Consider the following 144,179-nt stretch of genomic DNA (forward strand, 5'->3'; position numbering starts at 1 on the left):
GGAATCAATTATGCATAGCATTTCTGTGTTTAAATCACTTTATGACTGATTATCCCAGAAGAAATAAATAAAAGACATTTTTAATATACTGTTCATATATAATCTGTCTACTACCAACCCTACAACCTTTATCATTTCAGTTTACCTCACTTGTACCTGACTTCTACCTCCACATTTACACTTGATTTTAGATTAGTAATTCATTAAAAAGAAAAAAGAACACCGTGTTTTGCTCTACCCTTGCTGTCACACATTCTTCATTATTACACCATTATAAGACTTTAATTAGAAGACTTTGTATTATTACGCAAATACATTTTGTTCTCCATGATAAAGATAGTTCAATTCAGTGTCAGAAATCTAATTGTCTTTTATTTAGTGGCTAGTTTGTGTGATACAATCAGTATAATCAGGATGATCTTGATGTTTAATGAAACTTCAGGAAAAAAAAACCTCTACAGAAAATAGAAAGCAACAACTCTAGTAAATTTTACTCCTTGGTTTCTTAAAGATCTGGGTTTTGTTTTGATGTCTCTGGTGGAAGAACAAAGTCCTGTTTTTTGTCTTGCTCTATTAGCCCTGCTGATGATAAACAGAACATTTAAAGAAGTGAGTGCATGCTATGGCTGCTGCTATGGAGCCATAGCTGGAAGACTGCAAATAAAGATAGTCGACAAAATATTCTCTGTCCCTTTGCAAAGTCTTATTGCATTAGGAATGGAAATTAAAGTCAAATGAGGTTAAAAGTGAATTCTTTACAAAGGAAGTGTTTTTGTATAGTTAGACCATTTTATTTATCCATTGACAATTATAACAGATTATTTGATTTTTTTAATGAAATAAAACAGATTTTTCACAATTGTATTTTTCAATAATGTTGTTAGAACAATTTTAGATTTATAGAAAAAAAGATATAAAGATAGTAATATACTCGATCTCCCTGTTATTAACATCTTACCATAGTATGTTACATTTGTAACAATTAATGAATTGATACTGATACATCATAAGTAAATGCCACATTTTTTAATACTTTATATTAAAGTAGCCATAGTTTTAATCTAATTTCCTTTTTCTGTTTTAGTATATATTCAGAATATGACCTTTCATTGAGTTATCATGTCTCCTTAGGCTACTCTTGGCTGTAATAATTTCTCAGAATTTTCTTGTTTTTGATGAACTTGATGGTTTTGAGGAGTAAGGTTTAGGTATTTGTAACTATATTTTAATTGGAATTTGTTTGATAGTTTTCTCATGAGTAGATTTGGATTATGTTTTTGGGGAAGAGCGCAGAAGGAAAGTGCTATTTTAATCATATTATATCAAGGGTTTATGCTATCAATATAACCTCATTGTTGATGTTGACCTTGATCACATGTCTGCAGGAGTGCTTATCAGATTTCTCCTTGTAGAATCACTCTCTTTTTCTCTTGCTCCATACTTTATTCTTTGGAAGAAAATTACTATGCATAGCCTATAATCAAGAAGTGAGGAGTTATACTCTACTCCCTTGAAGATAGAGTATCAACTTAAGTTATTTAGAATTATTCACATGGATTTGTCTATTTTCACCTATTTACTTATTTATTCTACCATTTTTTATATCAGTAAGGATCCATATGTATTTATTTTTTTTTACTTTTTATTTTAATAATCCAATATTACAATATCTTTGTTGTTGTTCAAAATTTCAGATTTGGCCATTGGGAACTCTTACAGATGACTACTATTTACTTACTGTATCTCTTTGATATACCAACATCATAGTGTTTTGTTTTGTTTAGAACTTCCTTACTTTCTGGTACTGAAAAGCACTCCATGCTCATATTGAGTATGTCTATACTCAATATGAATATATATGTCTATACTCAATATGAGCCATTTCTCTAAGGAGCTCTAGTTTCTCTAAATGAAAATCAAGGAATATTACTCAGCCATTAAAAAAAATGAAATCTTTCCATTTGCAATGATGTGGATCAAGCTACAGTGTAGTATGCTAAGTGAAATAAGTGAAAATAAGTGAAATAAGTCAGAGAAAGACAAACACCATAGGATTTCACTCATATGTGGAATATAAAAAACAAAATAGATGGGCATATGTGAAGGGGGAATAAGAGAAGGAAACAAAAAAAAGAGACTCTTAACAATAGAGAAAAATCAGGGTTGATGAGGGAGGTGGGTGAGGGATGGGCTAGATGAGTGATGGGCATTAAGGAGGGCTTGTGATGAGCGCTGGGTGTTATATGTAAGTAATGAATCACTGAGTTCTGCTCCTGAAACCAACATTGCATTGTATGTTAACTAATTAAAATTTAATATAAAAAAATCAAGTCATAAACAATGATTTGGGTATTAGCTGTGTTTATTGTTACTGGGGAGTATCATTGTTTCTAGCCCTTCTCAAATGACATAGTAAGGAATTACATGTGTATATGCTAATTATTGTGTGTGCATGTATCTCTAAAATTTCTATGTGTAACCATCTATCTATCTATATGAGTGAATACTGATGTCATTAGCCCTAATGCATTATAATTAAATCATTCTAGTTTCCTCCCTTTCTTATGTATAAACTCTCACTCCAGGCATGCCTGGGTGACTCAGTGGGTTAAGTTGTTCAGTGTCTTTCTTTGGCTCAGGTCTTGATCCCAGGGTCCTAAGATGGAGTCCTGTGTTGGGCTCCCCACTCAGCAGGGAGTCTCCTTCTTCCTTTCCCTCTGCTCACTCTCCTGCTCATGTTCTCTGTCTCTCACTCTCTCTCAAATAAATAAATAAAATCTTAAAAAAAAAAGTTAAAAATAAATTCTCACTCCTACAATAAGATACCTGGTGCCTACCAAACATCACCCATTTACTTAATTATTTGATTCCAGTATACATATTTAAAAGTATCAAAATTGCTAAACTGTTTCCCCTTTGAGAAATAACTTTATCAGCTAGAGTGCAGTACTTATGTAAAATAGCTTCTGATTTAGTCTTACAGGTTCTGCTCATTTCCAAAGTTACTGTCAGTGCCATTTTTCCCAATGACCTTCGGTGGGGTTATTTCTTTAAGTCTGTAATACAATTAGAATATATTGTTATATATTAGAATATATTAGAATTATTACTATATATTAGAATATATTATTGCATTCCACATTCCATTCAGGATCCCATGATATCCTACATAATTATCTTTAAAATTTATGTACATTGAGGTTCAATCTTTTTGCTATACATTTATATGGGTTTTGAAAAAGGCTTTTATCATATATCCTTTATTACAGTATTATTAAAACCTAGTTTCACTGCCCTAAAAATTTCCCTTTGCTTCACCTATCCAATGCATTTCCCCATCTTCCAGAAATCCCTGGCAACATAATTTTTTCTTAACCACCACTAAAGTCTGACATTTTCCAGAATGTAAAATAGTTGAAATCATACAGTACAGTAGACTGACTTTTCTTACTTAGCAATATGCATTTAAGATTCATTAAGGTCTTTTCGTGGTTTTACAACTCTTTATTGATTGATTGATTGATTGATTGCTGAGTTGTATTCCAATGCATGGATGCACCAGAATGTGCTGATCCATTCACTTATTAAAGTATATCTTGCTTATTTCCAGTTTTTCAGTTATGTTTGATATAAACCTCCAAGTTTTTATAGAGACATAGATGTCAAATTAGTTGGTTAAATACTCAAAAGGGGGATTGATATACTGTATGCTAAGACTGTTGGGTGCCTGGGTGGCTCAGTGGGTTAAAGCCTCTGCCTTCAGCTCAGGTCATGATCTTGGGGTCCTGGGATTGAGTCCTGTATCAGGCTTTCTGCTCAGAGGGGAGCCTGATTCCCCCTCTCTCTGCCTGCCTCTCTGCCTATTTGTGATCTCTCTTTCTCTGTCAAATAAATAAAATCTTAAAAAAAAAAAAAAAAGACTGTTTCCTTTGTAAAAAAAAAAAACAGTCATACCATCTCCTCAGCTATTCTACTGTGCATTCTCATCAGTACTGGATGAAATTTCCTTTTGTCCCCCAATCTCACCAGTAATGGAATTGTCCATATTTTGGATTTTAGCCATTCTAAAAGGTGTGTTGCATGTCATTGTTCCACTTTGTAATTTCTTAATGACAAATTATGTACAGCACCTTTTCATATTCATATTTGTCATATGCATAACTTCTTTGGTGTAATGTCTTCAGATATTTTCTGTTTTTTACATTGCTTTCTTTTTATTATATTTTAAAATGTTCCTTGTATATTTTTGATACAAATCTAGTGTCAGATATATGATTTGCAAGTATTTTTTCTCACTTTGTGGCTTGCTTTTTATTTTCTTGAGAGGCATTCACAAATTAGGTGTTTTTAATTTTAATAAAGTCCAAATTATCATTCTTCTCTTTCATTGATTATTTTGGGGTTTTATCTAAAACTCATCACAAATCCCATTGTCTCCTAGATTTTCTCCAAAATTTCCCTAACTTTCAGGAGCCTAACAGTTTTCTGTTTTAAATTTATCTCTATAACCCATTTTAAGTTAATTTTTATGATAGATTTAAGTTCTGTGCTTTGGTTCTTTGCATACTGTCATTGAATTTTTCCAGCACTGTAGGTTTAAAAGACTGTCCTTTCTCCATTGAATTATAGGTGTTCTTTTGTCAAAGATCAATTGATTTATATCAATTTTTTAATTCCCCACATGTTCTATTAATCTATATGTCTCCCCACCCACACTGGTATCACTTGGTCTCATTTACTATACATTTATAGTAATTCTTAAAAGTAAGTAATGTTAATCTTCCAAATTTACTCTTTTTCAGTATTCAGTTGGATACTCTAGATTTTTACCTTTCCATATAAATTTTAGAATCTGTTGATATCAGATACATTGATCAATTTGGGGAGAATTGGCATCTTAAAAATATTGAATCCACCAATCCATGAACACACATTATTTATGTATATATTTCTTTGATTTATTTCATCAAAATTTTATAGTTTTCCACAAATATATCCTATAGATATTTTATTAGATTTATAACCAAATATTTAATTTCAGTGCTATTTTTTTCCATTTCAAATTTCAATTGTTATTGAACTCACATAGGAAAGCAAATGACTCTACCCTATTAACTTTGTTAATAGTTAATATTATACTATTAACTATTGGTATTGGAGTGGTAAGAGAAGACATACTTACTTACTTACTTACTACTTGGTTTTTTTCCCATTCTTAGTGGAAAATCATCTGACTTCTCCTCTTTAAATATACTAACTATAGGAATTTTATAGATGTTCTTTGTTGAGGAAGTTCCATTCTATTCCTTGTTTTCTTAAAGCTCTTATCATAAATGGGTGTTGGATTTTTTGTCAATTTTTTCGGGAGTGTCTGTTGATATGACCCTATGTTTTTTGTTTTTGTTTTTTGTTCTTCCTCTTTAGTCTACTGTGGTAGAATTTTGATAACTTCTATTTACCTTGTTTTTTTAAAGACCATTCTTTTAGAGCAGTTTTCAAATTACAACACAATTCCAGGAATGTATAGAGATTTCCTACATTATCATCACTCACCAGAACAGAATTTAAACAAACAAACAAAACAAAACAAGGATGAATTTGCATGGACAGATCATAATCACTCAACAAACATAGTTTATTTCAGGGTTCACTCTTGGTGTTAAACATTCTATAGGGTTGGATAATGTATAATGACATATATCTATCATTATAATACCATATAGTGTACTTTCACTGTTCTAAAAGTCCTCTGTGCTCTACGTATTGATCACTTCCCACCCACAACACTAGCAACCACTGACCTTTTCATTGTCTCCATAGTTTTGCTTTTACCAGAATGTCCTGCAGTGGGAATCATATAGTATGAAGCCTTCATAGTTTGGCATCTTTCACTTAGTACTATGCATTAAATGCTTCCCCATGTCTTAATAGCTCATTTCTTTTTAGCACTGAATAGTATTCATTTTTTAGATGTATCACAGATTATTTATCCATTTATCCATTCACCCACTAAGGGACAACTTAGTTATTTCCTGGTTTTGACAGTTATGAATAAAACTGCTATAAACATCCACATACAGATTTTTGTGTGAATATAAGTTTTTAACTCCTTTGGGTAAATATCAGGAAGCTTGCTTAATGGATCATATGGTAAGAGTGTGGTTAGATTTGTAAGGAACCACTAAATTGTCCTCCAACATGGCTACATCATCTTACATCCATACCAGCAATGAATAAGGTTCTTCTTGCTCCAAACCTTGACAACATTTGGTGCTATCAGTATTCCAGATTTAGACCACTTGAACAGTTGTACAGTGGTGTCTCCTTGCTGTTTTAATTTGCATCTCCCTTGTGACATATGATGTGGATGTATCTTTTCATATGCTTACATACTTGTTTTGGTAAGATGTCTATTAAGTCTTTAGCTCATTTTTAAATCAGGTTATTTATTTTCTTATTATTGAGTTTTAAGTGTCCTCTGTGTATGTTGGACAATTGTTCCTTATCAAATACATATTTTGCAAATGTTTCTCTTAGTCTGTGGCTTTTCTTCTAATTTTCTTGATATTGTTTCCTGGGGAGCAGAAGTTTTTCATTTTAAGTAAGTCTACCTTATTAATTATTTCTCTCATGATTGTGTTTTTGATGTATCTAAAAAGTCATCAGCATATCCAAGTTCTAAGTTTTTCCTGTTATCTTCCATAATTTTTACAGTTTTGCCTTTTACATTTAGATCTATAATCCATTTTGAGTTAATTTTTGTGAAACATGTAAGGTTTGTGTAAGTTTTGTGCCAAGATACTTGTTTTTTTTCTTTGTTCTTTTTCTGTTTTTTTTCTCTCTCTCTCTCTTTCTTTCTTTTCTTTCCTTCCTTCCCTCTTTTCTTCCTTTTTTTTTTTTCTCCATATGTATGTCCACTTGTTCAGACATTTGTTGAAGAAACTATCTTTGCATCATAGCACTGCCTTTGCTCTTTTGTTTAAGATCAGTTCACTACATTTGGGGGTCTATTTCTGAGCTCTCTATTCTATTTCACTGATCTATTTGTCTATTGTTTTACTAAATAATGCTATTTTGGCTACTGTTGCTTTATAGTAAGTCTTGAAGTTGGGCAGGGTCAATTCTCAAAACTTCTTCTTCTCTTCCATAGTGTGTTGGCTATTCAGGGGCTTTTGCTTCTCCATATAACCTTAGAAACAGTTTGTTGATATCTATAAATTAATTTGCTGGGATTTTGACTGTGACTGTACTGAATCTATAGATTAAATGGAAAGAACTGACACCTTAATAATATTGAGTTTTACTATCAATAATGGAATAGTCCTTCATTTATTTAGTTCTTTTTTTATTTTATTTTTCAAAGTTCTATAGCTATCCTCATATAGATCTTGTATATATTTTGCTAGATTTATAACTTAATTATTTTATTTTTTGTTTACTAATGTATATTGTATTTTGTATAATTTCTGATTATGTGTGTTCCTTATCAGTTTATAATATGGTTTTGATATTAGGGTAATGATAGCCTGATAGAATGAATTTGGAAGTATTCCTTTTGCTTATATTTTGAGGGAGAGATTGTAGAGAATTAATAATATATTTTCCTTTAAAGTTTGGTAAAATTCACCAGTGAAATCATTTGGATGCAGGGCTTGTTTTTTGTAATGTTATTAAATTTTTAAAATTTATTAATATGTATAAGCCTATTCAGATCATTGATAGCTCCTTGTGTGAGCTTTGCTAGTTTTTATCTTTCTTTTCATTTTAAAGATTCATTTATTTTTTAGAGAGGGAGAGAGAGAGTAAGTGGGCAGGGGGAGGACCAGAAGGAGAGGAAGAGAAAGCCCTAGGCAGATTCTATGCTAAGTGTGGAGTCTAATGCAGATCTCAATCTTACAATCTTGAGATTACAACCTGAGCAGAAACCAAGAGTTATAATTCTTATATCCTTCTTTTTGTGAAAAGAGCATGTAGTCTCACACAAAGGTAACTAATCAAGAAGCTTTATTCATGATTTTATGCTAAAAGGATTTGAAGAAACTTAAAGAAAGAAAGAAAGAAAGAAAGAAAGAAAGAAAGAAAGAAAGAAAGAAAGAAAAAAGAAAGAAAAGAAAGAAAGTCAGGAATGAAGAGAAAAGAGAAAGGGAATAGTAACTCTGACTAGATTTCTGTTGTTTCTGTTTTTTAATAGCTGTTTTTAAATAATGCATTCTGTAACTTTTAAGACATCTATTTAAAAAAATACCAACAAAACAAATCATATCCCAAAGACAAAACATGGGTTTTGCTTCATGTTTATCATGAAGCAAAAATTCAGGGAGTTCATGGTTGTAGATGGGAAAATAATAGATTTCTATTTTCATTTAATTCGAACTGAAATTTAGCATTTCCTTCAAGTATGAATGCAGGTAAAAATTAACTGTAATAAAAGCAGTAGCTATGACTTTAGAACTTGAAATAAAAATCACACACACTTTTATATCACCTACAATCACTGCAGATTTTTAAAATATTATTGTTAATCAATATTCTGAAATTATAATAGTTCTTAGACCCATCCTTAACATCATTTTATTTGATATATTAATAAATTATTGATATTTGTGATATTTTTGCATCACAAATGTGATATTTTAAAATAGTTTAGTAAGTGTTTTAGTAAATTATTACCCTTTGCAATCCAATGTACTCTGTGTGTTTAGAATATGATTCCTGAAAAGAGGTACACAGTCTTAACTAGACTGAAGAAAGGTCCTTAGCATGAGTGATGAGGCATTTTATACATACATACTAGGTTCTTTTTTTTTTAAATTTTTTAAATCAACATATAATGTATTATTTGCCCCAGGGGTACAGGTCTGTGAGTCATCAGGCTTACACATTTCACAGCACTCACCATAGCACATACCCTCCCCCATGTCCATAATCCAACCACCCTCTCCCTACCCCTCCACCCCCAGCAACCCTCAGTTTGTTTTGTGAAATTAAGAATCTCTTATGGTTTGTCTCCCTCCTGATCCCATCTTGTTTCATTATTTTCCTTTCCTACTTCCCACCCTACCTCTCAAATTCTTCATATCTAAGAGATCATACAATAATTGTCTTTCTCTGATTGACTTATTTCACTCAGCATAATACTCTCTAGTTCCATCCACATCGTTGCAAATGACAAGATTTCATTTCTTTTGATGGCTGCATAGCATTCCATTGTATATATACACCACATCTTCTTTATCCATTCATCTGTTGATGGACATCTAGCTTCTTTCCATAGTGTCTTTCCATAAACATTTGGGTGCACGTGCCCCTTTGGATCACTACATTTCTACATACTAGGTTCTTGATGGAAATTTAAAAATTATTATTATTAGGAGTATTTCCCACAATAAAAATCACAGTTATTTGTCACTTGGTTAATAGCACTAAAAAAAAAAAAAAAAAAAAAAAAAAAAAAACCAACAACTCAGCACCGCCCTGAGTCATAGGATGTCCTTTTCCTGTGTTCAGCAGTCTGCCATTCCAGATGACCAAGGAACAGAGACCACAAGCTGTGTTACATAGACACACCACACAGACATATCTTCCAAGGGGTCATGACAACTCCATAAACTTAATCAAGGAAGGCGATCCAGATCTCTTCTGCCTTTGGATCCTTCAACTTTGCTGGATATTTGGAATTTTAAACGAATCATCTGTGCCTATCTCAAAGATAGGGCACAAGCAGAATTCAGAACATTCTCTTCAAAACCCAACAAATCTGTTTTCCTCACATGCCTATGATTCTTATTCTTTTCCCTGAACAAGAAATGTTGGTGTTCTGTTTAGTGATCTTTGCTGGAGGTACTTTGATTTCAGTAAGTTCAAGACTTTCAAAAAAGTCTATTATTTCTTTTCTTTGTTTTCTACATTTGATGTTGTGATTGCAGAGTTCTTCACCACTAAATGCTTATATGAATTGTTACCTAATTTTCTATAGTATTATTTTATTTTTTACATCTAAATATTTAATCCCCTAAGAACTAGTGTTCTTGAGTGTTGTGCTAAATGAAGCCAAGTCTTGGCTCCCTATGTTTGTCCACTTATCTATAAGAAACAAACTAAAATAGAAGATACTAAATAATAAATTCCACTTTTCACCAAAGCACATAGAACATTACCCTATTTCTCTGTTTGCCTGTAAGAAACACTGTTAACTGGTTTGAAACCTGTTTCCATGCTGAGTACATATGAACATGACTTTCCAAGACTTACTAGATATTAGGCTATATTATGACTGAGAAATAGCCAGTGACACAGAAGATACAACATGTGTATCTTCTAGATCAGGCTTGTGAACAGCTGGCAATGTAATCCTTAAAGGTTTCTCCATCTGGTGGCTGAATGTAGAGGATGTCACAGTATCCTAGAGGAGAGTGGTACCTGGAAATGTTGGAGGCAGTTAGTTAGGTTCTAACAAGATGACAGGATGCTTGGAGGCCAGAAAAGAGAAAGTCATGGCCAGCTACTGGGAAAGTCAGAGGCTTGTCATGGCAGCACTCCAAAACTAGAAACCAGATCAAACTAGACAGGCTCAAGATGGCTGACGAAATAGACGAGAATCCCCTGGCCAAATAAAGAAGAAAATGTGGGAAACCCTGTTTCCCCAAAAATCCCTACCTCCAGTAATAAATATTCTTCTTCCTTGTTAACAAATGTCAAAAAAAGAAAGAAGCTTGAAGCACTGTGTGGGGAGGGGGAGCAGTTCTCACTCTTTCTTGAGCTTACCTTCACTCACATCCCCAGAGTATATTTTCACTGTAATAAACTTTCACACTTGGGTCCCTGATCAGCTGTGTTGTATCTACACTTGAATTCTTTCTCAGGAAGAGACCAAGACCCTTCCACAGTATCTTTGGAATGTGTGTTGGCTCAAGGCCTCAAGGCCCAGGGTCTCCCCAGTTCACCCAGCAAAAGCACGATCCCATTGATTTAGTGTAATTGTTTTTCTCTGAATTTTTAAGTATTATTTAAATCCTGCTTTCAGGGTGCCTGGATGGCTCAGTTAAGTGTCTGTCTTAGGCTAGGATCATGATCCAAGGATCCTGTGATTCAGCCCTGCAAAATGCTCCCATTCATCAGGGAGCCTGCTTCTCCCTCTCCCTCTCTTTCTGTGTGTGCTCTATCCCTCAAATAAATAATAAAATCTTTTAAAAAAAAAATAAAAAAGCCCTTTCTTCCTTTTCTTTTCTTTTTTTTTTTTTTTTTAAGATTTTATTTATTGGGCACCTGGGTGGCTCAGTGGGTTAAGCCTCTGCCTTCAGCTCGGGTCATGATCTCAGGGTCCTGGGATCGAGCCTCGCATCCGGCTCTCTGCTCAACAGGGAGCCTGCGTCCCCCTCTCTCTCTGCCTGCCTCTCTGCCTACTTGTGATCTCTGGCTGTCAAATAAATAAATAAAATCTTAAAAAAAAAAAGATTTTATTTATTTATTTGACAGATAGAGATCACAAGTAGGCAGATAAGCAGGCAGAGTGAGAGACAGGAAGAGAGAGAGAGGAGGAAGCAGGCTCCCTGATGAGCAGAGAGCCTGATGTGGGGCTGGATCCCAGGACCTTGGGATCATGACTCGAGCTGAAGGCAGAGGCTTTAATCCACTGAGCCACCCAGGTGCCCAGCCCTGTTTTCTTCATAGCTGAAAATGATCATTTGTGTGGAATATGGCTCAATGTTTTATGCTTTTCAATAATTTTATCTAGTACATGGTGACCTCTTTGTTATTTCAGATTAAAGCCTTTCCTCAGTTTTTCTATTTTTCCCTTCCTTTCACATTTTTATGTTCAACTAATTGTAATATACTGTTCAGACATAATAATTAGCCAAAAATACTGCTCTTCAGAACTTGTTCTCTATGGGATTTAGGGTCAGGATGACCTGATTTTAAATCAACCATCTAATAACTCCATTGCCTTGGTCAAATCAGTTAATGTCTCTCAAAATCAGTGTCCATATTGTCCCACTGTCCTTCACATCTCTGTGTGTGTGTGTGTGTGTGTGTGTGCAGATAATGTTAGTTCAATTTTAAGGATTATGTATATGTCTTCTTTACAGAGAAACATATACTAACCATTCTATCTAATGGGAGCCACCTCCTGTTGATGTATGTCTTAGTCTTTCAGTTTCTTATTTGGTAACATTTAAAATTTGGAATTTGTTTCTTCAAGAATGAAGGCATTGTGAAGACTGGACTTTTCCCCTTCTTTCTTTCTTCATTTTTCCTCCCCCCCGCACCAGCTATCTATATCCTTATTAGTTAATACAATTCCAAAAATAGTTAGGTGTTCGAGAAATACGTGAATTATTTTATCACCATACTTTCCCCCTTTACTACAAAAGTTCTTTCTTTGTGTCCCTCATACTTCTTTTTCATTTGGCTTCACTATAGATTTTGGTTTTTATCAATTTCTAAAACTCACTCCTCTAATAATCTATTTTTTTGGTATTATTTTCCTAACTCTGTCAATCTTCTAATTTCTGTCTTTGAATTCTTATTTCCTCTTTCATCTCTTTCATTTCCTTAAGAGGACTAAAATGATATTGTCAAAAATATATCTTTTTTTCTGAGAATATAATCATTTCTCATTATTGCTCTTCTTCATGTTTTGCATATAATTATTACCTTTATTTATTCAACTTTGTTATGGGTTCCATGTTGTCTTACCTTGTTATTTACTGATTCTTTTTTTTTTAAATATTTTATTTATTTATTTGACAGACCGAGATCACAGGTAGGCAGAGAGAGAGGAAGGGAAGCAGGCTCCCCACTGAGCAGAGAGCCCGACGCGGGGCTCGATCCCGGGACCCTGGGATCACGACCCGAGCCGAAGGCAGAGGTTTTAACCCACTGAACCACCCAGGCACCCCTTATTTACTGATTCTTAAATGAGATCAAGTATTCCCAGGCCTGACCAAATGGCATGAATGAATTCTTTCAGTGTCTGTTCTTTCTTTCACTGTTCATTTTAATGTTCATAAAGTCCTCCTATGATCTTAAGATGATACATCATATATATATGTGTATATATACATCCATATATACACATATACATATATATTATGTACATATTTTAAATTTATATCTATCTATCTACGTATCCATTTATCTATTATCTTCCTTTTGTTTAAACTTTCAGATAATGTAGGAAATAAATTCGTGCCAAACATTTTCATTAGGGGGCCCTCTTTTTGCCTGATTTTTCTCTCTCATTGCCCCAGGAATGATCTTTCCAAATCTAGTATAACATAGGTTAAATTTTTACATTCTATCCACTAATGTGGAAAATAAGAAATTTTTTTTTTTTCTAACAGCATCTTGGCAAGCTCAGAAACTTATATTTCTGCTGGTGGTATTATAAAACAAAGCCAAAAGTTAACAACAAACACTAAATTCTTTCAGTTGAAAAAGACATCTGAGTTGTTTTTCAGGTTTGAGACAGTTTCACAGGATCTGAGGCTCTTTTTTCAAGTGCTCTCTCTTTATTTATACCATGCAACCTCCTCTGATCTAGTCTCTCTTTTGCCTACACATTACTATTTTGACAGTTTGCCTATATGGATTATCAGAAAGGAATCACAGCCTTCTGTTTCTATTTGGGTTGCTACTGAAAGTCTACAAAGATTAAGGGAGAAAGAAGAATGAATTTGAGGATATTTATTCCTCTGATCTCTCCCTGCTAGATCACCTTGGCCCATTACATCTCCAATAGCAGCCCTCTACAAAAGATCATCTTCCAGACTGTGGTAACAGCTTCATTCTCATGCTCCTTCAGGTCTGAGGAATAATAAAACTATTGTCAGCTCTAAAATTCTGCATTACTCCCTCTGTTTTTCCTTCATCCAGCCAATGTCTTGGCATACAGTTCTATTTATTGATTGATTAATGCATTTACATATGTATTTACTTATATTGAGGTATAACTGACATATATATACCTTTATATTAGTTTCAGGTATACCACAAAATTATTCAATATTTATATTACATAGTTCTTTTTAAACTGTCCTTTAATTACCCAATTTGAAAGTGTAATCTTTATCTGCTGAGTCCCTAACTGTTACAGATAAATTATTTTTTCTCCAAAACCAAGTCTCAGAATAGGGTAATTATCAAATATTCTTATGGTGAAGTGGAAAGGATGTCACCACTATTGTGCTGACCTTTGAATTCTCAATTCCTTAGTAGAATGATTATTTGATGCATCTGGTAACAGCTTACATTGCTATAATCTGTTACTCAGCTCTTTAACTGATAAAATTTGGGATCTGGTCTGTAACCAGAGTGGAAAATACTGGCAGCACCAACCCAGATCTAACCCTCCATTTTTTTAAAATAGAATTTTTTACAGCAGTTTTAGTTTCACAACAAAATTGAGGGGAAAAATACAGAGATTTCCTATATAACCTCTGCCTTCGCACATGTATGACCTCCCATGTGATCAACATCCCTCACCAGACTGGTACATTTATAACAATTGATGAACCTACACTGCCACATCTTCATTATCCAAAAGTCCACAGTTTACGTCAGGGTTCACTCTCGGTATTGTACATTCTAAGGTGCTGAGGGTTTAATTAAGCTACTCCATAACACTGCTGCTTCGACATCCATTTTTGTGTGGCCAAGTGGCCTGTAGGGGCCTTGAACTGCCACCAGACCTTCTGATGAGCACATGCCCTAGATAACTGCCACAGAGTTACAGGTTCTGATATGACTCTCAAACTGCCCTTGTAATAAGCACTTTCCCTTGCCTCCTAGTGCCTTCCTTAAATAAGATCCCTGCAAAGCTTCCCCAAAGCTGGCTCTTTTTAAATTTGAACTGACCAATCTGGCCTCAGCCCAGGAATCCCAAAGCACCTTAACCACAGACCATAATAAAGGCATGTACCCAAGATCCTGCCCCAGCGTCTCTGCCTGCACCCTGCCCTAACCTCAGGTGGCCCTTCAAGGCATGCTGTGTACCTCCTCCAGTAACTGTGAGTAACAAAATACTCTTTTTCACTTCTCCTTATGGTCTTTCGTTGAACAATGGCTCACCATTCAAGGTCTCAGGGTTCTACTTAACAAATGTTAATTTAACAAAGTCACAACATAAGGATTTGGACAAATATATTATGGCATGGACAAATATATAATGGCATGTATCAACCATTATAATTTTGTGCAGAGTAATCTCACTGACTTAAAAATCCTCTGTACTGCTTCTGATCATTCCTCCATCGCTCTTAGGCTCTGGCAACCACAGATCATTTTCCTGTTTTGCAGATTTTCCTGTAGTTGGAATCCTATAGTATGTAGCTCTTTCAAACTGGCATCTTTCACTTAGAGGATACTTAAATGCATATGACTAGGTCTCGTCATAGTCTGATAGCACATTTCTTGTAGTTCTGAAAAATATTTCATTGTCTGGATGTATGAGGTTATTTATCCATTCACCTAGTGAAGGACTTCTTGGTTGTTCCAGGTTTTGCGATTATAACTAAAGCTTCTATAAACATCTGTGTATAGGTTTTGGTGTGGGAATGAGATTTTTTTAACCCTTTAGGAAGGCAAAATGCCAAGTGATTATTGGATCATATGGTAAGAGTATGTTTAGTTTTATAAGAAACCACCAACTGTACTCCAAAGTGATTGTACCATCTTGCATTCCCACAAGCAGTTAAAATTTCTGTTGTTCTACCAACCTCACCAGAATTTAGTGTTGTCAGTGTGTTGGATTATGGTCATTTGAATAGTTGTAGAGTACTTTCTGGTCATTGTTTTAATTTCCATTTCCCTAATGATACATAATATGGAGCATATTTTTAAATATGTTTTATTTTGTTTTATTTGCCATCTGTACTTCTTCTGTAGCCAGACATCTGCTAATCTGCTAAGGTCTTTGGCCATTTTTTAATTGGGTTGTTTTCTTATAAGAGTATATTATATATTATAGAGTAATTTGAGTATTTTGTATATTATAGGTAACAGTGCTTTATCAGCTGTCACTTTTGAAAATCTTTTCTCCTGGTATGTGGCTTGCCTTTTCATTCTATCGACAGTGTCTCTTGAAAAGCAGAATTTTTAAGGGGCGCCTGGGTGGCTCAGTGGGTTAAAGCCTCTGCCTTCAGCTCAGGTCATGGTCTCAGGGTCCTGAGATCGAGCCCCGCATCGGGCTCTCTGCTCAGCGGGGAGCCTGCTTCCTCCTCTCTCTCTGCCTGCCTCTCTGTCTGTCAAATAAATAAATAAAATCTTAAAAAAAAAAAAAAAAGTTAAAAAAAAAAAGAAAAGCAGAATTTTTAAAATTTTAATCAAGTCCAGCTTATCAATTATTTTTTACATGGATTGTACCTTTAACAGTAATTCTAAAAAGTCATTACACCCAAAGTCATCTAGATATTTTCCTAAATTATCTTCTACGTGTTTTATATCTTTGAATTTACATGTCCTACCATATATTTTGAGTTAATTTGTGAAAGCTGTAAGGTCTGTGTCTAGATTCATCTTTTTGCATATGGATACCCTTTCTCCATTGTATTGCTTTACCCTTTTGTCCAATAACAGTTGAATATATTTATGTGGGTCTATTTCTGGTTTCTCTATTTAGTTCTGTTAACTAATTTGTCTGTTCTTTCACCAATATCATACTATCTTGATTACTGTAGTTTTATACTAAATCCTGAAGTCCATAGTCCAACTTTGTTTTTCTTCAGTATTCTGTTGGCTATACTGTCTTTTGCCTCTCCATTAAGTTTAGAATCAGTTTGATAATATTACTTATCTGAATTTTGTTTGGGATTATCTTGAATCTATAGTACAAATAGATAAATCCCAATTGGTTGTGGCCCAAGATTATTTTGATACATTGTTGGATGTGATTTGCTAATACTTTGTTGAAGATTTTTGTATCTATATTCCTGGGAGATACAGGTCTATATTTTCTTTTCTTGTAATGTCTGACTAGTTTGGTAATAGAGTAGTGTTGGCCTCATAGAATGAGTTAGGAAATATTCCCTCTGTTGCTTTCCTCTGAAGGAGATGGTAGATAATTGATATAATTTATTATTTTTTTAAAGATTTATTTCTTACAGAGAGAAGGAGAGCCTATGTGCTGGGGGGAGGAGCAGAGGGAGCAAGAATCTCAAGCAGACTCCACACTGGAGTGTAGAGCTCTATGCAGGGTTCTATCTCATGATCCTGAGATCACTACTAAACCCAAACCAAGAATCTCACACTTAACCAACTGTGCCACCTAGGTGCCCCAATATAATTTATTTCTCAATTGTTTTGTGGAATTCTCCAGTGAATCTATCTGAACCTGGACTTCCTGTTTTGGAAGGTTATTATTTATTCAATTTCTTTAGTACCTATAAGTCTATTCAGATAGTCTACTCCTTCTTGTGTGAGTTATGGTAAATTGTGTCTTTCAAGGAACTGGTCCATTCCATGTAGGTTATCAAATCTGTGGGGATAAGTGTTGTTTAAAATGTCCTTTTTTATCCATTTAATATCCATGGGAACTATAATTATAGATCCTCTCTGATTTCTGAAAATAGTAGTTTGAGTTCTCTTCCTTTTTCTTCCCCATTAGTCTGTCTATAGGATTATTGATTTTATTAATCTCTTCAAAGAACCAACTTTTGATTTCATTTATGTTCTCTATTCATTTTCTGATTTCAATTTCACTGATTTCTGCTGTAACTTTTATCATTTATTTTCTTCTGCTTCCTTCAAATTTAATTTGCTCTTATTTCTCCAGTTGCCTAAGGTAGACACTTAGAACATTTACTTTTAGATCTTTCTTCTCTCCAAATATATTCATTTTATGCTAAGAATCTCCCTCTAAGTACTATTTTTGCTACATTCCACAAATTTTGATAAATTGTGTTTTTTTCTCCATTTAGTTAAAAAAATTTTAAATTTTTCTTCAGATTTCTATTTTGACTTGTGTTATTTAGAAATGTGTGGCTTAATCTCCAAATATTTTGGGTTTTCCATCTGTCTTTCTGTTACTGATTTCTAGTTGAATTCTATTGTGCTTGGAGAACTGACATTATATGTTTCTATTCTTTTAAATTTCTTAATGCATTTTTATGGCTCAGAATGGGTTCTACCTTGGTGAATATTACATGTGAGCTTTCAAAGAATAGGTATCGTTGTTGGATAAAGTAGCCTATAGATGTCCATTATGCCCCGTTGATTGATGATTCTATTGATCTCAACTATGTCCTCACTGATTTTCTGCCTGTTGGATCTATCCATTTCTTACATAGGAGTGTTGTAGTTTCCAAATATAATAGTGAATTCATCTATTTCTATCAGTCTTTGCCTCAATCATTTTGACATGTTAAGTATTAATTATATCTTCTTGGAGAATTGACCCTTTTATAATTATGTAGTATCCCTCTCTCTGTATTCCCTATAATATTCCTTGCTCCATCAGAATTTAATGTAGTTAGCCTTTTTTATTAATGTTAGGATGGTGTGTTTTTCTCCATCCATTTACTTTAATCTATATGTGTTTTTACATTTAAAGTGGATTTCTTGTAGACAGTATATAGCCTTATTTTTTATTCACTTTGACAATTTCTTTTAATCAATGCTTTTAGAATAGTAATATTCTAAATGACTATTGATAAAGTTGGATCAATATTTACTATATTTGTTACTGTTTTTATTTGTTGGCTTTGTTCTTTCTTTCTATTTTATCTACCACTTTTCCCCTGTCTTTTGTGGTCTTAAGTGAGCATTTTATATAAATCCATCCTATCTCCCTTCTTAGCATATCAGGTATACTTCCTTTTTTAAAGAAAACTTTTTTTAGTGATTTCCCTAGAGTATGCAATATACATTTACAATTAATACAAATCTATTTTTAAATAACACTATATTGCTTCCTGGGTAGTGAGGGTACCTTATGAAAAAATAATCCTAATTTCTCTCTACTGTCCCTTGTGTCATTATTATCATTCATTTTACTTACACATAAGCATACAAAGCATATATACATACATAAGTATATACATAAGTATATAAAATTGAATAAGTTATTATTATTTTGAGCAAGTTTTTAATATTAGATCAATTAAGAATAAGAAAAAAATATATTTTTTTAATTTTCCCTTCACTTATCACTTATCTGATGCTCTTCCTTTCTTTACATAGATCTGTTTCTAATCTATGTCATACTTCTTTTAACATTTCTTGTAATGCAGATCTTTTTGGGTTTTTTTAGATTTTTATTTATTTATTTATTTGACAGAGAGAGAGCAGGAACACAAGCAAGGCGAGTAGGAGAGAGAAAGCAGGCCTCCTGCAGAGCAGGGAGCCCAATGTGGGGCTTGATTCCAGGATCCTGGAATCATGACCTGAGCGCAAGGCAGAGGCTTAAGGCCTGAGCCACCCAGGCGCCCCCTGTAATGTAGATCTACTACTAAATTTGTTTCTCAATCTTTCTTTTTAAAGATTGAGAAAAAAAATTTAGTAGTAGAAATCTTTTATCTTTTCCTTCATTTTTTTATAGGATAATTTCACAGAATACAAAAGTCTTTTTTGGGATGGGTGTGTGTGTGTGTGGTGTGTGTGTGTGTGTGTGTGTGTGTGTGCACATGCGTGCTCTTCTCTCAACTGTTTAAAATTTCACTCCCTTTCTTCTTGCTTATATGGTTTCTAAAGAGAAGCTGGATATAATTCTTATATTTGCTCAACTAATGATGAAATGTGTTTTCCCCTCTGGCTTCTTTAAAGATTTTTTTTTTTCTTTATCTTTGGCTTTTTGTAGTTTTAAGTTATGGCCAGGTGTAGATTTTTGTCATTTATCCAGCTTGATGTCCTCTGAGCTTTCTCAGGCTGTGGTGTGATATCTGACATTAGTTGGGGAAATTCTTAGTTGATATTGTTTCAAATACTTCTTTATTTTTTCCTTTTTGTTTATTTTCCTTCTGGTATTCCTGTTACATGTACATTACACATTTTGTAGCTGCCCCACAGTTCTTGAACTTTCTGTTATTTCTTTCTCAGTATTTTATTTTTTCTCTTTGCTTTTCAGTTTTGGAAGGTTTTGCTAATATATCTTCATGTTCAGAGATTCTTTTCTCAGCCATGTCCAATCTACTAATAAGCCCATCTAAGGCATTCTACCGATCTGCTACAGTGTTTTTTTAATCTCTAGTACTCCTTTTTGGTTCTTGGGATTTCCATGTCTCTCTTCACATTTCCCACCTGTTCTTGCATAATGTATATTTTATCCATTAGAGCCCTCAGCATAGTAATTGTTGCTTTTGCTTTTTTAATTCCTAATTTAATAAGTCTAATATCTCTGCCATGTCTGAGTCTTTTTCTGATGCTCACTTGGTGTCTTCAAACTGTGTTCTTTATCCTTTATTATCCTCATTTTTTTTTTTTGTATCACTGAGCATGACACCCTTGTTAAAAGGAACTGCTATAAGTAGACCTTTATGGTGAAGTATAATGTGAAGAGAAATGTTCTATAGTCCATTGATTAAGTCTCAGTCTGTTAGTGAGCCTATGCCATTGGACTGTGAACTTTACAAGTGCTTTTCTCTCCTGTCTGTAGGTGGGGCAGAAAGTCTAGATTTGGCTGGAGTTAGATATATCTCTCATCCCAAATGGAAGCTTATTGAGGCTGGCTGGAGTTGATTATTTCCCTCCTCCCAAGTCAGTTGCATTCTGATAAAACCACAGCAGGTTAGGTTCTTGTTAAATAGTTTCTCCTGAGGGCAGCCTCTGCTAAGAATAGGATGCTCTGGCTTTTTTTTTTTTTTTTTTTTTTCAAAACTGTTCATTTTTTTTTCTCTCCCTGCTGGAAGCATGAAGTTTTTCTCCAGTGTTCACTGTGAACCAAGTAGAACTTCAGGATATAAATCACAAAAGTATTGGAACCATCAGATGACCAGGTTCCCTTGGAGTATTTACGCCTCAATGAGCCAACAGCAATTTGTCAATTACATTTCAAGTTTTCCAGCCTGGCACTGGTTCCCATGGAACTTTTCCCTCAGCTCAGCCAAGCTGTAATTCTTTGTATATGCCTGTCTGTCTCTCCAACTTGGAAAGAGCAGTTTGCCTTGTGACTTTACTTCTCTTAGTCACCTAAAAAGAATTGTTATTTTTCAGTCTATTCAGTTTTTTTTTTTTACTTCTTGGTAGGATGTAACAGTGACCTCCAAGTTTCTCACATCCTGGTACTGGATTTTGGAGTTTGGCTACTGGAGTTTGGCTTTTTCAGCAAGGCAAACACCTCTTCTTCCATCAAGTCTATGGCTAATTATGGTCATTTCATAACTTGCTATAGAATATCCCATCTTTGGACAGAATGGCTCTTTCCAGATTTCTATCTCTTTTCAGTAACTTTTCTAATTCACCCAGGATAGTGTACAGAACACTGAGTCAGGTGAGTGTTCAGAAGAGCTAAGAAATCCATATTTGATGGAAATCTTTGACTTAGCAACTATATATTTATCCCCATCCATTTCTTTCTTTTTTTTTTAAGATTTTATTTATTTATTTGACAGAGAGAGAGAGATCACAAGTAGGCAGGGCAGCAGGCAGAGAGAGAGAGAGGAAAGCAGTCTTCTGTTGAGCAGAGAGCACAATGCAGGACTTGATTCCAGGACCCTGAGATCATGACCTGAGCCAAAGGCAGAGGCTTAACCCACTGAGCCATCCAGGTGCCCCTAGCCCCCTCCATTTCTAAACCACCAAGTGAGAGGTACGTTACTCTAGTCCCATGATAAATACAAGGATTTTTCTAATGGGCTTTCAGTATTCCTGGGCTTCATTAGCTGAATCTATACTTCACAGAAGAATATTTGAACTGCCTCCACTCTAACCCATTTCTGAGATTATAATGTTGAAAAATATACATGAACATAATACTTTATGGGAGAAGAAACTTCAAATGTCATTGGCTTCATGTATAGTTTTTGAAAAAAGATATATTACACTCATTTCTATTTGACTTGACCTCTGGTCTAGTTAACCATCACGTCCAATTACAGTCAATTTTCTTTGTTATTTTATTAGCCAATTTGGAGGGGACTAAAATTTTCTCATTTAGCTGAGATTTTATCCTTGATTTAGGAGCTCTTCTACAGAGAGCTGTTTTTGCTATGATAGGAATATATTTATTCAGGGGAAATGCCTGTTGCTTGCAGGCTCTGTTGTAATGGGTACACATATTTTTTTCCTCTATTTTTCTAAAATTTGTTGACTTTTTTTTGAGAGAGAGAGAGAGAAATTGGGCCCCCCTTGCTGTGCTCTGTGCTCAGTTTGGAGTCTGCTTGAGATTCTCTCTCTCCCTCTGTCCCTTCCTCCAATCACTCTCTCTCTAAAATAAATAGATAAAATCTTTTTTAAAAGGGTATGATTTAATAGTGTCTAATATTTGAAAGGCATCTATTAACATATTAGGTAATCTGCCATATAAGGAAGTACAACATATGCATTATTTTCCCCCATGCAATCCCATACAGAAACTCAAAGTTGATTTCACCATATGAAATGGTTTAGCTCCTTCAAAGTAATTGTATTTTTTAAATTTTCTTACTAAATTCTAAAAAAGTTTATCTCTTTTTAAAGCTGTGATCATGGGGTTCAAACAACTATTCTCCTGAAAACAGTTCTAAAATATTATCACTAATAATCTTGTAAGTAAGAATTAACCAAAGGTTTTATTTAATTCAATTCCTCAACCTTCTCCATTCCTTAGCCTCCTCCCTTCACTGGTTTCTATCACTAGGCTCATAGTGAGATGAAATAATAAAGAAATATTATTCTTCCATGTGCACCACATAGAATACTACCTCATTTCCCTTTAGAACTCACACTGTTTTCTTCATGAATTTAATGTATCTTATATACATTTCTGGCAGGTGTTGAAAAATCCTACTCCCTGCTTATAGAAAAGTCGTGTTTCACAGCTAGAAATGGGATGAAAATGGAGGGTTATATTTCACTGGAACAAATACATGCTTAAGCTAGTAATTACCATTTATAGTGCTATCCTTAAAATGTCTAACAGCCCCTAGGCTTGCCTGCACCATTCATGCTAATTCACAGACAAGAATTTCCAAATGATAATAAACCTTATAAATCTTTCAAAGTGATCACAAAGATACTCTTTGTGAAACTATAAAAAACATTAAATTGTCAATGGTAATACTTTGTGCATGGACATATCTTAAACTCATGGATCTATATCATTTAGCAACAGGAACTCAATATGCTACATAAGTAGCAAGCACTGTGTAATTATCCCCATTATCAAAAGGGACAGACAGAATGTCAGAAAAATGAAGCAGCTACCAAGAGGACATACAAAAAGAACTCATGTATTTCACAAAGAATTGTCTGTTTGCTGTGAAAAAGACAGTGATAAAAGAAATTAATAATTATTGAGTGCTTACCAGGTGCATCTGTGACACCTGGTTATCTTTGGTATCTTGATTTTATTCTCAATGCCAGTCATATTTCATTATATTGTAATGTCATGGGTACATTTTACTATCTTCAAACCTCAAATTTAGTGTATATTGTATGATAAGAAATTTTATATTCCACTAAACTTTATAACACCAAAAAAGTTTTCCCATTCCTCCCTTCTCCTGAATTTTACTCTTTTGGTGTTGTTAAAGATGAGATTCTCATAATGACTTATTTGTTCAGTAATGTTTAGAACACTGTTATATGACAAGTATGGCTCATAGTTACCTACCTTTTCATATTTATGGGCCTTAGTTCCTTTATCTGTAAGTTGAAGATATTTGGTTAGTGTATTCCCGAGACCCATTCTAGTCCAATATTCAATAGTTTATAACTGTGTTGTTCCAAACATTACCCCCCTTCAATATGGCAGCTTCCCAGTCAAAAAAGAAAAAGCAGTATTACTCTATCTTACACACTTTAATTCCTCATCCATCCCTTTCATAAAGAACCAAATTGCTCCTTAAATGACAATACTAGTTTTATTTAATAATATGTTGAATAAAAAAAAAATCCAGTAACACAGATTACTTCTGCAACCCATTCAAACTACTTAAACCAGTAATGGGAAAAGAATGGTTTCTTAAAGTGATACTGGACAAGATAAATGTGTATCTCACTCACTCTACTTTGGTAAGTGAAACAGAAAAGGAGGTTTATTTTATTGAATGTTAGTAGTTACAGTTTAGCATCATTATTACATAATAGGGAATATCTGCTTTGGAAAGAGATGTACTAAATTCCCATGTGTACAGGAGATAGTATTTGCCCTAAAATAAGTAGTTTATTAAAATCTGTAGTTTCAACAAGGTGATACCTACTAGAATTTTACCCTGATAATAATTTAAAATTTCATTCCTAGAGCATAATAGAATAATAGTCATTTATATACACCAATTCTTCTAATGAATATGTCAAAATTTTTATTACAGTTAGTAACATAAAATTTTACTTTAGAAAAGGCCATTGCTTTATCCAGTTTCACCATTCCCTTTGTACTACGACTTAAATATCTTTGTAAAATTCAGATATTTTCAGAGAACACTTCAGAATAATATCATATATTCTTCTTTAGTACCTTGGGCATTTTGTAAATATGATTTCATTTTGGGCTTTTCTTTTACCCCTTTAAATACTGATGCTTAATTTATCAATAACTAAGTAAGCAAAAACGTTTTCTAAACTTTTGGCCAGAATATCTGGCTTCAGGGAATGGTTTTCTATTTTACTGATATTCAAACAATTTACTTCGTGCCAAAGTTGCAAAATAGTTCAGGCTGTAACAATGTATAATAAAGAGTGTATGCTACCTGCCAATGAATTTATCAATGACAAAATTATATGATGTGCCTTCTAAAAAAATGTGCCTATTATTCAGTACAGGTTAACTCATTCAATAAATAAAAAGGAAACAAAATAAATTGTACATATATTCCTGTTTTACAGTTAGAGGTTGTTAAATAAATGGACTAAAGAGGGCCCCTGTGTATTGACCTACATGGATGCATGATGCTTATGTCTTCCTGGCAGACAGGACTACTAGGCCAAAGCTTATTGGTGCCAAAATCAAATTCCTACATATCAAATCAGTTTAAATATAGTCTAAATAAACATATTTTTAGCTATTTAGAGTCTATCAACTTTGTATACACCACAAAACTGTGCTTAATATCTGATAATCATAGATAAGACAAATCCTTTGGTTATGAAAACCCCAAACTACAGATCACCTCTAGAGCACTGACCTGGAAACTCTCCAACTTGCTGCTGAGTGACATTGAGACACATTTGCCCCCTCTGTGATCTTTCCTTTTCTGGGGAGGTCTACTTTCTTCCCTACTTCTCCTTCCAAGTGGTTCCTCTTGCCACTGTCTCTGGAAAGCCTTTTCCTAGGAGAAAATTCACCTCTCATACATCTCTGTCCAAGGACTGACCAATGAATCTTGCTATGTATTACTACCTCTCCTGGTTTTTTGTCTCTTCCTTGATCAATTCCAAAATCCTCAAGTTTACCTCACGGTAATATACATTTCAAATTACATAGTTTCTAGGTCTTGATCTAACACTCAGAAACTAAGATGAGTAAGAAAATATGAATTATTTAATTAAAGTACTATCTATGAATTCCTAAATGGAAAACAAAAATGTAATGACAGCTGTTTTAGAAATACTGCAAGGTGGCAATATTTTGTACTTGGTTATTGTCTGGCATTTCGTTGAATGGAACAATCCAAGGATAAATATTTTGCAGGAGAAGATTTTATAAATATTAAAATTATAAAGCAGAACACAAAAGGGACCTATTGTCCTCCCCCATAAATTTAAGAAAGAAAAGTAAGGAGGAGAAGAAGGAAGAGCAAAATCAAACACTACCTTTATATGCCAGTATGGGAAAATTAATAAAACTGAAGAAGTTTAATTAAAGACAATAGTGTCTTAAGTCAAGAACCTCAACAATAAAAATAAACATAGATCTTTTAATTTTCCTATAGTGATTAAAACATTTGATTTTATATTAATACAAAAGCTTTGTAAAAAGGAGACTGCTTTAATACTAAAATTTCAAAACACTATTTGCATGTCCATCCAACTGCTATTCTGATCATTCATACTTAACAGCTCAATTATTTTCCTTTCAGAGAAAAAAGAAAGCCATAGGGAGAAATGTTTAGTGATTAATGTTGCAGTTTTCAGGGACAATTATATTACACACATTTTTTTTTTCTGGATTCTTTTTGGGAGACAAAAAATAAAAGTAAGGCAGGTGGAAATAAATATCAACTTTAAAATTGTGAAATTTGGATTAGAAGACTAAATTTTCCTGTCTGTGTACAGTGGACTTATAAAGAGAGTCTAGAGGGTCTGCAAAAAGTATGCTTATCTCATCCATCAGCCTAGAGTCTTCCTCTTATACAAGTATTCTTATGTAAATATTAGGCAAAGGCTTAAGGTTGAGTCCAATAGTTAAAATCAAGAGGTTTTTAAAAAGAAAATATTCAGGTCAAGATGGTGGAGGGGTAGCAGGCTGAGATGACATCAGGTAGCAGGAGTTCAACTAGATAATTAGTTATCAAACCATTCTGAACAGCTACAAATCCAACAGGGTATCAAAGAGAAGAGCAGCAATTCTAGAAACAGAATACCGACCACTTTCTGAAAGGATTTCTGCTTCTAAAAAATTGGGATAGAACTTCTTGTAATAGATCAAAATATACCCTAACCCTAGCACAAGGTTTGTTCTAGCTCCAGCCTGAGCAAATTCTCTCCATTTTCTCTTTCTTTCTTTTCCCAACCAACTTATATTATCAACTCCTTTTTTAGAATTTTTTTTTTACATTTTCATATTTACATTCATATTCCATCCCTTCATAATGTTTACCCTCATTTCTGTGTGTGTGTGTATGTGTATATGTGTATATACATATATATATGTATATATACATATACATATATATATATATGTGTATATATATATATATCTTTAAAAATTTGGGAGGTAATTTCTTCTATGAGACCAAAATACTCCCAAAACAAAGTGGGTGGCTCTGTTCTATTCACCAGTCTAAGATATACATTTTCTTTTTTCTTTTTCTTTTTTTTTAATTTTTTTTTTACCTTCTTTTTAACCCTGTCTTCACCCCATGATTTAGGGTCTCTTCTGATTTTGTTAATGTGCATTTTTCTGGTGTCCTAGCCACTCTTGTAGTATTCTAATCTCTCCTTCATATATTCTTATCCTGATAAAATGACAAGGTGGAAAAACTGACCACAAAAAAAAAGAACAAGAGGCAGTACCAAAGGCTAGGGACCTAATCAATACAGACATTGGTAATATGTCAGATCTAGAGTTCAGAACGACAATTCTCAAGGTGCTAGCTGGACTCAAAAAAGGCATGGAAGATATTAGAGAAACCCTGTCTGGAAAAATAAAAGCCCTTTCTGGAGAAATGAAAGAACTAAAATCTAACCAAGTTGAAAACAAAAAAGTTATTAATGAGGTGCAATAAATGAGGTGCTAAGATAAATGAAGCAGAAGAGAGAATTAGTGATATAGAAGACCAAATGATGGAGAATAAAGAAACTGAGCAAAAGAGAGATGAAGAACTACTGGACCATGAGGGAAGAATTCAAGAGATAAGTGATACCATAAGATGAAACAATATTAGAATAATTGGGATTCCAGAAGAAGAAGAAAGAGAGAGAGGAACAGAAGGTATATTGGGGTGAATTATTGTAGATAATTTCCCTAATATGACAAAGGGAACAAGCATCAAAATCCAGGTGGTACAGAGAACCCCCCTCAAAATCAATAAGAATATGTCCACACCCCAGCATCTAATAGTAAAATTTACAAGTCTTAGTGACAAAGAGAAAATCCTGAAAGCAGCCTGGGACAAGAAGTCTGTAACATACAATGGTAAAAATATTAGATTGACTGCAGACTTATCCACAGAAACCTGACAGGCCAGAAAGAACAGGCATGATATATTCAGAGCACTAAATGAGAAAAAACATGCAGCCAGGGATACTACATCTACCTAGGTTATCATTGAAAATAGAAGGAAAGATAAAAATCTTCCAGGACAAACAAAAATTAAAAGAGTTTGTAAACACCAAACCAGATCTATAGAAAATATTGAAAGCAGTCCTCTAAGCAAAGAGAGAGCCTAAAAGTACTAGATCAGAAAGAAACAGAGACAATATACATTAACAGTCACTTTACAGGCAATGCAATGGCAATAAATTCATATCTCTCAAAAGTTACCCTGAATGTAAATGGGCTAAATGTCCTAATCAAAAGACACAGAGTATCAGAATGGATAAAAAACCAAAACCCATCAATATGCTGTCTGTAAGAATCTCATTTTAGACCCAAAGACACCTCCAGATTTAAAGTGAGGGGGTGGAAAACAATTTACCATGCTATTGGACATCAAAAGAAAGGTGGGGTGGCAATCCTTATATCAGATCAATTAGATTTTAAGCCAAAGACTATAATAAGAGATGAGGAAGGACACTATATCATACTCAAAGTGTCTGTCCAACAAGAAGATCTAACAATTTTAAATATCTATTCCCCTAACATGGGAACAGCCAACTATATAAACCAATTAATAACAAAATCAAAGAAACACATTGACAATAATACAATAATAGTAGGGGGCTTTAACACCCCCCTCACTGAAATGGACAGATCATCCAAGCAAAAGATCAACAAGGAAATAAAGACATTAAATGACACACTGGACCAGATGGACATCACACATATATTCAGAACATTCCATCCCAAAGCAACAGAATACACAATCTTCTCTAGTGCACATGGAACATTCTCTAGAATAGATCACATCCTGGGTCACAAATCAAGTCTCAACTGGTACCTAAAGATTGGGATCATTCCCTGCATACTTTCAGACCACAATGCTCTGAAGCTAGAACTCAAGCACAAGAGGAAATTTGGAAAGAACCCAAATACATGGAGGCTAAAGAGCATCCTACTAAATAATGAATGGGTTAAGCAGGAAATTAAAGAAGAATTGAAAAAAAAATTCATAGAAACAAATGATAATGAAAACACAGGTGTTCAAAATCTGTGGGACACAGCAAAGTCAGTCCTGAGAGGAAAATATATAGCTGTACAAGCCTTTCTCAAGAAACAAGAAAGGTCTCAAATACACAACCTAACTCTCAACTAAAGGGGCTGGAGAAAGAACAACAAAGAAAGCCTAAGCCCAGCAGGAGAAGAGAAATAATAAAGGTCAGAGCAGAAATCAATGAAATAGAAACCAAAAAACAAAAACAAAAACAAAACAAAACAAAAAACAATAGAACAAATCAACAAGGAGCTGGTTCTTTGAAAGAATTAATAAGATTGATAAACCCCTGGCCGAACCGATCCAAAAGAAAAGAGAAAGGACCCAAATAAATAAAATCACAAATGAAATAGGAGAGATCACAACCAATACCAATGAAATACAAACAATTATAAGAACATATTATGAGCAACTATACGCCAGCAAATTTGACAATCTGTAAGAAACGGATGCATTCCTAGAGACATATAAACTACCACAACTGAACCAGGATGAAATAGAAAACCTGAACAGACCCATAACGAGTAAGGAGATTGAAACAGTCATCAAAAATCTCCCAACAAACAAGAGCCAGGGCCAGATGAGCTCCCAGGGTAATTCTACCAAGCATTTAAAGAATTAACTACTATTCTTCTGAAACTATTCCAAAAAATAGAAATGGAAAACAAACAAACAAAAAAAACCACTTCCAAAGTCATTTTATGAGGCCAGCATTACCTTGATCCCAAAACCAGACAAAGACCCCATCAAATAAGAGAATTACAGACCAACATCCTTGATGAACACAGATGGGGAAATTCTCACCAAAATACTAGCCAATAGGATCCAACAGTACATTAAAAGGATTATTCACCACCACAAAGGTAGATTTATTCCAGGACTGCAAGGTTGGTTCAACATCCACAAATCAATCAATGTGATACAATACATTAATAAAAGAAAGAACAGGGCCGCCTGGGTGGCTCAGTGGGTTAAACCTCTGCCTTCAGCTCAAGGCATGATCTCGGGATCCTGGGATCAAGCCCTACATCAGGCTCTCTGCTCAGCAGGGAGCCTGCTTCCCCCCTCTCTCTCTCTGCCTGCCTCTCTGCTTACTTGTGATCTCTGTCATATAAGTAAATAAAATCTTTAAAAAATAATAAAAGAAAGAACAAGAACCATATGATTCTCTCAATAGACACTGAAAAAGCATTTGACAAAGTACAGCATCCTTTCTTCATCAAAAATCTTCAAAGTGTAGGGATAGAGGGCGCATACCTCAATATTTTCAAAGCCATCTATGAAAAACCCAGAACAAATATCATTCTCAATGGAGAAAAACTGAGATATTTTCCACTAAGGTCAGGAACACAGCAGGGATGTCTGTTATCACCACTGCTATTCAACATATTACCAGAAGTCCTAGCCTCACCAATCAGACAACAAAAGGAAATTAAAGGCATCCAAATCAGCAAAGAAGAAGTCAAACTATCACTCTTTGCAGATGATATGATACTTTATGTGGAAAACCCAAAAGATTCCACTCCAAATCTGCTAGAACTTGTACAGGAATTCAAAAAGTGTCAGGATATAATATCAATGCACAGAAATCCATGCATTTCTATACATCAACAACAAGACAGAAGAAAGAGAAATTAAGGAGTCAATCCCATTGACAACTGCACCCAAAACTATAAGATACCTAGGAATAAACCTAACCAAAAAGGCAAAGAATCTGTTCTCAGAAAACTATAAAGTACTCATGAAAGAAATTGAGAAAGACACAAAGTAATGGAAAAATGTTCCATGCTCATGGATTGGAAGAACAAATATTGTGAAAATGTCTATGCTATCTATAGTAATCTACACGTTTAATGCAATCCCTATCAAAATACCATTCATTTTTTTTCACAGAAATTGAACAAATAATCTTAAAATTTATATGGAAAGACCCCAAATAGCCAGAGGAATATTGAAAAAGAAAGCCAAAGTTGGTGACATCACAATTCCAGACTTCAAGCTCTACTACAAAGCTGTCATCATCAAGACAGTATGGTACTGGCACAAAAACAGACACATAGATCAATGGAACAGAATAGAGAGCCCAGAAATAGACCCTCTACTCTATGGCCAACTAATATTTGACAAGCAGGAAAGAATGTCCAGTGGAAAAAAGACAGTCTCTTCAACAAATGGTGTTGGGAAAATTGGACAGCCACATGCAGAAGAATGAAACTGGACAGCCACATGCAGAAGAATGAAACTGGGCCATTTCCTTACACACACACAAAAAAGACTGAAAATGGATGAAAGTCCTCAATGTGAGAAAGGAATCCATCAAAATCCTTGAGCAGAACACAGGCAGCAACCTCTTTGACTTCAGCTGCAGCAACTTCTTCCTAGAAACATCACCAAAGGAAAGGGAAGCAAGGGCAAAAATGAACTACTGGGACTTCATCAAGATCAAAAGTTTTTGCAGAGCAAAAGAAACAGCCGACAAAACCAAAAGACAACTGACAGAATGGGAGAAAATATTTGCAAATGACATATCAGATAAAGGGCTAGTATCCAAAATCTATAAAGAACTTATCAAACTCAACACCCAAAGAACAAATAATCCAATCAAGAAATGGGCAGAGGACATTAACAGACATTTCTGCAAAGAAGATATCCAAATAGCCAGCAGACATATGAAAAAGTGCTCAACATGACTCCACATCAGAGAAATATAAATCAAAACTACAATGAGATACCACCTAATACCAGTCAGAATGACTAAAATTAACAAGTCAGGAATGACAGATGCTGGCGAGGATGCAGAGAAAGGGGAACCCTCCTACACTGTTGGTGGGAATGCAAGCTGGTGCAGCCACTCTGGCAAACAGCATGGAGGTTCCTAAAAAGTTGAAAATAAAGCTACCCTATGACCCAGCAATCATACTACTGGGTATTTATCCTAAAGATACAAATGTAGTGATCCAAAGGGGCACGTGCTCCTGAATGTTTATAGCAGCAATGTCCGCAACAGCCAAACTATGGAAAGAACCTAGATGTCCATCAACAGATGAATGGATAAAGAAGATGTGGTATATATACACAATGGAACACTATGCAGCCATCCAAAGAAATGAAATCTTGCCATTTGTGAGGATGTGGATGGAACTAGAGGGTATTATGCTGAGTGAAGTAAGTCAATCAGAGAAAGACAATTATCATATGATCTCCCTTATGTGAGGAAGTTGAGAGGAAAAGTGGGGGGGTTGGAGGGTAGGGAAGGAATAAATGAAACAAAATAGGATCAGGTGGGAGACAAACCATGGGACTTAATCTCACAAAACAAACTGAGGGTTGCCGGGGGAAGGGGCTAGGGAGAGTGTTGGGGGGTTATGGACACTGGGAAAGGTATGTGCTATGGTGAGTGCTGTGAAGTGTGTAAACCTGGCAATTCACATACCCGTACACCTGGGGCTAATAATACATTATATGTTAATTAAAAATAAAAAAATATATATATAGCAAAGAAAAGAAAAAAGAAAATATTCACACAGCTTCATTTCCTGTAACCTACATAAACTTGAGAACATTTATTTACATGTCCACGTTTTTGTTTCCTCTTTATCTAGTATGAGGATAAATCAAAAGTTATTCCAGAAAGCATTGAGAGGGATTAGCAAGGCTTTTAGAATTGATGTAACCAAGCAACCCTACAGTCAAATTAATTTTTGTGTATTTATTTTGTTCTACTCTGGTCAAGAAAGTATGTCTTAGTCTTTCATCCATCAAATATCAATAATACAAAAAAATTTTCAATATTGTTTTAATTTTATTGTTCTTGATGATTTTGAATATCATTTAATAAGTGTATTGGGCATTTATATTTATTCTTTGGTGAGTTGCTAATTATCATTCATTTCCCATTTTTATATTTAGTTGTCTTGTTTTTCCCTAAATACATATTTGTGTATACACACACACACACACACATATGTATATAAACCCAATTACCACAAATTATGGTACAAACTCCTCCAGTCTAGTTCTTTAACTTTATACAAACACACACACACACACACACACACACACACACACAGTTTACCTGTTACACATATATACATATTTTTTTTGCTTCTGAATAGATGGAAATATATAAGTGACACACATACAGGAGTACAGGTGGTTTACAAGGGAAAAAACAAACAACACTGAATGACATTAAATGAAAATTAAAAAATTAATCCTCTTCTTCTATCCCCGCCTACTAGAGTTTGCCTTCTTTACATAATTCTGTTTTTTAGTTATTCAGTGGTTACCAAGATAATTCTAAATAATTAAATCTATATTCATTTCTTGAATACCACCATTGCATGGTTTCTAATGATGAATTTTCTTAGTTATAATGTTTTCAATTTCATGTATGTAACTCAATCTGGCTTAAAACATGTGTATTATTATTTTATTTCATTTAACTTCATGATTTCATGGTGTCACAGGCCTCAGGATTAATTATTTTAGAAGCTCAGTCATATTATCAAGAAATTAGGTTTTTCTAATCTAGTTAGCTAACCACTAAGTTTATTTCATTTTTAGACAAAGCAAATTGATTACTGAGGTTGTAGTCCTCTAATACTTCACATAAAATCCAGAGGAAGAAGAAAGAACATCTTGTCTTATCACCTCTTTTAGGAGTGAAATTATTCTCACAAAACCCTGAATAGTTTTCCTTTTTCTACTCATTGGTTAGAATTAAGTGACATGATCATTCTTAAACTGATTACTGTGCAGAATAATTGGTTTACACTTTGACTAACCCACACTTTCCTGGATGTGACAGTGGAGTTAACTTATTCTGAGGTGCATGGCTTCAAGGACAATGTGAATACCTGAACAGTACTGACACTTGATTAGTAAGTGAAAAAAAATGGCAATGGGCAGTGTTGGTAATCAGCATTATTACAGATTCCAAAATAAAAGCAGAGAATAGTGTACTTATGCTTTCTCTCCTCCAATTGATACATTTAATTTTTAAAACATTTTACTCTGAAGTAAGTTTAGAGAAAAAGGATTGCAGAAATTGTACAGGGAGTTCCCATACACTCTCTATCTGGTTTCCTCTAACATTAATAACTTCCAAAACCACAGTACAATTACCAAAACTAAAAAGGTAACATCAGTAGGATACTGTTACCTAAACTATGCTATCTTTTATTTGGTTAATTATATTTTGTAGTTTGTCTATTTGTTTTTTCCAAAAATTTAAGTAGAATAAATTGACCTTTCTTTACTGTTTCATGAACTTCAATCCATGTTTCTTAATTCCTTATTATGTAAGAATAATAATGCCCTTATTCCAGCACCTGTTTTTCCACTTCATCAGTTTCCTTCACTACTACCTTCTATACTATTGCTTTTACATCGACATGGTTTATAATATGCTGTACTCGTAATTAAATCATTTATTTCTTGTTTACTTTTGTTGGTCATAGAAGGATGCTGGATGGGCAATTTTAATTTTAAAATTTGTAACAACTCCAACTATAGTTTTGAATTTCTTGGCCAATATTTGTTATAGTTATAAGTTGTTTTTTGAAGAAAAAAATACATTTTTTTGGTCCCAGTTAGAAAAGCTCACTCCATTAAACTTTCTAAATTTATGATAAAGAGAGTTGTTAAACAGGACCATTTGAACCAGATGTCTGTATACTTTGCTTAGTTGGTTTTTTGGTAAAATAATCTTCCTATTACCTCTATTTGCTAAATTTGCTGGTACTCCCTCTTATATCCCATATCTTAGAATCAGTTTTCCTCAATATTCAGTTGAGTTTTCTCTTGTCTTCTATTATAAATTTCTCCTTAGGTCATTTTATCCAATCTCAAGGATTCATACATCATCTAGTTACTGACTCCAAAATTATCTCCACCTAGACCTGTCCTCTGAGCCCCATTCTACACATTCATTTCATCACTTCACATTTATCTTAACCCTTCCATATCCCAAACTAAACTCTTGATTGATTAAATAAAAATGGCTGTGTCACTCACTTTCTATCACATAGTCATTCCTATTCCAATAAATTCTTTCCTTCTGAATGGCCACACACATCAAATTAAACACAAATCAACAAATTTTGCCAATTTTATATATCCAAATATATTTTTATATCCAAAATATATACTAAACATATACTAACTTATTCGATTTTTGTCCATCTTCCTAGGCATTTGTTTATTCCATTTTTGTCCATTTATCCAAAATATATATTAACTTATTCCATTTTTTTCCATCTTCCTAGGCATTTGCCTAATGCAAACCAGAATTATCTCCTCTGTTGCCCACATCCATCCTGTCATAAAGTAGTGACATCCCTGTAATCATTCTACATGAACAGTTGCTTCCCCTCAATTCTTTTATCTACTCCTTACTCATAGCATTGTACTTAGATAATAAATCAGATCCTGACTGTTGGAAGGCAATTACCTATGGGTTTCTTGCATTTCTACATGTCCTGTGAGCAGAGACACTGATCTCCCTTTGTTCTGGACTGTCTTTTCAAGGATGTTTGTATAGCAAAGAGAGAAAGTGTATCCTACTGGAGAAAAGATCAGGCATGTTTACTATTCAATATAATAAAAATCATGTCTTTTCCTGGAGAAAACGACAGATTTTCTTAGTATCCATTACAAAAGATTAATATTCTGTAAGTGCAGGGTCCCTCTCCTGCAACACAATCCATTGTCTGTTCCAGCACCCATCTGAGTCCATCTGCATTGCTGTGATGGGAACTGGAGGCAAGGGAAACCAGCACAAATATCTTGATCCTTGCACTGCTTGCTGTGCCATGAATAGTAATGTCTTTTGTCTCTAACTGAGGAGTCTCAAGTCCTCTACCAGTAATCTATTTGACTCTGACAGGCTAATTTATAAGCTTGCAAGTGTGGGTAAAATCTCCAACTATTCACACATCCTGATACTGTCACTCTCTTGCATCATTGTTAAACCACAGTAACATGAATAAAATCTGGTCTCTTTTTCATGACCTGAGATGTCCAACAAGGTCTATAAATCTCTCTCATTTGATACAGTGCAACTTTCTAAATGTTAGCCTACACAACCTTTTATTTCTTGCTTTTGGGATGCCCCCTCCCCTCCTAATCTTAACTTGGCCTTCTTAACCTTTGAGAATCTGCCTTGTCACTTAAGGAAGTCTGTCTTAATTTACCTTGCACTTCTTCATCCATACGCCCCCCCCACCATCATTCACTATCAGCTGCTTGGTTCTTTTCCTTTTAGTTACTACTAGTATATATTATGTTATTTGACTGGTTATTTGTTTTTGTCTGCTTTTTCCACTAAATTATATATTAGATCTTAGTACAGAAGTGAAATACAGTAGGTTTTCACTTTGTATGCCAAATGTGATTGTGACAAATAAGATTTCTATGTCAAATTTATCTTAAATTTAAAAAAAAGAAAACCTTAATGGTCTCAAATACTTCTTATACTAATTATGCTTCTAGAATAAAGAGGAGAAATGTATGTTATAAATGACATATTTTTTTAATTTGCAAATAGTTTTTATCATGTAGGTAAAATATAAACTTCCAGTAACACAGTTAATAACTTTCTGTTATCAACCAGAAGAGAAATGTAGTGACCTAAAATCTACAACAGTAATCAATATTTTATCTTACCTCTCTATTAAAATAGTAGCTATTCTAAGTGTTAAACACAAACTAATTAATACATATTCTTAAACTTTTATTTCATTGTGGAAAGAGTAACTGACATGATTTATATCCTCTTAACAAATCTTTAAATGTAGAATGCATTATTGTTAACAATAGTTACAGTGGTGCACAGCATTCCATATCTTGGCTATTGTGGATAGTGTTTCAGTGAACATGGCTGTACTAATATCTCTTCAAGACCCTGATTGATTGATTGATTTCTTTCTTTCTTTCTTTTTTTTTTTTTTTTTTTTGATAAATTCCCAGAAGTGGGATTGTTGGATCCGGTAGTAGTATTATATTTAATTTTTTGAGGAACTGACATACTATTTTCCATAGCATCTATACCATTTTGCATTTTCACCAGCTACATCAAACTAAAATCCTTCTGCAGCAAAGGTAACAATCAGCAGAGTGAAAAGGAATCTACAGAATAGGAAAAAATATTTGTCAACCATATATTTGATAAGGGGTTATTTTCTAAAATATGTAAGAAACTCTTATACTCAATAGCAAAATCCCTAATAATCTGATTTTAAAATAGGCTATGGACTTTAGTAGACAATTCTACAAAAAAGACATACAAAGGACCAATAGGTACATAAAAAATACCCAATATCACTAATCATCAAAGAAATTCAAGTTAAAGCCACAATGAAATATTTATTTTAGGGGTGCGTGGCTGGCTCAGTTGGTATAGCACACAGCTCATAATCTTGAGGTTTGTGAGTTCAAGCCCTGTGTTGGGCATGGAGCCTAACCCCCCCCAAAAAAAAGAAAAAGGAAAAAGAAATATTCATTTTAATTGATTGAGGGTATATGTACATAAGCACTTCACTGGACACAAAGTGGAGAATGGACTAGCATTTTAAAAAATACTATTTGGAACTACAGAAAATGATCACCTTAATGTCATTGGCTTAATTCAATTGTACTTGTTTGTCTATAATATTTTATTTCAAAATAATTTAATAGTTGATTAAATAATACATTAATATAATAATTTATATATTATATATAATTTATATCATGCATAATAAATACTTTAATACTTTTCAAAATAATTTAATATTTCAAAATAATTTAATTTAATTGGTGAGTTTCCTAAGTTGAAACTGAAAAAATATTTTTTTTTAAATATTTTATTTATTTTACTTAGAGGCATGAGCGATGATCATGATCCTAGCTAAAATCAAGAGTTGGCCACTTAACTGAGCCATCCAGGCACTTTTGGAACTGAAAATTCTTAAATGACATAAGTTAAAAGTTTTGAAAGTTTGTTTGAAGCAATAGTTGAAACTCCTGAGTTACCCACAAATACAACATACTGTTCAGTCGATGATGGGAGGTACATGTATCATTCTGTTATAAATGGAAGCTCCTAAGGATGATCACATATGACTGGCTGTATGAAATGCAACCATAGAGCAGGCATATCAGACTATCTAAGTGATAATATCTCCCAAGCTGCCAGTAGAAAGATACATCTAAAAGGATGAGGAACTGACAATTGCAGAAAGTGTAACTTGACTCCTTCTGTTGGGAGAAATATTGTCTTTGGTTAAACTGATCGATTCAAAGAATTATGTGATTTATGCGAACAGCAGTATTGCTGGAGGAGTGACAACTGCTTTAAAATCTCCATGATTTCTGTCATACCTTAAGCCCAGCACTTACCTCAGTTTCCTCTGGGGTCCTTTTGCCTACAGGATGGAAAGCCTGCACTAAGAGGTTTGGGTTGAGGACTTCTCTGAGGCTGCGCTGTGAGAAGCACTGGTCCTGGAATATATATCAGGAAAAAAAAAACTCAATGTTATTTTGTTGTTTGTTGTTGCTGTTTTAACTTGAAGGGAACCAAATATCATTAACGAGGCTTTATCAGGTTCTGATTTCAGTTTCTTGAGATTTCTGAGAACGTAACATGGAAAAGATGTCACTAAACATGAGAAAGAAAAAGATTACTGAAATGATGTCTCAAATCTGAGTTCAGCCAAAAGCAGGAAGGAATAAAATCAACGTATATTTCTTTCTTTTGATTTTCATTAACATTTTGTTCAAGGAATCCTGAAATTTGTTTGTTTCAGTTTCTCTATCCATAGGAAAGAATGCCATTGTGTACTGTGTGTGTGTGTGTGTGTGTGTGTGTACATGCATACATGTGTATCTGCCTGTGTGCATGAGTAGGAGAGGCCAAAGAATAGAGTGTTGATAGATTATGTGTTGACATAGTCATTCTTAATGATATATGCCTACAAAAATCACAACTGTCACACATATTGGATAATTAGAAGTGAAGGAAAGGAGAAGCCCTGGGGCAAACTCTCCAAAGTCCAATTAAATATACCTTCCTAGCTTTTTCATAGGGATAATTATAACTATAAATTTTCAGAACATGCATGCATGTTCATGTGTGTGTGTATGAATATGTGTGTGAATGTATATGTATACATATCTGTAAATACCTCTTTAAAGGAGTTCCTTCAACAGGGAACTGTATTTTAATGGCACTGTTTTGTTTTGTTTTTAAGATTTTATTTATTTATTTGACAGAAAGAGACACAGTGAGAGAGGGAACACAGGCAGGGAGAGTGGGAGAGGGAGAAGCAGTCTTCCCGTGGAGCAGGGAGCAGGATGCGGGGCTTGATCTCTGGACCCTGGGATCATAACCTGAGCCAAAGGCAGACGCTTAATGACTGAGCCACTCAGACGCCCCAGTGGCATTGTTTTTTCAAAGATATTAGAAATTAAGCTATTGAAGACACTTTGGTTAATCTGTTGGTAGATCATTTTAGCAGACCTATGTTTCTGCTAAATTTATTCATATATAGTTTTGTTGTGCTTGCTAATTTAATTTACACTAATCAATTGCAACCTTCTCCAGAACTTAAAGATCTACTAAATTTGGTTCTTTTTATGGCTTTTCTCACAGATGTCAAAAATAATTACTGGGAATTGACCAGTTAAATATTTTGTCATTTGTCAAATTTTGTTTGCTTTTAAAAATTAATTTAAGGATAATTTTCCAATGTTTTCAAGATAAGGCTATCATACTCATGTTTTAAGTGTCATTCTGCCATGGTGGACACTTAGAAGGCAACTACCTTCAACCAATTTTTAACAAACACCAAAAATTTTCACCTAATTCCAATCTCATCCTTACATTAAACCAAAAATATCTGTATTAATTGGCTACAAACCTATGTAAAATTACATTTAAAAAAATTATTAATGTCCCTCCTTAAAGAGAAATGAAGAGTTAATTCATTTATGTGTTTTATGACCCATCTGATTTGGGAGGAGGGTATACAATGTCAGAAGTATGGGCAATTAATTGCTTAATCTATTAGCATTAATGATCTACTTCATTTATTAACCTCCATTCTGATTTATACTAAACTGAAACACATGTCACATAATAGCCCATAGGCTTCTAAGAAAATGTGGCACAGATAATTAAGTTTGGGGGTTAGAGGTAAAAATTTACATATATGGAGTACTTGGGGATAGTTCTATAAGACACCCAAATAGGGCTGCCAAATTAAAGATACCCATTAAATTAAGTTTATGTTTAAACTTAAGTTTAAATGTATGTTTCATATGAAGAGTAAAATAAATTTACTTAAGTTTAAGTTTCATATGAATAAATCATTTTCAGTATGTGTGTTCTAAACAATGCTTGAGACACAACTATACTTAAAAATATACATGTTGTTCATCTAAATTTAAGTGTAACTGGGATTCCTGCATTTTTTGCTAAATTCTGCATCCCCAGGCCTAGGGCACCAAGGGCCCAACATGAGGCCATCAATTGTTGCAGTTGGGGGGAAGGAGCCATGCTTAAAAGTTATGGGTGTGGAGGTTACATCAAACAATTTCTCAAATTTGTGTTGGATTAGTCTAGGGTAAAAGGATACACAATTGAGGGTTTTATAAAATCTCAATATTACTGGCTGACTGAAATATCAGTTAGGTGCATTCCTGATTAGGAATTTTACATCTAGAACTATATATAGTAAGCATTAGTAAATTTATAGTCCTATTTAGCTGCCTGTAAGTACTTGTATCCATTATAGAAAGACTTCTTTAATGTTAAACTATAGTTTTTAGGGACTAAGTTATTTCAGCACTATCTAGAAACTTCATAGTTTGGTTGGATTTCATTTGGGTATTTTTACAATTTGTTAGAAAATGAAATATGCTTTAAGAAATTATATATTTTTTATCATTTTCTTGTCATTTCAGTTAATGTCTTGGAAAACAGTACTATTTGGTTCTGTTGAGTATCATTTACTCAGTCTAGTCTGATTATAAACCTTAATCTCTTTCATGGTTGGACTGAAAAGACAGTAACAGATTTAGGTTTATCATTCAAGTTGTCTGGGTTAAACAATTTTCTGAAGATTTATTTTGATAAATGTGCTATTCAGAAAATAAGATAAATGTGCATATTTAATAGATAGATTCATTAATTTATAAGTCAACCAGTGAGTAAGCTAACAGTCTTTTTAAAGTCACTTGTTAAATGGAGTGGTTACTATCTATAAATAAGAATTATTTGTAATTCTTATTTGTACATCTACATGTGCCAGAACTCTTCTAGAGTTTGAAGGTATAACAGTGAAGGAAATAGAAAAAAAAAAAAAAGGCCTTTGTGGAAGCTGTTTGTAAAGTGAGTGTCAGACTATGAATGATATAAATGGATAAATGGATAAAATAAGTAAAATACATAGTATATCAGATGGTGAAAAGTGCTATAGGGAGAACATAAATCAAGGAAGAAAGATAAGGAATGCAGGGACAAGTGAGTTTTCAGTTTTAAATTAGCATGAAAACCACTCACTGAGACGGTGACAAATAAATTAAGACTTGCGGAGGATGAGGCAACTGGCCATGTGAAAATCTGCAGGAGAGTACTGCAGGCAAAAGAGCAGTATGTCCACATCCTTGAGAAGCAAGCATTCCTAGTGTGTCCTAGGAACAAAATGGAGGCCAGAGGCGCTGAAATGGAGTAAGTTGGAAGAGAGTAGGAGAAGGAAGTCATGGAAAAAGAGAAAGCCACTGTTCTGATTGTACGGCATTAGCTAGATCATCTACATGGACGCCAAAATCACTAAGAAAGATATCAGTACTAATGGAGAAGGACAGTCAGCTAGGAGCCTAAAGACTCAGTATTATCAGGAAGTGATTAAGGATTGTTAGATTCTTCACAAAATAAGGTAGTGATTTGATAATATAATATTCATTTTCAGGCTCAGTGGTCCCCAAAGTATGGCTGAAAAAAAATCATCATTTGTGCAGACTGGATTGGACAGTTAAGTTTTATTTAGAGGAAGAGTGCAGGGGATCTTTCACAAAAGAAATTAAAGGGAATTTAATGGTTCTAAAGGCATAAAAGAGAGTTTCAAGAGTCCAAGAAGAGCGAAAGATTGGACAGAAAAAGCAACGTGGAAAAGACATTAGATTCCAAGAGTAAGGAAAGGCCTGGGAGCGTTGTATTTTTATGTGATGATGAGGGATTGCTCAAAAACAGAGACAGGGAGCACAACAGTATCTGTGCTGATAATGGTTGTGAGGTTGTGAATGTTAGGAGAATACTGAGGTCTTTCCAGAATACTACAGAATTTGGAGCTCCTGGATTTGCACTATGGGAAGCATGAAAGTCAGCAAGGGAGTGGCCTCTGGGGCTACCAAATGACACTTGCAGAGGTGAGTCAGACCCAGTAACAGAGACTCCTATACTGGACATTGGATAATTTTTTTAGTGCTTATTCTAGAAACTGAAAATGATATTTCTCTACTTTATTCCTATATTTTCACTTTGAAAGTTTTGAATCTATTAACTGATAGTATAATGTCACTTAAAAAAAAATAACATATATAGCTTAGTATATCCATCCTGGACTATGCCAACAAAGAGTCGATCATTTCAATTAGCCAGAGGAAAAGAAGAATGTAAGAAATATTTCCTCATGTGTGTCTGTATGTATCTATATGCATATACATACTAATATCATTTTTATATGTGTTCATGTGATATGTGGGCAGGTATTTTAGGGGAAAAATAAAGATGCCACAAAGCCATGTGGAAAGAAATGTCTTTTTGTCAAAAACTAGAAGACTGCCTTACTCATATTAAGAATAAAAATAGTTTTCAAAGAGAAATTCTAGAAATTTAAGTGCACTATTCACTAGTATTATAATAGCTACACACGTTAACTGTATTTTATTTTTTCCTTCATGAACAAACTTATTTTTAGGAAATCATTAAGTCAGCCTGATACATGATAATAAGCTATAACATCAAGGATTTTATGCAGGTATTATTATATTTGCATAATGGATTCTCTTTAAATTTGTTGCAGAAACATTTATTACCTTGAGCTTCTATAACAGCAAGGTATAATGCACCACACTGAAAATATTGATCCCCATCTGGTTTAAAGATTGCCAAATGGTATAATGATATGTGTGCTCTAGAAGATTTAGAAAGGATATTACATGGCTTGAAAGACACTTAGCTTTATGGGTTTTCAACAGAAACATGATTGCTAGAACTTACTTATAGGGTCCAAATCTTGTTTATATCCATTACTTGCTGGGAAATATATTTTTCTTAACCTTTATGCTTCAGAAGAAATATCTACATGTTGCTATAGTGGCCTTTAAGACCAGTGAGTGATTTCCTGTCAGTAAAGAGAAGAAAGAACATATCAATGATGTTGCATGTTTTATTTCATGGGCTTACTGTGTGATCCTAGGCAATGGAGTATACATTATTCTTCAACAGAAAGTCATGTGAGTGAAAAATTTTAAGTCATTGACTTGTAACTGGTAAAGCTACACAATAAATAAACTGCTATAAGTAAGCACAGTTTATGCAAACACATGAGTCAGTAATTTGGTTACATATCAAAGATTCATAAGAAGCTCCTTCCTCTGGTCTACTGAAAATAGTTTTCTATCTAACCAGTGACTTAATGTCATAAAAGAGACTTTTTTTTTTTAATTGGAAAAAAATGAAATAGGAATTTGACCTTCATTTTTCTCATTTCACATTCTAAATTCTTCCTCTTCTTCCTCTCAAATCTCCGCTTAGAGGAATAGATGTCATCTCATCCTTCCTGCCCTCTCCCACACCTTTCCTCATTTTTGATTTGCAAACCTCTAGTGCCCAACTGTGTGTGAAATTTAGAGTATGGCTTCTCAGACTTCAAAAATCTCTCCTGCATGAGCAAAGGTCTAGTAATAAGTTTCATTTCCTGATGGATTATCAAAGCTGACTTTGCAAGAGATCCATTATCTCACCGCTCCCTTAACCAACTAGTCAAAACTAGATTATTCTTCTCACTCTCCCATTTATGACTACATATCCAAACTACTCATTGAAATATATGATGAAGAGATTTATTCATTTTCATGTATATTCCATGCAACATTAGACCTTCAGGCACCCAAATTTCAATACAAAAAAGCAGCTTGCAGTAGAACAATGCTTTCACACAGAATGCTTTAAAAATCCAGATAATTTTTTTTAAAATAACTAAAAGTAACTTTAAAGATATTTGAAAATTGTCAAGTCAAAATAACATGAAGGAGAAAATAATTCAAGAAGAAATGTAAACATATTAATATATGAGGGAATAGTTGACAACTGTTTTCTCTACTGGGCCACTGGGCTAAAATTCTGAGTCCAGTGACTAAAGGTGCTTTGTACAAGAGAAAAAGGCCTCTACCAAGAGGCAGATCAACTAGAAGAGATGCAATGATCCTGTGGGGGGAAAAAGTTTTTAGTTTCAGCTGTTCTATAAGAAAAGAGAACTCTAGGTCAAACTGCCTAATGTACCTCTCTGCCCGGATATTTGTTAAACTGTGAAACTACACAAAGCATAAGGCCAAGAAGTCAATCAAAATGCCTACAAAAATAAGAGCAGGTATTTTGACAGTCTTGCATTGCTGGGAAGATAATGATTAAAAATAATGATTGGAGTCCAGGACCTATGTGTGGATAAGTGGCTGACTGGCTTCATGAAACACCCTAAGGATCCAGATAAAACTATCCTATCAGATTATGCTCTAATTAAATTGATTAAGCAACCCATATTCCTTTTTTTTTTTCTTTAAGAAAGTGTGAATTATCCTTGTAGGAAGAGACCATTCCTATACTTCATAATTTTCTCAAATGCATTGGCAAGTATTTAAGGAAAAATGACTAAGCACAGAAAAGGGCAGAATAGTTAAAAAAAAAAAAAAAAAAAAAAAAAAAAAAAAAAAAAAAAGATTGATCCCTAGGTATCTTATGGTTCTTGGTGCTACAGTAAATGGAATCAATTCTCTAATTTCCCTTTCTATTTTTTCATTGTTAGTGTATAAGAATGTAACCGATTTCTGTATATGGATTTTGTATCCTGCCACATTATTGAATTGCTGTATGAGTTCTGGTAGATTGGTGTGGAGTCTTTTGGCTTTTCTATATAAAGTATCATGTCTTCTGTGAAGAGAGAGTTTGACTTCTTCTTTGCCAACTTGCATACCTTTTATTTCTTTTTGTTGTCTGATTGCTATTGCTAGGATTCTAGTACTATATTGAATAAGAGTGGCGAGAGTGGACATCCTTTCCACGTTCCTGATCTCAAAGGGAAGAATGTCAGTTTTTCCTCATTGAGAATGACATTTGCTGTGTGTTTTTCATAGATAGATTTTATGAAGTTGATGAATGTTCCCTCTATCCCTATACTTTGAAGTGTTTTAATCAGGAATGGATGCTGTATCTTGTCAAATGCTTTTTCATCTTCAATTGAGAAGACCATGTGGTTCTTCTCTCTTCTCTTATTGATACGTTCTATTGATTGATTTGCGAATGTTGAACCACCCTTGCATCCCAAGTATAAATCCCACTTGGTCATGGTGGATCATCTTTTTTTTTAAAGATTTTATTTATTTATTTGACAGACAGAGATCACAACTAGGCAGAGCAGTGGGCAGAGAGAGACGGGGAAGCAGGCTCCCCACTGAGCAGAGAGCCCGATGCGGGGCTCGATTCCAGGACCCCGGGATCATGACCTGAGCTGAAGGCAGAAGCTTTATCCCACTGAGCCACCCAGATGCCCCTGGATCATCTTTTTTTTTGATTTCAGCTTTATTATACCAAAAGAAGACCCAGTTGTGTTTTAAACTGCCTCCATTTTGACCTCAGACTGTATTTTCTAACTTATTAAGTTCTTCTTTCCAGCTTTAACTCAGGTGAAAGACCCAGCAGGTAAATTATCCTATGATGGGGACAAAAACTACCCCTCAAGCAATAAGGACTGCCCTGATGCAGCAAGACCCTACATGAATGGCCCCAAGACAATATTCAACCTGACCTTTACTGCCCATCTGCAACACCCACTGACCTTTGTACCACATTCCTCTCATATACATCTAGAAGCATTTTCAGCACTTTGGAGACATTAATCCACTGTCTTCCCTATGCAGGCTTCATGGAAATAAACTCCTTTTCATCACCACTTGTTTCTTTGTCTTTGTATTTTGTCACCTGTGAGTGGCTGAATCTGGTCTATTTGGGACAGACCCCTGGAACCAGGTGATCTTGCACCCTGGGCACTGGTTACAGTTTCCTGGGAAGAAAACCCAAATACTCTGTGCTGGACTTTTGGCCTACAGAAATGTGTGCTAATAATGATTGTTGTGTGAAGCCTCTATTATGGTGATTTGTTATGCAGCAAAGCAAAACAAAATACATAATACATAATTCAAAATATGTATTTTAAAATTTTAGAAAAGTAGAAAAATGACTATAATGGCTACAAAATAATACATCAAGCATCAAACCTAATGTTGAGATATTCAAAATCTCTCCCTATTAGATCAGAACCAGGAAAAATATTATCACCATTTTTATTCAACATTGTACTGGAGTTTCCATCCACAGTGATAAGTACATGTAAATAAATTGGAAAGGAAGAAATAAAAATATTGCATAAAATAAAATTGCCTAAAATTGATAATGAAATATGTGGAACATTCAAAAGAGTCTATAGACAAACTATTAGAAAAATACCTTATTTTTTTCTGGAAAAGCTTAACCTACAGAATTAAATTATTTTTGTATTAACCAGCAACAAACAAAATATGAAATAAAAATACTATTTATACAAACATAAAACATTCTTTTTTAAAAATTTTTTAGAGAGACAAACAGAGTGTGTGAGTGGGGCATGGAAGGGCAGGGGAGAGGAAGAAACTCTTAATCAGATTCCATATTGAATGTGGAGCTCAGTGTGGAGCTCAATCTCATGACCCTGAGATCAGACTCAAGCAGAAATCAAAAGTTGGATGCTCAACCAACTAAGCCACCCAGGCACCCAAACCTAAAACATTCTAATATCTAGAAATAAATTTAACAAGAAGATACAAATTTCTATTCTGAAAATCATTAAATATTATCAGGAGAAATTAAAGACAAGCCAAGTCACTAGAAGAATATGCCATATTTGCAAAAAAGAACACTTCATATCTAAAGCTGTGTTATATCCAAAATGACCTAAAAAAAAAAAATGCAAGCAAAATAATAATCCCAGCAAGAGTTTTGAAAAAGACAGACTCTAAAATTCCCATTCAAATGTAATGTTATGAATAAGCAAGAACTGAAGAAGAATGAAGTAGAAAGACTTCCATTAACACATATTAAGCTTTTATAAAGCTATGTTAACATGGTCAATATAAATGTGAGGATAAAGAAAAAATATATCAGACTAATAGGTTACAATGCTTTCTAGAACTAAACCTAAATATATATTGTTAATTGATTTATGACATGAATGGCATGACAGCTTTATAAGAAAAAGATGATCAGTGTCCCTGGGGGGCTCAGTTGGGTATATGACCAACTGTTGATTTCAGCTCAGGTCTTGATCTCAGGGTTGCAAGTTCAAGCCCCAAGTTGTGTTCCATGCTGGGTGTGAAGCCTACATTAAAAAAAGAAAAAAAAAAAAGACATCTTCCAATAAATACCATTGAGTCAACTGGATGTCTATGTGGGACCATTATTCTACCTTACCTCATATGACACACAAAAATCAATTTTAATTGTATTATAGAACTAAATGCAAAATACAAAACAATAAAAGATACCTTAGCAAGATAAGACAAAGCCATAAAAAGGTAAGTTGCACTACATTAGAATTAAGAATTATACCATTGAGAGCCAAAAGTTAAGCCACAAATTATCATAAAATATATTTTATGCCTCATTTGATGAATGACTTATATTTAGAATACATCGAGAACTATTGCAATTAATAAGAAATATCTCTGACTATACAATAGATAATAAGGTCAAATTATTTTAATTTATACATTATAAAAATCCAAAAAGATCAATAAATTCATGAGAATATGTTTAATATCATTATTAATTATCAGGAAATGTGATTTAAAATTATAATGCAATACAACTGTGCATCCAAAAGAATGACTAAAATAAAACATAGACAATACCAAATGTCAGCAAATATATGGTGCAAGTGGAAATCTCATACATCTCTGATGTCAGTTTAAAAGAAATCATCCAACCAATTGTTTTATATTGTCTTCTACTGCTAAATATGTACACATCCAATGACACAGCAGTTCTCTTCCTAGATATTTATCCAAGAGAAAGGTGTACATTATTCACCAAAGACATGTGTCAGGGTGTTTTTAGCAGCACTTTACATGATAGCCCCAATTTTGAAATGTTTATCAAACGTAGTATACTGTGATATATTCATATAATGTAACACTATACAGTTGAGGGTACAGACGAACTTGCTATATGCAACATCATAGATAAATATCGAAACATAATGCCACAAAATAATTTATACTGTAGGAGTCCATTGTTATATAGTAATAGGGCATGCGCAAATGGTTCTAAATGAAGATATGGATTACTTTATAGGAATAACACTGAGTAGGAAACAGAAAGAAGGTTTCTGGAGTTATGTTAATATGCTTTTTTGTGTGTTGATTACATGAGGTGAGTTTAGTTTGTAAAACCTGTCACTATATACTTAGATTCTATGCATTTATTTATAATCATTTTCTTAGGTAACTATGTAAACTCTAAAATTATTTTTCATTTTTACATTTGTTATACATTTGTAAAATGAATATTTTGAAAAGAAATTTCTGTTTATTTAAAAAAATATATAAGAAAGTATGGTTTAGGATTCAAAAAACAAACCAACACAAAATATAAGTAAGAGGATCTCCTAGAATTGACAGCCAACTGTATCTAAAATATAGTTTAAACTTTGAGAATTATGGTATTTGTAAAATAAGGGTGAAAGAGCAATTTCTGGGGTGATGGAAATCTTTTGTACTTTGATAGTGATATAGGCTATATGAATACAATTTATTAAAAACTCATTTTATGAGTATAATTATTAAATACTCATCAAATTATCTACTTTAATATTTAAGCATTTTCTTTACGCAAATTGTATTTTAAAAATAACTGTAAACAAATGTTGAACTCCAGTTAGTAGGTCTGCTTTTCTCAGTGCTGTTAGTTAGCAATTCTATTAGTGCTAGTAGTTATCACTGCTATAGTGATATTTGAGGCTTGAATCAATGAATGAATGTATTGATGATCTGAGAGCCAGGTCTCTCACTTTGGGAAACTGAGTCAAAAAAATTGAAAGGGAGAAGATAGCGTGCAACTTGTGTTTTTTGTTGTTTGTTTTGTTTTGTTTATATATTAGGATGAGGGAAGGGGAAAAGAAGGATAGGAAAGAGATTGAATCTCCAAATACAAACAATAAGAATAGCTACAATATCTACCTTCTTTAGCTCTGTCCAGAGAGTAACCTGAAGCAATAACACTACAATACAAAAGACCACTTTATTACTATCAAATCACATTTCTCATTCAAAGAAACCAATGCTTCTTAGAGTAAAAGCAAAATCCAACACTGAAGCAGGGAAAGTACAAAATAATACTAGAATATCTGAATCTTATTGTGCCTTAAAGTGCTCAAAGAATAATAGGAACACATCAAAAGGACAGAGATGATGTCAGAAATGTCTCTCATAGGTGCAATCTGGAATAATTTGAATATCAAAATAAAGGTAATAATGGATTACAATGCACCAAATAATATAGAGCAATATGAATTCACATTAGTGTTAATAAATTAAAGAAAAAATAAATGTGGTAGACAGAAAAGCCCTTATATACATTTATTTATTTATTTATTTAAGATTTATTCATTTGAGAGATAGCGAGTGCGCACATGCATGGGAGGTGGAGGTGGCGGTAAGGAGAGAAGGAGAGGGACACAAGCCCACGGGGCCTGAGTGGGAAGCCCAAGGCAGGGTTTGATCCTGGGAGCCTAAGATCATGACTGAAGCCAAAATTGAGAGTTGGATGCTCAACCTACTGAGCTACCCAGGCATCTCACCCCTTCTTTACGTTTAAATGACAAGTTAAAAGCATAGATGAAGTGATAGAGTTAGAAATCATCCATTAATACCTAATTTAATGATAACTTGATGAAGAAAAGGGTTTCCATAAGCCCAAAACACTTATCAGTTTCAAGAGGAAAAGAGCAAATTTGCAGTGTAGAAAACCAAGGAACATTATCTTAAAGAAGTTATCACACTTGACATCAAAGACACAAAGCATTATAAAATACCATGACTGTGGTATTCCTCCATAAAGTGCATAAGTTGAATCAAATGCTGAGAAACCATCCCACAAACATAAAATGGAGGACATTCTACTGTGCAGAAATGTCCAGGTCAAGCAAGATTAAAAAAAAAAAAAGTCTGAGAAATTATTCCAAAATAAATGTACTAAATGTACAAAATAAATGTACTAAAGAGATATAGCAACTAAATGCAATGAATAATCCTCTATTGCATCTCGGACCAGGGAAATAATAAAACCTGAAGAACAATACCGAACAACTGACAAAATTGCCCTTGTACTTGTTTTTAAGGAAACACACACTATAGTACTAAGAGGTAAGAGGCAGTACTCTCCAGTGTAAGATTTATTTTCATATCTGATTGTGTCCATCTCTTTGTGATTATCCTTTCAGAATCATCTGAATTTCCTGGATTTAATCCAGGAAAGAAGGGGCTATAAAAGCCATCTTCTTACAAACCAGTGAGATACTGGTCAGAGCTGTCTATTTGATTTTTTGTACAAATGATGTTACCCTTTAATGAAGCCCTATTTGATTTAGATCTAAAACAATTTCAACACTCGCTAGCTCAACTGTGCATTGTGACCTTAAATCTGCAAAGAAAATATGTACATACAAACTCACCTTGAAATTGCTATTTGGAGGCAGTTCATACTGAGCTTTTATTTATGTGTTTATATCCATGTACTTGACATATTATTTATGTTAGCATATGCCACTTGAGTGCTGGATTGACTATACACCAAGGTTTAAAACAGTATACAGACATTTCAGAAACAACCCATCTGGGTAAGAGAAGGCAATTACCATTATTGCCCATGAGTTATGTAAGTTAAATCCCACCTATAAATATAGTCTCAAGAGAAGGTGATAGATTGCCTCTTTGTTAAATTAAGGAGGTTCAAAGAGTGCCATTTTGTAAAACAAACAAACAAACAAAAAAACTCACAAAAACAAAACCTGTTGTTGCTATGCAGGCTTTACTACTCATATTTGAAATCAGACTCAAGTATACAATTGGATAGAACTTATCTGGATTCAAAGCTCTGCTTTATATCTAGAGATTTTCTTTTGATGAATGTTGTGTGGTCAGTAAGCTCATTGGTGGTATGTGAAGTTAGAGTGAAAAACATTAAAACAGTCACAAATCAATGACTAAAGTACTTTATCTTTTTATTGGCACAATCAGAACACATTGAACACACTGATAGGAAATGAAGATGATTGTGATATGTTTGCATATTGTTTTTTTCTTTCAGCTACTATGAAACAATAATGTGATCATGAGATCAGTATGGGTGGAATAGTATAACATTGTCTCATATACTGTCCTATGTGGGTATATCTATAACCGTTAAAATGAAGACTCTGAACATAAACTTAAAGCTAAGGCACATTGTCTTATCTATATTATTACCATAAACAAATAAGAATAATAGCAATTTGCTATTTACTATATTTAACACTTGAATCCATACATTTCAGGGAATACTGAAAAATGTATTCAATTATTTGATGACTCTCAATTTTCTGTCACATCTGATCAATAGGCGTTAAATACATACTTGTCTTCCAACACTCAGCATACATATGATAGGGTGTCAGTGTGTCTACTTCAGTAGATACTCCATTTGGGTGAGATAGAGCCTGAATTAGTGATGTTTGTCAACATATTTCTAGAGCCTACCATACCATGATACCTAATACATAGGATTTACCTAATATTTCTCAATAAAATTTTTTAAGAATAGATTAGGAGGGATATAAGGAAGAAAAGTTAAATTATAAGAGCTGGTCAAAGATGGAAGATACTGTTCTGAGAGTCGCCACACTCTAGTGGAAAATACTTAAGCATAGATACAACAAATGATGGAAAACAGAAACATGGAGTTAATTGGGGCCTGATGTACTATCAGTTTCTTTCAACTATTTTTAGTCTCTGAGTCTTGGTATAACTGAAGTCTCATGAGGAATTTTTATTTATAAATTTTGTTTTATTTTGTTGCCTTCTAAAAATTTTGATACATAATAGAAACATTTCAAACTAGCTTAAGAAAATAGGATATGTGAGATGTGTTGGCTCATGTATGTAAAACAATCAAGGATGAGTTCAACCTTTGTCAATGGAGCTATAGTAATGTTATCAGTACTTGGTGTCTCAATCATAGAGCTTTCTAAAATTTAAGTGCTCCTTAATTATTATCAATATATCAATCATCATTTCACCAACTTAAGCTTCTTGATTATGAAGTGTGTGTGTGAGTGTGTGTGCTCAACCATTATTAATTGGCCAACTTCAAATATTTCTAGTATATATCAAACTTCATACAGTAACTAAACATTAGACTAGTTAGGTCTAAAATACGATCCCCATTTTACAAGTGTAGAACAAGCATACCAAAGAATTAATCTATCACAGGTCACAAGGAAATTAAAACCAGTGTCTAAAATCATATTTGTATACCTTAGGATGTCTACCTCATGGTCAGTGTTTGCAATTTAAATAACTGAATTAAAAAATGGGGAAAACTCCTTTAGGTTCTTGACACTACACAGTAAATATGTGCACACCTTCTTTCTAAATGGCTAAGCATCTAAAGGGAAGGCTTTTCTTTGTCAATTCACATGCACATTTTTCAAACCTACTTAGGAACTACTACCTTTCAAAAGTAGCCTTTTCTTTTGAGTCATAAGTCCTTGCTTCTATGTCCTACACATTTCTTTGAATATAATGCTTGATAGAAATCAGAAAGAAAAAACAAACAATTCTGTCTTCCTTAAGGTTGAAATTTGAAGTTCAAGTAAATTGGCTTATCATTACTACTTTTTCTTGGAAAGCATGGTGGATTCAATATGCACTCCAGGAATTCCCTTTCCTAAAAAATGCATTTTTTTGAACTTAATACCATTTTTACTTTCCTCCCTTTTGTCATCTGATCACTCCCAATAGGCAAATACCTGTTTCCACCAAAACCAACGAACGAACCAACCAAAAACATACAAATACTTCTGGCACTGACCAGATAGGCACGATGCAAATTGCTTGATGATAAGCTTCAAAATGATTCACAAAGCAAAAAAATAGCTGAAGAGAAAGCAGTATGAATCAGACTTTCTAAATTGTTGTAGGAAGGTGCATAGCTCTCTAACTCACTTATTATTTACTCCTCAAACTGTGTTGGAGTTCTGATCTCAGAATTATCTTTAGTTGTCTTCTCTAGAATAATATTACCAGCTTGTTCCAGAAGAGATCTATGTGCAAATCAACTGATAGAGAATAAAGAAGCCTCAGAAACATCCAGAGATGAAATATCTACCCATTCTGTTACTCTTTATGCCTCTGACTTTCATGCATTTTCTCTAGGTTTGAGAAATGATATGACTAAGTTCCCTCCTCCCAACCTCATGGTCATTATAATCCCAGGTAGTTACTAAAAATTGGTAATATTCATTAAAAGTTTTTGATCATACATACTTTTCTTAGAGTTTTATATTCAGCATCTCATTTAAAATTTACAGTCTAGTCTAATCTGTAGTCACAGTCTAGTCTGTGACCTATTTTATCCACTTGACATTATCTACCTAATTAAAGACTTACTTAATACATACCACGTGTTAGAACATTTACACAGGGGAAGAGGAGATCTCTCAATGCTTTCTTAACATGAAGATGCCAAATGTTACGTGATTCGGTCACTGATTTTTGCTTTAGTCTTTCAAAAGTTTGGTAATTTTTATTATAGACAAATGACCTGTAACCTGAAGGGGAGTGTTGGTATTCTCACAATGTCTGAGAGCCATTGTTCAAAATCTGAATATGAGTTAGAAATAAAAGTATCATCAATCAATCAATCAATCAATCTTACATAAAGAGTAAGAACATATAAGTAAAACATATAAGTAAAAGTAAGAACAAATAAGTAAGAACATATAAGTAAAAGAACATATAAAACATATAAGTAAAAGGGTTTAGCTAGGACTTCTTAACTTCAAATAAAATTTGAAAAGGAAACAATTTAACCTGTGTAGGCTTTGTCAGAGTTGCCAATGAATAAATATAATAAATTTTTAGTATAACTCAAACATTTACCCTAATCTCCTACCTAACATTGCAAACAAGTCTTGTGATTCTTTTCCATTATTTATCCTTGAAACACAAAAGTCATATCACCCTGTCTCTTCATATTGTGTTAGGTGCTTTACTATACCATGCCCTTGATGGTGGTTAGTCATTTCTTAGCTGTTTGCCAGATAAATGTATGCATGGGTTATTGGTGATTTTAGTGAGGTAGTGATTTTTTGGAAAGGGGTACTAGTTCTGAAACAACCAATACTACCTAATTGTATAATCTCTAACCTGCCCATGAGAAGAGTGGTTAACTGTATAACATAAATCTAAAAGTCAAGTTAAAAAAATATAGCTTTACTTTATAGATTTTGATTTTTTTTTTATTCTCTAAGATGCAAAGATTACATACTTCCAGTTATTAAGTAGGAGCTTATGAGTAAAACCTGAGGAAATATACTATTCCATATTCTCAAAATATATTATTGGTAAATATTTTATTTCATTTTGCTATTTTATTTTATTTTATTTTTTGAGTATAGTTGACCCAAAATAGTACATTAGTTTTAGTGGTCAATAATTGTTTAAAACTAAAATGTTTACATCCCCTGTTCTTTGGGATTTAAATAATGGAAATTCCACTAGATGGCATAAAGGTGGGGAAGGGAACAGTCCCTTCCAAAGATGAGAAAGTTTAAGTATAAATGAAGAGAAGGAAAACAGTAACTATGGGTAAAGGAATTAATAAATATATCATATAATGAGGAAATTTATTACATTAACATCTCAAAAGAAGACCAGATCAGGAGATGATATTGTCTCTTACTTAGCTTGATTATACCAGATGCCTGAAAGAATGAAGCCATGTGTTGCTAAGACCATTCCTGCTTTTGGAACCTGACCAAATCAAATACAAGCCTGAAAACTTGGGTGGGCTCACCCTAGGAAATATTTTCATGAAACGTGATAATGGACTAGATATTTATGACTGAATGATATTCTACTAATGTGCCAGTATGTTTTGACTTTTATGATTACTTTATTGCAATGGATCTATGCTCAAAGACCAGGGGGTGGTCTGTGATACTGTTATTTATAAGAAATATGTATTTCTTACATATATATGTACCTACATATATATAATATATATGAAGACCCAAATGACCAAATATATGTTTCTTACATATATTTGTTTTCATCCATAGTTCCTAGCTCATAGGTCCACAAATCCTTGGAATTTCCTGAGCAATAAGAGTATCTTCTATCATAATATTTGGTCTGTTATTCTCGGTTCCAGAAATCCCTTCAGAGCCATAAAGGTGAAATAAGTGTCTTTCTTTATTCATAGCAAGCTCCTTTCCATCACAGCTAAGTTTATATTAATGAGGTGACATTGGGAAAGCACCCACGTATGGGGTTGGTTGCCAGGGGAATCAACCATCTGGTTAGAAGGTTGGAACTTTCTGTCCCACCCCCTGGACCTCTGGAGAGTAGAAAGAGACTAGAGGTTGAATCAATTGCCAGTGGCCAATGATTAATCAATCATGTCTATTAATGAATCCCTCATAAAAATCCAAAAGGACAGGTTTCAGAAAGCTTCTGGGATGAATTCTGTTCACTAGTATTTTATTGAGGATTTTTGTATCAATGTTCATAAGAGATATTGGTCTGTAATTTTCTCTTCTTGCATTGTTTTCATCTGGCTTTGGTATCAGAGTTATGCTGGCCTCATAGAGTGATTTTGGAAGTGTTCTCCCCTCTTCAATTTTTTGGAAATGTTTAAGAAACACTGATATTACTTTTTTAAAAATGTTTGGTACAATTCACCAGTGAAACCCTTAAGTTAAGGGCTTTCCCATGTTGGGATATTTTTGATTACTGATTCATTATGCTTACTCATTATAAGTCTATTTAGATATTTTATCTCTTTGTGATTCAGTCTTTGTAGATTTTGAGTTTCTAGGAATTTGCTTCATCTAGGTTATTGAACTTGTTAGTATGTAATTGTTCAGAGTTCTCTTATGATCCTTTTTATATCCGTATTATCAGTAGTAGTGTCCCCTCTTTCATTTCTGATTTTAGTAAATTGGATCTTTCTTCTTTTTTTTTTAGCCTATCTAGCTAAAATTTTGTCAATTCTGTTGATCTTCTTAAAGGACCAACATTTGATTTTATTGGTTTTCTCTATTGTTTTTTTTTGCTTTTCTGTTACAGAAAAATTAATCTCTGCTATCCTCTTTATTATTTCTGTCCCCCTACTAGCTTTAAGTTTAGTTTGTTCTTCTTTTTCTAGTTCCTTTTGTTGTAAAGTTAAGCTGTTGATTTAAGATCTTATTTTTTAATGTATGCATTTATAGCTATAAATGTCCCCTTGTGCATCACATTTACTGTGTCCTCTAAGTTTTAATATGTTGTTTCCATTTTTATTCATCTGTAAGTTCTTTCCCATTTTTCTTGTGATTTCTTCTTTGATTCATTGATTATTTAAAAGTATGTTGTTTTCCATGATTTTGTCATTCTTGTTGATTCCTATCTTCATCCTATTATGCTCAAAGAAGATACTATGGTATCTATCTTTTAAATTATACTGAGACTTATTTTGTGGCTAAATATATGGTCTATCCTGGAAAATGCCTCATGTGTTTTTGAGAAGAATGCATATTCTTTTGTTGCTGGGTAGAGTGTTTTGTCTATACCTGTTATATCTAGTTGGCTTATCATGATGTTTAGGTCCTCTGTTTCCTTGCTTATTATCTGTTTTGTTATTCTATTCATTATTGTGAGTGGGGTGTTGAAGTCTCCAACTATTATTGTAGTACTGTTTCTCCCTTAGTTCTCTCAGTTTTTGGTTCATGTAAATTTGTGGGAGGCCACGATAAGGCTTGAGACAAGAACCAAACCAGGCCCTGACTTGTGCCTCCTTTAAAGGCTGAATAGCCGAAAAAAAGGCTTAGGTCGATCAAGTCGAGTAGCACTGGGAAAGGGTCTGTGCTATGTGTTGTGCGCTCGCCTACGTGACATCCCACACGTTCGCTAGTCAGATAGAGACGATTTGGCCGGGGTCAGAAATTCTTGGCTGGTCCTTGCTGTCCTTGCACGGGCTATAGACTACACCACTGTTAAGACTGTGCTGTGCTTACATAAACTATGTCTTAAGTGGCCTTGAAGTCAGTACATCTGGTGCTAGAGGGTCTGCTCTTGGTGCTTGGGAAATAGATAATGGGAAAGCTTGAAGGATTTTCTGTTACATGTTTCATGTTACAAACTCTTTAGTAATCAGCTAAAAATAGATACTTTCTTATGATAGTTTCTGTTAGCTATATAATGCCTTGCTGCCTTGAATAAAATTGGCACTATTGGACATCCTCCTTGGTGCTCCTCCTGCCCCCATCTCTTTGTCTCTTAATTTCTTTTCACCATCCTCTTACCCTCTCGACCCTGGTCGATTTGTCACGTCAGCCGCGACATAAATTTGATGGACTGTCATTAGGACATAAATGTTTATAACTGTTAATATCCTTTTACTAATACATAATGTTCTTGTTTCTTGCAACCATTTTTTATTTAAAGACTATTTTGTCTAACAGTAATATAGCCACCTCTGCTCTCTTTTGGTTACCATTTTCATGGAGTGTCTTTTTTTCATCCTTTCACTTTCAACCTTTTTGTCTTTGTATTGCAAATGAGTCTCTGGTAGACAGTAAAGGTTGCCTCATGTGTTTTTATCCATTCTGCCAATCTTTGTCTTTTGAGTGGAGAGTTTAATCCATTTAAACTTTTATTATGGATTTACTTCTGTCACTGTGCTATTTTTTTCCTATATGCCTTACAGCTTTTTTTGTCCCTCATTTCCTGCAGTACTATATTCTTTTGTGTTTATTTGAGTATTTGTAAGAACATGGGCACAGCTGCTTACCAGATAGTTGGGGATGGTGGATGGGTAGGTGCTACTGTGATAAGAGGTAAAGGTGACTAAAATTAATCACAATTTACTTTCCAAGTCTTCTCCTGGAGGTTGCAAGCCTTCAACAGACCCCAGAGTTCCAAAAATAGTCACACAGACAGGTTTTGCTAGTGAAGTTTTTGGCTAGGTGGAGAGCCAGTTTCCTAGGGTTATTTACTCCACCATCTTCCCAGACCATCTTTGACATCTATTTTGAGAAACTCTCAGCTGAACTTTGTACAAATTTTGCCCTTAGTCACAAATTTTAGTTCCAAATTTTTGAATAAGATATACTCTGATTTTGATATTTAGACCATTTTTCTTTTGATAAAACATGCATTAACTTACTTAATCTCTGCACCTATCCAGTCAGTAGTATCATTACTATCATTGATGTCATTTGCCAATGTGAAAATTGAGAAACAGTGAGGTTATGTAATTTCCTTAATGTCACACAGCCAATAAATGACAAAATTTAGATTGGAACAAGAGAAGCATCACTCCCAGATTTGTACTCCCAAACTCTACATTATATTGTAAAGTAGTTATGTGACCAATTAGGAAAAAGGATGTTCACCAGAGTTTTTACATTCATTATACAAAATAGTAAATGTATTAAATAGTTATTGTTATGGTTAAAAATCTTGGTGTTAATGATACATCCAAAATGTAATAATACATTATAAAATCTCTTTAAGTTCACAACAGAAAAAAAAAAAATGCACACACAACAGTCTAGCTTTATCTCCAACCTGGGATCCCAGGTCTTCCAAATCTATTCTGGTTAAGAAAAGTTCAAAAGGTTAACTCAAATGTTCATGTGCTCAAGTGAAGGCTGGCCTTAACCACAGGCATGTTCACACTTTCACATTCCACAGTGTCACCTCTAAGTTACTTCTATAAGTAACTACATCAGTAGGCTTCTGAAAGACAATGGTTCTTATTCTCCAGGAGTTCAGCTTACACATATTTTCTAGGTGTACAGAATGCTACAGGACAACTCTTTGACCCTGTTAAAACGTTGTAGTCCTATTAGTTTAAAAATTAGTGAAAATGGGAAACTAAAAGAATTAAAATAATACAAATTAGTACGTGCGCAGAAAGTTCTAGGCCGTCAGCCTCAATACAGTCATTTGATTAAAAGCTGATTTACTGTGTATTCAAATATAAGGGGAAAGAAGTTTCTTTGCCTAAATCTAAAAAAAATAGTTTAGATGGCAGGTGCTCAGAGATGGGCATTTAATAGCAGTGAATGACTGTACCCAGTTATATAATGAGTAGCATCCTATCAGCTTTTCCTGATGGAAATTGACATAGACTGAGGAAGATGACAACTTTTCTAAGTTTGAGATCTGTGAAGTGTGCCTGTTATGCAGACTTCCTCTTCAATAGATTGAAAAAGACATCTAATAGAGAGCAGAACTGACTGTTAAGAAATATAAGGGTCCTGGCTCCCAATCTTCCTTCTGAGAGCAGCCATTTAGCCTACTCACTGATGCAGAAGGCTTGATGCTTATAAGGTTTCTTACAAAGGAGTTTTGAATTGTTCTGAGTCGGGCATAAGGGTTGATCTCCCTGTTAAACAGAATGTCAAAGGGTGGTTGGATCTCAACTCTTCTAAGAGAATTTTGACTGGGCACAGCTTCATACACATAGCATTTCAGTATAGCAGTAAAAATGTTATTTTGAGTAGTTCTGCCTCTTAATTGTTCAATTTATGATATCTAGCAAGATATCATAATTGGGTTGTAAGTTTCCTGCTTGTGTGGTTTCTTTTCCTGAGCAGGCACTACTGATTGATTATTATTTTTTTTTTTTTTACCAGTTCCAATGTGTTGATTAAAATAGGCACTAACTAAATGGTTCTCTTATCTCGATAGTTTTGTGTTGGCCCCCATCATTGTTGTTGGACTCTATCCCTAATAACTTATTAAACCTCAAATGAGCTAGACAAATCAATGTAGTTTGAACTCCTTGCCATGAAAATAAGAGAGCTGGTCCAAGGAGATCAATCAAGTTGTCCAAAGGTGTGTCATGTTTTGTATTTATTTATGTATATCCTGTCATGATCTAGAAAAGATTTAGGGCAGCTTATAATGAGGCTTGAAACAAAGCAAGAGTGTTTAATGAGAACTAACTAAAAAAGAAAATAGGCAAACAAGATGAACAGTAATAGAAAAGAGATGGGGATTCATCTAAAATAGAAATAAATACAGCGAAATCATACATTTTCTAGATGTGGGACATTAATTAGTCTCTGAATTTGTAGGAGGAATCTAAATAGGAAGACCACATCAGTAAAATAATTTTAGAGTGTTGAAGGATAAAAATCACAAAAATTACTCAAGGAAAGAATAAAAATTAATGATGTTATGACAGAAGTAAATTTCTCCAAACACCCTCATAATGAAGAATTTGCAATAAATCTTAAATACATTTCTTATAGCAGAAAACAATGGGTCTTAAAATGTCTCTAAATATAAATCAATGATGTTCTACAAAAACACAAATTAGTAAATATATTTGTATGAAGACTAATAAGAAAAACTGTAGTTACCCAAGATTTTGCTAGCTTTGCTTACTAGAGGCTCATTTTATATTATTTGATATAGCTAAATGCCATACATTTTTTAACCAGTTCTCCATAATTAATTGTGTCTTTCAGCTGAACATTTTATACCTTTGAGTAGCATTCCATTAAAATTATGGTGGCCAGTAATACAGAAAACTGCTTTGCAATCAGTTTATTTTTTCTATTGTGTTAAATTATAACTCCCTTTCTCCTTCTCTCTTACCATGAGTCACTGACTGTGCAAATGATCTGGTCCCAAGCCCAACCAAACTCTCAAACCCATGAGTGAAATGTATACAGTTGTAAGCACTTAAAATATAAGAACTATTTGTTCTTTGTTATAATCCCAGAACTACCTAATAGAGTTATCAAACACAGAATCTTACACCCAATTATACACATCAGAGAAAAGATTGGTATCGTATTTTTAATATAAAAACTACATCATTAAAATTTAATAAAAGGCTGTCCAGATTTGGTTTCAGATTTAATCCGAGGGAAAACATAGTGAGATCAAAACTAGTTTTGCAATGACTCCTAATTATCCCAGCCTACATTTCATTTCCAGATGTTGCCCTCCCTACCACAATTAAATATAACCAGGGCAGCTGAGATAGACTTCCCTCAGGGCTAGCAATCTATATCAAAACAACCTTCCTTGTCTGGGAATAGACTTCATAGTGATAGGTAGGATCCCAATGATCATAAGTCTGAATTTTTTTTTTCCTAGCTGATTTTTAGGAATATATATTTGACCTAAATCAAGCTGAAATTTAAAATTTGGGATAAAAAGCTAAGGAACTAGCAGTAGATGAAATAATGTAAGGTCAGCTGGTAAGCCTTTCTTCTATTTCAATAATCAATATTCTCTTCATCTTTCTAAAATCCCATACCCTCTACCTTTTTCTATCCTTTTTTTTTTTTTTAATCCAGTTGGGAACAGTTGATAATATGTGCAAAGAAAAACAGCAAGTTTTGTCAAAAGGTAATTTTTTTTTTTTCTGACAAGTGCATCTGGGATTAGTTTCTTACACTGATTATTTTCTGAATGGTTTTTGTCTCATTTATATCACTTATAAGCCCTATTGCTTTTTACATTGCAAAACCCACCATGTCCAGGAAACATAATCCTTGATTATAAAATACTCTAGATTTTATTTTTATATACTGTCCTTTAAAGGGGGAACTTGGTACAGAAACTGTTACACATATTTTTGTTACTAGTACAAAGGAATCAAACCCAGGTTGATTGTTTCAATGTTATTTGGCAATAATAAAAAACAAATTTTATATTTTCATGTTTCAGTTGTAAAGAAGATTGTTGTTTCTCATGTTGACACTATGCATTCACACAGGCAATTAAACTATCACCAATCTTCTATTTGGCTCCAGGTAAAGGAATTAACAGCTTGTGGGAAAGCTAATTAGATCCAATTATTACTCACCTGACCTAATTTGACATCTGATGTCTGGGAAGAAGTCATCTGAATTAACTGAATAGAGATTTAGCTACTATATATACATGAGTTCCATGGATAATTTATTCCTAATGAAACTCGTTTGGAAAAGAGGAATGTACTGATTAAGACAAAATAATCAAAAAGAGGGAGAAGACCTAATTCAAACTCCTAAAGGAATATAATAGTGCATTATTACTCATATTCATTCATTATTCTACTCATTTACTTATTTTTTCAGACTAGTCTCTTATAAGTTAAAAAAAAAAGTCCTTAATTTTATTTTAAGGAGTCTGTGCTTTGATTTGCTCATATGATAAGGTGATTAGGTGAACTGATCAATAAATCCTTTTTTCTTTGGCATTTTTGCACTATATGTCATTTATTTAATGTGGTAACTAGATGCAAGACCCTTCTTGATTTTGTACTTTTCTAGTTGGCTAACAAAATCCATACTAATTCAAATAGATGATTTCTAGGGTATGGCAACATCAAGATATCTTAATATCTGCTAAGTATATAATAGAGTGCTCTGAGCAACATAGAATAATCAATGGGGTTAAACTTCCACCCAGGTAGCTTTAGCATGAAAAAATTTCCACACTGGCCTGAGCTTATAGTGAGAGTTTTTCAGGGGAAAGTTGATGGGCAGATGGACGAAGATCCACAAATATCTGTTCCCATCTATTGAATTATTTGTATTCACTGGTAAGAAAACAGATGTTCTGAACAAAGGTAGCTTTATCAAATTGTGGCCAGGAATGACAGAGTGAAAATAAACTATGGAAAATAATAAGCTTTACCTCTGAAAAGCAGCTATTATACAAAAGGATGATAAAGGGTTAAAATTAAATGAGCAACATGGTATATGATTATAAATATCCCCTCAGATCTCTGAAGGAGTTAGCAGGGTATATCACTATAAAAGGAGTAAAGAAACAATCTCTCTTAAACCTTCATTCTTCTTAAGAATTAGCCAACTCTACACCCTATAGCAAGGAGAATCTTCTAATCTGTTCACACAATGCTGCCTAACTAGTAGGTGCAGTCCTAGTGGTATGTCAGAGGCAAGCCATGGAGGGAGAGCAGTCTTATACCCTGAAGAATTTGTCACATCCTATAATAGACCCCTGACTCTCTCCTCTCAATTGCATCCTTTCAGTTTGACCCTTTATATAGTCTTAAAGGGCCAGTAACTTTGTGAAATTTAAACTGTCATTGGTCATATCTAATTTAGGGTAATTTAAAGTTCTGAGGGTAGGTTTCAAGGAAAGATAAGGAAGAAAGACAGAATGAGAACTTAAGAAAACATAAAGGTGTATAAGGTAGTAACAATAACAGGACAAACAAAAATTACACAGAGAAGAGAGTATGAAGAACTAACACTGTTCCTTAACTAATAATTATTCCTGTGCTCGTTTTAGCAACACATATACTAAAATTATTCCTGATGAGCTCACTAGCTCAGAGAATGTCACTGGACTCATCTATTTGTATGGAGGGGATCGTGAGTATTCATCCCTATTTCTTTACCTAACTTCATCAGAAAGATCATATAAGCCTGAAGGGACAAAATCAGGTCTGACAATTTTTTTTTTCCTAACACTGGTAAACTAATAACAATGTTTGCATTTGTGTGAATGAAAATTCTAATATGGAGCTGAAATGCTACAAAGTGTTTAATAGGACATACACATACAGTTTTTAATGCAAAAAAAATTATGATCCCTGTTTCAAAGACGATACTGTCGCACAGAGAAGTTAAACATATTTCAAAAGGACATAGGGGCCTCTATAAGTGATGTAAGTCTAGGCTCTCTGGTTATGGGCTTAAACTGTAGCTTACACTATAACTTTGTTGTGGTGTCTCATTAAAAAGACAAAAGACTATAGAGTCAGAATATGAAAAGAATTCATCCAAAAGTGAATAAATAAGTACATTTCAAAAATTTTAGGTAGAGAATATATCTTTGACAAAACAGTAAGTTGAAAATTATGTGTAATTTAAGACAGAATCAATACATTTAATACACTTATTTTCATTCATACAGCAGCAGATTTCCTTCTGTCTTCATATTAGATGGATGGAAATTTTCAGCAACCTAATTTTTGGCTCTGAGTCACTCTCAGAAAACTGACCAGCAGTTTCCTTGATCTGATCAACTCAGTAGGCCAGCACAGATGGGCCTCCATAACCTCCTGTCATTGAGTACATTAGTGTTGTCAGTCCCCAGATCCAATTACGTGAATGTTACTTAACCAAATACCACAGAGGCTTCCTTGTCTCCACTGTCTCTTTTTTGAGGTATGTACAATATCATTTTGCCTCCTGATGCTGGAGGTAGCCTTCTGGCTAATCTGACAAAGAGATCAGAAAAATAATGTGACCAAATCCAATGCTGGCAACTACCTCAGTGTTGTTATTTTTAACATTTGTAATCTTATTTCTGAAATAAGACACAGCTGTTTCCCTTGCCAACTGAGACTCTAATGACTTGGGATACTATTTCTCACTTAGAATCATGGGTGCAGTATGTAGATCTCCATTCTGCAGATGAGACTCATCACACAAGCTTTTATACTCCTTCCCCATTTGACCCCAACACATTATCCTACCACAAAGATAGGATTAAAGATAGGATTAGGGCTTTCCTCTGATATAATTTCAGTTTCAATATTTAAAAATAATTTTGCTTTTGATTTCTACAAAGTGCCAACATTATAGAAAAGCCTTAGGACTAGAAAAATACAGTTTTGTTTTGTTCGGTTTGGTTTTTAGTTCGTTTAGAATGTCTATAAGCCATATGTCACCAGCTAAAGCAATATTTCTGCTTTTCTAATAAAGAACTAAAATAACTCAATAATTACACATTTGCCTAGAGGAACCCCGAATGTTTTTTTAAGATTTTGTTTATTTACCTGACAGAGAAAGACACAGTGAGAGAGGAAACAGAAGCAGGGGGTATGGGAGATGGAGAAGCAGGCTTCCCACTGAGCAGGGAGCCCAATCCAGAACTTGATCCAGGACCCTGGGATCATGACCTGAGCCGAAGGCAGACATGTAATAACTGAGCCAACCAGGTGCCCCATGGAACCCAGAAATTTAAAACAGCTTATATTCACTGTTAAAGTCATTAGATTTATGCTTTATTTTTTCAGATTCTTCATTCTCTAACTATAACAGAATCATGATAGTAGCCATGTATACGGTGAGAGCAGAACTATATCTATAGCTGTCTGTCATGTTTTACATCTAAATTTCTTTTCCCCTTCTCCTTAGGTCAGGAAGATATCTTGGGGTTTTCCAAATAAAGAGTAAGAATTACACTCATTAGTTGCTCCCTGTCTTCTTATACACAACTAATGAATTGCTGAACACTACATCAAAAGCTAATGATGTGCTTACTTTATGTTGGCTAACTAAACATAGGAAAAAAGAAAAAGAATTACACTAATTTGAAACTGGTCAGAAAGTTGTTTCCAAATCTGATTTAAATCATGAGTTAGGGTGGAAGCAAGATGCTGGAGGAGTAGGAGATGTAAATTTTGTCTGGTCCCAGGAATTCAGCTAGATAATTATCAAATCATTCTGAACACCTACAAACTCAAAAGGAGATCAAAGAAAAGAATAGCAGCAATTCTATGAACAGAAAAGTGACCACTTTCTGGAAGGTAGGCCAGGCAGAGGAGTGACTCCAAGGTTACATTTGGGAAGACAGACCATGGGGGAGGGAGTCTCTGTCAGCCAGCTACTAGCAAGTGATAAAACAGCAGAACACAAAAACAGAACTATTAGAAGTCTGCTCCCCTGAGGGATGTCGCTCCAGTGGCTAAGTGGGAGGTGGAGCCCTCACTAGGATAATGTGGTCTCAGGACCCTGAGAGTCACAGAAAGATGGAGGGTACCTGAGTGCTCCAGAGCTCCAGGTATCAGAGAGAGGAAGCAGGCTGCAAAGACGGAGCCAAGGAGGGGGGTCTCAGCTCGAGGTTGCCATAAACCATGACCTGTGGCTCAGCTGAGCCACTACTCTATGAGCAGGAACCCCATAAGTGGCTGATCCAGGGAGACCCCCCACTTTATCCACCAGTAGGAGTGGTGTGGGAGCATGCTGAAGGAATCTGCTGGGTTTGGAAAATCCAAATGGGGTCATGTGCCAGAGATAAAAATGCTGGGTCACAGGTCTAGCATGGAGTGTAGCCAGAGACCAGGGAGACAGGAGTGATCAACTGCTTTTCTCTAAGGGCTCACTGAGGAGTGGGACCGCAGTTCTTGACTCCTCCTGGGCTAGAGACTGGGAGGCTGCTCTTTTCATTCTCATCTTCCAAAGCTGTATGGAAAGCTTTCAGGGAACAAAAGCTACCAAGAGCAAACCCAAGCAGATTACTTAGACTGGCCCCTGGCAATGACGGTGCCATTCCATCTCAGACAATGACATTTAAGAATCACTGCAATGGTCCCCTCCCCCAGAAGATCAGCAAGAACATCCAGGAAAGACAAAGTTTACCAATCAAGGAGAACTGCAAAACTCCAGCACTAGGGGAATACAGCACATAGAATTCATGGCTTTATTCCCATGATTCTTTAGTCTTTCAAAGTTAATTTTCTTTTTACTTTTCTTTACTCTTTTTTCTATTTTTTAAATTTCTTCTTTCTTTTTTCAACCAACATCATATCAATTCTTTTTTTAATATCATTTTTTTAATTTTCCTTTTTAAAGTCATATTCTATCCCTTCATTTTATTTACCCTTCTTTTGGTATATGAATAAGTTTTTTGTTCTTTAAAATTTTATTTAGTGTATATTTTTCTAGGGGTTGTTGTTACCCTTTAGCATTTATTTCACTCATTCATCTATTCTTCTCTGGACAAAATGGCAAAATAGAAAAAATCATCTCAAAAAAAAAAAGAACAAGAGATAGTACCAACTGTCAGGTACCTAATCAATACAGACATTAGTAAGATGTCAGAACTAGAGTTCAGAATGATGATTATAAAGATACTAGCTGGGTTTGAAAAAAGGATAGAAGATTCTAGAGAATCTCTTTCTAGAGAAATAAAAGAACTAAAATCTAACCAAGTCATAATCAAAAAGGCTATTATGAGGTATGCTAAAAAAAAAAAAAATGGAGGCTCTAGCTGCTGGGATAAATGAGGCTGAAGAGAGAATTAGTGCTATAGAAGACCAAATGATGGAGAATAAAGAAGTTGAGAAAAAGAGGGATAAACAACTACAGAATCATGAGGGGAGAATTCAAGGGATAAGGGGTACCATAAGACAAAACAATATTAGAATATTTGGGATCCCAGAAGAAGAAGAGAGAGAGAGGGGGGCAGAAGGTATACTGGAGCAAATTATATCAGAGAACTTCCCTAATTTCGGGAAGTAAACAGGCATCAAAATCAAAGAGACACAGAGAACCCCCCTCAGAATCAATAGATATATGTCAACAACCCATTATCTAATAGTAAAACTTAAAAGTCTCAGAGACAAAGAGAAAATCCTGAAAGCAGCTCAGAAAAAGAGGTCTGTAACCTACAACAGTAGAAACATTAGATTGGTAGCAGACCTATCCACAGAGACCTAGCAGGCCAAAAAGGACTGGCATAGTCTCTAAACAAGAATATGTAGCCAAGAATACTACATTCAGCTAGGCTTCATTGAAAAAAGGAGAAGAGATAAAAAAACTTTCAGCACAAACAAAAACTAAAAGAATTTGCAAACACCAAACCAGCCCTACAGGAAATATTGAAAGGGGTCCTCTAAGCAAAGAGAAAGCCTAAAAGTAACATAGACCAAAAAGGAACAGAGACAATATACAGTAACAGTCACCTTACAGGCAATACAATGGCAATAAATTCATATCTTTCAATATTTACCTTGAATGTAAATGGGCTAAATGCCCCAATCAAAAGACACATGTATCAGACTGGAATAAAACAAACAAGCAAGCAAATAAACAAACAAAAACAAAACAAGACCCATCAATATGCTATCTGCAAGAGACTCATTTTAGATCCAAAGACACCTCTATATTTAAAGTGAGGGGGGGTGGAAAACCATTTACCATTCTAATGGATATCAAAAGAAAGCTAGAGTGGCAATCCTTATATCAGACAAATTAGATTTTAGAAAAAAGACTATACAAAAAGATGAGGAAGGACACTATATCATACTTAAAGTTCTGTCCAACATGAAGACCTAACAATTTTAAATATCTAAGCCCCTAACATGGGAGCAGTCAATTATATAACCCAATTAATAACAAAATCAAAGAAACACATTGGTAATAATACAGTATTAGTAGGAGACATTAACACCCCCTCACTGAAATGGACAGATCATCTAAGCAAAAGATCAACAAGGAAATAAAGGCTTTAAATGACACTCTGGACCAGACAGACTTCAAAGATATATTCAGAACAGTCCATCTCAAAGCATCTAAATACACATTCTTCTCTAGTGCAAATGGAGCATTCTCCAGAAGAGATCACATCCTGTGTCACAAATTAGGTCTCAACTAGTACCAAAAGATTGGAATCATTCTCTGCATATTTTCAGACTGCAATGCTTTGAAACTAGAATTCAATCTTAAAAGGGGAAAGTTGGAAAGTACTCAAATACATGGAGGCTAAAGAGCATCTTACTGAAGAATGAATGGGTCAACCAGGAAATTAAAGAACAGTTTTAAAAATTAATAGAAACAAATGAAAATGAACACACAACTATTCAAAATCATTGGGATGCAGCAAAGGTGGCCCTAAGAGGAAAGTATATAGCAATACAAGCCTTTCTAGGTAGACAAGAAAGGTCTCAAATGTACAACCTAACTCTACACCTAAAGGAGCTGGAGAGAAACAATAAATAATACCCAAACCCAGCAGGAAAAGAGAAATAATAAGATCAAGCAGAAATCAATGAAATAGAAACCAAAAGAACAGTAGAACAGATCAATGAAACCAGGAGGTGGTTATTTGAAAGAATTAATAAGACTGATAAATCCCTGGCCAGACTTATCAAAAAGAAAAGAGAAAGGACCCAAATTAATAAAATCATGAATGAAAGAGAAGAGATCACAACCAACACCAAAGAAATACAAACAATTATAAGAACATATTATGAGCAACTATACACCAGCAAGTTAGACATACTGGAAGAAATGGATGCACTCCTACAGACATATAAACTACCAAAACTTAACCAAAAAGAAGTAGAAAACCTGAACAGACTCATAACCAGTAAGGAAAATGAAGCAATAATCAAAAATCTCCCAAAAAACAAGAGCCCAGGGTCAGACAGATTCTCAGAGGAATTCTATCAAAAATTAAAGAAGATACCTATTCTTCTGAAACTGCTCCAAAAAAAATAGAAATGGAAAGAAAATTTCCAAACTCTTTTTATGAGACCAGCATTCCCTTGATCCCCAAAACCAGACAAAGACACCATCAAAAAGGAGAATTATAGACAAATAACCCTGATGAACATGGATGCAAAAATTATCACAAAAATAATAGCCAGTAAGATCCAACAGTACATTAAAAGGATTATTCACCACAACCACGTGGGTTTTATTCCTAGCTACAAGATTGGTTCAAACATCTGCAAATCAATCAATGTAATACATTAGTAAAAGAAAGAACAAGAACTCTTGAGAGCAAGAGACACAGAAAAAGCATTTGACAAAGTATAGCATCCTTTCTTGATCAAAACTCTTCACAGTGTAGGGATACAAGGTACATACTTCAATATCATAAACGCCAAGTCATGAAATGACAGATGTTGGCAAGGATGGGGAGAAAGGGGAACCCTCCAACACTGTTGGTGGGAATGCAAGCTGGTGCAGCTACTCTGGAAAATAGTAAGGAAGTTCCTCAAAAAGATGAAAATAGAGCTACCCTATAATCCAGCAATTGCTCTACTGGGCATTTGCCCCAAAGATACAAATGTAGTGATTGGATGGGACATATGCATCCCAATGTTTATAGCAGCAGAGTCCATAATTGTCAAACTATGGAAAGAGCCTAGATTTCCATCAACAGATGAATGGATAAAGAAGATATGGTACATAAATACAATGGAATATTATCCAGCCATTTAAAAAAATGAAATCTTGACATATGCAATGACATGGATGGAAATATAGGGTATTATGCTAAGTGAAGTAAGTCAGCCAGAGAAAGACAACGATTATATGGTCTCACTGATATGAGGAATTTGAAAAACAAGACAGAGGCTCATAGGGGAAGAGAAGGAAAAATGAAAGAAGGCAAAAACCAGAGAGGTTGACAAAAAAACAGAGACAAACCACAAGAGACCTTCAATCATAGGAAATGGACTGAGGGTTGCTGGAGTGGAGGGGGATGGGAGGGATGGGGTGGCTGGGTGATGGACATTGGGGAAGGTATATGCTATGATGACTGCTGTGAATTATGGAAGACTGTTGAATCACAGACCCATGTCCCTGAAACAAATTATACATTATATGTTAATAGAAAGAAAGAAAGAATTTAAAGAATTTATAACTGACTACATATACCCTTCCACAGAACCATAAATTAGTTAAAATCCAGAATTAGAAGTTACTATAACTTTGTGTTGCAAAATAAGTTATATGAAAACCAAAAACAAAAATTAAAAAAAAAAAAAAAAGGAAAGAAAGGAAGAAAAGGAAAGGAAAAGAAAACATAAACAAACTCTGGACAAGCAGTCAGAGACTTGGTGTAATCTACTTCTTGGTTTCATTAGTTACCTTTTAGATGACCTTAGGCAAAGTATTTAATAGATTGGATTCTCCTTATTTTAAATATATCATATAAAAGATTAATAGAATGTTGCAACTTGAAGGAAATAAGAGATAGTTCAAAGGGATTCATGGCACTTTAGGTATTAAAAATTATCAAATTTATTTTAATCAATAGATTTTATTTCCTAACTTAAAGCTTCAATAATAAATAATAAGTAATATTTGGTCCTTACTAACTTAATTTCTGGTTGAATATGCATTTTGTTTTCAAAATTTGGAGTTAATTTAGAGGCAAAACTTTTATTAAAAAATTCTTTCTTATTTAACTATCTTGGAAAATAGACCCTGGCACAAAACTGGTTGAAGGTAGTTTATGCAGGACATGATCCCAAGGAGAGCAAATGAAAGAGTTGGAAAAGTGAGACAGTGAAAGGAGAAAAGATACTCAAGGAGGCTTAATGTAAAGGTCACTACTCTGACCACCTGGAAGTGTAACCCCTCTAGAAACCCTCAGAGGAATGGTGTAGAACACATTTCAGACTTGTTTCCTTAAGGATAAGTTCCTTGAATAATTTATCTACTAACTCCCAATTTTATTGACAGAGGGTTGTTCCTGGGGATGTTAAATCCCAGCACTTCAGTGCTATCTTCTCTATGGGCTGACTAAGGCTCCATGGCTCACGAGAAAGCTCTCAGGAAGAAGAGGAGAGAGATGCACATTCCTTCAGTATACATAGAAAATTTTCACTGCAACAACAGGTGAACTTCCAGATGAACAGAAGGGATTTGCACAGGGCTGGGAAAAACGGCAACACATGTTACACAATTAAAAGGAGGGCCACATTACCCATAATATAAAAAGGTAATACACTATTATAAACCATGATTATAACTAAGGAAAATCAAAAGGTATAAAGAGGAAGGAAAAGTGAATTGTAATAATGAAAAGAACCTTAAGAGAACTAAAATATATAATAAAATCAAGAGTTGGGTATATGGGGAAAAAACAGGAGGTAATGTACATGCACACTGTTCTGTGCTTTTTGTCTGGACTATCAGCATCTTTATAGTTGATGTATCTATTAATAGAAATATAAATGCATTATTTCACCTTAAAATAGTTTAAGGGAAGTTAGAATGGCCCCGGGAATTATTTGCACAGAAAAGAAGTCATAGCATTTTATATAATTCTTTTTCTAAAATCATACCCATGTTTTAGTTTAGTTTTGTTTTGTTTTTTTTTTTTTTTTTTTCAGAAAAGTAAAAAAAGGGACATAAAGAAGTGAAGAGTGTAAGGTTGTTTACATAATGATGACATACATGGGAATTGAATATGGTCCCATGGTTTGCAATCCCAAATTTGTGTATGTTATATAAGTCATACTCCAAGTTTCAAATAACTTCTATGTAAAAAAGATTTTAAAAAATTCTTGAGCTTTCTTTTCTTTCTTCCTATCAAATGATCATCCTAATTTAATTCCCAAGCTTTTGGTTTTCCTCTTCTCTGTGTTTATATCAATCATTTTAGGCTAAAAGTATTACTACTTTTTCAAATGCTTAAACAATAATAGTTTTGGTTTCAAACATGAGAAGCATCTATGGGAGTATAATTGGGACAGCAAAAGCAATTCTCTGTAAAAGTGAGAGCTATTTACCTGAGTTACACTGGCTCAGCTAATAAAATGGAAAGTGGTTTTCCTGATAATGACTTTTGATCAAACTTTACGTATAGTTTCCCAAAAGGGCATATCTTGAGTGTAGCATTTATTCTGAGAGAAAAAAATAAATAAATAAAGAGGCTAGGAAGAGGGCAACACTATTTCTGAAATTGTTACTAACCATCTTCTAGGAAATCCCACACAGTAGGATTTAAACATAGAACATTTCCTGCTTGTCTCACTCCTGTAACATTATTGTCTTTCTCTTGTGCACTGTCTTCTTTAATGAGCTATTGGGTAACTATTTGTCCTGGAAATGAAATGCCAGGACATATGCATCCCAATGTTTATAGCAGCAGAGTCCATAATTGTCAAACTATGGAAAGAGCCTAGATTTCCATCAACAAATGAATGGATAAAGAAGATATGGTACATATATAGCTGGTATTTGAAGGCATACAGGAGAATTTTGACATTGGAAATGAGAGTAGAAACAGATAAATTGTGAAATGGGGGGGGGGAATCTTAAATATATTGATATAGAATCTTGTATTTTAAATGCTAAAGTATTACTTTATAATATCCCCCTTTTCCCCCTTAATTAAAACAGAACAAACAATATGGAATGGAAAACTATCCTTTCTCCCACTCTCATGCCCCTCCAAAATGTTCTTAAGTCAGGGGTCACACAAATTTTAATTTAAAAATTATTCTAAAGTTAATACAAGAATGCATATTTCAAAAAATTCAGTGTTTTAAAAGAGCAAAAAAATAAAAGCATAAAAGTAGCCAATTCTACTACCAACCATGTCATCTCGGACTCTCAGTCCTAATCCACAAATTAAACACTTTCAATATTTTTTGGTTTGGGGTTTTCAAGTAGATACTTCCCTTTATTGATTTACTAATGTTATATATTATTTATGAGCTCTCCTATCTGAAGTTTGAGAATTTACCTAATTAATCTTATACCTCACATCTATTTCTTAGTCTCCTGCCAATATTTTAAAATTATACCTACTTTTCAGATCTTTTGTCTTTATAATTCTAAAATATATAGTCAATCTCCATTTTATCCTTTAATTACTAATGTATTACTCTAAATCTTGATTATCCATAGTAGAACAAACATGTCAATCATGCTACTCTCACCCAGTTTTCTCTGGTTCTGAATCCATTTGCTGTCCATTATATTAGAACATTCTCATAGCTGAGACATTCACATGCACATACATAATCAGTTTGTTTAAACAAGCCACCACGTTTTAACTATAATTGTAAAACCAGAAACAATGTGATTAATTTTTTAAGACCAAAAACAAGTAATGTGTATAAGAATAAGAGAAATCCTTAAACTATTGTGTTAAGGAAAATGTTCCAAGTATTGAAGTAAATGGATTTCTCATGAAAAATTCAACAGTTGCTCTAAATTAGAACTTACTTAATTTTCTTTATATTTGGTCCTTTACTGATTTCTAATTTTTTTTCTTCTCTTTGAGAGAAAATGGTATGCTTTTAGCGTATCATCATAAGACTCACATCTTACTTCATTTTTTAGTCTTTTTTTTAGTTCAACTTCATTTTTTAGTCTTTTATTTTTTCAATACAGCAATTATATTTTTAATTGTTAACAACTCTCTATTGTATGGTGTCTCATATTTATATCAAATTTTTCTTGCATTTTGAATGACTTAGCTAAATAACTTCTCGGCCTTTTGGCTAAGATCAAGTGTGAATGACTTAGCTGTTTTTTTTTTTTTCTTCTTCAAATTCCAGTGATCTAATTTTTAAAAAAATTTTCTTAAAGATTCTATTTCCTTATTTGATAGTCAGAGAATGAGAATGAGTGGGGTGAAGGACAGAGGGAAAAGCAGACTTGTTGCTGAGCAGGGAGCCTAATGCAGGGTTCAATTTCAGGACTCTGGGATCATGATCTGAGTCAAAGGTAGATGCTTAACTGACTGAACTACCCAGGTGCCCCTCCAGTGAAGTAATTTTAAAAGATTATCTTCTCTTCTTTGATTTCTATTTCATTATTCTGACATCTATTATGTGTTTTCATCTAGCACTTTCTGTTGATTTTCCTCAAATGTTCAGTGTACCTACCAATCCAACTACATGTGTAAATGGGAGTTTAACTAGGTTTGTAAATACAGGTCTGGGATTCCTCTGTTATTGTGTAGCTCTCTTTCCAAAAAGCTCTTCCCTTAGGAATGAAGTTCTGTAAGCATGACGCGATCACACCAATTGGCAACCCCAGCTTTGCAGATAGCAAGCAGAGAAATAAACTGAACACCAAAGTATAGTCCTTGAATTAACTATTTCTCACTGTTCTCTGTAACCTTATGATCTACAAAATAAGTCTCATAATCTTGTGGTTAGCAGTAAATGATTAGAGTTTAGAAAAAGTATCAGATTATATAGTTTTAACATCATTTTTTAAAAACACTTTTATGTTACACATATATAGTTTTTTTCAGAAAGCACAAATTAAAAAAATAGTGTTTAACAATAAATTTCTAGAAAGCAACTGCTATACTGATTCAGGTTCACACTCTACTCTGAGCTTAGAATTTTTTTTTTCCCCAATGAAAAATACCAATATATCACTATTCTAACATGTTTTATTAGCATTATTGCTTTGTTGTTCTTTTTCCTAGGTTCTCCACATTGTTATGGAATCATTCTTTTTTTTTTAACTTTACTTTTTTTTTTTTTTTTTTTTTTTTTACTGTTCATTCAGTAAGAATTGGAGAGAAATGGGTTTCAAATATGTTTACTTAGTCTAGTCCTAGTCCCAGAAGTCCCACAACATTTTCAAGGAAAAATTACACTTAATTTTTTTTAGGCATTGGGAGTTTCAGTCTTTTAAAAAATATGCAAAATAAGGCCAGCAGACCCAGTATTTAAGAAGGAAGAGGCAAGGAAAGACTGGTTCTGAAAAGATTGAATATTGAGTTTTCTTCTTTTATGGGTAAATTGTTCTTAAAGCTAACAGATAAAGAGAAAATAAAAGATAGTCCAAACATCCTTCTAAAAATCTCTCCAATGAACCGTAAAATACATCATCATTGTTTTAGGTAGTCCAACTTAGGAACATGTGAGTATCCCTGTATAATGAATCCAGTAATTTAGATGATATGATTTCATGGAAGTGTACATTGAATTTAAGTATTTCAAGTGCTTTTCCCTTGGAATATTTCAACAAACTACTGGAGATTCTAAATGGCTGTTTTTTCCTCTTTTGTACTTATATTGTCTTATGTAGACAAATCTACACTTCTAAGTTTTCAAAGCTTCTAAGTTAATTCTTCAGTTATTTCTCTCAAGACTGTTAAAGAAGTCATCATCATATAGTTGTTTGATTACCTGAACATGAAATTTTCTTCATCAATGTCCATAAACACATAGGTATAGATTTTGCTGATACACATTAATTATTTAAACCTAACAATTTATATTTTGAAGCTCCGTTTCACCTCGTTGTATTAAAGAACAGCATTGACAATATCAGTGTTCTTTCTCTTTTCCTATCAAGTAGTAAGATTCAGGTAACCCAGTGTCCACTTGACATGATACTACTGTATCCCATACCATGGTGGGGGGGATGGTCTTCAACATTGCTTGAAAACAAATGGAGGGCCTCAATGAACTTCAAGAAAGGGAGAAGCTTGACTCCTTAAGACTTTTTTTTTTTTTTTTTTTTTTTTTTTTTTTTTAAGAAAAACAATGCAGACTGAGATAAGTAAGGAGTAAGGTATGAGGGTATAAGACTTGAAGCAGAAAACCAGAATTGCGGTCTTTTGCAATAGGGGCTTCCAGAACTACAAGACTCTAACCAAAGTGACAATTTTCAAATAAGGGTAGCTACACTATTTCTAAATTGAAGATACATATGGGAAAGTATTTCTTTGGATAAAGGTTAGGAAATCTGTCATGAAGCTACTTTTCCTTCATAAATTCAATATTTTCATGGATATTATACAGGTGATGGGGTGACTTTGAGAAAGTGGGTCTGTTGCATCCCTTCAGACTGTCATTCTCTCTGCAATTACTCTGACAAATAAATAACATGAGAGAATTCTCCTTGTGGGATGGCTGCAATGATATTCTAATTAGAGGGAAAACTTCTGCAAATAGTAATGGTGGAGGAATGAACTTGCAGGTAACAACAGCATTGATTTCTTATTATTCATTCAATTTTTCACCTATTGAATAGCTCCAATGCAACCTGAAGAACCAACCTTAGTTTATGGAGTAGGATGAATTGGACTAAAGGTAGTCTCATGCAACTAGTCAGGTATCGGTTAAAAAATATCCACATGCGGGGCACCTGGGTGGCTCAATGGGTTAAGCCGCTGCCTTCGGCTCGGGTCATGATCTCGGGGTCCTGGGATCGAGTCCCGCATCGGGCTCTCTGCTCAGCAGGGAGCCTGCTTCCCTCTCTCTCTCTCTCTCTGCCTGCCTCTCCATCTACTTGTGATCTCTCTCTGTCAAATAAATAAATAAAATCTTTAAAAAAAAATCCACATGATACAGATGACCAATAAGATATGAGAAAACAGTTGCTATAGCTTCTGAAAAAGTTATCATTTTGCTTTTCAAAGGGACATGATGAAGTCAGATTCTGTCTTTCCATTGAATATGATAACAGAGGCATGCAGTATTGATTCTGTTCACTGCACACGGAAACCAAGCTTCTCATCTAGGAAGGCCAAGAAGAGTTAAGTAAAGTACGTGGCTTCTTGATGCTCTGATGGAACCTGTGGTGAAGGAACCAATCTTAGAAGCTTCGTCCTTGTTTACCTCTCTTAGCTAATACCTTTATTTTTCTGCCACATTGGTTAGAGTTTCTTTTGACTGCAATCCGAAGCATCCTAACTAATACTATAATTTTAGCTGAAACTTTGCTTATCTGTTTTGGAGTCTTATCCTCCCTCCCTCAGGTATGTTTTTATTTAGAGAGGAAACATGTGCCAAGTCCTTCCCAACAAACTGGGAGTTGGGATAATCAGTCAATCCAAACATTAATTCTCACTTTAGCTTATCATATAACGAAAACTTATTTTACAAGCATGTGATCAAGTATCACGTGAAACAGAAATTTGCATATATATGTGCTGTGTGTAATCTGTAAATATTCATTAATATCTGGAGACTTTTATAAAGTTTTGACAGACTTAATGTCCTCTTCAAAGATCTTTGTTTCAAAAATACTAAAAATTTGAAGGAGGGGGGAGGAGTCAAGATGGTGGAGAAGTAGCAGGCTGAGACTACATCGGGTAGCAGGAGATCAGCTAGATAGCTTATCAAACCATTGCAAACACCTACAAATCCAACAGGAGATCGAAGAGAAGAAGAGCAATTCTAGAATCAGAAAATCAACCACTTTCTGAAAGGTCGGACTGGCGGAGAAGTGAATCCAAAGCGACGGGAAGATAGACCGTGGGGGGAGGGGCTGGCTGCTGGCAAGCGCCGGAGCAACGGAGCACTAAATCAGGACTTTTAAAAGTCTGCTCCAATGAGGGACATTGCTCCAGAGGCTAAAACGGGGTGAAGCCCACACGGGGTCAGCATGGCCCCCAGGTCCCGCAGGGTCACAGAAGGATCGGGAGTGTCTCAGTATCGCAGAGCTCACAGGTATTAGAGCAGGGAAGCCAGCTACAGAGACAGAGCCAAAAGTGAGTTCCCAGCTCGGGGTTATATTGAACCCGTCACAGGCTGGGTGAACTCAGAGCACAGCTGGAGGCCAGGGAGACGGGAGTGATTGAGCGCTTTTCTCTGAGGGCGCACTGAGGAGTGGGGCCCCAAGCTCTTGGCTTCCCTGGGCTGGAGATTGGGAGGCTGCCATTTTCATTCCTGTCTCCCAGAACTCTACCAAAAGTGTTCAGGAAACAAAAGCTCCTGAGAGTGAACCCAAGCAGATAGCTTATCCTGGCCCCTGGTAAAGGCGGTGCAATTGCACCTCGGGCAAATACAGTTGAGAATCCCTACAACAGGCCCCTCCCCCAGAAGAGCAACAAGAAATCCAGCCAAGACCAAGTTCACTTACCAAGGAAAACAGTGGAATTCCAGAGGAGGAGAAAGCAAAGCATGGAATTCATGGCTTTTCCCCATGATTCTTTAGTCTTGCAGTTAATTTAATTTTTTTTTAATTTTATTTTTTTTTCATTCCGCTAATTTTTTAACGTTTACCCTTTTCTTTTTTAAAGTTTTTTTTAACTAGTTTATCTTAACAATACCCTTCATTTAAAAAAAAAAACATATACATAATAATCTTTTCTGAACCTTCTTTATTATGTTCATATTTTATCCTTCATTGTATCTAACTTTATTTTTTGTATACACATAGGGATTTTTCTTCTAAAAAAACTGGGGTACAACTTCTTCAAATAGATCAAAATATACCCTAATACCCTAAATCTATCTCCGGGTTTGTTCTAGTCTCCAGCCCGAGCAAATTCTCTCCACTTTCTTTTTCTTTATTCACCCAACCAACTTACTTTATCAACTCCTTTTTCAGAAATTAATTTTTTTTTCATTTTTATAGGCATATTCCATCTAAGAGACCAAAATACTCCCAAAATTAAGTGGTGACCCTGGTCTACTCACCAGTCTAATACATATATTTTTTTTTCTGTTTTTTATTTTTTCTTTGTTTTCTTTTTTATTTTTTTTTCCCTGAACTTCTTTTTATTCCCTTTCTCCCCCAACGACTTGGGGTCTCTTCTGATTTGGTTAAAGTGCATTTTCCTGGGGTCTTTACCACCCATTTAGTATTTTATTTGCTCCTTCATATATTCTTATCTGGAAAAAATGACAAGGCAGAAAAACTCACCACAACAAAAAGAACAAGAGGCAGTACCGAAGGCTAGGGACCTAATCAATACAGACATGAGTAGTATGTTAGATCTAGAGTTCAGAATGACGATTCTCAAGGTTCTAGCCGGGCTCGAAAAAGGCATGGAAGGTATTGGAGAAACCCTCTCTGGAGAGATAAAAACCCTTTCTGGAGAAATAAAAGAACTAAAATCTAACCAAGTTGAAATAAAAAAGCTATTAATGAGGTATAATAAAAAATGGAGGCTCTTAGTGCTAGAATAAATGAGGCAGAAGAAAGAATTAGTGATATAGAAGACCAAATGATGGAGAATAAAGAAGCTGAGCAAAAGAGAGACAAACAGCTACTGGACCATGAGGGGAGAATTTGAGAGATAAGTGACACCATAAGATGAAACAACATTAGAATAATTGGGATTTCAGAAAAAGAAGAAAGAGAGAGGGAAGCAGAAGGTATATTGGAGAGAATTATTGTAGTGAACTTCCCTAATATGGCAAAGGGAACAAGGATCAAAATCCAGGAAGTGTAGAGAACCCCCCTCAAAATCAACAAGAATAGATCCACACCCTGTAACCTAATAGTAAAATATACAAGTCTTAATGACAAAGAGAAAATCCTGAAAGCAGCCCGGGAAAAGAAGTCTGTAACGTACAATGGTAAAAATATTAGATTGGCAGCAGACTTATCCACAGAGACCTGACAAGTCAGAAAGAGCTGGCATGATATATTCAGAGCACTAAAGGAGAGAAACATGCAGCCAAGAATACTATAGCCAGCTAGGCTATCATTGAAAATAGAAGGAGAGATAAAAAGCTTCCAGGACAAACAAAAACTGAAAGAATTTGCAAACACCAAACCAGTTCTACAGGAAATATTGAAAGGGGTCCTCTAAGCAAAGACACACCCTAAAAGCAGTAGATCAGAAGGGAACAGAGACAATATACAGTAACAGTCACCTTACAAGCAAAACAATGGCACTAAATTCATATCTCTCAATAGTTACCCTGAATGTTAATGGGCTACATGCTCCAATTAAAAGTAACAGGGCATCAAAATGGATAAAAAAACAAAACCCATCAATATGTTGCCTAAAAGAAACTCATTTTAGACCCGAAGACACCTCCAGATTTAAAGTGAGGGGGTGGAAAACAATTTACCATGCTAATGGACATCAGAAGAAAGCTGGGGTGGCAATCCTTATATCAGATCAATTAGAATTTAAGCCAAAGACTATAATAAGAGATGAAGATGGACACTATATCATACTCAAAGGGTCTGTCCAACAAGAAGATCTAATAATTTTAAATATCGATGCCCCTAATGTGGGAGCAGCCAACTATATAAACCTATTAATAACAAAATCAAAGAAACACATCAACAATCATACAATAATAGTAGGGGACTTTAACACTCCCCTCACTGAAATGGACAGATCATCCAAGCAAAAGATCAACAAGGAAACAAAGGCCTTAAATGACACACTGGACCAGATGGACATCACAGATATATTCAGAACATTTCATCCCAAAGCAACAGAATACACATTCTTCTCTAGTGCCCATGGAACATTCTCCAGAATAGATCACATCCTCGGTCCTAAATCAGGTCTCAACCGGTATCAAAAGATTGGGATCATTCCCTGCATATTTTCAGAACACAATGCTCTGAAGTTAGAACTCAATCACAAGAGGAAATTTGGAAAGAACCCAAATACATGGAGACTAAACAGCATCCTACTAAAGAATGAATGGCTCAACCAGGAAATTAAAGAAGAATTGAAAAAAATTCATGAAAACAAATGATAATGAAAACACAATGGTTCAAAATCTGTGGGACACAACAAAGGCAGTCCTGAGAGGAAAATATATAATGGTATAAGCCTTTCTCAAGAAACAAGAAAGGTCTCAGGTATGCAACCTAACCCTACACCTAAAGGAGCTGGAGAAAGGACAAGAAAGAAAGCCTAAACCCAGCAGGACGAGAGAAATCATAAAGATCAGAGCAGAAATCAATGAAATAGAAACCAAAAAATCAATAGAACAAATCAATGAAACTAGGAGCTGGTTCTTTGAAAGAATTAATAAGATTGATAAACCCCTGGCCAGACTTACCAAAAAGAAAAGAGAAAGGACCCAAATAAATAAAATCATGAATGAAAACGGAGAGATCACAACCAACACCAAAGAAACACATACAATTATAAGAACATAGTATGAGCAACTCTACGCCAACGAATTTGACAATCTGGAAGAAATGGAGGCATCCCTAGAGACATATAAACTACCACAACTGAACCAGGAAGAAATAGAAAACCTGAACAGACCCATAACCAGTAAGGAGATTGAAACAGTCATCAAAAATCTCCAAACAAACAAAAGCCCAGGACCAGATGGCTTCCCAGGGGAATTCTATCAAACATTTAAAGAAGAAGTAATTCCTATTCTCCTGAAACTGTTCCAAAAAATAGAAATGGAAGGAAAACTTCCAAACTCATTTAATGAGGCCAGCATCACCTTGATCCCAAAACCAGACAAGGATCCCATCAAAAAAGGGAATTACAGACCAATATCCTTGATGAACACAGATGCAAAAATTCTCACCAAAATAGCAGCCAATAGGATCCAACAGTGCATTAAAAGAATTATTCACCATGACCAAGTGGGATTTATTCCATGGCTCAAGGTTGGTTCAACATCCACAAATCAATCAATGTGACACAACACATTAATAAAAGAAAGAATGAGAACCATATGATACTCTCAATAGATGCTGAAAAAGCATTTGAAAAAGTACAGCATCCCTTCCTGATCAAAACTCTTCAAGGTGTAGGGACAGAGAGCACATACCTCAATATTATCAAAGCCATCTATGAAAAACCCACTGCAAATATCATTCTCAATGGAGAAAAACTGAAAGCTTTTCTGCTAAGGCCAGGAACACGGCAGGGATGTCCATTATCACCACTGCTATTCCACATAGTACTAGAAGTCCTAGCCTCACCAATCAGACAACAACAACAAAAAAAAATTAAAGGCATCAAATCCACAAAGAAGAATTCAAATTTTCACTCTTTGCAGATGATATGATACTATATCTGGAAAACCCTACAGACTCTACTCCAAAACCACTAGAACTTGTACAGGAATTCAGTAAAGTGTCAGGATATAAAGTCAATGCACAGAAATCAGTTGCATTTCTCTACACCAACAACAAGACAGAAGAAAGAGAAATTAAGGAGTTAATCCCATTTACAATTGCACCCAAAACCATAAGATACCTAGGAAATAACCTAACCAAAGAGGCAAAGAATCTATACTCAGAAAACTATAAAGTACTGATGAAAGAAATTGAGGAAATGGAAAAATGTTCCATGGTCATGAATCGGAAGAACAAATATTGCAAAAATGTCTAGGCTACCTAAAGCATTCTACACATTTAATGCAATCCCTATCAAAATCCTATCCTTTTTTTCAAAGAAATGGAACAAATAATCCTAAAATTTTTATGGAACCAGAAAAGACCTTGAATAGCCAAAGGAATATTGAAAAACAAAGCCAAAGTTGGTGGCATCACAATTCTGGACTTCAGGCTCTATTACAAAGCTGTCATCCTCAAGTCAGCATGGTACTAGCACAAAAACAGACACATAAATTAATGGAACAGAATAGAGAGCCCAGAAATAGACCCTCAACTCTATGGTCAACTAATCTTCGACAAAGCAGGAAAGAATATCTAATGGAAAAAGGACAGCTTCTTCAATAAATGGTGTTGGGAAAATTGGATAGCCACATGCAGAAAAATGAAATTGGACCATTTCCTTACACCACATGTGAAAATAGACTCAAAATGGATGGAGGACCTCAATGTGAGAAAGGAACCCATCAAAATCCTTGAGGAGAACATAGGCAGCAACCTCTTCGACCTCAGCTGCAGCAACTTCTTCCTAGGAACATCGCCAAAGGCAAGGGAAGCAAGGGCAAAAATGAACTATTGGGACTTCATCAAGATCAAAAGCTTTTGCACAGCAAAGGAAACAGTTAACAAAATCAAAAGACAACTGACAGAATGGGAGAAGATATTTGCAAATGACATATCAGATCAAGGGCCAGTGTCCAAAATCTATAAAGAACTTAGCAAACTCAATACCCAAAGAACAAATAATCCAATCAAGAAATGGGCAGAAGACATGAACAGACATTTCTGCAAAGAAGACATCCAGATGGCCAACAGACACATGAAAAAATGCTCCACATCACTCGGCATCAGGGAAATACAAATCAAAACCACAATGAGATACCCCCTCACACCAGTCAGAATGGCTAAAATTAACAAGTCAGGAAATGACAGATGCTGGCGAGGATGCGGAGAAAGGGGAACCCTCCTACACTGTTGGTGGGAATGTAAGCTGGTGCAACCACTCTGGAAAACAGCATGGAGGTTCCTCAAAAAGTTGACAATAGTGCTACCCTACAACCCAGCAATTGCACTACTGGGTATTTACCCTAAAGATACAAACGTAGTGATCCGAAGGGGCACGTGCACCCAAATGTTTATAGCAGCAATGTTTACAATAGCCAAACTATAGAAAGAACCTAGATACCCATCAACAGATGACTGGATAAAGAAGAGGTGGTATATATATACAATGGAATACTATGCAGCCATCAAAAGAAATGAAATCTTGCCATTTGCAATGACGTGGATGGAAGTAGAGGGTATTATGCTTAGCAAAATAAGTCAATCAGAGAAAGACAACTATCATATGATCTCCCTGATATGAGGAAGTGGAGATGCAACATGGGGGGTTTGATGGGTAGGAAAAGAAAAGGTGGGATCGGGAGGGAGACAAACCATAAGTGACTCTTAATCTCACAAAACAAACTGAGGGTTGCTGGGGGGAGGGAGTTCGGGAGAGGAGCATGGGTTATGGACATTGGGGAGGGTATATGCTATGGTGAGTGCTGTGAAGTGTGTAAACCTGGAGATTCACAGACCTGTACCCCTGGGGATAAAAATACATTATATGTTTATAAAAAAATTTTAAAAAAATTTTAAAAAAGAAAAAAAAATTTGAAGGAAAACTGCCAATGCCAAGATCTGTCAGTTTTAAATTAATCCTCTAAGCACCCATCAGTATCTCCCAAAATTTGCTCCCATCTGTTTGCTGTACAGAGTTGAACAATTTTCTTTGTAAATGGTAGTGTTAATATACTTTGAAGTCTTGTATTTGGTCCAGATTATATAACATATGTTTATAACTAAAATATAAGGTAATATTATACATATATAATAGTGTGAAACAATACATTATTCCTTCCATGCCAGTTAAATGACTGATAAGAAAATCATATAATCAGTCTCCCCAGTAATTTTATCCATGAATCCTTTTTAGAAAGTAACCATGGAAAATCCATACCATGAATCTGTATACAGAATTTTTTTAAGTATAGCTTTCAATATCACAGAGTTTACAATGTGGTAAACTCTTGGTATTAGTGTTCAATTTGAGCTTGGATCCACACTTAACTCTTTACTCTATGAGCAAAGGAGTTCTATATCTATGAGCTTTTATAGCAATGAAACAAGCAAACAAACAAATACAGAAATGTTTTCTTTCATTATACACCCCTTTAAACTGCCATTCTTTCAATGATTCCAATCTATTCAATAAACAACATAAGAGATTTTTTTTGGGGGGTGGGGTGTTTTTTTGTTTGTTTGTTTTGTTTTTCTGTAGGTTGGCAGGATGATATTCCTATTAGGAAATTTCTGGAAGTAGTTGGTTATGAGAAACATGTTTCTTACAATATTTTCCTAAATTTCTTCATGTATCTGACTATTCATAATTCTGTGAACAATTTCAGATTATTTATGGAAAGTCAAAATATCATGTTTGTCCTAACCACACGTGAATACCGGCATGGCAAGATGTCAAAACATTATTCTGAAATCCTTCGGTAGGGTTTCGTTGCACTTGAGCTACTCCTAATGGTATTGGCATATAAGGAAGAGAAGAGCTAGACTGAATTTTGACATTGCAACTTCCCCAAACCCAACAAAACATCATTTCTGGCATTCACATAAATTCTGTACAATTTGGTGCCAAAATCTGTTTTGTTTTGGTTTGGTTTTAATCAAGAAGCAATCAGAGTTTTGTCTCTCTCAGAGAATCGTAGAGAATCATCACATATTATTGACAGTGAAAATTCTAGCATAGACTAAAACAAATCAATATTAAGAATGAAAAGAATGAAATTAGATTTGCTTCAAACTTGTTAAGCTTTTGTGGCAGTCACTAGATTTTATAAAGTTAAGCCACCTTGAATTGGTAAGTATAAGAAAGAGCATTGTTATTATATTTAAATGTGGTTTGTTTATAACTGGCATATACTAGAATTAGCTGATAATTCTGGCAAAAAAAATACTAAATACATTTTTAAAAAATACTAAATACATTTTATTTTCCACAACCACCTAGATGGCATATATTTTAAGTGACCTTTCCCATAAATGTACAAATCTGAAAACGAATATCAGTAATATAAACATCTTAACACTGTAAATCAAGATACATGCTTCTGATTTAGTATATGCTTTCTTGCCTTTATTGAAAAGCTCCCCTTTTGGTTCACTCTTTTCTTCTTGTAGAGGACAAAAATATTACTTAAGTTTCGGGGATATTTGAGTTCACTTTGTGAAAAGAAATCTCTCTCTTATTATTTTTTTTATTTTATTTTTTTTTTTTTTGCTAAAGGTACATGTTCTTTTTTTTAAGATTTTATTTATTTGACAGAGAGAGACACAGCGAGAGAGGGAACACAGCAGAGGGATTGGGATAGGGAGAAGCAGGCTCCCCAAAGAGCAGGGCGCCCAACCTGGGCTCAATTGCAGAACCCTGGGATTATGACCTGAGCCGAAGGCAGATGCTTAATGACTGAGGCACCCATGGGTCCTGGTACATATTCTTTTTAAAGAACAAATCAACTAATATCCACTAGAAGGGACAAGGATTTTGAAGTGTGTTTTACTTTCAATAATTATATAGAGAAATGAGTTTTCCTTGAAAAGAATGAAGAACTTAGGAAATACATGAAATCCTAAATGCACATTCTTTTTTGTTTGTTTGTTTGTTTGTTTGTTTGAGAGGGGGAGAGAGAGAAAAGAAGGAAGAGGGAAAAGGGAGGAACAGAGAGGGAATCGTAAGCAGGCCCCATGCCGAGCATGGAGTCCCAATTCAGGACTCCATCTCACAAATCTGAGATCACGACCTGAGCCAAAATCAAGTCAGATGCTTAATTGACTAAGCCACCCAAGTGCCCCCTAAATATACATTCTTAATCTCTAATATCAACTCTGAAAGAAACTGATGGCTCCTGAGAAAGTGAACATAACCCAATGAAACTATTAGTCACAACTGGATTCTGAAAGGTAAGCTTTGAAACTGACCATCAATTGAGTTAATAGGCTGTGTGTGTGTGTGTGTATTCTGTTTAACTGTTTTATAAGAGATTACAGAAGGATAGCAGTTAATTTATATAATAAGTGTCACCAAGTCATTACTCAATGTTCAGTAATAGAGGCCTCTACTGGTAACATGATGAGGAAGGTGCTGAGCTGGTATGAGAGAAAACATATTAAAAAAAAAAAAAGTATTTTATCTCCCAGTGTTTCAATTTAATTTGTAGTTTGGCAGCAATCTCTTGCCCAGTTAACTAGCTTCTAGTGGTAGTCTTTCTGAAGTTGCCTATATATTCTACTGTGAAAAGTAGTCTTTTAAAAGAAGATGTAAACAGTTATTTTATGAAGAATCCTTTAAATACATTGTTCCCAAATACAAGATTGTTTTTTAAGTATTCATGTCATGTATATTGTAAGCTACTAGATAGTGAAAAGCAGACAGACATGTTCTTTATATTAGTCAAGGAACAATTACTTTCAAATGTCAAAATATACTTTAAAAAATTAAGGTAGAACTTCCAGTTTCCAGTCTGTCATATAAAGAGCTTAGAAATTGTTACTCCATCCTAACAATAAGTAAAAAACTAAAGAAACTAAAAAATCAAAAAAGTTTCTTAATTTGTCAGAGCAGTGAGGTCACAGGGCAAACCACTGTCCCCCAAAACTGAAGAGACAGCCGGGCAGATTTAGAGAAACACAACTTAACTGAAGCAGAACCCTCCATGGGAACCAGTACGGGGTAGGGAAACCTGAACTGTAACTGATGAATTCCTGGAGGCTCAGTGTGGACAAATCTAAGATTTAGAAACTCTAGAGGAGCCTAATTATAGGAGGTCCACACAGTTTTTTGAGTTTTATTCCCAGAAGCTCAATCAAGTTCCCATATTGAAGATCAGAGAAAAATTTCATCCCCTTTGTCTTCCAGAAGGAGGAGAGGAAAAGAAAACATTCTGAAATACACTAGAGCATTTTGTTCTTTATAAGGCCTACCCTCAAGAGAAATTATCAGAGATGAACCTTATGAGGTTTTATAAGAGCCTTAATGACATGGGGGAAAAGAAAATACTCAACTCCTACTTCCTCTAACTTTCTATGTAAAGGAAGAAACACACTATCTACCTCGCCATTCATGCTACAGACATCCTGTCCTGCCTAAAGTGGGGGGAGGGAGGGAAACTTACATTCACTTGTGAAATTAACAGTCTAGGGGCCCAGTATCACTAAAAGATGGAGACCTATTTAAAGAATTATATAACACTTCCCCTCCCCCAATACCTTACCAACACATTAGTAATGGGACCTATTTATCATCCTTTTTTTGCCAGGCAGATTATGTTTAGCTATTGAGTAAAAATTACAAAGCATATTAAAAGGCAAAACAAAGCAAAATCAAAAAACAAAGCAAAAATTAAAAGAGTTACAGTTTGAAATAATTGAGCAAACACTACAATCAGACTCAGATGTGGCAAGAATGTTAGAATTACCAGACAGGGAAATTTTTAAAACTGGGAATAATCTGCTATAGCTTCTAATTGGAAAAAAAAGGGACAATATACAGGAACAGATACGTAAGGTAAACAGAAAGTTGGAAATTCTAAGGGAAAAAATTCTAGATATCAAAATACTGTAACAAAAATGAAGGTCTTTGATGGATTCATTAGTATACTGATATAATTAAGGGAAGATTCTCTGAGTTTAAGAATAAGCCAATAGACACTATTAAAACTAAGACACAAAGAGAAAGAGACTAAAAAATAAAGAATAGAATATTTAAAACGGTGGGACAACTATAAACATTATAATATATCCATAATGGGAACATCAGAAGGGGTAAGAAAGAGAAAGGAATAGAAAAAATATTTGAAGTAATCATGAATAAGAATTTTTGCAAATTAATCTCAGACACCAAACCAGAGATCCAGGAAACTCAGAGGATAGCAAGAAACTATGCCTAGGCATATTATAGTCAAACTGCAAAAACTCAAAGGTACAGAAAAAAATCTTGAAAGAAATCAAGGGAAAACAACAATTCACCTACAGAGGACTAACGTAAGAAATATGTTCCACTTCTCAGAACCATGGAGAAAATGTACTAAAACACACAAAGTGTATAGAGAAATGAAACAAAACATCAACCTGGAATTCTGCACCTATGAAATTATCTTTCAAAAGCAAAGGAAAAATAAAGACTTTCTCAAAAATAAATGAGGAAATTTGTTACCAGTAGATTTCCTTGCAAGAAATGTTGAAAGTTGTTCTTCAAAGAGAAGTAAAATAATACAGGTTTAGAAAGCCAAATCGACATAAAGAACACACACACACTGGAGAAGAAATTAAGTGAGGCAAAATTAAAAATTTTATTTTTTCTTATTCTTAATTGATCCAAAAGAGAACTTTATTCAAAATAATAGCAACAATGTCTTCTATTTTATATGCCACACACACTCATATGTACACACATGCTTACATATACTTATATATAGTGAAATGAATTACAGCAATGTTACAAGAAACAGGAAGGAAGAATAAGGAATATCTTTTTATCATAAGGTATTACACTACCTATGAAGTAGTAAAGTGTTATTTGAAAGCAGAATTGAATTAGTTGTAAGTGTATATTATAAACTCTAGGAAACCAGTATGAAACGTAAAAAGTATAACTGTATAATCAGTATGCTAATAAAGAAAATCAGATCATATAAAATGCATAATTTTGAAATAAAAAAGGCCAAAAAAAAGAGTGAAAGACAAAATAGTATATAAGAACAAAGGCAATGAATTAAAAAATGTTACCAATATGGTAAGTATTGATCCAACTATATTGATCTCACTTTAAACATCAGTGGTCTGAATATATTAATTAAAAGACAGATTGTCAGAGTGGATGAAAGAATGAGATCCAACTGGATACTGTCTAGAAGAAACTCACTTTAAAAAAAGAAAACATATTTAAAAAGTAATTGGATGGGGGTGCTTGCGTGGCTCAGTGGGTTAAAGCCTCTGCCTTCAGCTCAGGTCATGATCCCAGAGTCCTGGGATCGAGCCCCACATCAGGCTCTCTGCTCAGCAGGGAGCCTGCTTCTCTCTCTCTGACTGACTCTCTGTGTACTTGTGATCTCTGTCAAATAAATAAATAAAATCTTTAAAAAATAAAAAAAAAAGTAATTGGATGGAAAGATATAGTCTATCTTATCACTAATCAAAAAAAGGCAAAAGTTGCTATATTAAGTTCAAATAGAGTCAGTTTCAGAATTTAAGTTATGAAGGATAAAGAAAGAGGGCATTGCATAATAATAAATAGTTCAATACTCCAAGATGACATAACAATCCTTAATCTTTATGTCCTAAACACAGAATGTCAAAATATGTGATACACAAACTGTAAGAACTTCAAGGGGAAATCCACTATCCTTGTTGGAGACTTCTACACCTTTCCATCAGAAATGAACAGATACAAAAGGCAGAATACCAGTATGCATAGAGTTAAAATGAACTCCACCATCAATCAGCTAGATATAATAGACACCTATAAACTACTTTAATCAACAACAGCAGAATGCACATTTTTCTCAAGCTCACATGGAACATTCATTAAAATGTACCAAATTCTGGGCCACAAAACACACATTATCAAATTTAAATGAATAAAAGTCACAGAATGTCTGGTGTCAGTCTACAACAGAATTTAGCTAGAAATTGATAACAGAAAGATAACTAGAAAACCCCCAGTACTTGGGAGATTAAACAAATTCTTCTAAATAACACATGAGTCAAAGAAGAAATCTCAAAAAAATTTTAAATATTTTGATCTAAATGAAATGTGTAATCAAGTGTGTGAAATACTGTTGGTGGTCTAATATGAGGACTGAAAATTCTCCATTGTGTTAAATAATAAGGAGACTACTGGTAATTGAGGGTGTTTTCAAAACAATGGTCATGATGAACAGTTTTAAAAGAAAGGGGTAGGAGAGGAAGTGAAGGCAACTACTTTGGGAGTTACGCTGCAGAATAAAGCAGTGAAATCGTTCGCTAGGTGAAGGGAGTTATTACACTGAAGGTGTTCTAAAAAATGTGAGACATTATGTTTATGCTGATGAAAAGGAGAGGAAAATTTTGATGATGCTGGAGGTGAAAACCTAGGGGAAAAAAGAGTGAATGAGTTGCAGCACAAAATTAAAGAGGTCAGTCATAAAATTGCAAAAAAAAATATATGTGGAAAACCCAAAAGACTCCACTCCAAAACTGCTAGAACTCATAGAGAAATTCAGTAAAGTATCAGGATATAAATCAATGCACAGAAATCGTTGCACTTGTATACAACAACAAGACAGAAGAAAGAGAAACTAAGGAGTCAGTCCCATTTACAATTGCACCCAAAACCATAAGATACCTAGAAATAAACCTAACCAAAGAGGCAAAGAATCTGTACACAGAAAACTATAAAGTATCATGAAAGAAATTGAGGAAGATGCAAAGAAATGGAAAAACATTCCATACTCATGGGTTGGAAGAACAAATATTGTGGGGCACCTGGGTAGCTCAGTGGGTTAAGCCTTCAGCTCAGGTCATGATCTCAGGTCATGATCTCATTGGGCTCTCTGCTCGGCAGGGAGCCTGCTTCCCTTCCTCTCTCTCTGCCTGCCTTTCTATCTACTTGTGATCTCTGTCTGTCAAATAAATAAATAAAATCTTTTTTTAAAAAAAGAACAAATATTGTGAAAATGTCTATGCTACCTAAAACAATCTACACATTTAATGCAATCCCTATCAAAATACCATTAATTTTTTTTTCAAATAAATGGAACAAATAATCCTAAAATTTTTATGGAACCAGAAAAGACCCCAAATAGCCAGATTAATGTTGAGAAGAAAGCCAAAGTTGGTGGCATCACAATTCCAGACTTCAAGCTCTATTACAAACCTGTCATCATCAAGACAGTATGGTACTGGCACAAAAACAGACACATAGATCAATGGAACAGAATAGAGACCCCAGAAATGGGCCCTCAACTCTCTGGTCAACTAATCTTCAACAAAGCAGGAAAGAATGTCCAATGGGGGAGGAAAAAAAAAGAACACTCTCTTCAACAAATGGTTTTGAGAAAATTGGACAGCCACATGCAGAAGAATGAAACTGGTCCATTTCCTTACACCACACACGAAAATAGACTCAAAATAGATGAAGGACCTCAATGTGAGAAAGGAATCCATCAAAATCCTTGAGGAGAACACAGGCAGCAACTTCTTTGACCTCAGCTGCAGCAACTTCTTCCTAGAAACATCTCCAAAGGCAAGGGAAGCAAAGGTAAAAATGAACTATTGGGACTTCATCAAGATCAAAAGTTTTGCACAGCAAAGGAAATAGTTAACAAAACCAAAAGATAACTGACAGAATGGGAGAAGATATTTGCAAATGTCATATCAGATGAAGGGCTAGTATTTAAAATCTATAAAGAACTTATACTTAACTTATACTTATACTCAAAGAATAAATAACCCACCCAATCAAGAAATGGGCAGAGGACATGAACAGACATTTCTGCAAAGAAGACATCCAGATGGCCAACAGACACATGAAAAAGTGCTCAGCATCACTCCGCATCAAGGAAATACAAATCAAAACCACAATGAGATACCACCTCACACCAGTCAGAATGGCTAAAATGAACAAGTCAAGAAACCACAGATGTTGGCAAGGATGTGGAAGTAAAGGGAACCCTCCTACACTGTCGGTGGGAATGCAAGCTGCTGCAGCCACTCGGAAAACAGTATGAGGTTCCTCAAAAAGTTGCAAATAGCGCTACCCTACAACCCAGCAATTGCACTACTGGGATTTACCCTAAAGATACAAATGTAGTGATCTGAAGGGTCACGTGCACCTGAATGTTTATAGCAGCAATGTCCACAATAGCCAAACTATGGGAAGAACCTAGATGTCCATCAACAGATGACTGGATAGAGAAGATGTGGTCTACATATACAATGGAATATAATCCAGCCATCAAAACAAAAACAAAAACAAAACCACTAAAAACAAACAAACAACAACAACAAAAAAGCACACAAAATCTTGCCATTTGCAATGACATGGTTGGAACTAGAGGGTATTATGCTGAATGAAATAAGTTGATCAGAGAAAGACAATTGTCATATGATCTTTCTGATAGGAGAGGCAGGGCGGGAGGGTCATGGGGGGTAGGGAGGGAAAAAATGAAACAAGATGGGATTAGGAGGGAGACAAACCATAGGAGACACTTAATCTCATGAAACAAATTGAGGATTCCTGGGGGTTGCGGGGGAAGGATAGGGTGGCTGGGTTATGGACATTGGGGAGGGTATGTGTGCAATGGTGAGTGCTGTGAAATGTGTAAGCCTGATGATCCACAGACCTGTACCCCTGGGGCAAATAATACATTGTATGTTAATAAAAAAAAAAAAGAATTAAAAAATTCCAAGAAAATATATGAAGCTAGAAGGTAAAATATATGAGAATAAATAGTGAGTGGTAGATGTGCTTGGAGGGACAAGTAGAACTTCTTTTCCAGTTGTTTCTATTTTCTCAATAAAACCAGAAGCAAGATCATCATGTAGGAGTGAAGAGGAGATAAAATGTTTTAGAGATCTGATGTAATTTAAATTACTAGACTTCTCTGTCTCCTGTTCTATGCTCTTTATCTTTAAATGCATAAACAATACTGTTTTATGTCACCTAAAATGTCTACATGGATCTTGTCAGAAAGTTTAAAAAAAGACATGGGCATTACTTCTCAAATAATTAAATATTTATAACTTGCTATTTAAAATGTTTAAGTTAGATTGACAAGCTTCAAGACTTCTCTCCTAATAACATTGAAATGTTTTTAGAGAATATCTAAAGATATTGGTGCTAAGGCTTCAAAAACCAATTTTGTGCCTTCCTTTTTATTTGACATTTTCCTACAGAGTAACATAGTTTTCTCCATTGTAAAGGGAAAAATAAAAGCAGAATGGAACTTAGAATGTTTTGTGTGTCCTCCTATAAAAAAGAGAAAATATAACTCTCCCTTCTCACCAGTACAATGTAAGACGATAACAGCTATAATTGAACAGAAATAAGTATTTTAGTTGCAAATGTGTAAATTTAAAGTGAGTGAATTTAAACAAACATTTATTTAAAAGCCTTTGTCTCTTTGTCATTCAAAATTATTTTTTTGTTTCGTTTTTTGTTTTGGTTTCTTTGTGGTCATTCTTGATTTTCACCTGGGTCAAGGTAAAAGAAATAAATCAATGGGTCAACAGATAACTAGAGCCAAAGTCAGACTGTCTGAGTTCTGGTCTCATCTTGTAGGATACAGATTCTTTTAACATGATTTAATTCCATTGCCAGGCCCAGCCAGTGATTGGAAAATAGGTGAGGTACACTGTATTATTTCAACTTGATTTCATTTGGCAGCTCTGCTGTGCCCATCTTATTAACTAGAGAACTACTTAGCCATATAAATCTCAATAATGTCACTGGAAGACACACCCACTTTCTTTACTTCATTGCTTGATGGATAGGGAGTAATAGCAAGGATCATATGTATGATTCATAAACTAGGAAGCGCTTGAAATAACTACAGTTCTATACCACATGAGCTTCCACACATTATGTGAAGAGGCAAAAATAATACCTTGATGAAAGATGTCACATTTTTAAAGAAGGCCATTGGAGATGGTGACAAAAATCTAATTAGGTATGAAACCTCAGCGAATCTGTTAAGTGTCAGAACAAAAAGAGGCTTCCTAACCTGTGTCAGTTAGAAATGTATGTTCAGACTTTTCTTAATAAGCCATTGAAAGAAGGTAAGAATATAACTACAAAAAGAAAATGGAATTCAAAGTAACTGGAGGAAAGAAGAAAAAAATCAACAACTCCTATTAATTCAACTTAGTATCTCCGTTCTCTTCTCTTTTGTATTTATGAGATTACAATGGACGAAACTCTTAACCTTTATTCTGTCCCCTATAGGGTTGGCTTAAAGCAGCCCAAGACACAACTTATAGGGCTGGAGCCACAGTCATAAAAAACAACTACCACAGCATTTACTTTTATGTTTATGTATTTTTATACATATACATATACACACAGAGATACACACATATGATATCACATAACATACATAACATATATGATATCATATGTATCTTCCTCTCATCAAAGCAATGCATTAATATGAAAAAACAGAATTGACAATTTAACAAATTACAATGAGAGCAATAAGGAATAATGAAAAATTTTACCAGGAAGGGGAAACAGTGACAGCTATATTGATATAGCAACCTTTACTAAAATTACATTATAAAATTTGATATTTAAAAAAAATTATAAATTAACTCTAGTGTTGCAGGATAATGGCTGCTCAATAAAGTATCTATGCATTTTAGGAAAAACTAAGCCATTATTCTAGATAGAAAACAGTAAAACACATAATTCTTAAAAAGTAGAATAAAGAGTCTCAAGGTTAAGCTGAAAAAGTTTCCAAAATCATGAATAATTGTTAGTAATGATTAAGTTGAATAGGGCACAAAAAGTATGAGTGTTCACATTTACATGAACAATACTCAGATTCAATTTAAAATAAGTTGGCTTTATTTTTTTTTTTTCTATCTGGTATTTGAGAACACAAAGAACTAATAATTTGGCTTAACTTCTTAGAAATGTAAAAATATATTGTTAAAAGTGGCTTATGAAACTTTAAATATCACTCCTTTTGGTAGTGCATCTTTGGGTAATGCACTACTTAACTAAACTTTCATTTGTACTTTTTTCAATGGTGGGCATCACAATTGCTGCTATCCATTCAAAGAGACACAATACTCTAATAACAATGGTTAACTTATAAACATAATTCAAGTACCTAAGCACTTCTAACCACAATTCCTGTTTTTCTGCTTAGGAAATCTTAGTCAAGCATCTTGACAATGACAAACTTGTTTATGTAACTGCCATTTACCAAAGATGCTTGTGTTAAATATCTGATTAGTTACATTGTGCTACTCCTACTCTTTTGATTATATATTGATTTATGTGAGATCTGATCCATGCCACTGTTGGATTTATCCTGTTTGATGAGAAAACTTTCTCAATATCAAAATGATACCCTCTCATGGTTTCTTTCTTTAGCAATCTCATTCTTAACTCCTTTCTCTTTTTCTACATTTAACTGGTAGTAACAAGTTAAATATATTCTTGCTTCCAAAATCTCCATGCTTTGTTTTTGTTTTATTTAAAGGAAGGACTGTAATGAAAAATAATAGAAAATACTCCAAAACAATATTCAAGAAATTATTTTAAAATACAGATATGTCAGCTGGCATTTTTTTTTTAATGTTTTATATTGGTCTCTTCTCCTCTTGTGCCATAAGAAAAAAATATAGCAGGAAGAAAAAAGAATCAAACTCCTTTTTTTAAAATCACTTTTGGAAGATAAACATGATCGTTAGACTGCGGTACATATGAAGGTTACCCAAAATGACTGAAGTCTTAAGAACCCACACTGGACAAAGTAAAGAAGTAGACAAATGCAAAAAGGGATCATGGTGAGAAATTTTAGAAAACACCAGGAAGGAAAAAAAATTTAAAAAAGGAACAGTTAATTTTGAAGTACAAAACTTACCATTTTGCAACAATATTTGCTAGAACCCAGCATTGGGCAGACAGGGACTGTATTGATATACTGAGCATCATTGTCTCTGGAACATCAAGAAGAAAGTATTTTAATTTCTGAGTTAGGAAGAGTACATTACATGCATGCCAGGGAGTTTTTACAAATAAACATCTGGTTCTGGTTCAACAAGACAGATATTGCCAGGGCCCCTGCAATAAAGAGCTCATTATTCAACTACACTAAGTGTTAACAGCCTTTAATCAATGCTTCAACAAAGGAGTGGTATAAAGGTCTAGCTATCCCACCTATTACCCTTTACCCTGCGACACACACACATAAAAACACAGAACTCCTCTAAAAGATGGTCTTTGCTCTGGAGCATCCTGATGGGCAGGCAGAATTAAGTCTGCATTTGGATTTGAATGTTCCCTGCCCAATCCTGCTTCTTCCCCTCTTCTTTCACTGGTGTGACTTTCTTCAAAACCTTTGCACTCCCATTCCCACAGTCGGCTGGCCAGAAGAAGTGCAAATTATTAAATGGTTAACAACAACAACAAAAACACATACAATATTGATATAAAGGTGCTATATGGAAAAGCAACATGGGAACTCAGCCCAACTTGCTTACAGTGAAAGATAACCATTAAAAATATGCTGCTGGAGGGGAGAAGGGTGGAGGGACGGGATAACTGGGTGATGGACATTCAGGAGGGCATGTGATGTAATGAGCACTAACTCTCAGTCTTACATAACACTGATGAATCACTGACTTCTACCTCTGAAACCAATAATACGTTATATGTTAATGGAATTTAATTTTTAAAAAGTCAAAAAATGCTGTCTTTAGAGAGTCAAAGACTGAATATTTTATCATGAATTAAAAACCAAAAATATGGCATATGTACCTTTATAAAGTAAAGCCACAAATAAGAAATGTAAGAACTCCTAAGATAGCTAGACAACAAGATAGCTAGGTAAAAATTGAGTCATCCAAATTTGAGCAAGAAGAAACATTCCAAAAACACAGAAATAAAGACAAATAACAAACATGGAAAAGTCAAATAGAGATAAACCCATTAAAGACATCAGAAGAGTAAATTAAATGAAGTAGGAACTGAAAATAAAATATTGAGAAAATTATAGAGAAAGCAGGCAAAGGATATCCAATACCCACAAATAGTAATCCCTAGAAAATAAAAACTTACTTGAAACTATTATTTGACAATGAAACTAATTTAATTTAAAGATATGATTCAAATGGATATTATTTTTGTGAACAATTTTTTTTAATTTTATTTTTTATAAACATATATATATATATTTCCCCCCCCAGGGTTTTGTGAACAATTTATATATCAAATGTATATTTATATACTGAATTTCTATAATAAAATGTTATACCAAGAACCATGGGGGGGGGGAAATGATTGAAACTATGAAGGAATTAACCCCAAGTAAACAGAATTTTTCTAAGGAAACAGGGCAAAATGATGGGCAGTGAACACTAAGTGATAAATGAAAATATGGATTCTTAAAAAATGAGGGAATTTTATAATAGGATAAGAGCATGGTATTTGTTCAATTAATAAAAATTGTGAAGGAAAGCAAAAAGATGGTATTGGTAGACTAAATTTTCTGATTGCATTGTAATACTTGAGTGTCAAACCATAACTTTAAATGAGTATGAAAGCAGTGGAAGAATAAGCATATTTAGCAGCACAGAGTTTATCACAAAATGATCACGTTATTGGTTAATGTTATATATTACAAAAAGAAGGTGGGGTTAGGGGAGGAAAAAAATGTGCTAATTTTGCCACTGACTCTCACAGTGAATTAAGAAAATATAGGATTAAAGACCCTTATAAGAGCAATTAGTACAACAAAAATGGATGCTCTTCCAAATATTGAAATAATTTTTGCAAATAGCAAAGAAACCAGACATTTAAAGTACTATGAAGAGACAAAATACATTGTACGAGAACTAAACCAAGTATCTGTAATTTAAAACATAAATAGCTAAACCTCTTATTAACAGAAAATGATTTTCATCTTACATTAAACCACAAAGCAAGATCTAACTGTAGTTTGCTTATAGGAAGTAAATCTAATTCAAAAGTATATAGAAGTGTGAAATTAAAGACAAAAGTAAAATTTGTACAACAAAATTATACCAGCAAAGTAGAAACCAAAATCAAACAAAAAGCATTGAATAAAACAAAGAAGGCCACTTCAGAATGTTAAAGGGTTTAATTCATAAAATGAAGATATAATAGTTGTGAATATTCATGCACAAATTATCCTAGCAGCAACAATCATAAATCAGAAATTGAATGAGATGTAAGGAGAATTGTGGAAAACATACTATGGAGACAAATTTATCTTTCTCAGCTAATCCAATGGTAAAACAAATAAAACCCTAACATCTTGTAAGACATAAATGATATCATTAATAAGGTAAACATAATTGATATATACATATATATATGTATATATAAAATATCTATTTTATTTATACATTATTCATTACAGTTCTTGGTCAAATAAAATTTGTTAACAGAAAGAGTTTTAACTTTGCATACTACTTACTATTTTACTTAACTGTTTGAATCCTTTTTCACCGGATTGCATCACTTATTTTTCAACATTTTTTGTTTTCTTGAATCCTATTCTTCCTTTAAGTCCTTCCACCTTAATTTATATGTAATTAAGGTACAGCTGGGCTTTGGCTATAACCTTCCAGTGATCATCCGACAGAGTAATCATACAGAGTAATGCCAGAAAAATCATGCCAATGTGTAATACTTTTATGGCTTTTCCCTGTAATAATCTTTGAAACCCCCTTACTTCTAACTAAATTAAGTACAGATTTCTCTACCTATTGCAAGTTTCTCCAAAATTTATGATGAAACCCCATGTGTAACTATCCTTATTATATTCTCTTGTATTTGTTTTACCCTTGTCCAGTATATTGTTGCTTTCTGAATGCTGCACTCATTTTCTAGGCTTCTTGCTTCCCCTTTATTAAAGAATTCCTTTACTTCAAATTCCCCCCTTTCTTTTCACTGCTAATTCACCTAGCATTAGGCATTTGTTTCACAGTCATTGCAAAGCTGGAAGTTCTTGAGAGCCCTATATATATGTTCTTCATATTTGTATAATAGGACATAATGTGATTCTATTAGGTATTTAAGTGTGGGTAATATTTTGGGAAGAGTAGAATTCTGTGCACTACTTCCTATGCTATAAATTGCATTCAGAGTCTGAGTCTCCCATCTTTATCTTTTCTTGTTTTATATTTTTAAGGAACTTTTAGACAAAGAAGTTACTGCTTATACTCTAGATGACAGAATACTGTAGATTTTATAAGGCTTTCATTGATATGAAAGCAAGTGAGAAAAGCAAACAGGTGTGAAAGAGATTGAGGATTTAACATTGACATACATTAGTTGTAGATGAGATCTGATACTTCAGTCCTCAATCATTTTCCAGCCATTATCTAATTTCTCTTCTGTGCTTTGGACACAATATTGTTTAGAGAGATAGTTATCCTGAATTTCATTTTCTCACCTCCTTCTTACTTAACAGTGTATTCTATTTTAGCTGTCACCAAAATAACCAATGGCCACATTGTAAAATTCAATGAATATTGAGTTTGACACTTTTGGTCACACTGTTGTTCTTAAAATGTCTGTGGTGATGATGAATACCAATTCAAAAATCTATATGCATAATTATGTAACCTTGTTTTCTATTAATGGCATCTTTAGTTGATTTCTGGACCTCATTTCAGCATACCAGTGAACAATGTAACCACTGTTATCCTTTATGAGGGTTTTTATACACTTGAATTGTGAATGTGTGCTCTCATGTAATCACAAGGCACTTGGGGGATTTGATGCCCCAACTATTCCTTAATAACAACCCACATGGGTTGTTTCTGTGATGGACTTAGTCCATGTTCACAGGGCTCTCTCAAGTCTAGTGTCTCTCTGATTTTTCTATCTCAGTTGTAAGGCTATTGAAGCTCTCACATGACTGGTTGCAATATGTACCAGGGATCCGGGATCTCTCTTCTCCAATTATTTCTATTTTCCTTTCCCTTTTTAACTCTTTCAAACCTATGGGGGGAAATTTGAAGATTAATGGAAAATAGCGCCTCCTATTTTTTTCAAGGAATTCAGTCTATGCCCATAGATCCCCAACTCTGACCCCCTTTGGTACCTGGTCCCACTTTCATTCATTTCTTCCAAAAAAAATGTTCTGGCATTTAAAAGACAAAAGGCAGAATGTTTGCTATAAATTTCTGATTTCCATCTGTTTCATACTTGACAGCATAGCATTAAATATATGTTTGAATTGGGGAAAAGAAAAAGGAAGAACAAGAAATAGAGGTAAAAATTTAAAGAATGATTTTTTGGTATTTTGCCACATTTTTTCCTAGCTATCTTGTGTTCTCAGAAAAGTCTGTTAATGTTTCTTTATGTGATTCCTTGTTTTCTTTATGTGCATAGGATCATTTTGACTATAGTTCTCAGTTTAAGGCACACATTTTTTCCTAAATTTATTTTTTTAAGATTTTTATTTATTTATTTATTTGACAGAGAGAGCGAGATCATAAGTAGGAAGAGAGGCAGGCAGAGAGAGAGAGGGAAGCACGCTCCCTGCCAAGCAGAGAGCCCAATGCTGGGCTCGATCCAAGGACCCTGGGATCATGACCTAAGCCGAAGGCAGAGGCTTTAACCCACTGAGCCACCCAGGCACCCCTAAGGCACACTTTTGTAACCATGTCATGTCCTTCCTGTTTTGTTTTATTTATATCATTTATTATATTTTATTTTCTTCTTCCTTCATCCACTATACACATTATATATTTAATGTATGTCTTCCAAATTTATTTTCAATACATACACAAAACACACACACACACACACACACACACACACACAGTATGTGTATATCTTTATGTCTGTATATAGATATAATTAGGTTTATACATTTATATATGCATACAAGAAAAACACAAGATATTGAAATGTTTTTTAAAAGAGATGCAAGATTGGGGCACCTGAGTGGCTTAGTCAGTTAAGCATCTGCCTCTTGATTTCAGTTTAGGTTATCATCCCAGGGTCGTGAGATTGAGCTTACCATAAGCTCCACAAGGGGTGTGGAGCTTAAGATTCTCTCTCTTCCTCTCTTTTTAAAAAAATAATATGAATACAACAATTCACATTCCCAGCAGAAACACTTTTTCATATCAATTCTCATGTTATAAAGATGTCCCCTCCCCTAAGGTCCCCATGGCATTCAAACACTAATCTAGGTACTGCTATGATGTGACTTTTCAGATAAAATTAAGGTTGCTTATAGTTGGCTTTAAGAAGGAAAATTATCCTGGATTTTCTGTACAAGGCTAATGTAATCATATGAACTCTCAATAGCAGCAGAAGGAAAAATTTGAGACTGAGAGGTAGGAGGTAGAGGAAAGAGGAGGCAGAAGTGAAGTCATAAGAGATTCAGAGTAGAAGAAGGCCTCCCCCTGTTACTGCTGGCTTTGAAGATAGAAGAAGGAAATCAGGAGCCAAGGAATCCATGTGGCCTTTTGAAGCTAAAAGCAGCCCCCTGGTTGACAGCCAGCAAGGAAAGAGGGACTTCAGTTGCTCATTCACGAATAAATGACCTCAGCCATAACCTGAATGAGCTTGAAGGCATATGTCTACCACCGCATACCCATAAAATCCCAACCTGCCAACACCTTGATTTTTTGGCCTGTGAAACCCAGAGCAAAAAGCCAGTTGAGCCAACCCCAAGTTTTGACTGACATAACTGTGAGATGGTATATGTTGCTTTAAACTATGAAGGTTGTGGTACTTTATTATGAGAGCAACAAAATGCCAATCCAAGTAATATCCCATTATTACTTTTTTTAAAAAGATTTTATTTATTTATTTAAGAGAGAATGAGAGAGAGAGAGCATGAGAGGAGAGAGGTCAGTGGGAGAAGCAGACTCCCTGCTGAGCAGGTAGCCCGATGTGGGACTTTATCCCGGGACTCCATGATCATGACCTGAGCCAAAGGCAGTCGCTTAACCAACTGAGCCACCCAGTTATTACTTTTAATTTGTAGTCTATTTCTGAGGTTGTAAATATATTCAAATAATTACACATTCATGTTTCACCTCCATAAATGACTGGTTCATAAATGTCACCAATTGGGGTTTCCTCCTTTATCATACACACTTGCAAGACTTTCTTATGTCTTTATTTTTGTCTATTTTTCAGCCACTAGAAATACTAAAAATAGTCTTTCACCTATCTGCTAATCTTCTATTGTACCCATCACTGAACAGAATTTTTAAGTTTTATGAAGTCAAATATACCATTTATTCCTTTGAAATTTGTGCTTTTAGATTCTTCTTCAAAAAAACTATCAGTCCATTGTTACGAGGAAATGGTTTTATATTATGCACACTGGTATTAGTTTCACTTTTTACATTAAGACTTTAAACTACCCAAAGTGTTTTGCTTATGGTGTGACATTGCAGTCGCTTTTCACCCTAAACATAAGCCAATTCACTTGAACACATTTTATTAAATAATCTCTCATACTTTGTAATATTACTGTAGTAGTGGTTCTCAATCTTAGCATGCATCAGAATCACCAGCTAGGGTTCAGTCAGAAAAGCGGGGATTTGTCACAGGAACTTGACCTTACATAGTTGTAGAAGCTGGTTAAGCAGCTTGGAAGCCTAGTGTCTCTGTGTCTGATGTTGAAGCTTGAAGTCCACAGAGCAGGTCATCAGAAATAAAGTTCTATGTAAAGTAAAAGAGACTGAGAACAAACTAGATCCCCCAAGCACAAACTGGAGATCACAGGGTGGAAGTGAAACCATAACAAGTCTTGTTGCCTTTCACTGTGATGGGAGTGGATACTAAAATTACACACACACTTTGGCTGGAGTTGAAGTGGAAGGATAATCCAGGGAAGGGAGAGGGAGAGCTGCTGCAGACACACATACTGCTTCAGGCCAGTGAGGTGAGCCAGCAGGTAAGAGGTATGCTCTTACCTCATGAGAGGTATGAGCTGCAAAACGGCTGCTGCTCCAATTCCACCCTACATATCTCATACAAAAATCTCTGTTTCGGCGCTCCCTAATCACATACATATAGAAAAGAGTATTCTGGGAAATTACTTCAGCCGAGTGAAGTTCACACCTTACAAAGACACCACAGCTTGTTTCATGGAGATTGCTGGAGCGCAACATCAAACTTTCTGATTGGCCAGATCGGGGTGAGATCACAAGTCTTTACTTACACAACAAATTCGCCAGAGATACTGCTGCCCTGGAAACTACATATTGAGAATTATTACAGAATTAAGATATGTGTATAACTATTTTAACAAGTGCCAGGTCTGCTGATAATCTAGTACTTTAATTAATATGTCTAAGTAATACGTCTTGTTATTCTTCTATAAAAATGTCTTATGTACCCATAGACTACATATGCTCACCTGTATTTTAGAATCGTTAGGTGAACTTTTGCTGAATTTTAAAAATTAGAATGTATTGATACTAAAGATGTATCTCTCTGTCCATGTCTTTTAATTGTTTTAATAGACTTTACCTTGCTTTTCAATAATGGTCTTATAGATTATATTTGTTATATAATTTTTTTAAAAATTATGATTTATTTATTTATTTATTACGAACATGCAAGCTGGAGGAGGAGCAGGGAGAGAATTTCAAGTAGACTCCCCGCTGAGTGTGGACCCAGCGAGGGAAGGGTTTGCTTTCACAACTGTGAGATCATGACCTCGGTTGGCACCAAGAGTCAGCAGCTCAACCTACTGAGACACCCAGGCATCCCTGTTACGTAATTTTTATTGCTCTTGAGAATACCATTTCTTATATTTTCTAGCATTTATTTTTCTAATAATAGATGCTGATTTTTTTCATGTTTGTCTTGTATTTGTCAAATTGGTTATTTTATAGTTCTAATAGTTTTATATATTTTTCATTTAAGCTCTTTTGCTAATAGAACAGTAATTTCATGTTGTGGTTTTAATTCGTATTTCCTAAATAGTTGAAATCCTTTTCATACATTTTCCAGCCATATAGAGATCCTCTTTAAAGCTATCATTTTAGGTCATTTAACCATTTTGTTTTATTGTCTGTTTTTTTGTTTGTTTGTTTGTTTTGTTTTCCCTTGTTGATTTGTAAGTCTCTACATATCATGTTCTTTTTTGGATACTTATCTGCAATTAAATCTCTTGCTTTGTGCTTCTCTTGCTTTTCACTCTCTTAGTAAAGTCTTATGATGTTTATTTAGTTCTTACTCTTAACCCAATGTGTAATTTTTTTCCCTTTTATTACTACCTTTTCTGCCCTATTTAATATATCTTTGCCTATCCTGGGTTCATAAAGATGCTCTGTTTTTCTTTAAAGCACTTTTTGGAACTTTTGTTTTAAATGGGTGTCAGAGTTCAGGCATCACATTTCATTAGGACCAAAGTTGTAATAAATTGAAATGAAATATTTTTCTCATGTTATACTGTGATAAACACTACTTCATATGATATATTGTCATTTTTTACATGCAAGTGACCTTAATTATTTTATTTAGACTTTTTTACATTTATGTCTATATTTGAAATTGTAAATTCATTTTCTTATATTCTACTTTTCAGGTTTTGTTATCAAGATTATACTTACTTCATATAATTTTGTCAGCACTTCTCTTTCTGTTTTTATTTCCAGGAAGTGTGGAATAGAATTATCTATTCTTAAATGTTTGGTACAATTTGACTAAACTGCCTGGACATGGGCTTCTCCTGGGTAGTTTAAAAAATTGCCATGTCAGTTATTTATGGTTTTTTTTTTCTATTTATGACTTACATTTCATCTTGGACCAATTTTGTAATATATTTTTCTACTTTATCAGAATTTGGATTTTTAAATGTAATAGGATTGTATTTGTTAAATAATTTCAATACATTAATGATGATTTTTTTCTCTTTTCTATGTTTTGTTTATTGTGTTATTTCCCTCTCCATTTTATTTCTGATTAGTCTTTTCAGACTATTTTATCTTATTTTTTCACCAACTAATTATACCAGCTTTTTTTTCTTTCTTCCTTTATCTACTCATTGATTCCACATCTTTTGTTATCATTTCATCTCATTTGTTCTTTGGGCTTCCATGGTTATTTCCTTTGCCTAGATCCAATAGGCATTAAATTTTGCAAACACATATTTCTGTAGCCATTGAAATGATCTTATTACTTTTTTTTTTCTCTTATTCTGTTAGTGTGCTGAATTATATAGACTGATTTTCAAATATTACACCAACATGTTCTGTTTTGCCTCAAACAGTTCTAGGGATACCTGGGTGGCTCAGTCAGTCAAGCATCTGCCTTTGGCTCAGGTCATGATCCCAGGGTCCTAGGACTGAGTTCCACATTGGACTCCTTGCTTGGCAGGGAGTCTGCTTCTCCCTCTTCCTCTACCTGCTGCTCCCCCTGCTTGTGACCTCTCTCTGACAAATAAATAAATAAAACCTTTTCTTAAAAGTTCTAAGCAAAACTATATATATGTATATACACATAATATTTTTGTTCAAAGGCCTAGATGAAATATGACTGTCAAAATATTGATCATTAGAGACTTGGGTTCATGGCAGTATGTTATTCTTCCTTCTATCTGCGTATAACTGAAAACCAATCCAGCAGATAATATTGTATACTTGAAACATCAATCATCCTCTTTCACAATAAGCCTGTTTCATCCTCATGGAGCAAACAGATAAACTGTTCTCAGTGTTTAAAAGGAAAAAGCAAGCCCAAAATGGAGTCCCTTAGGCTAAACCTCACCAAGACTTAATAAGTAACCAACTGCGGCTTCAGCTTCTCTCATATATGTGACCCCTAACCATTCAAACTGGAATTTCCCAGATAGCACTAGAAAGTATGTGCTTTCCGAAAGACCCTTTCCATTCCCCTTAGGAGGCTGATGCCTAAAACAATGCATTCACTGCTAATAATTTCCTTTTCTCCCACTCCATCTCTGCTATAAAAACATTTCCTTTTCTGCACCTCAATGGAGCGCCTTTCAATTTGTTAGATGGGATGCTGCTCAATTCATGAATCTTTAATAAAACCAATCAGGTCTTTAAAATTTACTCAGCTGAATTTTCTTTATGTAACAATGGTGGCAAGGATTTAAGTTATACTTCTGTTCCATCTTGAGAGCAGCAGCAAAAAAGCATGAATCCTTTTTATAGTACCATACCTTAGACACCAGGCAACACCCTGGTTTCTAGTTGTTTAAAGTGGAAAGCTGACATTATAAATAGGACATTAGTTTATTACTTGTGGAACAAACACATTTTAGATCCAGGTAAATTTTGCATTCAAGTCTGTGGACATATTTTATCAACCTCTCAATTCCTTGTTATTGTTTTTCATTGGCTTTCAATCAATATTTATTTTTTTCTCACCAAAGTCAAAGGTGCTATCACTTCATATTTGCTTGGCAATCTGAACAATGCATTTCTCTTCTTAGTCAATACCTCACAAAGCTTTAATCAAGTCAATCAAGTTTTAGCTTCCTGTACTAATTATTCTAACCTGGGTTAATCTATCTATTACTATAGGCATAAACTCACTAAAATAGACTTGACAGTATTTTTTAAGTCTTCCCTCCTATCTTTCCATCTTCTTATGTATTTTGGCAGCAAAAAAATATTGTTAAATTTGATTCATATAAAGGTAAGTAGAGTGGGTTAAAGCCACTGTCTTCGGCTTAGGTCATGAACTTAAGAGTCCTGGGATCAAGCCCCGCATCGGGCTCTCTGCTCAGGGGGAACCCTGCTTCCTCCTCTCTCTCTGCCTGCCTCTCTGCCTACCTGTGATCTCTGTCTGTCAAATAAATAAATAAAATATTTTAAAAAATGTAAGTATAAGGCAAATCCAATGTAACATGTATTTAAAGACCCCAAATCTGATATACCTACCATATCTTAAAAACCATATTAATGATCTTAATGTTATAGATATTTAAAAGCTATGTTCACTATATTATACACCTGAAACTAATATTACACTGTATGTTAACTAGCTGGAATTTAAATAAAAACTTAAAAAGATAAATAAAAGCTGTGCTCATATTTATGTAAATCAAAACTCTGAAAAAACATCTAAATTTAACTTTAGATTTATATAATGCAGATTAAGAAATTATAGCATTACCAACTTTAAGTGAGAATATTTTCTTATATTTATTATAAGAGTAAATTTAATATATTACTTTAAGTAATTTATTTGTTGGAGTAAATAAACTTCAACTAATTAAAATGTCAAACTACATTCTTGACAGGTCAATTTAAAATGGAAACAGTGAAGATTATCTTTTTTTCTCAATAAAATAAATAATTACACTTGCTTTGTAGGTGGCTTTGCAATTGCATTGGAGCAGTCAACATAACATATGGCTCACAGAACACCTGCCAGCAAAAATATATTTATAGAAGCAGTAAACTAATTAATACCTTAAAGAGCCCCATGACTTTTGACACATTATGCTGTCCCATCAAATAAGACTTATATTACTTTCCTAGGGAAAACATTTTGTTACCAGCATATAATCACTGATTTAACTTGGAAAAATAATCTTGTTTCTTTAAAAACTACAAACAATGCTCTGGGGAGCAAAAGATTATAATAGTGAAATGATCCCTTTCCACTACACTATTGTACATGTTATTTCCAAAATGTTGGATATAAACCCAGAAATATATATCCAAAAGCCCATATCTCTCTTTGGGCTGTCTTTTATTGTCAGTATATCCCTGTAGCTCTGATTTTCAGTGTATGTGCTTTATATCGTTCAAGTAGAGATATTATTCATTATTCATTATTATTATTCAAGAGAGATATTTAATGTCATTGACTAAATCCTTTATTTTTCAGATTTCTTCATATGTTTGGATTAACGTCCTCAGCTTCTGCTTCATTCAAATACCCTCCACAATAATAATGTTTTCATATAATTTGTATCTCTCCTAAAGCTACATTCATCCCTATAAGTCCTGGTGATCAATTTGTTTGATAAATCACACATCTAGTTAGTCTTCTTCCCAGATTTTTTTTTTTATAGTAGACTGCTTTATCTTTTCCCCATGTAAAATAAGTTCTTTATTTGGCTTTTGAGTAAAGACATTTTCAAAAGAAAAAACTTGGATAATGACTGGACTGCTTTTTTCAAGTCTTAAAATTCACTGCTGTATTTGGATTTGCACATAATTGCATTTATTTTTATGGCCAGAATCATTTGCGAAACTATCAATGTTTTATGAAAAAGAGGTTCTACCATTTACCAAATTCAATAATATTCAGGGATGATGAGCAGACATTATTCCCACATTATTTAATAGCATACTTTAGTTTGATATCACCACGTATGTTCTCAAAACAATTGCAAAGAATAGGAGGCAACAAAGCAACTGTGACATTTTTATCAGGGTATTTGAAACAAAAATTGCCACAACATTATACTACATAGGTTCATTACAGTAATTCTTACAACTATATGCAGTAGGAGCAACACCCTCTCACATCTCAGATAACTGTGGTGAATAGAATATGGCAGAAGAATTATATACAGCAAAAGCAGTATACAGATGAATTAATCACCTTTTCCCTATAAGCCAGCATTTGAAGAATTTAGAACATGCTTATTAGGATAATTAAAATAACTGCAAATTCAAGCAAAATTATTAAATACATTAACCATTTTTTAATAATTCATATTTAGTATTTTAGGAAAATTTTTCTAAATGCAGTTGTGTTCAAAGATGTCATAGCTTCAGTTAAAAATATGCAAATTATTCATGAATATAAATCAAGCATATTGTAAATGCCACTGTTAGCCTACAAATATGTTCAATTTACTTATTCACAAAACCCTCAAAAACAGATCTTCAAAAATACTTTTCCTGTGTATCAGAGGGAGCTTCTGTCTCTTTTTGTTGCATTTACTGGGTCTCGTTAAAGCAACTTCACACTTAGCCCTTAGCTGGTTAATAATCACCCTCAGACTTTTATTTTCTTTTGCTGAAGCATCAATTGCCCTGAACAATAATCACGTAATCCTACAATCCCTATAGTAACTTTCCCCCATAATTCTGGATTCTGATACATTTCACCTCCAAGGCACAATTACCTTTACTAGTATGCCATCTCAACCTAACACCTTTAAAACTTCTAACAACTGCATTGATATTTTGCCATGCAACCAGGAGGTAATTCAGCTTCAAAACCCCATTTTACAGTGTGTTTCCTCAGACCACTGCTGACACCAGCTATCATAGGTCTGGTTCCCCAGGAGCCAGACTGTGAGAAGGAGATTCGTGTCCATGAAGTTTAATGATGAAGGAATTCAGAAACAACATCTGTAATGAAGTCAGAGAAGCAGAAAAGGCAAAGGAGGAATTGCATAAAGACCTCATTTGATCCTACAGAGATTTCTGAAGCTAAGAGGTCCCTTCAGGATTGTTGCAACCAAGGCAAACAAGAGGAATCTCTGTACTCTTACATGGATCAGTCACTAAATGTGGGCCGCGTCCCTGCAGGTGGTGCATCTTAGGGAGAAGCAGATTCTTTGAGCTATGTCCTAGGGAGAGACATAGCTATCTGTAGACAACATTCCTGGAAGGTGAGGGTAATGAGTGCCTCCCTCCTGAAGAGGCAATCTGGTAGTGCTCTATAACATCCATTACAGATGTTTTTAACTAAAATATGTGCTACAATATGCTTTTCTGTTATTTAGCCTACAAATTATCCACATTGCTGCTAATTTCTGGATGATACATTTGTGAAAAGGAAGCTATCTCTGGTTGGAAGTGGTACTGTGTTCTACTTTTTAAGTTAGGAATATTGCATGAATGTTACTGGTCCTGGAATGAGAGTATACTTAATCAGGTCTGCAATTTATTGCTAAAGAACAAAGTGGATTTTCTTTAGTCTTTCTTTCTTGTTTACTTTTTTATCATTAGAATCATCCTCTCACATCTTCCACGAGAATGCTCAATTTTATGCACATTCCCTAGCCAAGTTTCTTGGTTTTTGTTTGTTTGTTTTGTTTTAAATCACTTAGGTCCCAGAAATGTGATGACTTAAGCAGATACTTACTTTCCATTTGCATGATATTATAAGGCCTATAATTTGAAGTAGCTTGTGCCCAGCATTTCAATATGTTAGAGAACGAATGTAGGGCAAAATACGCCCCTCTGATAATCTAATGGCTCTTTAAAGATTAGTACTTTACTTTTGCTAACTTCTCCCCATGTGCAACTTCACTCATTATTCACTTCCATAATTGCTTAGATAACATGTCTAAAATTTACACTTACATATTTGTTGTACAAGAGAGGTAATAATGGATTATAGTGCAGGGTGAATAAGCCCTAATTACCTGGAAATCTAACTGTGAACATTAGTGAAAAGCCGCACCTTCTTTCAGTAGGAAAAGCACCATCTCTTTGATATAATGATGATAAATGAAAGTGGGAAGACGTAAAATTTTCTACAGAATATTGCTTGGATTCCATCACTTTTCTGCCAGAGCCCACAGCTTCCTATTCCCTGTATAAAGTTTTTCTCATGGTTTCTAACATAAAATTGACTGATATACCTATACTTCTGGGCAGTTAAATCTCTCAAAACTATGTGTTTTCATGAGTATTTTAACAAGATGGTATGGATATCAGAAATCAGTTATTATAACATATATTGGAAGCTGCCATATCCTCTTAAAAATGCTCAAACAAAAAAGAAAATGTTTAAAATGAGAGAAAAATAAAATGTTGCTTTATAAAATAAAGATCATAAAAATAGTACCTTTTGAATGAACTGTAACTGACTGTTAATTTGACAACAATTAAATACTTACTTCAGTTAAAAATGCAACAATTGACAATATCCTTACCATTTACCTCTAAACAAAGCCACAAAAGAATAGCATAAAATGATAGCTTTAAACAGTTCTTCAAAACCAGTCATCTGATTTAGATGTAAGACCTTTTCTCTATGGTACAATTTATAAGGATATTGTGCATCTGGGATGGGATTTTTATACTCACGTAGATAGCATGGATGTGCATGTTAATATATGCATCCATAAAGATGGATAATATTAATGTATATGTTAATACAAATATATGTATTAACTCACTATTTAAAGGGCTTATGGTGATTACTTTTTCTAATGAATACAAATTATAAGTTCTTTACAGGATTTTTTTTTTTAAGGGTTTTTTTTTAAGATTTTATTTATTTATTTAGAGAGAAAGTGTGGGGTGAGGAGACAGAGTGGGAGAGAGAGAATTCCAAGCAGACTCCCCACTGAGCAGGAACCCGAGGCAGGGCTCTATCCCAGGACCCCAAGATCATGACCTGGGCAGAAATCAAGAGTCCCATGCTTAACCAATTGAGCCCCAGCAGGATATTTCATTAATCCAAATTCACTTGCTTTAAAAGAGAAGTCTTGATGTTTTCATGTTATTTGCAAGGCATTTGACTATGGAGAAAAATCACTTCATTCTAGGAAATGACAATAATATTCATTATTATTAAATAAATACAATGATTAGTATAATTATTGGTATATTTTAATAGGGCTTATATATACCAGTCACCATTCTAAATATTTTACATATATAAATTACATTTTATATGTATTAACTTATCTAAATTATAATAGCTCCTTTACAGAAGTACAATAGCTCCTTGGTAGAAGTACTAATATTATCACCATATTGAAAGTGATGAAACTGAGGAACAAAAGTTAAATTTTTCCCAATTTATAGAAGGTAGTAAATATTTATTGTACAATTAAAAGAAATATTGACTGGTCTTTGTCCCTTGTTTCTGGGACAAAGCTTCTAAACCCTTGAAATTTCCAGAAGGAAATGGAATGAAATTTCCAGAGTTATCTTTGTTATTCACACTGGGTTCCCAGGGACCATACTTGATAGTTTATGCTAAAAAGCTAGCCTACAGTGAGTCCTTAGATAGTTTATGCTAATGAGATCACTTAGGAAGAGTTAAATTTACCTCAGGCCATGTATCTATTTTGATGATATCATTTCATTGGATAAAGAACAATGTATAAAGACCACAGAATATGTTTATCTGTCCAAAAAACAAACAAAAAAACCCTTATAATACTTCTTCTATTTTTGAAGAAACTTGAGAGAGCTTATATTCTAAGTAGATATTCCCAAATAAACACAGTGCTACTTTAGGAGTCATGCTTTTTCAGCATACAAGTTTATCTTCAAAGACTTCAGAAGAAAACAACTGAAAAGTAGCAACAAGACTACAAGATTATAATTGAGGACCTACATTTTTCATGGTTAGTCCTAGAATTTCTGGAAATATCTATCTTCATACAGAAATATGTCATATGCAGAAGAGTCTCCTGTCTTTTCCCTTCATGAAGAAAAAAGAAAAATAAACAAACTAAACCAAAATCAAACAAAAAAATAATCTTTGAGAAATATTATTATCCTTTAAGCACTCTTCTGCACTTTTGTTCCACATGGGAAATGCAAGGTAATACGTAATTGTTTATAATGTGTTTACATAAATTAAGCCAGGAGAATTGCATTGGGCTAGCTTTTTTAAAAAAAGGATTTACTATTTACAATTTAGCCATTACTGCAGATTAATATGCTTCCTCATATCATCATAAGTCCAATAAGACTGCAGTACTTTAAAAAAGAATCCTTAAGTAATATTTATATATGGCATGCCCTCATCGTTCTCTTTACTGAATTTTTGCCATGTTCATCCAAATGTCTCTAGAAAAAATTAAAATAAAAAAAGATGTATAGCAAATAAGAAGAAAAGGTGACAAGGAAGGATATATACAAGATACATCTATTATTAAAGTGGGTGTTTACATCCACTCAAGGGAATAATAAAGCTGTAGCAAATACATGAAAACATTCAGTCAACTTACAAAGACTTGAGATGAGTTTTTATCCTAATAGCATTGTATCACTCTTATCAAAATTAATTCAGGATAAGAATCCACATGAATCAATAGTAGGTACCCAACCTGAAATGAAGTGATTGCTTTAAATGATTTCCAATACATCATATCTTATTATATTAGGATATGACAGGTTATGCTGTGCTTCATTGAGTTACATAATATCATTTTGAATATAACTCCAAGTCTATCTAATATAAGATGATGAATCAGGAAATAAAATGACAAGGACTCATTTACTTCTAGGTCTTAAATTAGATTTTTTCTGTCCACACAAAAGGAAGCAAGGAAACCAAAATGGCTTCCGGGAGGGCTGTCTCATTCATGTCAATGAGCAATCATCAACTACTGCTCCTAGCTCATTATGGACAGAAATGTCTGATGTCTCTGCAAGAACTAGCATAAATGACACTGCTTCTATGGGCACAGCATACATGTGGCTTTCTACTGTTTTGATGTTGGAAGCATTCTGTCCAATTTGGGGAATCAGAATATTTCATTAAACAATAGTTATATAATCTGAAAACACCATGAAGACATGTTGTGATCACATTATAATATATATTAAAGAGGAAATAAACTTAATGGAAATGTATAAGAAGAATCTAGTAATCATAACATAACTGAACAGAATGTGGTTTGGTATATATTCTGCAATATGAACACAGGAAGTAGAAAACTGTAAAAAAAAACTTTTTAAATTTTTTTAAACAAGAAGAGATGAACATGTTTTATCTAGTCTAAGACTTACTCTTGTCTCATGGATAATAAATATCAAACTGTATTCCAACATAGTAAGAGTAAAAAATCTTATCACTAGAAAAATGTTCATTTTAATTGCTTAGGTAGGGAGGGAGGTAATCTTAATGTTAAGATGTTATAGATAATTTAATGTGAGAGATGTGTCAGTGGATTACTGGTACTGAAATGTTAATAGGCTTAATATAAGTGAAAGAAAATGTGGTATTTAATAAACGCAGATAAAAAGAAGTTGGATTCAACATATGTTAATTTAGCTAATCCTCTCAATTTCTCAGATATGGCTTTCCATGTTGCACACTCATTATATATTAAGGTTCTAGTGATCTACAAATGTAAAGAAAACAGGTCTCATTTAGATTTCAATTAAAAGTTACTTGGAGAGACAAGAGATCATAATAACAAAAAACACCATTCTTATATTATTCTCTACTTAATTTATAAGGTAAACTATAAGGCAGAAATAACTCTGAACGTTAGATGACCAAATTTTCATCTGTTGGCACAAGCTGAAAAAGACTAAACAGGGACGCCTGGGTGGCTCAGTCAGGTAAGCATCTGCCTTTAGCTGGGGTCATGATCCTGGGGTCCTGGGATTGAGCCCTGCATCAGGCTCCCTGTTCAGTGGAGTCTGCTTCTCCCTCTCCCTCTCACCCTGTTTATGTTCTCTCTCTCTCTCTCTGTGTCAGATAAATAAGTTAATTAAAAAAAAAAAAAAGACTGAACAAACAAACTCAATTATTTATGGTCTTTATGCTACAAAATTTGAATATATACCTCTAACAACTTTGGTACCGGTTCAGGAAAAAATTAACAAATAGTTTTATATACTTGCCATGAAAAAAGGTATCTATAGGTTATAATCACAAAATGTGTTTGAAGAATATTTAAGGAGAGGGGCACCTGGGTGGCTCAGTAGGTTAAAGCCTCTTTCTTCAGCTTAGGTCATGATCCCAGGGTCCCGCATTGGTCTCTCTGCTCAGCAGGAAGCCTGCTTCCCCCTCTCTCTCTGCCTGCCTCTCTGCCTACTTGTGATCTCTGCTTGTCAAATAAATAAATAAAATCTTTTAAAAAAATTTTTTTTAAATATTTAAGGAGAAAAAAAGGATGTTTACAATCGAAAACCAAGAGATGCAGGTGCACCTCCTATAATAGTGGGTAATATACCTATTTATCTCTTCTACTTGGAATATGCTAGTTTGGTTGATAAGTAATGAAATAGTGGATATTTAATTATACTCCATTAGCCAGATAAATCAATACTGCTTTCAGTATATAAAATAATTTTAGTTTTCAGTGTTCTGGCTGTACTTAAGATACATGATAACATTTTATCCAGTAAAAGTCTTGCTGTGATTTCAAACTAGTAGGTGCTGAAATATAATTGACAAAGAAATTTACTTTGTAAAACCTAAGGATAACTTCACTTGAGAGGTGGTTAAGGCAAATATCCTGTCATCTGCAAAGTACCACCTGATTCTTTTAGATGAAAGACACTGGAAAATTTTAAAGCTTATTGTAGATATCTTAACAAAATTGACGTTTTGCTATAATGCAGGATTAGGTGGTTGAAAACAAAAGCAACAAAGAGCCCAGCCCTCTAAAATGTATTATCATATGTATCATGCTAAGTGAAATAAGACAGAGAAAGACAAATACTATATGATTTCACTTACATGTGGAATCTAAAGAAAAAAAAATTAACAAACAAAAAGCAGAAACAGACACATAAAAACAGAAAACTGATGGTAGGTAGAGGTTGTGGGGGGAGACAGGGAGGTGGGAAAAATAGGTGAAGATGATTAAAAGGTACACACTTCAGTTTTAAAATAAGTAAGTCATGGAGATGAAGAGTACAGCATAAGGAATATAGTCAATAATACCGTAATAACATTGTATAGTAATGGATGGTAACAATGTGGTGAGATTTTCTAATGTATAGAATTGTGGAATCACTGTTGTGCACCTGAAACTAAGATAACATTATATGTCAACTATACTTATATAATAAATTATCTTTAAGTGAAAAAAAAATTTGTAAAATTTCCTTTTCCTTCTCATTCATTTTGTCTTATCTCAAAGGTGTGCTAAGCTGCTAAGTTACCAGGAGTTAGATTTTCTTGCATTTTTTTAAGTTGCATTAAGTTTTGAAAAGGATGAGTGCATCTGTTTTGTTGATTCAAGGGATTTCATCCATCATCCATGTGAAGGCATCAGGGATATATTACTGCTTTTCAGAAGATATATACCCCATGTTGTAAATCTTAGATGTAATACCTAGATACACTGCCTACCATTTTTACTTTATGCCTTCTGCATGGAAATATAGTTCTTCTTTGCATCAGCTTAGCAAGGACAATTAACCATGACAAGAGGAAATCTGCTTGTTATTGTGCCTTGAATTTTGTTTTCTTCTGAGATTTTAGTCTTGGTTTAGTTTGGTTTTATTTACTAGTTATGCAGGAGTTTCCCTTTTTCTCCTGTTCTTGCTCATGTATGCTCATTTGTCTTATTTCCTCCTTATCTTCCCTCTCTTCTCCTCTCTTCCCATGTCTCCTCTCCTCTTTCCCTCTCTCACCCTTCCTGTTTTTTGTCCTCTTTTCCCACCCTCTTGACTAGTAATAACACCTAACAAAAGAGCTCTTAATTAGTTATTTAATTAGTTGACATTCATTTATAATATTAAGGAGACTGGGATCTCAACATTTGATAAGCCATAGTACTTATGTGTAAGGCTTCAAAACAAATTTTTTTTTAATATTTTATTGATTAATTTATTTATTTGAGAGAGAGAGAGAGAGTGTGTGATAGCCTACAGGCAAGTGGGGGAGGGCCAGAGGGAGAGGGAGAGAATGAGTCTTAAGCAGGATTTGTGCTGAGCATGGAGCCTGACTGGGACTTCATCTCACAACCCTGAGATCATGACCTGAGTCAAAATCAAGAGTCAGATCCTTAACCAACTGAGCCACCCAGGTTCCCTTCAAAACAAATCTTTTGGGTTATTTTCCAGGGACTGTTCTTTGTGCCTTTATAAAGAGGCACTCAGACTAAACGTTATCAAACTGACTAGAAAAAAAAAAAATTGAGAATCAAAATAAACACAAGTTTCACTGCAAGCTAACCAAAGTCCCTCATTTTAAAAATGAGAATAAAAGAGCACCTGGATGGCTCAGTTGGTTAAATGTCTGCCTTCAGCTCAGGTCATAGTCCCAGAACCCTGGGATCAAGCTCTATTATCAGCTCCCTGCTCAGCAGGGAATCTGCTTCTCACTCTCACTCTCCCTCTACCCCTCCCCCCTGCTCCTGCGCGCTCGCTCGCACTCTCTCTCTCAAATAAATAAAATCTTAAAAAAAATGAGAATTAGGAAAAATTTACAAGCATCAATGTGAACCAAAAGTAAAACTATATATTCTAAACTACCACAGAAACAAAATAACATCTCTACCTGAAAACAATGTTTCTTTATGAACACTTTCTAAAGAATGTTCTACTCAATTTGACAGAATTATTGATTGAATATTAAAATCCAGTGGTGGTTTCCTGCTTAATAAAATTGTTTTTGTTTATAAGTTCATATTAGAAATATATTTCACAGTGTGAAATCCATATTTCAATATTCAACTTATATGTTAATATATTACATATATACATATATACATACATGCATATATAGGTGTCTATCCAAATTAATTTAATGAAAAGTTGTGAACCAAGATGTAATAAGAAAAAATAGAAGTTTACAGAGTAATTATGTAAAATGGGATAGAATAATTAATAAACAACACAGAATATTTGTATTTTTAGAAGTATCACAACTTCTTTGCATATGTACTATTCAAAAAGTGGTAGTAAATCAAAGTAGTTATTTGAATTTATTTTTCAAATTATTTTATATTAACAAGGAAATTGTCAAATCAATGGAAGTTTCCTTTCTCATAGTAATGTTTTCCTGGAGTATGGGGTTTTTTTGAAACAATAAATACTCTCAGTCAAAATACTTGGATTCAAATATTATGAGTTTTGTTTTGATCAAAGGCAAAAAAGATGGAAAAGGAAAAGATCTAAATAGATATTGGTGTTAGTACAAAGAAGTTATTCCTGCCCAATTCACAAGATAAATCAGAAAAGCAGCCCTAGAACACAGGGCAGATAAGCATTAAAAAAACAAATATATATATATATATATATATATATATATATATATATATTTCATATTAACATGTAGAGGGTTTCCCTAGAAATACAGCATTTTATAGCATTTTTCCCCACTTTGGTTGTTTTTTTATTCTATTTATTTATTTTTTTGGAAAGAGAATGAGAGAAAATACATGTGGGGCCTGGGGGAACAGAGGGAGAGGGAGAGAGAGAATCTTAAGCAGGCTCCATGCCCAATGTGGAGCCTGACATGGCACTCAATCTCCTGACCCTGAGATCATGACAGCGGCTGAAATCAAGAGTTAAATGTTTAACCAACTGAGCCACCCAGGCATCCATATAAATACACCCGTTTAAAGTCAGCTGCTGTCTCTAAAAATAGGAGTTCCTCTTTTAAAATGTTTGAATATAACTGACAAATAAATGATCCATGCACTTAGTAATTTCTATTGTCATTTTGTGTTAAATCCCAAAGTAGTCTTGAAATAAGAGCAGATAGTGCTATAAAAATCAGAAATGCCAGGGTCTACATTCATCCTCTGCTACTCCAGCTAGTTAAATTTTGTGATCCTAATGATCATTCAATTATACATTTAAAAAGCACTTATACAAAACTATATGCCATAGAATTTCATGTATATCATAATTAATGGCAGTGAGATGGACAGGTAAACAATCATATGATCAACCATGGATGCTATGAAATTTCTACATACTAGGACATAGTGTATGGAAAATAAAATGTTGGAAACAAGAGTACATTGTCTCTTTACCTGAAGGGATGCTGCAAAAAAGAAAAAAGAAAAATGACCTGGTCCAATCCCTTTGTAAACAGGCAAATTACAGCCCTTCTGATAATCACACATGTGTGGTACTAGGTAATAGGAGAATCCTTAGATTTTTTTTTTTTTTTTAGATTTTATTTATTTATTTGACAGACAGAGATCACAAGTAGGCAGAGAGGCAGGCAGAGAGAGGGGAGGAAGCAGGCTCCCTGTTGAGCAGAGAGCTTGATGTGGGACTTGATCCCAGGACCCTGAGATCATGACCTGAGCCGAAAGCAGAGGCTTAACCCACTGAGCCACCCAGGCGCCCCGAGAATTCTTAGATTTGAAATGCTTTTCCACGGTATGCTTCACCTGTTCAAGACTGCTTGTGGAGAATAAACTTGTTATTTTAGGATCTATTATGAAACAACTTAAGAAATGTAATATAAACTATATAATTAGCAGGATATAACTTTTAGATGTTTCATGAACAAAACAGTTTCCTTTTGTGTTAATGATGACCTACATACATCAGTTAGGGATCACAAATGTTAAAACCAAACTAGAAAACATCCTAATACAGCAAGAAACAATCTGGGGAATGTGTGGGAAGTCCTGTACTTCACCATGATTATTCACCTATGTTTCAAATTTACTGTAAGTTTTGAAACTTTGAAATATTAATAAACTTTGTTATTGGCTAAGAGTTCCAATTTTTGTGACATTTAACTATCCCAGGTTGCCAGTTATCTGAGTTTGGCAATCTGGTTTGAAAGAAAGGATTGTAAGATTTGTTTTGAAGCTGGTTGAGCAAAGCAATTACTCTGTATTTACATAGATTGTATATTCTGGGGTATTGTAATGGATGGTTTAATGGAGATTACAGAACTTAATACTCCAAGTCCATCTACTTCTTGGTACTACCACTGTAGTGTAAATAGTGTACATACCTAAGAGATAAGCAAATCTTATGTGTAAATAGGTACACATCAGTTACTTAGAAAGAAGAGAGGAATCTGGATTGATAGTCATTTTTCATTTCCTGTGCCATTTTTATTAGTTTACTGGGTTACCAGGTGGGCCAATAAAGGATATTCAACAAATAAATGACATATATGGATTTATATTTTAGGTGAATATATATTGACCTTGATGTAGAGAACAAATTGGAGAAGAACATAAGCAGACGCCAGAGACCAAATTTATGTATGCATATCAGTGAGAGGTGCAGGGATATTATGACAGATTGGCAAACCATCCTATGTCAGGATTATGGATAAGTTAAGTAAAGTTCAGAATGGACATATTTACCTGTATTCCATAAGCAATACTTGTTAAAAGAGAGAAAGGAGTTATAAGAAGAGTCTTAGAATACTATAATTTGTTCCCCACCCCACTCTTCCCTCTCCTTCTCCTATATCCATTGGTTTAGAGAATGTGAGGAAGGTTTTAGGATATCTGTCCTAAGGAGCTAGTTTATGTGAATCCTCCTATATATTATAAATATGCACAAGACTGCTTCACATCAAACTTCTCTATAGCTGCAAAGTGGACATTAGCCAAACTAATGGACAAACAAAGTGGACAACAGCCAAACTCTTCTAGGAGCTCTTCTAAAGCTATATCAATCCCTAATCTCTTAGCAAGTACCTGAAATTGCAAGCATGTCGGAGAGACTGAAGCATAAGGAAAGGACACATCATCCTGAAAAGCCAGAGGAAATTCATATCAAGAGTACAATTTCAAAAACAGAGAACTTACTATAAATAAGAGGTGGAGGGTGGGGAAAGGGGAGGGCTCACAGGGGTTTCCATAATCTGATAGTCTTTGGAAGCACAGACAGTAGTAGCAAAGAAGAGACCACTCCCTGCTCTACCTATGGACAGAAAGATGGACACACAGAGAGCTGGGCTCTTGGGTCTCTTTTCCCCTAGGACTGACATGCTGGGGACAGGGAACTAGGTAACACTGATGCATGGGGGAAAAGGGTCATTTTTCTTGGCAGTGAATGAGGATAAGCTGAGGCCACAATGCCACTGCATATGCCCAGTGTCTGTCTGGGCCCGTCTGGGGATCCTCTGTCCACTCCCTAAATTTGTGCACAAAGATGGGGGGTACTCTAGCAGTTCATGGGCGTGGTCAGTTTTGTTAATACATTGATCACTGAGGTCAACGGGTAGGATCAGAGATAGGGAGCTGAAGTTATGAGGTGGGGGACCCCGACATTCATGGCCTCACACCACTATGCTGCCTGGCGAGTTACCTGATTGGGAGGAGATGTCCTCTACCTCCGACTTGCTGGGTGACCTGTATCAGCGTCCTTCCTTCTGTCTGGCCTCCCTTTCCTCAATGTGAAGGCCTTAGCCTGGTCCAATTGCAGATGAGGCCCTCAGGACAGGCACTGACAATGCAGTCCTCCAGGAAAAGACTATCTTGGTGAACTCCAAGGCCTCCAGCAGTGGCACCTCATGGATACGCAGCGCTGTGCCCACGCCTAGGCTGGGGTCAGCGGGCTGCGGAGCACCAGGGCTCCTGGCATGTCCACCTGGTGCATGCCTCCACCACTGCTCAGGCTGGTGTTGCCCAGAAAAACTGCAAAGAGTATCCTCCTCAGCAGCCCGCTGCATTCAAGGTTTTCGTGAACAGAACAGAGAGCATGCAGGGAGCCAGGGCGGGAGGCACCCGCGGGCATGCGCAGTGTGCTGGCAGCGTCTCCCCCCAGGACTGCGCATGCGGCTGCGCCTCAGCAGAAAGCGCATCCTCAGCGAGCTCTCACCTGCCAGTGCGTCCTGGCCCGCTGGAGCTGGCAGGGTAAGTAGAAGAGCCGATTTGGGCGGAGCAGAGAGCAGCTGAGCCTTGGTCGATAGCTCCAGGCCCTTCCTCCTCCTGTCCACTCCCTTCTCATCACCTGTGGCCGTCACTACCCACTAGGTCCTGAAGGAGGAAAGGACCCACAGCTTTGACTCAGGACCAGTGGCCAAGGTGCAGATCACCACGGACCCTTCTCCGAGGGCCCGGTGGTGACAAGGTCATCTTTGCCACTTGTTACCATATAGCAGCTCGCAAGGCTTGAGAACACGCAAAACCGAGCCTCCAAAGTAGCTCTTTATGAGTGCACACAGGAGCGGGAAGTGAGAGTGGAAGGAGCTCTGGCAGCAGTTCTGGCCGACACAGGCTAGGTGCAGGCTGCAGGTGAACTTGTTCAGTGTCCCTCACCCAGCGCTTCCTTGGTCAGTTACAGAGCCCTTGTTCTTGGCCCTGTGGACGTGGAGGCCTGGGCCCCAAGTCAGCAGGATGTATACTGGACCTGGCTCAGGTGCATAGGTCTCTGTCGTTGTACAGGTCCCAGTAGCCACTGCCAGGTTATTAGGGACTCAGGCAGCCCTTTCAGGTGTGTTCTTGGTCTTGTCCATCAGCCATTCCTCTTTAAATAGCTTGCCGGTGTCCTTCTTGGTTCCCTAAGGAAGAACCCCACCAGCAGGGAGATGGTCTCTGTGACAGCAGTGAACTGATTCAAGTCTTGGCAAGTTAGCTGGATGCCCTTATAGATAATATAAATGAGCAAAAAGACAGGATGATTTCCTTGAAAATTAGAGCTGACACCATAAGAAGAAATGCTAGAATGAGAAGTCTACCTGACTCTCAGAGAGATGATGATTAAAGAGATAATTCCCTTCAGGGATTATAAAGAAGATATAAAGAAAAGTCAGGGAAATAAGAAAGGACTATAAGAAAACTCAAATTTCATGAGTAATATGTCCATGCTAAAGATAAGAAAATCCTAACTAACATAGAATGTAAGAATAAACATTTTGCTCATATTGGAGAGGGAAAAAATGAAGTAATCAAAATTATGAAAGAGGTAATAAATACAAAAGATATCCCACCTGTACTGGTAAATACTCACACACAATATGGCATTGTCAGCAATATTTTCAAATTTTATGTCAAAATTTTAAAATAATTATGGAAAACATTATGAAAACTTGTTTTTAGAAAACAAGATATTTTTTGAAGTAGTATTTGACCTAACTCTTACACTAAATTACAAATCCAGGAATGAAATAGTTTGGTGAAAAAAAATGATACCTTTACTAAACAAGGAAGTGACATGAATAAACAATAATCTAAAGAATTATTTTACATTGAGGCATAAGGTTTAATTTAATTACCAAAAAATGAACATATAGTAAAACACCCTATGTAATGGTTAGCCAAGGTCTTATATTAACCAAAGTATTCTAATGGTCCAGTGTTTAAAATAACTGAAGTCAAATTCTTTTAAATTCCTTCCTATGTAGAAAAGGATTAGAACACTCTAATTAAAAAATATAGGTAAAGACAGGGTTTTTTAATACAGAAAAAATGGATTAAAAGCACATGGTTTACCTGTCAGGCCTGTCAAATAGTAGAGAAAACAAACCAATAATAATGTATAAAAAATAGAAAATAAAAGCAAAAAATGTATGAATATAGAAGTGGTAAACATAAAGGTATTAGGAATATTAATTGTTAACATACATGAATATATGTGAAATTTTATCATTATTAATAATTTTCAGATTCTTCAATTGTATAGTACTCAAAATTCTAGAGCAAAGTTAGTGCTCAGTAAATATAATAATGATGACAATGTTGATCATTATAATTTCCCTATAACATTTTTAAAAGCACACATACACATGCACATAGATATGGAAAAGAAAATGAAAAGAAAATAAAAATAAGGCAGGCATAGATGTGTAATGAGTGAAGGGGCATTTTTTAAAATATTAATTGATGCTTTAGAGAAAGAATTGTATAGTGGAAAACAAAGGTAGATAGAAAAGCCAGTGATTCAATCTGCCCTTTAAAAGCCTAAAGCCTCAATGGAACAGGAAGTTTTCTAGAGCATAGACATTGAATTGTAAAGAATTCTAATGAATCAGAACTTCTCTGTCTCAAGAATATATAGAGGTTTCTCACTCTGGGGAGTAGAAAATCTGAGGTCCTGAGAAATAGAACATGTTAGTGAGAATGGTGGCAAAACTGTCACAGTTTTCTGGAATCTAAGAGTAAGGAGCATCTCTATCACTTCCTGGGTGGATTGGTTGTTTTATCAACATTTTGTGGGAGAAATAGTTTTCCAATGTAAAGGACGCTTAAATCCACAGAATTTTCTGACCCCCGGTTAAAACCAATTGAATTAAAACCAGTGATTTCAGTATGCCCAAGCATGGCACTGAAGAACCAGCATACTTTTTGAATTTATAGAAACTGCTGTTATGAACCAAGGTAACTCAGCTGCAATATGCTTGTATGCTATTATGATATAATGACAGTGACCTTCTAAGTAATGGCAATGTAGAAAGCTGCCTAGCAAAAAGGAAAAGTCCAGTGTTCCTCACTCACCATCCTAATAAAGATTTGACATTCTATTAGTCCTCTTGGAAAACAGTGGAAAAGATCGATATTCATGGAGCTCAATATTGATTTGGATTAAGTTTTGATATCTGAGAGGAATGGTGACTCATAAAACAAATTGCGTTTCCAAAAACTTAAAAAAAAAAGTTCTCATTTTTGTATATTTGAATCTCTGAAATGAAATTTTGTATCACTGGCAACTATATAAAATATATGAATAATTGTGTATTTAATCATATTATATCAAAATAAATATAAATTATATTTACTAATGACATAATTATATACCTATAAAATGAAAAACAATCAGCAAAAATATGAATGAAATGGATATATTTATAAGTACCCCAAATTTAAGCAGCTTTTTATTTTTCAATAATACCAACATAGAAAACTTATTAAAATATTCCATAAGAACCTTGGGAAAAAATTGTGACATATTTAAAAATAATTTTAGCAAGAATATCGTTTGCTCTAAAGAACATTTGAATAAACATAAAGATATAAGATGAGTCATTATTATAAAGATATAATTACTTCACAGACTAATATATATATATAATTGCAAAATTAAGAAGAATAAAAAGAGAAATTCACAAAATTAATAGTGTTTTAGAAAGCTGGCCAAATACAAAATAAAAACTATAAAATCACTATCATTGGGCGCCTGAGTGGCTCAGTGGGTTAAACCCTCTGCCTTCAGCTCAGGTCATGATCTCAGGGTCCTGAGATTGAGCCCCACATCGGGCTCTCTGCTCAGTGGGGAGCCTGCTTCCCCCTCTCTCTCTGCCTGCCTCTCTGCCTACTTGTGATCTCTGTCTGTCAAATAAAAAAAAAAAAAATCACTCTCATTCATATATAGAAAATAACCAGGTAGAAATTATAATTGAAAAACATCCATTTTAGTAGGAGCAACAAAATAGTATATTCACTAAACAAGAGGGATAATTTTGCTTTCAGAGGGAAAGAATTATGAAGAAGGTGATGATGGATTAGATTACCAAAAGAAGAGACTTCTGGGGTGCCTGGGTGGCTCAGTGGGTTGGGCCTCTGCCTTCGGCTCAGGTCATGATCTCAGGGCCCTAGGATTGAGCCCTGCATCAGGCTCTCTGCTCAGCAGGGAGTCTGCTTCCTCCTCTGCCTACTTGTGATCTCTGTCAAATAAATAAATAAAAATATTTAAAACAAAACAAAAAGAAGAGAGTTGCTTTTCTCTTCATTGTACATATAAATTGAAAATAAAATCATGCAGTCCATTTTCCAGTTATAAGTAAGGTAAGGTAGCTTGGGGCAGACTTCCATCTGGAAACACTAGAAAATCTGAATAAATCGAGAAAAAATTATCTAGGAAAAGCACTAGTCTAGAATTATATAACCAGCAAAATACATCCTTCAAAAAAAAAGACCAAGAAAGGAGATGAAAAAAATGGTAACTCGATGAATCAACCATAGTAGCTATAGTAAAGCTAGATAAAGTAGAAAATTAATCCAGTAGGACATTGGGCAAAGTGAAATATAAGGCAAGGAACATTACTACTGAAAAAAAAGGGATGTCATCATTAATTTCAAGTGTCAACTTGACTGCATCATAGGGTGTCCAGATATCAAACTAAACATTGTTTCTGGATGTGTCTGTGAGGGTATTTCTAGATAGAATTAGCATCTGAATTGGTGGATTCAATAAAGCAGTTTGTTCTCCCCAACATAAGTAGGTACCATCAAATCTATTAGGGGCCTGCATAGAACAAATTGATGGGGGAAGTTTTTGTTTCCTGCCTGCATGTTTAAATTGAGACATCTCATCTCATTGTCTCAGGTCCTCCAACTAGGATTTACATCAGCTCCCCTGGTTCTCAGGCTTTTAGACTCAGAATGAATGATACCACTGGCTTTCTTGGATTCCAGGCTTGTAGACAGCAGATCATAGGACTTCTTGGCCACCATAGTCATGTAAGTTAATTCCTGAAATACACACACACACACACACACACACACACACACACACACACATATGTTCATGTTTGTAATATATTAGAGAATCCTGACTAATATAAGGGCTATTTTACAATGATAGTGAACTTAACCCATCAGTAGGATTCTAGGTCAGTATTCATCCCAAAAATATAGCTTCAAAAATATATAAAGCAAAAATAAATAAATAAATATATAAATATATAAATATAAAAAAAAAAATATATATATATATAGCAAAACTTAAAAATAGGCTAATTGACAACTATTTTGGAGACATTAATATCCCTCTCTCAAAAGTTGATCAAAAGAGTTAAATTTAAAAATTATAAACATATAAACATTCTGAACAACACAAAAAATGGAAATAACAAATAACATTTAAAAATACTAGAAAATGCCACATTGAAAGCAATTATTTTGAAGTAATCATAGATTTAAAAAACTCATAGCAGAGATTATAACATATGTTGGAATGTTTGATAATAACTATATAATATATCCAATTTTTGCTTCTGGCCAAATGGAGCAACAGGGTCTGTATTTATCCTCCTGAGGGAAACAGCTAAGAAACTGGGCAACCTATGTGAAACAATAGTTTTTTTTTTTGTTTTTTTTTTTAAGTTTTTTGTTTTAATTCTAGTATAGTTAACATACAGTGTTATATTAGCTTCAGATATACGATATAGTGATTTAACAGTTTTGTACTTTACTCGGTGCTCATCATGGTAAATGTACTCTTAATATCCTTCACCTATTTCACCTATCTCCCCACCCATTTCCCCTCTGGTAACCATCAGTTTATTCTCTATTGTTAAGAATCTGTTTCTTTTTTTTTTTTTTCTTTTTGAATAGTTTTGAAGATGCTGAACGTCAGGTGTAGTGTAAGCCCTGATTTTTCTTTTTTGTATTTCAAGTGTCTTACTTGGGCTTCGATTGCCAAGGTATCAACTTTAAAGACATTTATCTCAAATAAACACACTGCCATCCACATAACAGATAAAGAGTCAGGCAGAGTGCCCCCTTGATACTCCTTTGTTTAACAGTTTTTGGTTGATTTAGATAACTGACCATTTAGGTACTTTTTTTCTCCCCTTTTCTTCCCGTGTTTCAGTTTCCACTCTTAAGTTTTAATTTCACCAATAAAGAGTTGAACCCATAAACTCTAGGCCTTCCAATCCCAACCCCAGTAAAAGCAGAATCCCAGGCTAGCTCACTTGCTCTCTCTTCCCCAACAACCAGCAGCCTCATTTTGGGGTCCTATGCATGCCATGTATGCTACAGGACTTGTGAGTTATAAATCTTGTTTCTTTCAGTTTCCTGATAGTTATAACTAAGGAGAATTACAATTATAATAAGAACCATAAAGGTCAGTCCAACCACAATATTGGTCCCAAACTGGGAACCTAGGAACCTGGTCCAGGTGAGTGCCTTCTGGCACTCCTAGCCAATAGCAGAGCTGTCAATAAGCTGAGATTACACAACAATTCAGGCAAGGAAGCAGAATGATCTCTGAGAGACAGAAAGCAAATCTGATATGTTCTAAGACTCTCCCAGCTCACTGCCTTGAAGAGGTTTTCACGCTCTGAGGAAAAAGGACGAATCTAGGCTGAGCTTGGCCAACTCCTTAAATAGAAGTAAAAGAGCTGAGTGTCCAAGGATAGCAAGACTCCTTGATGGCAAGACTTTACAAAACAGAGTGCCAGAGAAGAGAGAACTGCATACACAGAGAAATCTGGAGATGTGCAGAGGACCCTATTGGAGTATTCAACAGCATAACATACACATATCTGAGGGAATGTTCTAAAGTAAGGAAAACTAACCCCAAAAAAGATTAGTAGGACCAGTGTTTGAAAAGTTTCAAGAGCCCAGAGATAGTGCCTATTTACTAATACAACTTTATAACTCACAAGACATTGAGTAGATTATTCAAAAGTGTCTTGCCTCTGTAATGGGGAATAATCACCCTTAAGGAGGTGTTTGCTCTGGTTTGATAATGATGTGAAGCAACTGGATATTTCATATATTGCCGGTGTTAGTAAATTACAGCCACAGTGGAAAAGTCATGTGCTTGCCCTATGATTAAAAATTCCACATATAAACACCTAGAAAGAAATGTGTGCTGATGTTTACCCCACAACATATAAAAGAACTTTGCAACGGTACTGTTCATGATATTTGAAAACTGAAAATTGCCCAAAAGTGTACAAACAAAAGAATGGATTGTTGTATTCATATACTGTATAATACCAAAATGAATATATTACAATTACCTACAACCACATAGATGAATTTTACAAGTATATTTTGAGCAAAAGAAACAAGCCATAATAGTTACAAAATGTAGTTGTCGTTTACATAAAGTTCAAACAGACAAAATCCTAATAATCCTACTAGCTAATAATAGCTAATACTTATATTGATGAGCTTAAAAAGGGTCAGAGAAGCCATGCCAAATTCTTTAGTTTAGATAGCAACCTTGTGTATTTCTTTTTGCTAAAACTCATCTTTCCCATCACCGTACTAGAGTTTATCACATATTCAACTGTTGGATAGCAATATCTGTATATCTAAAATCACTCATAGCCTAAGAAATTCCAGAAATTAACTCATACATTTCTCCACTAACAAATTATCTCATTCATGTTCTATTCGAAGCCTGTATTCTATATCTAGAGTATTTCACCTATAGGCAACTGTTGCAGGTAACTTGGAAAATAATCATTTATCCCCTGTGATTTTCTCCCAGATGTCTCCCAAGTGTAGCTGTTCTTTTATTTATCCATAGTACTTTTGCCTTACCTCAGGTTCTTATTGTCTCTTAATTAGATTGATACAATAGTCTTTTGATTTATTAGTTTCTGGTATTAGCCCTTTTCTATCATATTTATACAGTTTCTGTCAGTATGGTCTAAATTTCAGATCCGTATTTTCAGTTCAAAATGGCCAACCACAAATTTAAACTACTTCTCTATCCACTCAAAGGCAAACATATGAAAACACAGAAGGCCAGAGGATACGAAAGCCAGCTAAAATAAAATCTGAAGAACTCCTGAACTATAGAAAGAAGATTTTATCAGATTTGAGTTGAAGAAACATGTGAAGGTACAGGCTAAGAATTGTTGTTAATTGTAGCAATTCCTAGGTGAAACCTAGAAAGTCTTAAAATTAGTCAATAGTCTCCCTTTCTGTCTTGAAGGAGATTCAACATCAGCAATGATTTATGTTCTCTAGGCTAATTGCAATTCACTATGGAAAGTAAGTACTTATCCTGCTGGGTCATAAATGTGAAGCAGAGCAAAAATGGGAAGCAGTTCTCAAAGGGTATAGGGAAAAACTAACAGTCCTTCCAAGTAGGAAAACACTTTGTTTTGTTTGTTTAAGTAGGCTCCATGCCCAGCATGGAGCCCAATGTGGGTCTTGAACTTATGATCTTGAGATCAAGACCTGAGCTGATGAGCCCTGAGCATCGAGAGTCAGATGCTCGACGTACTGAACCACCCATGCACCCCCAAGGAGAAAAATATCTTAAACTGCTTCATTTTTAGAGTAAAGCCCTCTTTAATCTCTCAAATATTGACCCCCTCAACCTACCTGTGTACAAGAAATTCTGCTAGTTGATAACTCCTGATTTCTTTTACTCGAATCCTTGTTGAGGATCCATACAAGATCCTAAGAAAATATGACTTGAAGTTAAAATAATAATAATAATAATAATACCAATGCAGTAAAAACTATTGGGGATTGAATAGGGATTATTTGTTTCTATCATCAATGCTATCTCTTGTTTCTATTAATACACACAGGAAACAACTATACACTCAGTTGAAACTATGAACTGTTATTTTCTGTGTAACTATTACATTATACTTAATACCTTTCTTGAGGAGAGGAGAATTGATGGATTTGTTATAGGTGTGAGTTTACATTGGGTGAATGGAGGTCTTTTGGATTCCCCACAAGATTTAGGTGGAGATCTGAGCTCGAATAAAGATAGCCAGAAGGAAACCAGCAAGCACAAATTAGTTTATTGAAGCAAAAGTATACTTCCAATGTGGGAGAGAGGGCAGGTTAGACAAGACGGAATGATCCCTTGGGTAGTTTTGAAATTGAACGTTATTGGGTCTCTCTGGGCTGGGAGGGGCTGTGAAGTACATTGGGGTGGTCTCTAATGGTGGCTGTTTCCAATCATTTGGGAAATTCCTCCCACAGGTTGGGAGAAGGAATTTTTGCCCTACAATGTTTTGTACCAGAAGGTCAAGGCAGCCTTTCTCCATTAGCCCAGCTGTATTAAAATGCAAATGTGTTATAATTAGTCTAGGGGTTACCCTGGGGCAGAGGTGATGGAGGACAGCATATGTTCTGCACCTGTGTCTCTTGATCTGTCAGTCCCAAGCCTTGGAAGCTATAAGGTCAAGATGTTGAACACCTGGGCTTATCATATGTAACTTTTTAAAATCACTTTCCTTGCATCTAGCTCATGTCTCTATCATTCCCCTTCAAGAGCTTGGGACTCTGCCTGCAGGCATTTCTTCCAGTGCTCATGTGTAGTTTCTACCTAACAGATTCAACATTTTCTTGAGATATATTTAGCGTTTTCGGGTGTCTTTAGCCTAGAGCAGGAGAAGGGAAAAATTCCTTTTCCCCTGCAAGGTTCTTCCATTTAGTTTAGGAATTAAATTGACCTGAGACAGGTTAACAAGATAACAAACCAAAGTTTTATTACCAGTACACACAGACCTAATAATGAAATTGAGACCAAGAAATGATCAAGAAAGGCAGTTTTTTTCATTTACATAATAGCTTTAATTATTTAAATGTAAAATATTTAAGCATAGTTTCATAATTACAAAAGAACTACATAGCACTAGAATAAATTTTTTTTTTTCTCACAAAGATATGTTGGGTTTTGTCCTTCTTTTTTGTAAGTTTTTAATTCCAGTTTGTTAACATACAGTGTTATATTAATTTCAGGTGTATGATATAGTAATTTAACACTTGCATACATCCCCCTGTGCTCATCACAACAAATGCTCTCCTTAATCTTCATCACCTATTTAATCCATTCCCCCACCACTTCTGAAAGTAGGCAGTTTTTATACATTTTAAACAAAGAGATAATAAATTTGTGAGGAATTGATGTGATAAAGAAAACAGATCTTTGCAAGCTTTAATTAGTAAGGAATTCTAAGCAGAATTTGGGCTGAGGTAGTAGATTAGTAAAAAGTAAGAAGGTTTGTTTCTACAGCTTTCTCAGCTTTAAAGTCCTTATCTCTGGTAATAAGGATATCTGTATTTTTTTTTTAAGATTTTATTTATTTGACAGAGAACAAAAGTAGGCAGAGAGAGAGAGGAAGGGTTCAGGCTCCCTGTTGAGCAGAGAGCCTGCGGGTCTCAATCCCAGGACCCTGGGATCAAGATCTGAGCCAAAGGCAAAGGTTTTAACCAACTGAGCCACCCAGGTGCCCCAGGATATCTGTACTTCTTAGGACAGAGAGAGTCCTTTCCATATGGGAGATGTATTTCTTGCTTTCAGAGGGGCAGAGGAGAATCTGAATATCCCTATTCCAGCTGTTTCCCAAGTAGCTTCAATTCAGAGTTATCAGTATGCTATTGTAGCACATTTTGGGGTGACCTGTTTTGGGTGCCTGTGCTAGAGAGGATGTTTTTAGCTCTTAAGTAGACAAGATAGGGGTTAGATATATATGAAATAAGCTTATATGATGATTGTAAAGTCATGGTTTTAAAAGTCAGTGAGTACCCATCAGTAAGTATTCAAGAAATTATTGCTGTTTGCTTGGGGGCAGGCACAGTCTTAACTCATGAGGACTATATGATTTATTTGGAGAATCAAGGCTAATATATGTGAAAGGATGGACATATACTAAAGGGCTATTTTGTAATACTAGCAACTAGTGCAATAGGAGTCAAATGTATGCAGTTTTCCCTTTATTCATCATTAAAGAAAAGAATGAAGATTGGTCTTAAAGGATGACTGTGATTAGAGCTTGGCAGTTGTGGGAGAGAACCATGATTTTCCTAGGAAGAATAATGAAGAAGGTAAAGAAATATACAGGTTAGGTAAGGTTCCAGAAATTTTAAGTTTGTAGGCTGCCACATATAGCCTCTGTCATATATTTTCCTTCTCACCCTTAATCATACAAAAATATAAAAAAGGAAGGAAGGAAGGAAGGAAAAAGGAAGGAAGGAAGGAAAAAGGAAGGAAGAAGAAGAAAGAAAGTAAGAAAGAAAGAAAGAAAAAGAGAAAGAAGTCGCATTTTTTGCTGTGGAACTCTTTATAAATAGTGTTTATAATAGTTTATAATAGTTTATAGTCAGTGTTTATAATAGTTTATAATAGTCAATGTTTATAAATAATCATCTGTTTATGAATAGTCAGATTTGGCCAATAGACCATAGTGTGCCAATCCCAAATTTAGAATGACTGTGGAATTCTGCCTGATGGGATTGGGAGTTTAATACTGGACAATAACAGTAGAGAAGGTTGGAAAGAAAAGATAAAGTCATTATATTAAGCTATATTACTAAGAACATTGAAAGCCAGAATGAGGCATTGGATTTGAACTTTGATTTTATCCCCTAAATATAAGGTGAAAGTACTTATACTCCAATTAATTTCAGGTAACTTCTAGGTTAAGCCAAATTATTCTTCTCATTTGATCCTAGGAAATCAAATGGAGGGTGTTTAATTAAATGGGAACATTAAATCAAGTTTTGCTTTATCTCTTATTGGGTAGAGCCAAAGCATTCCTTTTTAAAAATTTCTATTGCTTCTGAAAGTACACCTTTTAATGAAATTCAATGACTGCTGATGTTAATATGTTGACCTTGGATGTTCTGATGCACAAATTAAATGAAGACCATATGGGGTGGTTTTCTTTGGAGATGTTGTATATTTTGTACTTGTGATGTTAAGGGGACTGTTATTGAAACTCAAATCCTAAATTTTCTATTTGCTCACAGTTGGGGTATCCCTAGGTGCTGATAAGAGTTGTCACAGCTCTCTGGTAAAATTTTAGAGGTTTCAAAAGTTTCTGAATCCTCACAACCTTTTTTTTTATCTATTCTTGTGAATTCCCTAGGCAATGCCTTTCCTAGTAGGATATATGAGAATGAACATATGTGATATATAATCCATATTTTACACATGTGAAATTCTTTGTTAAGATCTGGATTTTCCATTCTGTTAAATCAATTTCTTTTATGTTTAAATGTTATGGAAATATGGAGAAATATAGAAAATAGAGATAATCTCAGAAAAAGTTCTAGTAGTAAAACTTTCACAGAAATGAATACATGATTTTGATGATAATATGAGAAAAATATATAATAGTATATAGGATTGCTTAGGAAATTAAGTGAACAGTAATGTGAGATCATGATTGATAAAAGGGAGAGAAAAATACTGTTAATTGACATCAAGTTACAATTTTTTAGTAAAATGTCTCAGTGAACTAATAAAAAATAATATCCAGATAAATTTAATTTCAAAGGGTCTGTCAGTAAGTATGAAAGTTTATAAATGGGGAATTAGAAGAGAAATCAGAAAGCAGGGAGATGATTGAAACAAATTATAAATAAATTTGGCTAAAGTTACTTAGACATGTATGTTTTAAATCTATAGAATTTAAGACTCTGCTAAAGCATATTTGTTTACATATAAGTGTAAATCTTAGGCAAAAATTTTCCCTCAGAACCTAGACTCATGATTATTTTGTGAGTGCATGAGAGAAATGTAATCTGAGAAAGCTTTCTAGGCATTTATCAGAAATATAATGTTGTATTCCAGAAGTCAATTTATGGGTAAAATTGTAACATTACACTTGTTCTGTCATTTATCATATACATATTATATATTATTTTGACCACCTAAATATTTTCTATTTTTTAAAAGTTCATGATGTGTAAAATGAATTTGAAAGTGCTAATTACAGAAATGGGAATGTCAGGGTAATGAAAAATTGATAAGATTAAAAGTGAGAAACTAGGACATATTAAAATATGTAATAGATATTTTAATATAAATTAAAATATCAGCAAAAAGTGTGGAAATTAAGTTCTCACTATATAAATATAGTTGAAATTTTTTATTTACAAAATTTCATAAGTGTGAAATAGTGATTTTTTAAAAGCCAGATAATTTTTCATGGTCCAAATAGTTAACTTTTCTGCATACCAGTGAATCTTTATTACCCAGTCATTTCAATCATCTGAATGCAGAGGAAAAACTCACTGAAGTGGGATTGTGGAGGCTGAGCACAACCTCCTCACCAGCACATTCATTTGTAATATAATCATCTTTTTATTTTCTTAATTATTAATTAGCTAATATTTCTTTTTCCACTCTACATGAAAAGCATACTTACTTATATTTTCTGGAATGCCAATCCATAGTGTCTTGGAGGGGATGGACTCACAAATAAATAATTAAAATGTGCCTTTATATTTTAATAGAAAAAGGTGCAGGTAAAGGAAAGACAATTTATGAGAGTAAAGATAGGAGAAAATCATCAGAATGTTATCACTGAATAATGACATATAGGTAGTCTTAGAAGAGTCATAGGATTTTGCCAGGGAGAAAAGATAAGTTGCCTATAATACTAAATATTTCTGTTTGAGGACAATGAATTGTGCTTCTAAAATCCAACTTTAGTGCAGATGTTTTATAAGTAAACAGAAATATATTTATATACATCTATTTATATAGGCATATATATAAAACAATCATAAACATATTTAAACATGTATATAAACATACATGTATATATATTTTCATTTGCATTCTGATTTGCTATGGCTTCCATCATCAATCAAAATTTCAGACAATTCATTATTCAGTGTACACATTTATTATGTTCAATTCCTTCTACTGGAAAATTGACAGTGTAGGGCAAAGTCCCTTTCAGGTTTTTTGTTGTAAAAGAATAGCTGAAAGAGTTTTAGACAATATAGGAAAACAATCCTTTTTTTATTATTTTTCTTTTAGATTCCAGTTAGAATTAAGAAGTTGAATCAGCAATCTCTCTTCCATCCCTACCATACACAGACATAAATGTATTAAATATTAAAATGCATAAGTAAAGATGAAATAAATAAAGCTAAAACTAAATTTTAAAAGGTTGAATCTGTGGATAAGTTTACCTCAACTCTCCTGATATCTAATATATAATGTGTATATTTATTCAAGATGCTTTTTAATAAAAAATACCCTTTGTATATTCATTATCTGTGCAGTCCCTATTAATGTTTCTTATCTGCAGAAATCACCATATTTTGACCAGTGATTTCATTTTGGTATTACTTTTGATGGAAATTATTTTTTTTCATACCTTGAAAATAAACCATTTACCTTTCCAGAACAATTCTAGCAAACTCATTTAGTGGTGCCATCACCTAAATTTATTCCTTGATTTCTTCTGAATTTCATGAAGTTTTCATGTAGTTGACATGGTGAAGTTTGAATTCTAAGATCAGATTTGTGTATGTATGACCTAAAAAGGTAAATAGGCATATTTAGCCAGAAGGATTTTAAAATATATTTAGTATAGATGACCAAGATTTTCTTTTTGTTCATACTTTTAAAACCTACTTAGTTATCTTTCACTTTTTCTTTGTTTCTAATTGTTAAAAATAAAAAGAGCAAGAAACTTACAAAATTTGGTTACCGTGGTGATTAATATTTAGAGCTTATGAGAAACAAAACTCCAGCCAACCAAAGAGAAGCAAAAGAAGAGGGAGGAAGGAGAATATAATATAAATAAAATAGATCAAAAGAAAATAAACATTATAATATTAAGAAGAAATTTAGCCAAAGATTTGTAAGTAGCATGACACTTTGGACATGAGAAAAATGACTTCTCTTTAACCATCTGCATTAGGAAATAAACTTGTCTTTTCAATGAGATGGCTGCTTTATCAACTATTATACATCTGATGAATCTATTTCTCAAATTGATGCTAAAATGCAATTTTGAACTTTTTAAAGCAAACCTGCATATCACAGCAGGGGTGAGAGAAGAAGTTGAAGGTCAAAGGGGAAATTCCTTGTGATAGAATTTGTTTTTGCAAGTTATGCCAGTATCTACAAAACCGCCAGTTTCACTCTCAATGAAGAGGACACAATAAAAGGATTTAGAAGAGGGCTTGGTAGCTACCCATAATCTGATGTAAAAACTACTATGCCAAAAAAAAAAAAATCCTCCCCATCACAACATATATATTTTTCATTAAATTAAGCATAATAATATTTCTTAAAATAATAATTAAAAGCTGGACTATTCTCTTTATTAAATATTCAATGTAATTTATTTTTTTTAATTTGTTTAATTCTTATATATTTTGAAATAATTATCAGCAAGCCACACATTAGGATACCTATTTTAAATAGAAGAGAAAGACATATTAAAATTCAAGCGTATGGGATGAAACAATGCATGTTCAACAAAGAGGGTACTGGGGGAGATCAAGTACAGAAATATTTCATTGTATTTGAATAGAGTTAGCATTCAAGTTCATATGTTACTCTATTTAAATTAATGTTCTCACCATTCAAATGATAAATGCCTTTTATGAGAGAAAAGTCTCCTGAGTTTGTCATGAATATGTGTAAATATGCCTTCTTAAACCCTCAAATTCTCAGGCATTAGAAGAAAGAGTACTGTTGTATAATGGAATGATCAAATGATCAATCTACTAAAGGTTTGAAAGTTTAAGCTCTGATACAAATAGTATAACAATTTCACGACACGACCTTCAAAGTTTATTTAAAATTTCGGAGTCTTTTTTTTTTTTTTTTTATAACTTGAGAGCTTTGGTTTAAATAGTCTGCTTATCTGCAAAGCTTGATCTTTCAGAAATTGACATTGTACTAATAAGAATCTTGAGTTACTTTTTATATTTTAAAGTCTTCTAAGAACATATCAAGTCTCATTACTTAAAACTGGAATTTTATCATGTAATATGATTTCTGATCATATGATTTTAGGTTATTGATTGATCAAGGATGGGAAAAAATACATGCGCTATTTTTTGACGAATAAATATGTTGGAAATACTGCCCTTTGGGGAAGAGGACAATAAAAGCCATTTCTCTGAAGTGCTAAAATATAATATTTTTATATTTAACTGCTTTGCATGGTTTAAAGTTACTCTTTTATTTTTTTGAATGTTATAATTTCCTGGGTTTTACTTATTTATTCGCTTTTAATTCTACATCAAATTTATTCAGTTTTGTATTTTCTTTTTTTTTAACTTTGAAGATATGTCCATTTTAATTAAACAAACAACATTAAATTATTTTGAATATTGAATAATTTTTCAGAGCACATGAACTTGAAAAACATTTGGGTTAGTTTCTTTCTGAGAGTTTTAGAATGCTGATACTTATTAGTGCTTGCCTTTAAGTCAACTATAAACAACACTTGTATAAATTTTAATACCATCCACAGGTAGAGGAAATATTACATTTATAACATATGTATGGGCATACATTTGAACACACAGACCAAACACAAACCAAAATCTTATGCCCATTGTTTTTACTATTTGTGGAGAAGGAATTATAGATCTGATTTCCAAATACCTCCTGCTCTTTTTTCTGATTAAAAAACCAGGGCACCTGGGTGGCTCAGTTATTGGGCAGCTGCCTTTGGCTCAGGTTATGATCCTGGGGTCCTGGGATCGAGCCTCGTGTCGGGCTCCCTGCTCAGTGAGGAGTCTGCTTCTCCCTTTCTCTCTGCCTATTTGTGATCTCTGTCTGTCAAATAAATAAATAAAATCTTAAAAAAAAAAAAGTCCATATTTCAAAGAATGGCTCTTAGTTTCCGGAGAAGGTAGGGGTAGAAAATTTGCATTATAAAGGCATAAGGACCATTTGTGAGCTTTTTATCCCAGGGGAACATTTTGGGTCATAATGCCTTCTAATCAGAGGTGCTAGAGCCTGGGAATAAGAACATGTCTAGCAGTTTGTATTTTAAAGAGGTCTCTTCCTTTGTCCCCTTTTTTCCTTCAGTCATGGGTGATTGCAGACTGTTTATATTTCAAAAACATGAAAGAATGTATAGCTGTACGCAATAGAAAAAAATGCAAGTTATTTTTTAAGAGATTTGATATAATTGCTATTAAAAATGTTCCCCTTAAGTACAAGATAATTTTGTTCTAATATCCTGATCTTTTTGTAATATCTATAAGCATTTTTGAGAAGAAAATGGGAGTTTTTGAGATTAGTGAAGATATGTAGGCTTAGATTTGTTTTCAGAGTTACAATTCTGGTTTTGCTGAGATTTGCAAAACAAAGACATTTTTGATCATTTTTTTCTAAAGAACTAGATTACATGTTGAATATTAAGGAATTGACGCACCATTTTTTTTTTTCCTTTGGTGTAAGTGTAACTTTAATTTCTTTACAGTGCTATACTAGCTTCAGGTGTACAGTATAATGATTCAATAATTCCATACATCACCTAGGGCTCATCACAAGTGTACTCTTTAATTCCCATCAACTATTTAACCCATCCCCCACCCCCGCCCCTCTCATAACCATCATTATTTTCTTTATAATTAAGAGTCTGTTTTTTGGTTCGTGTCTCTGTTGCTCTTTTTCTCTTTTACTCCTTTTGTTTCTTAAATTCTACATGGGAGTGAAATCATGATAATTGTCTTTCTCTGACTTACTTAGCATAATACTCTCTGACTCCATCCATGTTGTTGCAAACAGCAAGATTTCATTCCTTTTTGTGGCTGAATAATATTCCATTATATATCACTTCTTATTCATCTATCAGTGGATACTTGGGCTGCATTCATATCTTGACTATTGTAAATACTGTTGCTGTAAACATAGGGGTGCATACATTTCTTTGAATTGGTGTTTTTGTATTCCTTGGTTAAATACCTAGTAGTTCAATTGCTGCATGGTAGGATAGTTCTACTTTTAACTTTTTTTTTTTGGGGGGGTAAGACTTTTTTTTTCTCATCTGTATTTTTTTATGTTTTATTTTCTTATAAACATATAATGTATTTTTATCCGCAGGGGTACAGGTGTGTGAATCGTCAGGTTTACACACTTCATAGCACTCACCATAGCACATACCCTCCCCAATGTCCATAATCCCATGCCCCTCTCCCGACCACCCTCCCCCCAGCAACCATCTGTTTGTTTTGTGAGATTAAGAGTCACTTATGGTTTGTCTCCCTCCCCATCCCATCTTGTTTCATTTATACTTCTCCTACCCCTCTAACCCCCCACATTGCATCTCCACTTCTTCATATAAGGGAGATCATATGATAGTTGTCTTTCTCCGATTGTCTTATTACTCAGCATGATACCCTCTAGTTCCATACACGTCATCACAAATGGCAAGATTTCATTTCATTTGATGGCTGCATAGTATTCCATTGTATATATATACCACCTCTTCTTTACACAGTCATCTGTTGATGGACATCTAGGTTCTTTCCATAGTGTGGCTATTGTAGACATTGCTGCTATAAACATTCGGGTGCACATGCCCCTTCAGATCACTATGTTTGTATCTTTAGGGTAAATACCCAGTAGTGCAATTGCTGGGTCATAGGGTAGTTCTATTTTCAACTTTTTGAGGAACCTCCATGCTGTTTTCCAGAGTGGTTGCACCAGCTTGCATTCCCACCAACAGTGTAGGAGGGTTCCCCTTTCTCCGCATCCTCGCCAGCATCTGTCATTTCCTGACTTGTTAATTTTAGCCATTCTGACTGGTGTGAGGTGGTATCTCATTGTGGTTTTGATTTGTATTTCCCTGATGCCAAGTGATGTGGAGCATTTTTTCATGTGTCAGTTGGCCATCTGGATGCCTTCTTTGCAGAAATGTCTGTTCATGTCCTCTGCCCATTTCTTGATTGGATTATTTGTTCTTTGGGTGTTGAGTTTGCCAAGTTCTTTATAAATTTTGGACACCAGCCCTTGATCTGATATGTCATTTGCAAATATCTTCTCCCATTCTGTCAGTTGTCTTTTGGTTTTGTGAACTGTTTCCTTTGCTGTGCAAAAGCTTTTGATCTTGATGAAGTCCCAATAGTTCATTTTTGCCCTTGCTTCCCTTGCCTTTGGCGATGTTCCTAGGAAGATGTTGCTGCAGCTGAGGTCGAAGAGGTTGCTGCCTATGTTCTCCTCAAGGATTTTGATGGATTCCTTTCTCACATTGAGGTCCTTCATCCATTTTGAGTCTATTTTCATGTGTGGTGTAAGGAAATGGTCCAATTTCATTTTTCTGCATGTGGCTGTCCAATTTTCCCAACACCATTTATTGAAGAGGCTGTCTTTTTTCCATTGGACATTCCTTCCTGCTTTGTGGAAGATTAGTTGACCATAGAGTTGAGGGTCTATTTCTGGGCTCTCTATTCTGTTCCATTGATCTATGTGTCTGTTTTTGTGCCAGTACCATGCTGTCTTGATGATGACAGCTTTGTAATAGAGCTTGAAGTCCGGAATTGTGATGCCACCAACTTTGGCTTTGTTTTTCAATATTCCTCTGGCTATTCGAGGTCTTTTCTGGTTCCATATAAATTTTAGGATTATTTGTTCCATTTCTTTGAAAAAAAAAATGGGTGGGATTTTGATAGGGATTGCATTAAATGTGTAGATTGTTTTAGATAGCATAGACATTTTTGTAATATTTGCTCTTCCAATCCAGGAGCATGGAACATTTTTCCATTTCTTTGTGTCTTCCTCAATATCTTTCATGAGTACGTTATAGTTTTCTGAGTATAGATTCTTAGCCTCTTTGGTTAGGTTTTTTCCTAGGTATCTTATAGTTTTGGGTGCAATTGTAAATGGGATTGACTCCTTAATTTCTCTTTCTTCTGTCTTGTTGTTCGTGTAGAGATATGCAACAGATTTCTATGCATTGACTTTATATCCTAACACTTTACTAAATTCCTGTACAAGTTCTAGCAGATTTGGAGTGGTGTCTTTTGGGTTTTCCACATATAGTATCATATCATCTGCGAAGAGTGAAAGTTTGACTTCTTCTTTGTGGATTTGGATGCCTTTAATTTCCTTTTGTTGTCTGATTGCTGAGGCTAGGACTTCTAGTACTATGTTGAATAGCAATGGTGATAATGGACATCCCTGCCGTGTTCCTGACCTTAGCGGAAAAGCTTTCAGTTTTTCTCCATTGAGAATGATATTTGCGGTGGGTTTTTCATAGATGGCTTTGATAATATTGAGGTATGTGTTCTCTAGCCCTATACCTTGAAGAGTTTTGATCAGGAAGGGATGCTGTACTTTGTCAAATGCTTTTTCAGCATCTATTGAGAGTATAATATGGTTCTTGTTCTTTCTTTAATTAATGTGTTATATCACATTGATTGATTTGCGGATGTTGAACCAACCTTGAGCCATGGAATAAATCCCACTTGGTCGTGGTGAATAATCTTTTTAATGTACTATTGAATCCTATTGGCTAGTATTTTGGTGAGAATTTTTGCATCTGTGTTCATTAAGGCTATTAGTCTGTAATTCTCTTTTTTGATGGGATCCTTGTCTGGTTTTGGGATCAAGGCAATGCTGGCCTCATAAAATGAGTTTGGAAATTTTCCTTCCATTTCTATTTTTTGGAACAGTTTCAGGAGACTAGGAATTAATTCTTCTTTAAATGTTTGGTAGAATTCCCCTGGGAAGCCATCTGGCCCTGGGCTTTTGTTTGTTTGGAGATTTTTGATGACTGTTTCAATCTCCTTACTGGTTATGGGTCTGTTCAGGTTTTCTATTTCTGCTTCTTACCATGATGGATTAGTGTGCAGCTGACCAAACACAAAACCAAGAACACAAGAGAAGTTCAGAGGACCTCCATTCTTGGTCTTGTCCCACTCCAAGGCCTCCACGGGTCACCAGCTGAAGACGTACCTGACGTCCTCGTGATCTAAACACTTGGGAACCCTGGGCTGTTGTTGCTCTTGGCAGTGCCGTATGTGGGAGCTCAGCCTCAGGGCACTGTTTCAAGGTGTTGATCTCAGAGACAGCCTTCTACACTGCCCGTGTATGGCTCTCGTGCCATGTGAAGGGTGACGGGGAGGTGGCGCCCTGTCACAGGGTTCTGGTCCAATCTCTGCTGTTCACAGCCCCCTTTGACCAACTTCCAGGGGCACGAGTATGTTGGTCCTTTCTCCAGGGCGAGGTCAGGACACCACACACACCTCCCTGCCTCCAGTGACTCAGAGGAAACCCACACTCTCAATCAACTGGTTGTGGTAGTTTATATGTCTCTAGGAATGCACCCATTTCTTCCAGATTGTCAAATTTGTTGGCGTAGAGTTGCTCATAGTATGTTTTTATAATTGTTTGTATTTCTTTGGTGTTGGTTGTGATCTCTCCGTTTTCATTCATGATTTTATTTATTTGGGTCCTTTCTCTTTTCTTTTTGATAAGTCTGGCCAGGGGTTTATCAATCTTATTAATTCTTTCAAAGAACCAGCTCCTAGTTTCATTGATTTGTTCTATTGATTTTTTGGTTTCTATTTCATTGATTTCTGCTCTGATCTTTATGATTTCTCTCGTCCTGCTGGGTTTAGGCTTTCTTTCTTGTCCTTTCTCCAGCTCCTTTAGGTGTAGGGTTAGGTTGCATACCTGAGACCTTTCTTGTTTCTTGAGAAAGGCTTATACCATATATATTTTCCTCTCAGGACTGCCTTTGTTGTGTCCCACAGATTTTGAACCATTGTGTTTTCATTATCATTTGTTTCCATGAATTTTTTCAATTCTTCTTTAATTTCCTGGTTGAGCCATTCTTTCTTTAGTAGGATGCTGTTTAGTCTCCATGTATTTGGGTTCTTTCCAAATTTCCTCTTGTGATTGAGTTCTAACTTCAGAGCACTGTGTTCTGAAAATATGCAGGGAATGATCCCAATCTTTTGATACCGGTTGAGACCTGATTTAGGACCGAGGATGTGATCTATTCTGGAGAATGTTCCATGTGCACTAGAGAAGAATGTGTATTCTGTTGCTTTGGGATGAAATGTTCTGAGTGTATCTGTGATGTCGATCTGGTCCAGTGTGTCATTTAAGGCCTTTATTTCCTTGTTGATCTTTTGCTTGGATGATCTGTCCTTTTCAGTGAGGGGAGTGTTAAAGTCCCCTACTATTATTTTATTATTGTTGATGTGTTTCTTTGATTTTGTTATTAATAGGTTTATATAGTTGGCTGCTCCCA

Source organism: Lontra canadensis, unplaced genomic scaffold, assembly GCF_010015895.1.
Source record: "Lontra canadensis isolate GAN:19392208 unplaced genomic scaffold, GSC_riverotter_1.0 scaffold6, whole genome shotgun sequence".
In the NCBI taxonomy this organism is placed as follows: domain Eukaryota; kingdom Metazoa; phylum Chordata; class Mammalia; order Carnivora; family Mustelidae; genus Lontra; species Lontra canadensis.